Source organism: Acanthochromis polyacanthus, chromosome 22 (genome assembly GCF_021347895.1).
Source record: "Acanthochromis polyacanthus isolate Apoly-LR-REF ecotype Palm Island chromosome 22, KAUST_Apoly_ChrSc, whole genome shotgun sequence".
Lineage (NCBI taxonomy): Eukaryota > Metazoa > Chordata > Actinopteri > Pomacentridae > Acanthochromis > Acanthochromis polyacanthus.
This window is the reverse complement of record NC_067134.1, coordinates 7765452-7905409: the sequence shown is the minus strand read 5'-3', so window position 1 is coordinate 7905409 and position 139958 is coordinate 7765452. Positions and strand designations below refer to the sequence as shown.

General features: G+C 41.0%; 10 protein-coding genes and 2 long non-coding RNA genes across 27 annotated transcripts; 6 read left to right on the top strand and 6 right to left on the bottom strand.

Moving 5' to 3' along the window:
- Positions 1–333: 333 nt before the first annotated feature.
- Positions 334–16845, bottom strand: iqcb1 (IQ motif containing B1). Of its 4 annotated transcripts, none has more exons than XM_051941723.1 (15): positions 16685–16845; positions 12658–12799; positions 11910–12075; positions 11487–11604; positions 11339–11417; positions 10552–10651; positions 9578–9750; positions 9397–9503; positions 8302–8420; positions 8022–8088; positions 7871–7946; positions 2600–2763; positions 2214–2351; positions 1563–1719; positions 334–877 (listed from the first exon to the last, which is right to left on the bottom strand). In XM_051941723.1, exons 2-15 carry the CDS (start codon positions 12752–12754, stop codon positions 666–668), a joined length of 1773 nt encoding a protein of 590 aa, XP_051797683.1. In that variant the 5' UTR covers positions 12755–12799; positions 16685–16845; the 3' UTR covers positions 334–665. The 4 variants fall into 4 exon arrangements, with proteins under 4 accessions (XP_051797683.1, XP_051797680.1, XP_051797682.1 ...); XM_051941720.1 differs by having other exon boundaries at positions 334–910; positions 16685–16844; XM_051941722.1 differs by having other exon boundaries at positions 334–910; positions 11910–12072; positions 16685–16844.
- A 3889-nt stretch (positions 16846–20734) lies between these two features.
- Positions 20735–29861, bottom strand: LOC110972349 (beta-galactoside alpha-2,6-sialyltransferase 2-like). Of its 2 annotated transcripts, none has more exons than XM_051941777.1 (6): positions 29423–29861; positions 25074–25691; positions 24122–24219; positions 23940–24041; positions 22676–22850; positions 20735–21679 (listed from the first exon to the last, which is right to left on the bottom strand). In XM_051941777.1, exons 2-6 carry the CDS (start codon positions 25666–25668, stop codon positions 21411–21413), a joined length of 1239 nt encoding a protein of 412 aa, XP_051797737.1. In that variant the 5' UTR covers positions 25669–25691; positions 29423–29861; the 3' UTR covers positions 20735–21410. The 2 variants fall into 2 exon arrangements, with proteins under 2 accessions (XP_051797737.1, XP_051797736.1); XM_051941776.1 differs by having other exon boundaries at positions 29519–29861.
- A 4059-nt stretch (positions 29862–33920) lies between these two features.
- LOC110946704 (E3 ubiquitin-protein ligase TRIM63-like) lies at positions 33921–35013 on the top strand. Its single transcript, XM_051941781.1, has one exon. It carries the CDS (start codon positions 33931–33933, stop codon positions 34909–34911), a length of 981 nt encoding a protein of 326 aa, XP_051797741.1. The 5' UTR covers positions 33921–33930; the 3' UTR covers positions 34912–35013.
- A 4673-nt stretch (positions 35014–39686) lies between these two features.
- Positions 39687–61320, top strand: mlpha (melanophilin a). Of its 4 annotated transcripts, none has more exons than XM_051941725.1 (16): positions 39687–39875; positions 41385–41498; positions 43773–43994; positions 45540–45652; positions 45832–45876; positions 46732–46790; positions 46873–46962; positions 47052–47151; positions 47728–47921; positions 47989–48069; positions 48135–48368; positions 54011–54181; positions 55427–55588; positions 56364–56420; positions 58323–58365; positions 60201–61320. In XM_051941725.1, the coding sequence occupies exons 2-16, from the start codon at positions 41389–41391 to the stop codon at positions 60239–60241; spliced, it is 1722 nt and encodes a 573-aa protein (XP_051797685.1). In that variant the 5' UTR covers positions 39687–39875; positions 41385–41388; the 3' UTR covers positions 60242–61320. The 4 variants fall into 4 exon arrangements, with proteins under 4 accessions (XP_051797685.1, XP_051797684.1, XP_051797687.1 ...); XM_051941724.1 differs by having other exon boundaries at positions 39689–39875; positions 47049–47151; XM_051941726.1 differs by lacking the exon at positions 54011–54181 and having other exon boundaries at positions 39695–39875; positions 47049–47151.
- Positions 44096–45215, top strand: LOC127531781 (uncharacterized). 2 transcript variants are annotated; one of them, XR_007938871.1, is made up of 5 exons: positions 44096–44161; positions 44450–44512; positions 44765–44790; positions 44827–44872; positions 45161–45215. It is a non-coding gene; the product is annotated as an uncharacterized LOC127531781 (long non-coding RNA). The 2 variants fall into 2 exon arrangements; XR_007938872.1 differs by lacking the exons at positions 44096–44161; positions 44450–44512 and adding an exon at positions 44559–44620 and having other exon boundaries at positions 44729–44790.
- On the bottom strand, positions 49040–50833 carry LOC127531773 (uncharacterized). Its single transcript, XM_051941782.1, has 5 exons — positions 50671–50833; positions 50451–50608; positions 50385–50403; positions 50289–50352; positions 49040–50256 (listed from the first exon to the last, which is right to left on the bottom strand). Exons 1-5 carry the CDS (start codon positions 50831–50833, stop codon positions 50028–50030), a joined length of 633 nt encoding a protein of 210 aa, XP_051797742.1. The 3' UTR covers positions 49040–50027.
- A 1063-nt stretch (positions 61321–62383) lies between the features above and the next one.
- On the top strand, positions 62384–80088 carry lrrfip1b (leucine rich repeat (in FLII) interacting protein 1b). 7 transcript variants are annotated; one of them, XM_051941731.1, is made up of 18 exons: positions 62385–63040; positions 66323–66409; positions 69408–69425; positions 69511–69558; positions 70522–70566; positions 70700–70750; positions 72905–72982; positions 73152–73187; positions 73255–73551; positions 74362–74454; positions 74959–75051; positions 75163–75255; positions 75495–75633; positions 75800–75849; positions 75928–76036; positions 76199–76278; positions 77682–77786; positions 78350–80088. In XM_051941731.1, exons 1-18 carry the CDS (start codon positions 62951–62953, stop codon positions 78458–78460), a joined length of 1623 nt encoding a protein of 540 aa, XP_051797691.1. In that variant the 5' UTR covers positions 62385–62950; the 3' UTR covers positions 78461–80088. The 7 variants fall into 7 exon arrangements, with proteins under 7 accessions (XP_051797696.1, XP_051797691.1, XP_051797693.1 ...); XM_051941733.1 differs by lacking the exon at positions 72905–72982; XM_051941736.1 differs by lacking the exons at positions 74959–75051; positions 75163–75255 and having other exon boundaries at positions 62384–63040.
- Positions 80089–84936: 4848 nt separating this feature from the next.
- Positions 84937–94586, bottom strand: LOC110972141 (sorting nexin-9-like). Its single transcript, XM_051941738.1, has 17 exons — positions 94445–94586; positions 92231–92317; positions 92052–92126; positions 91601–91709; positions 91373–91526; positions 90793–90874; positions 90575–90700; positions 90194–90311; positions 89982–90112; positions 89775–89878; positions 89550–89653; positions 89383–89460; positions 88777–88853; positions 88584–88673; positions 88186–88300; positions 87400–87491; positions 84937–87319 (listed from the first exon to the last, which is right to left on the bottom strand). Exons 1-17 carry the CDS (start codon positions 94454–94456, stop codon positions 87272–87274), a joined length of 1602 nt encoding a protein of 533 aa, XP_051797698.1. The 5' UTR covers positions 94457–94586; the 3' UTR covers positions 84937–87271.
- Positions 94587–95870: 1284 nt separating this feature from the next.
- On the bottom strand, positions 95871–100120 carry LOC127532130 (CD59 molecule (CD59 blood group)). Its single transcript, XM_051943097.1, has 4 exons — positions 99994–100120; positions 97676–97777; positions 97493–97566; positions 95871–96527 (listed from the first exon to the last, which is right to left on the bottom strand). The coding sequence occupies exons 1-4, from the start codon at positions 100046–100048 to the stop codon at positions 96405–96407; spliced, it is 354 nt and encodes a 117-aa protein (XP_051799057.1). The 5' UTR covers positions 100049–100120; the 3' UTR covers positions 95871–96404.
- Positions 100121–102731: 2611 nt separating this feature from the next.
- Positions 102732–105757, top strand: LOC127532131 (uncharacterized). Its single transcript, XR_007939391.1, has 2 exons — positions 102732–103501; positions 105356–105757. It is a non-coding gene; the product is annotated as an uncharacterized LOC127532131 (long non-coding RNA).
- A 3775-nt stretch (positions 105758–109532) lies between these two features.
- On the bottom strand, positions 109533–123543 carry LOC127531805 (NLR family CARD domain-containing protein 3-like). Its single transcript, XM_051941942.1, has 12 exons — positions 123466–123543; positions 123232–123329; positions 122731–122862; positions 122498–122647; positions 122238–122360; positions 121591–121663; positions 121205–121430; positions 119223–121023; positions 118972–119145; positions 118501–118674; positions 110546–110592; positions 109533–110395 (listed from the first exon to the last, which is right to left on the bottom strand). Exons 3-12 carry the CDS (start codon positions 122817–122819, stop codon positions 109875–109877), a joined length of 3378 nt encoding a protein of 1125 aa, XP_051797902.1. The 5' UTR covers positions 122820–122862; positions 123232–123329; positions 123466–123543; the 3' UTR covers positions 109533–109874.
- A 6284-nt stretch (positions 123544–129827) lies between these two features.
- LOC127531810 (sterile alpha motif domain-containing protein 3-like) lies at positions 129828–137975 on the top strand. 2 transcript variants are annotated; one of them, XM_051941962.1, is made up of 5 exons: positions 129828–130125; positions 135165–136145; positions 136372–136524; positions 136713–136805; positions 136924–137975. In XM_051941962.1, exons 1-5 carry the CDS (start codon positions 130123–130125, stop codon positions 137242–137244), a joined length of 1551 nt encoding a protein of 516 aa, XP_051797922.1. In that variant the 5' UTR covers positions 129828–130122; the 3' UTR covers positions 137245–137975. The 2 variants fall into 2 exon arrangements, with proteins under 2 accessions (XP_051797922.1, XP_051797921.1); XM_051941961.1 differs by lacking the exon at positions 129828–130125 and having other exon boundaries at positions 131743–136145.
- The last annotated feature ends 1983 nt before the right edge of the window (positions 137976–139958 follow it).

The window sequence follows — 139958 nt, the reverse complement described above, 5'->3', positions numbered from 1 at the left end:
ACCTCCCAGAGACTCCAAGAAGGCCGAATGCTCTGAGCTGCTGTTGGTTCAGAACAACAGACTGCAGTCAGAGCGTTGTCAGCTCCTGAGTTTCCAAACAACCACCAGGACCTCTCACCCGGACAACTCCGGAGAAGAGGCTTCTCCTGGCTGTGCTTTCATTGGGGTTTGGTGAATCGCTCTCAGTCTGGTTCCTCCTCCAGGACCAGTTTTTCTAGGAGACCGGACCAGAGGCTGATGCCAGCAGAGCTCTCCAAGCTTCCACAGCGATAAGGGGGCGATTCAGCAGTGGGTTCTGAAGAAATTATTTTATGAAATCATATCTTCAGACAATTTTGTCAAAAATGTTTATTTGTGTATTTTTTAACGTACATTTTAAAAAGAACAAAAATCTGAATAATTGTCACCAAAACATCAGTGGAAATCCATAAAAACTCATTTTTAAACCCTTTGGTGATGATTTAACATCCCTGCCAACTTTGTAAAGCATCTGGAAATTAAATGTATGTTATTATTAATATTATTATTATTATTATTAAAAACCACATTTACCCACAAAAAACCCAAACTGAGTTTTTAAGTGTGAGAATTTGATCTGTTCTGTCTGCTAACGTTCAGTAATCCAGATGTGAGATGAATATTTTCACTGTTGAGTCCAGATAAAGTTAAAGCTTAGTTCCGTCCACCTCCCTGACTCCGCCCACATACAGCCCTCCAAGCTCCGCCTCCAGCTCCGCCTCCTGTGGGTGGGCGGGGCCTTCGTCCGTCCGTCCCAGCGTCCTCCACCAGGGCAGCCGCTCAGCCTGCAGGGCGGCGTTGTGGGCGTCACGGCCACGGGCGGCGATGGAACCAGACGGACTCAGGAAGGAGTCAGCGTCTGTCGCCGTGACAACAGAGAGGGGAGGGGCATCTGGGAGGTCACATGATTCAAGTTTCAGCAGGAAAATATGCAAACTGCGCACAACTAATTATCATACAACTGGATATTAACACAACTAATGATCATAAATCTGGATGTTAACAAAACAAAATATCAAACTTCTGGATGCTGATGGACCAAAAATAAAAAAATCTGGACGCAACAAAATTTGTATATTCATGTGTTAAAAATGAAAAAAAATTTGCATATTGCTGCAGCAAAACATTTCAACAGTAAAGTGGTAAAAATGTGGATAATAAAGCAACAAAAAGTTAAAATCTTTGATATTAATGAGCTCAGTGATGGAACTTTCGGGACGACTTCACATCTGTAAATACTTTAACTCATTTATAATTATAATTATTTCATCAAATGTCAAAGACCAACAACATGAGGAGAAATAACGGAGAACGTTCCAGGTTTTAGTCTTTAACAGTAACTTTACATGATGATGGTGCCGCCACCATGCTTCAGACTGAAACTGAAATTCAAACAGCCTCAATGAGGATGGATTTTAACGAAAATGTCTAAAAGTTTTTGATGTATGAAGATAAAATGTTGCTGTTGTGATTGTGTACATGTGTTGTTGTGTATCTCTGAGCAGCTTCAGCTGTGTGTGTTATGTTGTTGTGTTGTTGTGTACCTCTGAGCAGCTCCAGCTGTGTGTGGGTGTGAGCCATCAGAGCCTCCAGATGTTGATCCTCCTTCATTCGATCCAAACGTCTCTGAAGCTCCGACTGAAGCAGCTGCTGGACCTGGTGATGGAGGACTTTACACTGCTGTGGACTCACACAGGACGACTACAGAACACACACACACACACACACACACACACACACACACACACACACACACACACACACACACACACACATGTTTGTACTTCTATCTTAGTGAGGACATCCATAGGCGTAATGCATTTCCTAGAGCCTTACCCTAACCTTAACCATCACAACTGATTGCCTAACCCTAATCCTTACCCTAACCCTAACCAAACCTCAATTCATACCTGTTCTCTAAAAACAAGTCTTCACCCTCAAACATGGCTGTTTCAAAGTGAGGACCGGCCAAAATGTCCTCACTTCGTAAAAATGTCCTCACATTGATAGTTAAATGCAGAAAATGGTTCTCACAATGTAGCAAGTACAAGAACACACACACACACACACACACACACACACACACACACACACACACACACACACACACACACACACACACACACACACACACACACACGTCAGCGGAGCGCTAAGCATCATGGGTAACAGGTGTTTCCTAGAATGATTCTTACTCGGTTCACAGCGATGTGCTCCTCCACCTGACGCTTTAGCTCCGCCCTCCGGCTGTCTGTCAAACCTTCCTGACCAATCCAGAAAGCAGCAGTGGGCAGGGCCTTCGCTGCACGTCGCTCTTCTAGAAAACGACGGACCTGAACACAAAAACCTCGATATCAGTGGAAGAAAATGTCGAGAGTCTGGACCTCAACTCACTAAAACCTGAATATCAAGGCACCAAAACATCAAAAACCCGAATATTAATGTAGTAAAGAGTCTAAAACCTGAATTTTAATGTAGTAAAGAGTCTAAAACCTGGCTATGAGGGAATCTCAACATCAGAATTCTGGATGAGAACATGGCAAACCAGACATTTGGTCCTCACAGGTATAGCTAGACGTACCACTCTCTGCAGTGCCATGGCGGCCTGTTGTCGGTTGTGTGTCTCTCTCAGTGTGTGTCGCTGTGTGTTGTTGTAACGCTGTCGCTCTCTGAAGCCTCTCCAGAAGCTCTGGATCACCACGGCGGCTCGACGCTCCACCTCCTGCAGGTACGACGCCACCTGGTCTGGACACAAACACCTGACGTTTCACCTGGTTTGGTTTGAGTTCTAGGAACGTCCTGAGGAAGCTAGTTTAGGTTTCAGAAGGTTCTTCTCAGAGGTTGGGTTGATCTTCCTCTAATATCACAGAATAACTTCACAGGAACATTACTGGAAATGATAAATCTCCTTAGAAAGTCATACTTGATCTGCAAGAAGTTAATAAGAACCACATTCTACAGATTTAATGAACTGACAACATCAAAAACTTGGATATCAACTCACCAAACGGTAAAAACCTGGATATCAACAGATCAAAACATCAAAACCTGGATATTAGTGACCTAAAATGTAACAAAAACTGGATACTAGCCCACAAAAATGTCAAAACATGAATATTTGCTCAGGAGAACATCCAAGACTTGGATATTATGACATCAAAGTGTCAAAAATCCGTAGGACAGCGTTACGTTTAAACCGACTATTCAGTAAGAAAAGTCTGCTTTTACCTTGCTGACATGTTTCAATGGCATCTGCAGTCTTCTTCAGAGCGTCATCTGACGTGTGATGACGTGTTGATATGTTGATGACGTGTTTATGATGTGATGATGTGTTGACGTGTTGATGTGTTGATGATGTGTTGATGACTTGTTGACGTGATGATGTGTTGATGACGTGTTGACAACGTGATGACGTGTTAATGATGTGTTATGATGTGTGATGACGTGTTGATGCCGTGTTATGACATGTTGATGATGTGTCCTTTATATCTGGTGGTCTCGGGAGGATGGAATCCAGGTATCAGAGGGTGTATTCCCCCTCATCCCAGTTCATGGAGCAGCTCGCCCACTTCCTGATCTCCATGTCCTCCTTAATCCATCGTTTGTGTTTGTTGGTCTCAGATGTTAAAATTGTCCCCTTTTCCCAGTCCATGATGTGGATATTTCTTTTGCAGTGATCCATGATGGCTGATTTCTTGTTTTCTTGGTCGGCTTTTTCTTTTTGTGTTCTAGTGAGACGTCCAGTCATTTCCTTTTCGCATTCTGTCTGGTGTTCTCTTCTTGTGTTGAATGATCTTCCTGTTTCTCCAGTGTACGTTCTTTCACATGATTTGCATGGTATTTCGTAGATGATATTACATTTATTATCCGATTCTATCTTGTCTTTGGGATGGACTAATAGCTGCTGGAGTTTTGTGTGTGGTTTTACTGCTGTGTTAATGTTGTGTTTTCTCATTATAGGATGTATGGGTTCTGTTATCCCACAGATGTATGGAATGGTGATTAAGTCCATTTTTATTGTCCGATTTTTGTGTGTTTTGCTTTTGTTTGCTTTTGTTTTTTCTCTTTCTTTTCAGCTTGTTGAACTCGAACTCCAATGTCCTAGTTCGGGGGTTTGGATGCAATTTGTGCCGCTTCCACTCCATACCATACACTTAGAGTCAGATCTGGTGAAAGGGCAGGTGGTGGTGGGTGTTGCCTCTCGGTTTCCCATTGACAGGGTGTCCCTCATTTTGGGTAATGACTTGGCCGGAGGAAAAGTTCTTTTAAATCCAGAAGTTACTGCTGTCCCCATTCCAGAGCACCCAGATGAGCTGGAGCAGACATTTCCTGAAGTATTTCCTGTCTGCGCTGTCACCCGCGCTATGTCTGAAAAGTTTTATGGCTGGTGAAGGAAATGCAGACTTTTCATCAGCCGCTTCTTCTCCTTTTCGTTCTGTGGTTGCTCCAGCAGACCCGGTCGTTGGCTCCTCTGTGGCTGAGGACTTCAAAAAGCTGCATGTCTCGTGAGCAGCTTATGTTAGAACAAAGCGTGATGTGACTCTCTCAGCATCTTTTGATGCTGTTGTGTCTGAGTCTGAAGCTGAGAAGTTGTTCACTTGTTACTTTGTAAAGGATGGGGTATTAGTGCGTAAATGGACACTGCCGCATGCTGAAGCCGTGGTGAGTTCCCAGATGACAGAGGAACTGTCCGGTGCTGATGCTGCGGTGAGTTCCCAGGTGATGGAGGAGCTGTCCGGTGCTGACACCACGGTGAGTTCCTAGGTGACGGAGGAGCTGTCCGGTGCTGAAGCCACGGTGAGTTCCCAGGTGACGGAGGAGCTGTCCGGTGCTGACGCTGCGGTGAGTTCCTAGGTGACGGAGGAGCTGTCCGGTGCTGAAGCCACGGTGAGTTCCCAGGTGACGGAGGAGCTGTCCGGTGCTGACGCTGCGGTGAGTTCCCAGGTGACGGAGGAGCTGTCCGGTGCTGAAGCCATGGTGAGTTCCCAGGTGACAGAGGAGCTGTCCGGTGCTAAAGCCGCAGTGAGTTCCCAGGTGACAGAGGAGCTGTCCAGTGCTGAAGCCACGGTGAGTTCCAAGGTGACGGAGGAGCTGTCCGGTGCTGACGCTGCGGTGAGTTCCTAGGTGACGGAGGAGCTGTCCGGTGCTGACGCTGCGGTGAGTTCCCAGGTGACAGAGGAGCTGTCCGGTGCTGGAATCCTCGACGTGCTGCCCACGGCGGCCGCAGCTGACCTCAAGGACGTGGTGGGGCCGTCCCTAGCTGTGCTCCAAGGCAGACTGCAGAATTCTGCGATGTCTGAACTTGACGAGTGTTTTTTTTGCATCTCACTGAGCCCCAGTGTGAGGACGTGGTCCAGTTAATTAAATCGAACCTTTCATTGTTTTCTGATGTGCCCACACGAACTAACGTCCTTGAGCATGATAGAGATGTAGGTGACTCTCCTCCGATTAAACAGCATGCTTACCGGGTAAATCCGGAGAAGCGTGCTCGCCTACAACAGGTCGACTATATGCTGGAGAACGGCATTGCCAAACAGAGCTCCAGCTGGTGGAGTTCGCCGTGTCTCCTGGTGGTGAAGTCTGATCTTTCTGATCATTTTTGTACGGATTTCTGTAAAGTTAATGGTGTCACTCAGCCCGACTGTTACCCACTCTCTCGAATCGATAATTGTGTTGATAATGTCGGTCGTGCTACTTATGTAAAAAGGCTAGATCTCCTTAAAGGCTATTGGCAGGTACCTCTGACTCCGCACACCAAGGAGATAACTGCGTTTTTGCAATATACGGTCATGCCGTTCGGTGTAAGAAATGCCCCAGCGACTTTTCAGCATTTAGTTAACACTGTTTTGCAGGGTTTACCTGGTTGTGCGACCTACCTCGACAACATAGTGGTGCATTAGAGCTCGTGGGTGGACCATGTTCAGCAGCTGGAGGTGGTGTTTGCACGGCTACGTGACGCCAATCTGACCCTCAACTTGACGAAATGTGAATTTGGTCAGGCCACTGTCACTTATTTAGGAAAGGTTGTGGGTCGTGGGCAAGTCAGGCCAGTAGAGGCCAAGGTGGAGGCGATCTTGTCGTGCGTCTCGGTGTCAGCTGCGTCGTTTTCTGGGTATGGCGGGTTATTATCGCAGATTTTGTAAGAACTTTTCAGCTGTCTCCACCCTGCTCACAGACCTCCTCAGCCCAAAAAGGCAGTTTGATTGGTCAGACAAGTGTCAGCATTCTTTTGATTGTGTTAAAGCACTGTTATCGAAAGCCCCTGTTTTGGCTGCGCCAGGGTTTGACCGTCCGTTCAAACTAGCGGTAGACACAAGTGACGTAGGAGCCAGTGCTGTCCTCCTCCAGGACGATGTGGATGGTTTTGAGCATCCAATCTCCTATTTCTCAAAGAAATTCAACAGCCATCATTGTGCATACTCCACCAATGAGAAGGAGGCACTTGCCCTGGTTTTGGCCTTATTTCACTTTGAGGTGCATGTCGGCTCAAGCGCATGCCCAGTTATCATGTATACAGACCAGAACCCCTTGGTGTTCATTCAACAAATGCGGAATAAAAACCAGAGAATCATGTGCTGGTCGCTCTCGCTACAATTGTTTAATCTAGAGGTTAGGCATATTAGGGGTGAGAAGAATGTATCGGCGGATCCGTTGTCACGTGTATGTTGCATGTAGGTTGGGGCAAACCTCCACGCAACATCTTATGAGGGGGTGTTAGGTGTGGCTGGCTGCTGCCTCTCTCCTCGCTTTCTCTGATCTCAATCCCCCCTTCACCTGTGCAACTGCAGCACACCTGAGTGCTGTTGGCACTTAGGGAGGAGGAGGGTATGTAGGGAGGCAGGCGAGGGAGGCAGGCAGAGCAGAGGCATGAGCACCACAAAGCCACACGTCCTCCTCAGACAAACGTGTGAGGGTTTTTTGGTGTTTGTACAAACTTTCCTTTTGGTGACTAACCGTACGTTTTTTCATTTCAGGGATTTGATTAATTCTTCCCCCCATGCATGTTTAGATTGCTGTGTTTTGTTGTTTTAGTTTGGCTGTAGTTGCTGGTAGTCTTATTTTTGCTGTTTTCCTTTCGTAGCAGTTATTTTCGGTTATCTTTCGTAAATAAAGCTGATGTTTTTCCCTTCACCAACTCACCCTCCGTGTCTGTCCAGTTTATATGTTGCCGGTCTCTTTGTTGTTTGAGCCTTGATTTGTTCATTTTAAAGAGGCGGTAACACCGGAGTAATGTGATGATGTCGTCTACTGTGAGGTTTGTGTGTTGCTTCAGTGTCCTGTCCTTCATGAGTCGCTCTTGTACGATGTGTATTGTGACGTCTACGGGATTTTAGTGAATAATGAAACTATGTCATGTGATATGAGCATTTGGTCTTTTTCTACTGTAATATCGTTGAGTTATTGTCTAGTTGTTTGGAGTTCTGGCAGTGATGTTGTGATGTACCAAGGAGGGGTTTGATGATTTCTTCGGCAGGGCGTGGTCAGTCTGACAGACTCTGACAGACCTGTCAGACTGACCATGTGATAAAAAGGACACGTCATCACACGTCAGATGACGCTCTGAAGATGGCAGACACCATGAAAACACGTCCGAAAGGCAAAACCATCTTTTCTTACTGAATTTTCGGTTTAAAATTAACACTATCCTACAATAAGAAATAACAAAATGAACATTATCCAATTATTGTAAAAAAAAAAAAAACAAACCTGCTTATTACTGCACGAAAGCATGAAAACATGGAAGATCTGGCCCTAAAAGTCCATAAACCCGGACACTACTGCACCTTAAACGTTCTCTAACAGGAAGTCAGCAAGTTCTAAAGGCATCCAGGTGATAAATAACCGAGTTTACCAGGTGGAAGCAGCTGCAGCAGACGTCTCTGTTTCTGGTGGAACCTCCTCCTGGCCTGCTGACGCCTCACAAACACCTGGAACACATTCAGACACTTCAGAGAAACCATCCTGGAGGACAAGGAGCTCTACCTGGATGAAAGTGGACTCACCTGGTAGCTCAGCTCTTCCTGCCACCGCTGGACCTCCCTCTGCTGCTGCTGCTGTCTCCTCCGTGCTCTGACAACCAATAACACGACGTTACAGGAAGTTACCTCAGACAGGAAGCTACCTGTATCTACGACAGGAAGTTACCTGTATCTACGACAGGAAGTTACCTGTACCTCTAACAGGAAGTTACCTGTACCTCTAACAGGAAGTTACCTGTACATCAGACAGGAAGTTACCTGTACATCAGACAGGAAGTTACCTGTACATCAGACAGGAAGTTACCTGTATCTCCGCTGCAGGGCACCGACAGCTCGGTTCAAACTCTTCACTCGCCGTCGGGTTCGATAGGAACACCACGCCGCCTGGATGACACACACCGCTTGGACATGCTCAGTGCTGGCCTGCACACAAGGAGTCAGTTAACGATCTGATTGGATGGTGATGACATCATTCTGGAGCTTCCCTAACACTTACTGAAAACCTGATTATTTCAAATTAATATATAAATAATATAAACACAAAATATATTTTAAATTATTTTCTAAAAATGAAATCAATTTTTAAAATCTGATGGAACAATTTAAAATAAAATATTTAATTTTAATAGAAAAATCACATATTTTTAAAACACTGTTTTAAATACAAATGAAAAAATTTAAATTGAATAAATAACATAAATAACAAATAAATAACATAATATACATAATAAATACGGTAAATACAATATAAATAAAACATTTCAATTAAATGCAAAAAATGAAAATGTTTAAATTTAAGAAATTAAAGACATTTTCAAATACCTAGAAAATTTAAAAAAAAACTATTTTAAACGAAGCTAAAATGTAAATCAAAAGAATATCCTTTTAAAGAAATGTAGAATCAATATAAATGCTGATAATATTTTTTAAAATACCTCCAAAAAAATGTAATTTAAAATAATAAAAAAGATTACAAAATGTGAAGGAAAAAGCAATATTAGTGAATTTCAGATGCTAAAGAATATCTTTCACATTTTTAAAAACATGAACTATTTATTTAATATATAAACTCTGCATTTTAAAATGCATTTTAAGTATTAACAATATTTTTCTGCATTTTAAAACAGTGAGAATGCTTTTCAAATTTTTTAATTTTCAAAAAATAGACATATTAAACAAGAAAAGGCTTTTAAGATTATTTTTAAAAATTATAAAAATAATTATTATTTTTTAATTTTTACATTAAATTAATATTTTTAAAAATCCTGCAGATAAATAAATGTAAAACTCTTTTAAAATAAATATTATTTTACTTTAAAAATCAAATTTAATAATAAATGAGGAGTGAATTCACATCAAACAGGTTTTAGAAATGAAATAATTTAAAAAACAAAGTGACCTCAGAGTGACTCATCCTCTGCTCTGATTGGACGAGAGTGATCAGCTGATCCAGGTCCTGGTCGAAGCCCCGCCCCCTCCAGTCTTTGTCCAATAGGCTGTCCAGACCTGCAGACAGACGTATGGACAGGTGAGCTCTCAGTCCAGGTGACCCACAGACTCACCTGAGAGTGACCTCTGACCTCTGAAGCTGAGGAGGAGGGGCCGGAGGCGGAGCTTCAGCTGATTGGCCATGAGGAGGATTAGTGTGACCGAGGCTCTGCCCACCGCCGGGTCAGAGCTGAGAGCTAATTGGCCGACAGCTTCGTTGAGCAGCAGCAGGGCGGAGTCATCGCTGAGCTCAGACAGGAACTTCCTTTATGTCAAATAAAATAAAACGCAGGTAAATAAAAACAACGTAAACAGTTTTTAACAAAAACATTTAAACTTGCTTGATCATTTCTGAACTTTGATTTGTTTAGATTTTTTAAATAATTTTTGTATTTTAAATTCAAAATGAATTTGTATTTTGAATTAATATTTTTAAAGTTTTTTTATTTTAAATAAATTGCTATTTTTCAGTGACTTACATGTTTTTTGAATAATTTATATTTTATATTTTTTGTACTTTTGAATAAAGTTTTTTTAAATAAAATGCATTTCATTATTTTAAAGTAATTAAATTAATACTTTTTAACCAGAATTTAACAGTATTTCAAAACTTTCTGACTTCTCTCAATTCTTTACTTTTCTCATATTTGTAGCAGTTCAAATTTAAATGTTGAAAAATATTTCAGTATTTAAACAATTTATTCCATTCTATTTTTGTATTTCAGAACATTTTAAGTTTTATTTTTTATTATTAAAAATATTTTATGATAAATAAAACTTAGTCCGGTCATCTTGTATTAAAAATTAAATCAGCATTTAAACTATTTAAATTTCTTTAAAATATTTTTTACACACTTTCTATTTCTGAATTTCAGAATATAACTTTTTTAAAAAGATTTTTAGATTTTTTTTTAATTTTTAATTTGTTCAGATTTTAATAATGTAAAATTAAAATAATATTTTAGAACATTTTACTCTTGTCTTGATTTAAATTAACTTTATTGACCAAACACACACAAAGGATTTATTTCATGTATAAATAATAAAACATAAAGTCCTGTTCTACCTGTTGGTTGAGCAGATCTGAATCCACATCTGGACACACAGCAGCGTCACGGCAACATCATCACACATCTGGATCTGCTCGTAGTGGGCGGAGCTTAGGACTGCAGAAACAGGAAGCAGCCGTTAAAGTTTATATTTTACTTCCAATTTTGAAAGATTTAAAGAACAATTTCTGAATGTAATAATTTAAATTACTGAGTAATCAATGAAGACAAAGAAAAACCAATACATTACTTGAAACTACATAAAACGGTTTCATTTTTAAAATATTAAAATATTTTTTTACAACTAAAAACAAAAATGCAATTTAAATGAAACTAACAAAAAATGCTCTTAAACCACAAAAAAATTTAGATTAATAATTCAACTAATTATTTCTTCTGAAATATTAGAAAGAGAAAAGCTATTTTTTTTAAAAATGTTTGAAATAATTTAAATTATCAAAGAGACTAATTCACCAAGAATAAAACCAGATTAAATAACTGAATTTAAATCAAAACTGACCGTGGGGGGTGATCAATAATCAATAATCAGACTGACCGTGGGGGGTGATCAATAATCAATAATCAGACTGACCGTGGGGGGTGATCAATAATCAATAATCAGACTGACCGTGGGGGTGATCAATAATCAATAATCAGACTGACCGTGGGGGTGATCAATAATCAATAATCAGACTGACCGTGGGGGGTGATCAATAATCAATAATCAGACTGACCGTGGGGGTGATCAATAATCAATAATCAGACTGACCGTGGGGGTGATCAATAATCAGTAATCAGACTGACTGTGGGGGGTGAGGTGTGTCTGATCCTCCAGAAGTCGACCGACTGAATCCTTCATCGTCTTCCTGAACTGAGACCAACACTGGAGAAACACAGCAGAGTTATTTTAACGTTCCTCCGACGTTTCCCACAAACACTGAATGGTCCTCACCTCCGACCGCCTCATCAGCTGACCGGCCAATGAGAGCACAGCGTCCATGACTGAAGGCAGGAACAGCCTATGGAACGCCTCTGAGTGTCGGCCAGGTTTGACGCCGACGCAGCAGCAGCTGGACAGGAAAAATAATTAACAATAATTTAAAAAATGCTCAAATGATTTTAAAATAATTTAAAAATACTTTAAGAATAATTTTTAAAAATAATAAAAATAATTTAAACATAATAAAAAATTTTTAAAGCATTTAATTAGGAACAAATCAAAACTAAAATTCCGAAATTAAAAATAATGCCGCTACAAAGAAATAAATATTTGGCATCCCTAAATCAACGTTTTTACTGATAGGATCAAAACCATTTTTATGCTCTTAAATGACTTTCTCTTCCTCAGTAAAAACCAGAGCTCCACCTGTCCTACCAGGTGAGGTGGGCCAGCGTTGCCATGGCGCTCCAGTCGTTCTGCAGCTTCCTGAGGTTCAGAGCGGCGACGCAGAGATTCAGGACCCCACTGAGATACAAACGAGACTTCAGGAGGGATGAGGAGACGCCGCCGTCCGGTTGGAGAGCCGCCGAGTTCAGAGCTTCTGAAATAAACAGGAAGTAAACAGGAAACAAGCAGGAAATAAACAGGAAGTAAACAGGAAACAAGCAGGAAATAAACAGGAAGTAAACGGGAAACAAGCAGGAAATAAACAGGAAGTAAGTGGTGGAAAAAAAAACAGGGAAATACAGGAAGGGAACAGGAAATAAACAGGAAAATAAAAACAGGAAATAAACTGGAAATAAACTGGAAGATAAAACAGGAAAAAACAGGCAGAAAAAACAGGAAATAAACAGTAAAATAAAACAGGAAAAAAAGGGAAAAACAATAAACAACCAAGTGAAAAAAATGGAAATAAACATGAAACAAACAAGAAGTGAACAGGAAATAAACAGGAAAATGAAACAAGAAAATAAAACAGGAAAAAACAGAAAATAAACAGTAAAACAAGAAAAAACAGGGAAAAACAAGAAACAACCAAGGGAAAAAAATGGAAATAAACATGAAATAAACAGGAAGTCAACAGGAAATAAACAGTGGAAAAAGCAGAGAAAATACAGGAGATTAACAGGAAATAAACAGGAAACAATAGGTGAACAGACAGACAGACAGGAAGTTGTCTCACTGCTTAAGCTGCTGTTCAGAAGGTTGATTCTCTGCTCCTGGTCCAGATCTTCATTCTCAAGCTTCCTCTTCAGCTCCTGAAGCTCCTCCTCCTCCATGACTGCACTCAGGTGAGGATCTACCTGAACAGGAGGGTTAGCGACCTGTAGAAGAAAGTCCTGATGAGGCTGAACCTTCAGGACGAACTCAGGGAACAAACGTCCTCGATGCTGTGTTCAATAAATATACACTACATATATAGTATATATTTAATATATATACTATACATATACACACCACTATAGCTCCTCCTCCTCCTCTGTCTCCTACTCATGTCTCCACAGCTGCAGCCACTTCCCTTCTAGAACCTGTACCTTTCTCTGTCACAGAGACAGGGCTGATGTTGGAGCTTCAGAGACTTTGCTCTGGGAAGGCAGCTGGCCCAGATGGTGTATGTCCAAGACTGCTTAAAGACTCTGCTGCACAACTGTATCAACCTCTCCACAGGATCTTCAACCTAAGTCTACAGCTGGGGCGAGTGCCTGCTCTATGGAAAACATCCTGTATCGTACCGGTACCAAAAATCAAATGTCCGGCTGAACTAAATGACTACAGACCTATTGCTCTGACCTCACACATCATGAAAACTCTGGAGCGGCTGGTTTTACGTCTACTGAGGCTTGAGGTCAAAGACAAACTCGATTCCTTGCAGTTTGCTTACAAAGAACACATTGGAGTGGATGATGCCATCCTCTTCATGCTTTACCGTGCCCTGTCTCATCTGGAGGAACCTGGAGTTTATGTGAAAATCATGTTCTTTGATTTTTCAAACGCATTCAACTCCATCCAACCCACCATCCTCAAAGACAAGCTCACAGAGATGGGAGTGGATCTTTCCTGTGTTTCATGGATCACAGATTACCTGACAGGAAGGCTGCAGTTTGTCAGGCTGGGGAACTGTGTTTCTGGGACATTAATGAGTAGTACTGGGGCTCCACAAGGAACAGTCCTGGCTCCATTCCTGTTCACACTGTATACATGTGACTTCAAATACAGGACTGAGTCCTGCCACATTCAGAAATACTCTGATGACACTGCTATCGTGGCATGTATCAGAAATGGACATGAGGCTGAATACAGAGATCTGATAAGTGCCTTCAGTGACTGGAGTCACAAAAACTGCTGCTACTCAACGCCTCAAAGACAAAGGAAATGATCATAGATTTCCACAGATCCAAACCTCCTCTTCAGCCAGTGAACACTCGTGGACATGGAGATGGTGACATCATATAAATATTTAGATGTCCACCTTGATAATAAGTTGGACTGGTCTACAAACGTAGACTTCATCTACAAAAAGGGCCAGAGCCGACTTTATTGCCTCAGAAGACTTCGATCACTAGACATCTGCAGTAAGATGCTGCAGATGTTTTATCAGTCTGTGGTAGCAGGTGTCCTGTTTTATGCTGCAGTCTGCTGGGGAGGCAGCATAAAACAGAAGGATGAAAGGCGTCTGAACAAACTGATTAAAAAAGCTGCTCTGTGGTTGGAATCAGATTGAAGTCATTGGAGGATGAGGTGGAGAGACGGACACTGAGCAAGATGGAGGCCATTCTGACAAACATGGATCATCCACTTCATATCTGCCTCAGAGAACAACGAAACATCAGTGGACGGCTCCTATCCCTGTGCTGGCAGAAAGGACTGAAAGATTCAGGAAATCTTTCTACCATCAGCAATCAGACTATTTAATTTAAAAGCAAAAAGATGAGACCAGACAACTGAATTTCCCTTCAGGGATGATTAAAGTTATTGTAATGTAAAACTTCACAAAGCTTCAGGAAAAACTACATATTAACATTTTGTACCATTTTGTGTCTCTTTGTGGCAGTTTTGTGTCACATTTTGGTAATTTTGTGTCATAATTTGATAGTCTGGACGTCACTGCTGCCTTTCTGAATCTCATTTTAGTCAATTGACATGTCTTTATTTTCGACTTGTTTATTTTTGTGGTCATGCTGTCTTTTTGTAAAAGTTTTGTGTTTCAAACTACACATCTACGCATGTTTTCCATCATTTTGCGTCAATTTTTTCTTGTTTTGCATCTCTTTTCTGCCTCTATTGTGGTGATTTTTCATGTTTTTGTGTTTCACGTCAGTAAAAGTAGAAATATTTCCATCTGAACGTTCCGTTCAACAACAGGTCGCTGTAACAAACAGGTGAAACCAGAAGCTGCAGGTGTGTGAACGGACTCACCTGAAGCTCTGCTGCAGCGCCGGTGTTCAAGATTAACTGGTGATCCGATCAACTGGTGATTCCAGCGTTTCTGAGACAGATGTTTCGTAGGCGTGGCTTTTCAGGACCCCTTACCGACTAACCAGGAAATAAACAATGGAACAACTTTGCTTCTAAAAATGAAATTTCTGCTGTTTTATTCATTTTGGTCCTGACAAAAATAGCTGGAAATAAGTCGAGTTCTCATCGTAAGAGTCATGTGCTGTCAGGCAACAATAAAGAAAACTACATAACCGCGGTTGGAACTAGTGGAGCTGTGATCACTGTTAAAACCTGTCAAAGCAGCAGACAGGAGACCAAGACACGATGTTCACGTTATTTAACAAGAAGTTCACCAAGCTGTGTGATAACAGAATGCCGAAGTGTTGCAGTATAACATTAATATACTGATACAGTATTGGCAGGTTTAGATCACATTGTAGCTACACTGTCTTATTTAAATAACACAAATGTCAAAATTTGACCAAAACAGCCCAGCAGTATTTAAGGTATTGGATTTGAAATGCAGCAGTTTAGCAAAATTCACAGGACATTCATGTTCAAACCAGCAGCAGAACTTTGTTGTGTCATACTACTCTAAACTGACATGTCACTGAGAAAAGACACCGATTCCTTTCAGTATATCACATACACTGGGAAATTAGCTCAGGTGACTGAACAGGAGATCTATAAACAGGAACATAAACCTGATGCAGTGGACCGGGTTCTCCAGCTCACGGCTTTCTGCTGTAGGTTTTCTCCCTACTTTTCCGTCCGTCTCTCTACTTACCTGTCACATAAAGCTAATAAAAAGAAAAACAAACATTTATTCACAGCTATTGGTAGTCATAAGTATATATAAGTGTAAAGGTGTTCAGTGAAGAGGCAGTTTTTAGTCTGAGAGGGAATCTGCAGATGGAACTTAGTGTGGAACAATTCAGCAATATGATCTTATTTGGTCTGTTTTTATTCATTCTTATTTTATTGTTTCACGTCTTGAGTTGTGAGATCTTGTTTGAAACAGCAGCTAGCTATATAGTTCAAGGGTGGGCTCGTTAAGGTTTGGTAGAATAAATATAATCGACTCTATTATTGTTCTAGGTCTTTAGAAATAAAAAAAAACTTTAGTTTTGTGTTCTGTAAAGTCAGTGCATTTAATTCACAATGCATTGATTCTGGTTGCACTGGTTGCAATATTGATTATAACTTGCAGTGCCCCAGTAAAATCAATAAATCCTGAATGGGGGGGTAGATGAAGCATATCAACGTTCTGAAAGCTGGAATGTGAAATCTCTGGTTAGAATGTGGTCAGATGGTTTAAATGATGTCATTGTTTTACTTAAAATCTGTTTGTCTGTCTGACCGTCGGACTGAGGCCACAGACTGTCACCAGTTAATGTGATGGAGATCGTCACACTCTACCACAGTGAAGCGATATTTCCACTCCGTTAGGTGGAAGTCTTCATTAAACCAAGTATTTTATTGGTAGATTGAACACCCGTGAGTCCATACAGAGCAATAACGACAATGTTAAAGCTGCAACAAGAACATTTAGGAACAGTTTATTGACGTCTGTGTGTTTTGAACAGGCACCGGTACAGTCATCTATGCTATGTATTGACGTTGTAACAGCTGCCTCGCTCATTGAATTTCACCAGTTGATCGAAACACCAGTTAATCTTGAACACCGGCTCGCAGCTAACGGCTCGAGCTGCCGGTTCGTCGTCTTTTACGAACATTACCGGACATTACCGGACGTGAAAAGTTCCGTTTACCTGTTAAAAGACGTTTCCGTTCACTGGTCCGGCTCTTAAAGTTGATTTAAAACCGCCACTGACCTTCAAAACTCAGCTAAAGTTAGCTGCTAGCAGCGAGAAGACGCTGATTTGTTTCTACGGTAACGTGACGTCATGACGCAAGGGGCACGCACAGCCATCCAAATCCTAAAACTTTATTGACACTGAACAACAGCAGCAGACTACAACCGGAACATTTATTTATTAATTAAAATAAATGAGCTTTGAAATTCTCATTAAGCTCAAACTGAATATACATTTGAATATTTTAAATCTAAAATAAAGACTAAATTTGTAAAATAACAGTAATGTAAATTTAAATTACATATATAAAAATATTTTAAAGACTATTTCTAAAATTAAAACGCTTCAAAGCAGAAATATGTATTTAGAGAAATTCTAAAATTTATTAATTTTAAAAAATGATTCTTTTAAAATATTAAAATATCTTAAATTGAAAATGAATTATCTCTAAAACAATAATAATAGCAATTATACAAATAATAGTAATAATTTATTCGCAAACATTGAGATAAATGAAATTATAATTTCAAACACATTTTTTTATTTGACTCATTTCAATTACAAAACCTATATTTAGTGAGCAACTTTAAAATATTTAACAGGAAAAATGCTTTTTTTAATGTAATGTTTCCTTCCTTTTTGTAAAAAAAAAATTAACCTGTGTTAGGATTTATTTTTAAGGTACTACGAACTGAACACTGAAACTGATGTTACATATGAGTGTTACAATACTGATAATAATAACCATTTAATATGCAGTGAATCCATGAGCTGTGTGACCTTTAAAAGAGATGGAGCTAAGCTCTAACTAATAATTACTAATAAACAGCTTATTGGAGGGAAATAGTTTGTCTTCCATCTCAAATAACAAACACGATCAACACCTAACAAATGATGAAATGTTTAAATGTGAATAAAAATGTAAAGGAATTAAATGTGTGAAATGTTTCCTGTGAGCTCTTCTGTTCGGCCTCCAGGCGGCGCTGCAGCTTCTTTCTTCATCTGATATTATTTATGAAAACAGAAAAGAAAGTTTAAACGAATTTATCTATGAGAACTCTGATTAATCTCACGTCAGTTTAAGAGTTTTAAATATTTGTATGATTTATTGTTAGTTTTTATTTAAACTTTTTGGATGAAATTGTAAATGAAAATTTATTATCATTATTATGATAATCATAGTTTATTATCACTAGTGCTGTGTTGATTTTCCTTTTCTCTTTGAAATAATTTATTATCCTTGTTGCTCTTCTTATTTATCTACATAATATAATATAATATAGCTGTTATTGATTATTGATTACTGTTCTCTGGTCTGTTTTCTCAGAGCTCCAGCTACATTCCAGCTCCGCCTCCAGCTGATCACCTGGCCGTCTCCTCAGGTGAGAACATTCCTGGAGCAGCAGGTAGCAGCAGGTAGAGCAGAAATGTGGTCAGAGATGAGGAAGACATGAAGCTGGAGACATCTGGACTGCTGCTGCTGGTGGTGATGGTGATGGAGGTGGAGGAGGTCTGCTGCTGCTGCTGGTGGTGATGGTGATGGAGGTGGAGGAGGTCTGCTGCAACGCTGCTGCTGCTGCAGGTAAGACGTGTGACACCTGGATAAAAGTTCAGGTTGTTTTGTGTGTCTGTGGTTGTTTTGTGTCTCTTTGTGGTGGTTTTGTGTCTCTTTGTGGTTGTTTTGTGTGTCTGTGATGGTTTTGTGTGTCTTTGTGGTTGTTTTGTGTCTCTTTGTGGTTGTTTTGTGTCTCTTTGTGGTGGTTTTGTGTCTCTTTGTGGTTGTTTTGTGTGTCTGTGGTCGTTTTGTGTCTCTTTGTGGTTGTTTTGTGTCTCTTTGTGGTTGTTTTGTGTGTCTTTGTGGTTGTTTTGTGTCTCTTTGTGGTTGTTTTGTGTCTCTTTGTGATGGTTTTGTGTCTTTTTTGTGGTGGTTCTCTGTCTCTTTGTGGTTGTTTTGTGTCTCTTTGTGGTCGTTTTGTGTCTCTTTGTGGTGGTTTTGTGTGTCTGTGGTTGTTTTGTGTCTCTTTGTGGTCGTTTTGTGTCTCTTTGTGGTTGTTTTGTGTGTCTTTGTGGTTGTTTTGTGTCTCTTTGTGGTTGTTTTGTGTCTCTTTGTGATGGTTTTGTGTCTTTTTTGTGGTGGTTCTCTGTCTCTTTGTGGTTGTTTTGTGTCTCTTTGTGGTCGTTTTGTGTCTCTTTGTGGTTGTTTTGTGTGTCTGTGGTTGTTTTGTGTCTCTTTGTGGTCGTTTTGTGTCTCTTTGTGGTTGTTTTGTGTGTCTGTGATGGTTTTGTGTCTCTTTGTGGTCGTTTTGTGTCTTTGTGGTCGTTTTGTGTCTTTTTTGTGGTGGTTTTGTGTGTCTTTGTGGTTGTTTTGTGTCTCTTTGTGGTTGTTTTGTGTCTCTTTGTGATGGTTTTGTGTCTTTTTTGTGGTGGTTCTCTGTCTCTTTGTGGTTGTTTTGTGTCTCTTTGTGGTCGTTTTGTGTCTCTTTGTGGTTGTTTTGTGTGTCTGTGGTTGTTTTGTGTCTCTTTGTGGTCGTTTTGTGTCTCTTTGTGGTTGTTTTGTGTGTCTGTGATGGTTTTGTGTCTCTTTGTGGTCGTTTTGTGTCTTTGTGGTCGTTTTGTGTCTTTTTTGTGGTGGTTTTGTGTCTCTTTGTGGTTGTTTTGTGTCTCTTTGTGGTTGTTTTGTGTGTCTTTGTGGTTGTTTTGTGTCTCTTTGTGGTCGTTTTGTGTCTCTTTGTGGTTGTTTTGTGTGTCTGTGGTTGTTTTGTGTCTCTTTGTGGTCGTTTTGTGTCTCTTTGTGGTTGTTTTGTGTGTCTTTGTGGTTGTTTTGTGTCTCTTTGTGGTTGTTTTGTGTCTCTTTGTGATGGTTTTGTGTCTTTTTGTGGTGGTTCTCTGTCTCTTTGTGGTTGTTTTGTGTCTCTTTGTGGTCGTTTTGTGTCTGTTTGTGGTTGTTTTGTGTGTCTGTGATGGTTTTGTGTCTCTTTGTGATGGTTTTGTGTCTTTTTGTGGTGGTTCTCTGTCTCTTTGTGGTTGTTTTGTGTCTCTTTGTGGTCGTTTTGTGTCTGTTTGTGGTTGTTTTGTGTGTCTGTGATGGTTTTGTGTCTCTTTGTGGTCGTTTTGTGTCTTTTTTGTGGTGGTTTTGTGTCTCTTTGTGGTTGTTTTGTGTCTCTTTGTGGTGGTTTTGTGTCTCAGCATGACTGGTTTGGTGGTGGGTCAGTGATGGTGTGGGGAGGCATATCCATGGAGGGACACACAGACCTCTACAGGCTGGACAATGGCATTCTGACTGCCTTTAGGTATCAGGATGAAATCCTTTGACCCATTGTCAGACCCTACATTGGTGCAGTGGTCCTGGATTCCTTCTGGTGCACAACAATGCCCAGCCTTATGTGGTAAGAGAACTCATGCAGTTCCTGGAGGATTAGCTGCCCCCACGCTCACCTGACCTGAATCCAATAGAACACCTTTGGAACATTATGTTTTGTTCCATCAGACACCATCAGGTTGCTCCTCAAACTATCCAGGAGCTCAGCGATGCCCTGGTCCAGTTCTGGGAGGAGATACCCCAGGACACCATCCATCGTCTCATTCAGAGCTTGTCCTGACATCGTCAGTCTGCATACAAGCACATGGAGGCCATACAAACTACTGAATACCATTTTGAGTTGCTGCCAAGGAAAGATGGACCAGCCTGCCACATCAGTTTTTCACTTTGATTTTGGGCTGTCTTGAATTTAGCCCTCCTGGGGGGTTGATCATTTTCATTTCCATCAAACAATGTGGCACTTTTCATTCCTAACACATTATCCAGTCCATATCAATGCTAATATCCAGTTTGTTTTCCCCCGTATTGAAATATGATGTGTTTTCAAAGTGTTCCTTTAATTTTTTTGAGCAGTGTGTATATGTATATATACACACATATAAAAGGTTTGCAGTTTTTTATGAAAATATGAATTTACACATGAAGACAATAAGATTCTAAGAATATTTAAAATAAAATTATATTAATTCAGTTCACAAACACTTTAATGTATTACTGTCAATAAAACGCTATTTTAGAGAGAAAAACTCCATCACACGTTTTATCAGATATTATGTAAGACATTATTAATGTTCTAGAAGATCTGTAAACATTATGTAAACGTTCTGTAAACGTTCTGTAAATACTCTGTAAACATTATGTAAACATTCTGTAAACATTCTGTAAATACTCTGTAAACATTTATAACAGCAGGAACTTCTTCATATTTAGTACAAAATTAATTTGTGTTAAAAAAAATTACATCCAGAGTCGACGTTCATTAAAATGTTTCAGAGGATCAGCACCGATCAATTACCTGATCTATTCGCTGATCGATTAACTGATCAGAACCATTGGCTCCACACGGTTTCACCTGGAGGTTCTACCAGGTCACTTGGAGATTCCATCAGGTCACCTGGAGGTTCTACCAGGTCACTTGGAGATTCCATCAGGTCACCTGGAGGTTCTACCAGGTCACTTGGAGGTTCCATCAGGTCACCTGGAGGTTCTACCAGGTCACTTGGAGATTCCATCAGGTCACCTGGAGGTTCTACCAGGTCACTTGGAGATTCCATCAGGTCACCTGGAGGTTCTACCAGGTCACTTGGAGGTTCCATCAGGTCACCTGGAGGTTCTACCAGGTCACTTGGAGGTTCCATCAGGTCACCTGGAGGTTCTACCAGGTTGTCCTCCACAGCTGAGGTCTCTGAGGCCCCTCAGCGTGAGCTTTCCTTTGGCCTTCAGCTCCATGGAGGTCCCCTGGTTCATCCTCTGGAGCAGCAGCTTCTCGTACAGCAGAGGGTGGTAGGCTCCCAGCGTACAGGCGTTGTCACGGTAACGCTCGTAGTAGTGGCACAGGTCAGTGCGACGCAATGACGGGATGAACTCATAGACACTGACATCACGGCACAGTGACATCATCACCACGATGCCTGGAGGCAGAAGAACCAAACTTTAATGTTAATGTTGTTATTATTGTTATTATTATTATTATCATTGTAATTATCGTTATTGTTATTACTAGTATTGTTGCTGGGGCCCCGCCCACTCAGGAGCTCTGCCTCCTGGAGAGAGGTGTGCTGGATGTTGCCCTGCAGTGATCGACCAATGGACTGCAGCAGTACGAGTCACGTGTCACATTTATCAGGAAGTCTAACAGGACGTCAAACTTTATTTAAACACAGCTCTGCTAACAGTTAACATCTGTTAGCGTTTAGCATAATTTATCAGCAAATCTAACTTTAAACACACCTCTGCTAACAGTTAGCATCTGTTAGCGTTTAGCATAATTTATCAGCAAATTTAACTTTAAACACACCTCTGCTAACAGTTAGCATCTGTTAGCGTTTAGCATAATTTTTTAGCAAATCTAACTATAAACACAGCCCTGATAACAGTTACCATCTGTTAGCAGTTAGCAGCATCATTTAGTCTTTTATTGTGTTCATAAACGTCGTATAAAAAGCTGCAGGTAGAAAACTGAAGGTTGTTTATGAGAATAAATAACAGAAGGTTGTTGCCCTGGATATTTTTCCGGTTTAGGTCATGTTGGTGGGAAATGTTTGTCAAACGTTCTGCTGAGAACCTTTAGAATGAAGTCTGTGATCAGTTCTGATTTGAACTCTTTCTATTATTTATCTGTTTCTATTGTTCTGTTGATAATGTGTTTAAAGTTCAGATTTAATGGAACCATTTATTCAGATTCAAGTTTTCAATAAAGTTTTCTTATTTTAACCCATATTCACATTTACCTACAATGCAAACGTCTAAGAAGCTGCTGGAGATAAAATTTTAGAATGTGTTCCATTGGTTCCATTGGTTTCATTGGTTCCATTGGTTCTATTGGTTCTATTGGTTCTGTTGTTCTGTTGGTTCTATTGGTTCTGTTGGTTCTGGTGTTCTGTTTGTTCTGTTGGTTCTGTCGGTACCGATGAATCCGGAGGAGGGCGGGTTGGGCTGGATCTGGTCCTGGGTGTGGTCCTGGATCAGGTCCCACAGAGACCAGATGAACTCGGGGTGGAGAACGTAGAACGGCTGCTGGGGTCGGAGGCGGCGCCGTTCCACGTATGGAGAGAACAGATTGAAGTCGGGCTTCAGGAACCACTGCAGGAACACAACAAGCAACAAACAACTGTGGCAGCCGACCGTGTTTACCGCTGTTTACATAATCTTTGCTGTTGTTTACACCTTGTCTACCATTGTTTAGTGCTGTTTACATCTTCTTTACTGCTGTTTACATGATCTTTGCTGTTGTTTACACCTTGTCTACCATTGTTTACTGCTGTTTACATCTTCTGTACTGCTGTTTACATGATCTTTGCTGTTGTTTACACCGTGTCTACCATTGTTTACTGCTGTTTACACCTTCTTTACTGCTGTTTACATAATCTATGCTGTTGTTTACACCTTGTCTACCATTGTTTACTGCTGTGTACACCTATTTTACTGCTGTTTACAGTGTTTACTATTGTTTACACCTTGTTTTCTGTTGATTATCCCTTCTTTGTTCTTGTCTACTCTTTGTGTACCATTGTTTACACTTTATTTACTGTCTACAGTTTGCTGATTATTTACTGGTTGTTTACATTAGATATTCAATGTTTTTTTACTGTTTACAGTTTGTTTACCATTGTTTACAGTTTATTTACTGTATTTACTGGTTGTTTACATGGATATTCATTGTTTATTTACTGTTTACAGTTTGTGGGTTATTTAAACTATATTTACACTTGCACTTTGACGATTTATTTACTGTTGTTTACGTCATCTATTTAATGTTTGCTTATTGTTTGCAGTTCATTTACAGTTTTTTTATGCTATCAGTTGCTGTCTGCAGTTTTTGATTATTTATTTACTGTTGTCTGCAATTTGTTTACACCTTACTTACTGTTTACAGTTTTTATTCACTTTACTTGTTTTACAGTTGGTTTACACCTTATTTATTGCTGTCTACAGTTTGTTGACTGTTTATTTCCTGTTGTTTACGTTTTGCTTACCCCTTATTTATTACTTTTTACAGTTTGATTACATTTTATTTACTGTTGTTTACATTTTGCTTACCTCTTATTTATTGCTTTTTACAGTTTGATTACATTTTATTTACTGTTGTTTACACTTGATGTGTACATGTATTGCTGTCTACAGTTTGTTGACTATTATTTAGTGCTGTTTACAGTTTGTTTGTTTGTTTACCGCAGTGAGGTTGGCTGAGTACGGCGCCGGGTCCCAGAGCAGCAGAGCGACGTCTCGATACAACGGACTGCTGCTGAACTGATGCTCCGGACGAGACACGATCTGAGAGGAGAAGAAGAAGAAAAAGAGAGCAGGTGAGGTTCAGGTGAGGTTCAGGTGAGGCCAGGGGGCGGAGCCTGTACCTGGGAGTTGATGATGCGGAGGGTGGTCTTGTTGCCCACGTCTCTCTCGAAGCCTCTGGTGGGGGCGGAGTTAAAACGCAGAACTGCATCATGGGAGTCTGAGTCCGGCAGAAGGACAACAGGTTTGTTTATTGTTTGTTCACTGTTGTTTACACTTGATGTCCTGTTGTTTAGTTGATATTTTCTTACATAAGGATTTATTTTATTTTCTTATGCTGTAAATATTGTTTGCAGTTTGATTTTGCTTTATTTACTGTTGTTCTGACTTTGTTTATACTTTGATTGCAGTTAGTTTATAATGAAAAACTGCTTCAAAAATAACAAAAAACAGTTGTTTACAGTTTGTTTACTGTTTTTACACTTTATTTACACTTCATGTATTGTTGTTTTGCTTACTATTGTATGTTTATGTTTATTTTTTCCTACCATTGTTTGTTCATTGTTGTTTTGTTTACAGTTGTTTGTTTACAGTTGTTTTGTTTATTGTTTTACTGTTTTTCTGATTGCAGTTTTGTTGACTTTTGTTTGTTGACTGTGGTGTTTACAGTTACTTGTTTACTGTTGCCTACTGTTTTAATTCAGAAGTGTTTATGGTTGTGTTGTTTATTGTTGTTGTTAGCTCATTGCTGTTTACTGTCTGCTGTTTGTTGTTTTTGACTGTCGTGCTGTTCATTGTTGCTTGCTTACTGTTGTGTTTTATTTTTTGTTGTTTGTTTACTGTTATGTTGTTTATTGACTGTTATGTTGTTTGTTTACTGTTATGTTGTTTGTTTACTGGTTACTGACTACTGTTGTTTGTTTACTGTTGTGTTGTTTATTGTTGTTTGTTTACAGTTGTTGTTTACAGTTTTTGTTTATTGTTGTTTGTTTACAGTTGTTGTTTACTGTCATGTTGTTTACTGTTGTGTTGTTTGCGGTTTTTTACTGGTCCAGTACGTGGACCTGGTCTCACCGATCTCGGCCCCCAGTGAGGAGTTTAAAATGGACCCCGCTGACGTCACCACGGCGCAGGTCCGGTACTGGGGGGTCCAGATCTGATCCAGAGGTCGCGGCGGCACCAAGCGGGCCCAGCCCAGACTAGAGAACGGCTCCTGAGTCCCGTCCACGGTCCGGATCCTGGTCCTCCTCTTCAGGTCGCAGTACAGCTGAGGGCCGGACCTGCGGGGCCCCCGTGGCCCCCGGTACACCACCTGGTGTTTGTTGGAGCTCAGCTGGACCTTCAGGACCTTCTGGAGTCGTGGACCCAGCATGTCGACGGTCAGGTTCCCGGTCCAGAACCTGTGCAGGACCTCCAGGGACCGCCTCCTGTAGTAGTCTTCGGATCTCCTTCTCCAGTCCTCCTCTGGGGCCCCGGCAGGTCTGAGGACCTGGTGCCGAGAAACCGAGGCCGGGTGGCGGGATCCGACCCAAAGGAGGCCGGGTTCTGCTGCAGACCTGGTCCGAGGAGGAGACGAGAACCGGAGGTCCAGGAAGTGACACAGCAGCGACAGGAAGAGGAGGAGCCAAATGAGCAGGACGGCCAATAGACACCGTCGCCATGACGCCATGGGAGAGGCCTGGGGGGAGGGGCCTGAGGGGGAGGGGGAAACAGATCACAGTAAACTAAAACAACAACAACAATAACAACAATAATAATAACAATAATATGTTATTATAACAAAAATAATAATAACGTTATCATATATATATTATGGTTGTTATAATAGTAATAACAGTATTGACTGTCTAAGGCTCTTCTCTGCCGTTCAATAATACCAATAGCAACAATATTAGTAATAATAGTAATAATAACTTTGTAGAATGTCGATGGCTCTCCTCTGCTGTTTAATATTAATAATAATAATAACTTTATAAACTGTCTAAGGCTTTCCTCTGCTGTTTAATATTAACAATAATAATTTTTCCTTTTCCAGAACCTGCGCCTGTGAAAGTGGCTGCAAACTTTGGTGTCTCTTAACTGTTTTCAGTTTTTGCTGTATTTTTGCGATATTTTAAAAATATTTTGTTGTGTTTTATTGACTGCTGATGGAGGTTTCTGCTGGGAGAAGAATTTATTCAAGAGAGGAGCTTTTTTCATTGAGACAGAACAAATCTGGACAGCAACATCCAATTCCAGTGGACATCTTGAGGTGTTTTCTGTGCTGGTGCAAAGGTGAAGGCCAGGAAATGGAGATACAAGCCCTTTCTTCCATCAATCATCATGGGAAATGTCAATTCTTTGCCAAACAAATGCGACGAGCTGGAGACATTGGTGAAGATGGACAAAGCATACCGTGAATGCAGTCTCCTGTGTTTTACTGGTTGAATCAAAACAACTCAGACTCAACTGTGGGTCTACCTGGCTTCACCCTCATAAGGTCAGACAGAGATGCTAAAGCTAGTGGCAAGAAGGAAGAGGAGGTCTGGCTTTATTTGTTAACCAGAGATGGTGTAACTCCTCACACATAACGGTTAAGGAGAAGTTGTGTTGTCCAGATATTAAACTGTTGGCAGTTGGACTTCGGCCATATTATGTCCCAAGAGAATTCAGTCACATCATAACAGTACTTGTATACGTTCCACCCAAAGCAACTGACTTGGTTCCATGTGATGTGTTGCATGATACTGTTGCTAGGATACAGACTCAACATCCTGAGGCACTTGTAATAATATCAGGAGATTTCAATCACATCAGCCTCTCCTCTCACCTGACTGGATTTACACAGTTTGTTAACTGCCCTATCAGAGAGAATAAAACCCTAGACCTGCTGTATGCCAATGTCAAAGAAGCTTACAGAGCTACTGCCTTACCACCACTGGGCAGGTCAGATCATAACCTGGTTTATCTGCAGACCTGTTACAAACCTTGTGTGCTGAGACAGCCTGCAACTAAAGTCCAAATCAGAAGATGGACTCCTCAAGCTAGTGAAGCTCTAAGGGACTGCTTTGAATCAACAGACTGGAATGTGCTTCTGGAAACAGAGGAGGACAGTATGAACATTGACAGACAGGTTGATTGTTTTACTGAATACATCAACTTCTGTAGAGACACAGTCATACCTGCAAAGACTGTTCGCTGTTTCCCCAATAACAAACCACGGATCACAAGCGACATAAAGGCAATCCTCAACCAGAAAAAACAAGCTTTTAGAGATGGTGACAAAGAACAGCTCAAAGAAGTGCAACATGAGTTGAAGAGGAGACTGAAAGTGGCAAAGATGGAATACAAAAAGAAGATAGAAAGGAATTTTCAACACAGTAACATCCGTGATGTGTGGAGAGGAATCAATACCATCTCTGGACACAACAATAAAAACAGGAGGGAGCCATTAGTGGGTGATGTAGAAAGAGCTGACGGACTCAACTTGTTCTTCAACAGATTTGACACTGTGGACACACCTACTTCCACTGCTACTCCTCCTTCTTCTCCTCAACATATGGAAATCCCCACTATAGCTCCTCCTCCTCCTCCATCTCCTACATGTCTCCACAGCTGCAGCCACTTCCCTTCTAGAACCTGTATCCGTCTCTGTCACAGAGACAGGGGTGATGTTGGAGCTTCAGAGACTTTGCTCTGGGAAGGCAGCTGGCCCAGATGGTGTATGTCCAAGACTGCTTAAAGACTCTGCTGCACAACTGTGTCAACCTCTCCACAGGATCTTCAACCTGAGTCTACAGCTGGGGCGAGTGCCTGCTCTATGGAAAACATCCTGTATTGTACCGGTACCAAAAATCAAATGTCCGGCTGAACTAAATGACTACAGACCTATTGCTCTGACCTCACACATCATGAAAACTCTGGAGCGGCTGGTTTTACGTCTACTGAGGCTTGAGGTCAAAGACAAACTCGATTCCTTGCAGTTTGCTTACAAAAAACACATTGGAGTGGATGATGCCATCCTCTTCATGCTTCACCGTGCCCTGTCTCATCTGGAGGAACCTGGAGTTTATGTGAGAAACATGTTCTTTGATTTTTCAAATGCATTCAACTCCATCCAACCCACCATCCTCAAAGACAAGCTCACAGAGATGGGAGTGGATCCTTCCTGTGTTTCATGGATTACAGATTACCTGACAGGAAGGCCGCAGTTTGTGTTTCTGGGACATTAATGAGTAGTACTGGGGCTCCACAAGGAACAGTCCTGGCTCCATTCCTGTTCACTCTGTATACATCTGACTTCAAATCCAGCACTGAGTCCTGCCACATTCAGAAATACTCTGATGACACTGCTATCGTGGCATGTATCAGAAATGGACATGAAGCTGAATACAGAGATCTGATAAGTGCCTTCAGTGACTGGAGTCACAAAAACTGCTGCTACTCAACGCCTCAAAGACAAAGGAAATGATCATAGATTTCCACAGATCCAAACCCCCTCTTCAGCCAGTGAACACTTGTGGACATGGAGATGGTGACATCATATAAATATTTAGGTGTCCACCTTGATAATAAGTTGGACTGGTCTACAAACGTAGACTTCATCTACAAAAAGGGCCAGAGCCGACTTTATTGCCTCAGAAGACTTCGATCACTAGACATGTGCAGTAAGATGCTGCAGATGTTTTATCAGTCTGTGGTAGCAAGTGTCCGTTTTATGCTGGAGTCTGCTGGGGAGGCAGCATAAAACAGAAGGATGAAAGGCGTCTGAACAAACTGATTAAAAAAGCTGCTCTGTGGTTGGAATCAGATTGAAGTCATTGGAGGATGAGGTGGAGAGACGGACACTGAGCAAGATGGAGGCCATTCTGACAAACATGGATCATCCACTTCACATCTGCCTCAGAGAACAACGAAACATCAGTGGACGGCTCCTATCCCTGTGCTGGATTTAGGAAATCTTTCTTGCCATCAGCAGTCAGGCTATTCAATTCAAAATTAAACAGATAAGAACCCTGACAACTGAATTTCCCTTCGGGGATGAATAAAGTGAGTCTGATTCTGATTCTAATAACTTTATAAACTCTCTAAGGCTCTCCTCTGCTGTTTAATAATGATAATAATAGTAACTTTATAAAGTGTCTCAGGCTTTCCTCTGCTGTTTAATATTAATAATAATAATAATTTTATAAACTTTCTAAGGCTCTCCGCTGCTGTTTAATATTGATAATAATAATAACTTTATAAACTTTCTCAGGCTCTCCTCTGCTGTCTGAATGTCTAACAGCCTCATTTACAGTCTGACTGGGTCCAGCTCAGAGTCCGTTACCAGGCAACCGCCCCACAACAACAAACACTCCGAGCAAAACAAGAAGAAGAACAAGAAGAAGCACTAAAGACCTTTTTAAGGTCTATTCCTAAAAGCAAAAAAGAAAAAAAATCACCCGATGAGGTCACCAACTTCGGCGACACAAGCCGAATAGAGTCGAGAGGAACCGAAGACCGGACAGGTGCGATGTAACGTCAGAGAGCTTCTGTACCTGATTGCGGAGAGAAGACCTCCGTTAGCGGGGTCCAATCCTGCCTCTGTCCGGTGATAGAGCTCTGTTAGCGGGTTACAGTCCTGTGTGTGTCCGGTGATAGAGCTCCGTTAGCTCGGTACAGTCCTGTCTGTTTTCGTGGATAGAGCTCCGTTAGCGGGTTACAGTCCTGCCGGTGACCGGGGACAGAGCTCCGTCAGCGGGGTACAGTCCCGCGTGTGTGCGGGGATACAGCTCCATTAGTGGGCTACAGTCCTGCCTCTTTCCGGGGGTAGAGCTCCGTTAGCTCGGTACAGTCCCGTGTGTGTCCGGGCACAGAGAACGGAACCGGACCCTCAGACCTGACCCCGTTTTTAGATTTAACCCTTTTTACATTAAACTGCAAGTCTCATTTAAAGTCAAGTATGTAAAATATAAAGTTATAGAAATGACCAATTGTATTTATTTATTTAAGTGAAAATAATACACAAATGTTAGTAGTAGATGTTAATTAAACATCAAATCCGAGAGAAGAACAAACCAAATAACAAACAAATGAATAATAAGTGAAGAAAGTCACTGTATTAATATTTGAAAATATGTTTTTTTTGGTAGAATATGTTTTATTAAAAAAAAAAAAAAAAAAAAAAACGAGCAAACTTTGGCCACAACAAAAACATCTTCACCTAGATCCCTCCTACATGTCACACCAATGCATTCTGTTTTCCAGAATATAATCTGAAATGTCCATAGCAATGTCATACATCTTAAATATGTACATGTAGTTCAATACCTCAGTATGCCGGCAACAAGCTCATAGGGACGTCTACTTGGAGCAAAAATGAGAACCTAAGGATTCATAAATCCAAAATAAATAAATAAAAATTAGGTTGGTTTAATAAATAAATAAAAACTAGATTGGTTAAATAAAAAATAAATAAAACAGCTAAAATAGATTTGAAATAAATAATAAAAATAAAAATAAATTGGAGAAATTAAAAACAGGAAAAAAATGGGAGCTTCCAACTCCAGACTCCTCAGATTCATAACCCAGGATGGACATTTTGCCCCTCTTGGGGGTTGCACTCAATAGTTCCCTTTAAGATGACCTTTGTAAGTCTTTTACCGGAATACCTAAAAAAGGGAGTCCAAATATAAAAAAAAAATCCCCAGTTTTACATTTGATCCTGTAGGTTAGGTATTCCATAGGAATGATGTTAAAGATTAATCTGTGCCATCCTGCAATCGTGGGAGGTGTATTATCAATCCATTTAAGTAAGATGTTCTTTCTAGCAGCAAATGTGAGAATACTGAAGAGCCTTTTCTGGTAAAAAAAAAAACCCCTTAATTTGAGGACTTGGTAAACCAAGCAGCAGAGTCTGAGGCTCCACGTAAAGATCAACGTTAAAAATGAGATTTAGTTTTGCCACAATTTTACCCAATAATCTTCAATATGGATACAAGACCACACACAGCGTTTTCCAGCCTTTATGTTACATTTGGAGCACAATTCTGTTAGTTTTGGATTCATTTTATGTCTTAACTGGGGGGTGATTTGTAAGCGATGTAATATTCTGAACTGACTCTCCTTTGTCCTTTAGCAACCTTCCACACTTCAGCCCATCTTATTTCATCCATAGTGAGATTAAAGTCCTTATTCCATAACTCGCGCAGGTATTCAGAAGACCTGGTACTTGCAAAAACAAGTTTAGTGTACCTCTGGCCTAAGATGGATTTTTTTTCTATCTGTGACTTTTGGCAGCTCATCATATAACTACTTTGATTCTGAACATAACTGCGAATTTGTAAGAATCTAAAAAAATGGGTTTGGGGGAGACCATATTTTTGACACAACTGTTCAAATGTTAGCATTACCCCCTTGTCAAATAGATCTCCCGGTGTAGAAATGCCCTTTTCCCTCCACAATTTAAATCTTTGGTCAGAACAGCCTGGAATAAAATCAACGTTACCTTGTATAGGATTTTTGATCGGCCCTCCATCCGTCTTATTGCATGCCAGGTTTGCACAGTGGTTCTGAGAATAATATTCTTATTAAAATCTACCCTGGCCTTCTTTAGATCTTGTGCAAGGTTGTTGCTAGAGGTACGGACCCGTACCCATAGCCTGTGGACTACGGATACGGCACTTGCCATTTGCCAATCAGATACGCGAGATCTGGTCACGTGACTCCCGGTAGACGCTAGCGGTACAGACCGTAGCATCGGTACTACAGGTACGGACCCTAAACCTGACCCTAACACTAACCCTAACCTTAACCTTTGCTTACCTTTCAACAGTTTGCAGTGGTTAGCAGCTTCTTGACTCGCGAGACTCGCGTACAGGTCCGTATCTGTCTGGCAAATGGAAAGTGCCGTATCCGTAGCCCACAGGCTACGGGTACAGGTCCGTATCTGTAGACACTATCCTTGTGCAAATCAGAAAGCTAACAATGAATTATCTGCATTATATGATTCCAAGCCAAACCATGTTGTGTCTAATTCCTTTTTAATCCATTCAGCTATATAACAAAGTTGGGCTGCTAACTGATACAGTCTGATATTTGGAAAAGCTCAACCCCCCCTCTCCATAGGCATCTGCAATTTGGCCATTTTTAATCGGGGTTTCTTATTCCAGGGGCCTGTTTCCCGAAGCAGGTTTATTGAAAACTCTGAGTTTGTTAACCCTGAAATGAGGGAAACTCAGAGTTTTCCGTTTCACAAAGCGAGGTAACTTAACCCTGAGACAGAGGGGTAACTCTAGCCTGTTTCACAAAGAGGGGTAACTTCAACTCTTGGTCAGTTACCGCAGTAACAGACTCTATGACTCTAACCTGGTCACCAGCAGGTTTATCTGAGAAAACCTCGAGTTTCTCTCCGTCTCCGCCCTCTTTCAGCCACACGCTGTTTCATTTCCTCATTCATTCAGTCAGTAAGCGAGCGAGTTTTGGCGTAGAACAGCTTTTATTAACGATCCAGTGGATAAAGGAGCAGCATTACTGCACAGATAATTAAATATTCGTCGGTAGATTGTTATCAGACCGCGCATAAATGTTCTCGCATTTCCGGACAATTATCGGTTTGAGCGGTACCGTTTCGTAATCGTTTCAAGTCTATAATCTACATAAACAACCTAATCCGTCCTTACATTTACATTACCAACCAGTCATGCTCTCACATCCAGCAGATATTGTGTGTTGCGCTGCGGTTCTTTGCAAATGGAAGTTTTTGTTATAATAATAATAATGTCGGAGACGCAGAGCCTGCAGTTAGCCTGGTAATTAGCATGATTGTCAGCCTGATAGCTACCCTGATAGTTGGCCAGTTAGCCTGAAAGTTAGCCTGGTAGTTAGCGTGATTGTCAGACTAATAGTTAGCCTAGTAGTTAGCCAGTTAGCTTGATAGTTGGCCTGGTAGTTAGCCTGATAGTGAACTTGATAGTTAACTTGATAGTTAGCCAGTTAGCCTGGTAGTTAGCATGATAGTTAGTGTGATAGTTAGTCTATAGTTTACCTGACAGTAAGCCAATTAGCCTAACAGTTAGCCTGGTAGTTAGCCTGACAGTTAGCCAGATAGTTAATCTGATAGTTAACTTGATAGTTAGCTTGGTAGTTAGCCAGTTAGCCTGATAGTTAGCATGATAGTTGGCCTGGTAGTTATGCTGACTTTCATAAACAGGCTAATCGTGCTAAAGGTTGCACAACAAACTGTCCCCTGATGTTTTTGTTGTTACATCACATGTTTGTTTCAGTGCTCAGAAGACACAGAATATGATGTCATCACCGTTCACAGCAACATGACACTGAACTTCCTGTCCAGGAAACATTTCACAATAAAAATCTGCTGCAACTTGTTGTGACTGAAACTCTGCAGCTGTTTGATACCACATGATGTTTACTGGTTCTGCACAACACACACACACAGATACGTACACACACATACACAAACACACACGTACACACAGACACATACACACATACAGACACGCACACACACACATACACAAACACACACATACACACAGACACACATACACACATACACAAACACACACATACACACAGACACACACACACATACAGACACGCACACACACACATACACAAACACACACATACACACAGACACACACACACACAGACACACACACACACACACACACACACACAGACACACATAACATTTGGGGTCAAAGGTCACTGTCTGTCTGTGTTCAATGATTTTTGTTTTTCCTTCAGTCTAATAGTAAAATAAATAAACATTTCTGTTGTTTGTTGTGCAGAAGGTTGTTTATTAGATGTAAACAAACAGTGGATATAAACAGTCTGTGGTTCTGCAGCAGCTGCAGTTATTTTCTTCTCTCCGTGTGTGTGGTGGGGGGTGGAGCTTCCTCCTCTATAAATCCGTCCCCTCCGGTCCCCCAGCAGAACAACCCTGATGGACATCCAGACGGGTCCGCTGGTGCCGCTGGGCGCCATGGAGAGCCTGGAGAAGCAGCTGAGCTGTCCGATCTGCCTGGACATGTTCACCAAGCCAGTGGTGATCCTTCCCTGTCAGCACAACCTCTGCCGAGGCTGCGCCAACGACCTGTACGAGTCCCGGAACCCCTACCACTTCTCCGGGGGAACCTTCCGCTGCCCCACCTGCCGCTTCGAGGTGGTCCTGGACCGGCACGGCGTGTACGGCCTGCAGAGGAACCTGCTGGTGGAGAACATCATCGACATCTACAAGCAGCAGCAGGAGAGGAAGGAGGAGGACGTTCCTCTGAAGGACGGAGACTCCAAGCAGCCGCGCTGCAAAGAGCACGAGGAGGAGCACATCAACATCTACTGCCTGAGCTGCCAGACGCCCACCTGCTCCATGTGCAAGGTGTTCGGCCAGCACCGGGACTGCTCCGTGTCCCCGCTGCCCGCCGTCTACCAGAGCCAGAAGAACGAGCTGCGAGCCGCCGTGGAGCTGCTGGCCGTCGCCAGCGGCAGCGTCCAGGCGGAGGTGGAGCAGCTGGAGGAGACCCGCAGACGGCTGGAGGAGAACGCAGAGCTGCAGCGGCGGCGGCTGGGGGAGAGCTTCGACCTGCTGTTCGCTCTGCTGGAGGAGAAGAAGATGCAGCTGCTGGAGAGGGTCGACGGCGAGCAGCGGGACCGGACGGCAGCGCTGCAGGCGCTCCGGGAGCGGTACCGGCAGCAGCTGCAGCAGAGCCAGCAGCTGCAGGAGAAGCTGCAGCAGAACCTGCAGAGCTGCGGCGTCGCACAGTTCCTGGTGGCGGCCAAACCGCTGCAGGAGGAGGCCCGACGGGCAGCGCAGGAGAACCAGCTGCAGAGACCCGAGGCCGGCCTGGAGAGCCTGGAGCACCTCCAGGTGGACTCCCAGCAGCTGGAGGCTCTGCTGGCCCACATGGACTTCAGGAAGGACGAGTGACGGACGCAAAGCTTTTCTACATTTTTATACTTTTCTATGTCTTATTTATTGTGCTTAAACTGTGTTCTGCTGTAAGGTGTCAATAAAGTTTTACTGGACTGAGCTGATGTCAGAGTCTGAATTTAGCTGCTCATGTGCAGCATCTTTACCTCCATGTTTAGAGAACAGTTATTTATACGGACGACCCCGAGGCATGCTGGGACACACACACACACACAACAACACAACATGAAGCACAGACACACAACACGTCAGAGGAAGAACACAATCAGAATAATCAGACAGAAAACCAAAAAAACAAGGAAAACTAAACACAAATCAGTCAAATGTGACACAATGAGGTCATAACATTATTTATATACCTGCAGTACTTCTTCCTCTCTGTTTTTGTGTGTGTGTTTCTTTCTGTGTGTGTTTGTGTGTCTGCGTTGTGTCTCTGGCAGCAGCTGCTTCTCTAATCTCAGCTTCTATTTCTAGCTGAGGCCCGTTGGTTTATTTTCAGTCCTTCTCGCCTCCAGACACACTTTTTATTTTAGGATTGCCCTGAACCCTCTCAACCCAGAACCTGGATCCATTAATGACCCTGTTTATAGGCCAGAACTTTAAGAACCGGACCCTGAACGCCTCATCGGGTTTAAAAACAGCAAACCTGCTCCACATCTCTTTCTTTGACACGTCTAAAACCTGAACCTGTAAACTCAGAACCTCCTAGAACATAAAAGAAAACATCAAAAAAGACTGAAAATGTCTCCACAATGAACCAAAAACGGTCATTTGGGACAATTTAGAGTAAAATCTCCAAAACTACTGGACGAATCAATAAATGAGCTCGTTTTGTTTCTGTTTGTGTCTTTTTGTGGTTCTTTTGTGTCTTATTGTGGTTGTTCTGGAAATAAATGAAATAAATTTTAAAATGCTGTTTTGAGAGAAGAGCCTGATATTCTTTGAGGGAATATTTATTTAAAACTTCAGCATGTTGTGAACAAAGACTCCACGCTTTGAGTGATGCAACATCGTGTAACAAACAGATTTCTCAGAAAAAGCTGCAGAACTGTGAGAATGAAAGTTTGAGGTGAAGCAGAGAGAAGAAGACCAACTGTCAGCTGAAGGTTCCTCGTCTAGAACCTCATTTAGAACATTCCATCAGTCTACAGAATATAAATAGAACCTGCTGCACACTGTGGATGAGAGTCACGTTAACACACGGAACACGTGACTCAACGGCATGAACTTCACTCGAGTTTCACAACCTGTTAGAACACGTATGTTCCATGTTCTACAGCAGTAAACACACGTATGTTCCACATGTTGTACAGCAGTAGAATAGGAAGCAGGGAGACAAATCATATTTTTTCAATCAATATTTTGTCTTCAATGACAAATACTTATTTTCAGTGACAGCTGTACTATCTCTGTTTTTGCTCCATATTTGGTCATATTTTAAAATAAGGTCCGCCCACTTCCGTCCCTAACGGATTTTGCTGTCTTTTCTTCTCCAAAATCTCCGTTAAGCTTCTTTTTATCTCATATTCGACTCTTTGTTTTAGATTTCTGTACAAACATCTTAAAATGAATTGATGTGGTGTTAGCTGTGCATTTTAGCTGTTTTTTTTTTTTAAATATTGAAATAGTCGGCTAACATGACTGAGCTAATGCTAGCTTAAGCAGCATGGAGCTAATTAAGGCTAATTTAAAACTTGACAGAGATGGCAGGAGGTGAGATTTAGGTTATTGTGTCGACATTTTACCCTGATGGATGTTTTCTGACGTCTGTAAACTCAGGTTAAGCAGGAGCAGTACATTAGCTAGCTAGCTACCCGTGGCTAACAGTTATTGTATGAGCACCAGAAGATTTAAGGTGGAATTATTAGTCTGTTCTGATATCTAGTCTGTTTTTGAACCTAGATGAGGACTTCCAGCAGCCTTAGGTCCAGTTTAATGGCTTTAATTATAATTATTAGGTCTAAACTTTTAGAATTTGACAGGATCAGCAGCGAGCGAACCGCCTCAAGAATTAGACTTTTAGACTCTCGTGCAGTAAATTAATTTTATTAAATGAAACAAATACATGCAAAATTACACAAAATTATGCTAAAACAACGCAAAATGCTAAAATAATAGAAAATGACAAGAAGGTATGCTGAAATAATTACAATAACACAGAATGATGCTAAAATAACACAAAAAATGACAAGAAAGGATGTGTAAGTAATGAAAAAAAGATAAAACAAAAAAAAGACACTGAAATAGCATAGAAATGACACAAATGTCAGAGTTTTCGAGGGAGCTCAGGCACAGGGAATACACAGACTGAAGGGCAGACGAAATGAGATTTATTTTCTCAAAACAAAAGAACTACAAGTCTCAAAGTGCAATTCAAAAACAGGAAGTAATGTGATCTGGCCCTTTGGCCGAGAAACTAACAGCGACACTAGAGGACAGGCAGACTAACTCAGGAAATCTGCAAACGTAGAATCAAGGGAGTCTTTAACAGTGAAGTTACATCATACGCATCAAAATAGGATATCGAAAACGAAGCTCACATAATCCAGCTGCCTTTCTACAACCAACTAAAACTACTTCCAGGTAACCCACCACACGGGTCGACAAAACTAAGCAATCGAGTTTCAATATAACAAAGACAGAGACAAACGGAGATGCTCGGACGAGGTTCCAGCGGGCCTGGTGGGACGGATGGCTGCGGTTTGTGGACCCGGTGACAGGTAAGGGGAGGCGACAACAGGTGAGTGGAATGAACGCCTGATGGTGGGATGCCCACAGATGATGGTCCCGGTCAGAGAGGTTTGTGGCGACTCGGAACACGGGTCGAACAGGAGCAGCGGGACCGCGAGCTGAGACAAAAGAGCAGAGAGCGAGATTAGAATTCTGGCAGACTGGGATCGTGACAAGAGTACTGAGAGAGAGGATTACAGGTGGTGTTGTTACTATCCGGCACAGAGAGATGGTTGGCGTCAGCTTATACTGTGGGAAGTGAGGATCTGATTGGACGCTGCCAGCTGCTCCTGCACCAGCTAATGATGACTGCAAACAGGGAACACCTGTTGTCAATCTCACCTGCTGGATGAACCTATGGAGGAGAGAGAGGTGGCGATGGAGAGAGAGAGGAAGGCTGAATCCCAAATTGCCCCCTACACACTATCCCTACACACTACCCCTCCGTTTGCGCGTTCCCGTGGAGGGTCCTCCATATTAAGGGCCGTCCCAAACCGCGTAGTGTGGAGGGAGAGTGGACTGTTCAGCCCTTAAATAGCGAGTCTGCATCGATGCTCACTCTGGACAACTTTTTCAGGAAGTGCAATGTCGAAATGGAGGAGGAAACAACATATTGATGTGAGTTCCACATGCATCCTTTATTTCTCCCACGCCTTTTTCACACTGACAGAGCATCACAAAGAATGGTGTAAAAAGATAAAACAAAAGAAACATCTTCTTCTCTGCTGACGTTTGATTTAATTGTGCACCCCCTGACACCTTACAATTTGAACACAACTGACAGAATTCATTCATTCATTTGTTGGATCTGAAATGCCAGATAATAGGATCGGAAAAAATGTGAGTGAAAAAAGGTGGACGCTTTCGTCTTCTGGAAGCAGCAGCGATCCTTGTTAGTTGCAACCTGTACCACGGCGCTACAGCCATGACAGTAGGCGTCTTTGTGTTACCATGGCGATGACGTCTTCCGTTTTCCGGTGAGGCGACAGGGCGTCCCATTCCTGACGATCGTATTTATACCCTCCCCCTTCAATAATAGATGCCCTCCACAGCTGCGAGTGTGACTTCTTTTGGAGTGACACTCGGTAGTGGAGGGGGAGTGTGTAGGGGGGGTTTGGGATTCAGCCGAAGAGAGAGAGCAGGGAAAAAATACTAAGAGAATACTGACAGAAAAGACACAAAATGTCACAAAAAGACGTAAAAAAAGACACAAAAGGATGTGAAATAATTACAATAACACAACAACACACACAATGATGCTAAAATAACACACAAAGACACAAAAGGATGTGAAATAATTACAATAACACAACAACACACAATGATGCTAAAATAACACACAATGACACAAAAGGATGTGAAATAATTACAATAACACAACAACACACACAATGATGCTAAAATAACACACAATGACACAAAAGGATGTGAAATAATTACAATAACACAACAACACACACAATGATACTAAAATAACACACAATGACACAAAAGGATGTGAAATAATTACAATAACACAACAACACACACAATGATACTAAAATAACACACAATGACACAAAAGGATGTGAAATAATTACAATAACACAACAACACACACAATGATACTAAAATAACACACAATGACACAAAAGGATGTGAAATAATTACAATAACACAACAACACACACAATGATGCTAAAATAACACACAATGACACAAAAGGATGTGAAATAATTACAATAACACAACAACACACACAATGATGCTAAAATAACACACAATGACACAAAAGGATGTGAAATAATTACAATAACACAACAACGCACACAATGATACTAAAATAACACACAATGACACAAAAGGATGTGAAATAATTACAATAACACAACACACAGAATGATACTAAAATAACACACAATGACACAAAAGGATGTGAAATCGTTAAATAAAATGAAGCGTTTAAATAACTGAGTCTGTTCACGTCAGAGCTCCATCCAGGAAGCAGCTCTCAGAGCGCCCCGCTGTGGACAAACACAGAACTGCACCTCAAACAATGAATATTCAGTCAGAAGGAGCTCAGTGATGTCTGCCATTGTGTAGCTGTGTGTTAGTGTGTGTGTGTGTGTTAATGTGTGTGTGTAGCTGTGTGTAGCTGTGTTACTGTGAGGCGTGGTCCCGTCATGTGATCCGGTGATTTATCAGCTGAACTCTTCTTTCCTCCACTTCAGGATCTTCTTCTGCTGCAGTCGGTGAGTTTTAATTTGCTTCATTTATTTTAATTCATTTAAAGTTAAATCAGGTTAAAGCTAGCATGAATCTAATCACTTTATCTCCTTTAGATCAGTTAAATCTAATCAGTTCAGCACTTTAAGATGAATTAAATCACTTTAACATGGGTCTAATCGGTTTATCTGTTCAACATTTATCACTTTAACATCTTCGTGTTCCTTCATTAATATAATAATATTCTTATTTATAATTTCTAAACGTCTCACTTCGTTCTTCACTGTAAAAAGCAAACATCTGGGAATTAAAACTAACTTGGATTACTTTAACTATGAACATATATCATAAATATTAACTCCTTTGTTACTGCAGTTTTTTCCTCAAAATATTCAAATTTTTACATTAAAAATTTATATTCTTTTATCCGTGAGATTTTTCATTTTTTTTCTCAGATTTTTCAGTTTTTTCTTACATTAAAAAAGATTAAAAACAATATTTATTTTCCTCAAAATATTTACATATTCGCCTCAAAAATATTGGATCTTCAATTAATTATTTTTCAGTTTTTCCTAAAAGAATTCTCATTAAAAAAAAATAATAATAGACTGAGCACGTTTCATTTATTTCTCGGTTTCTCCTAAAATTTCTGCTTTTTTCTTACAAAATACAGTCTGTTATTTTTGCTTTTATCTCATATTATTATTACATTTTTTATGTACCCTTATTTTATTTTTGACAGTTACATTATTTTTATTTAAATATCTTTGGTTGTATTTTCATAAATTTCTCCAATTCAGATTTTCATCTTTAAATTTTTGTATTTTTTCATTTTATCTTTACTTAATATTTTGTTTTACTTTTTGATTTATTTAATTCTATTTTATTTTCATTTAAAAAGCTGTAACCCTTTTCAATACATATCTATAATTATCTACATATGTAAAGAAAATATTTTTAGTTTTTTTCTCAAAGATATTTCAAAATATTTTTTCAAAAAGTCAACAGTTTCATTCTCAGAATACTGTATCTTTTTATTTAATATAAATGATTCAGTATTTCTGTTAAATATGCATAAATATTTAAACACTGAATAATTCCTTAGAAATAAGTTTATTTCTTCATAATAATCAGATTTCTCCTTTCAATTTTTTTCATCCACAAGATTTCTGTTTTTTTCCCAAATCTTCTAATTTTTTCATACATTAAAAAACAAAAACAAAAAATTTATTTTCAAGCAAATATTTACATTTTTCTTAAGAAATATTGCATTTGAAACATTTTCTCAAAAACATTTCAATTTCTCCTAAAGTATATATACATACTTTTATTCTGAAAATATTTTTGCTTTTATTTTCTCACACATTTTTTTATCTAAAAGATTTTACAGTTTCATTCTCAATATTGCATCTTGTTTGACTTTTCCCTCATTAATGAAGATCAGTCACTTTGTCACACTGATTGATTGATTGATTGATTGATTGATTGATTGATTGATTGATTGATTGATTGATTGATTGATTGATTGATTTCAGCGTCATGGAGCGTAAACTGGATCTTTCCCGTCTGACGGATGAAGAAGCGAAACACGTGTGGGAGGTGATTCAGAGAGATTTTAACCTCCGCAAGAAGGAAGAGGAGAGGCTGGGGTCGGTTCATTCACTCATTCATTTATTTATTTATATATTCATTCAGTGACACAAACAAAACAAAACCTCTTTAACATTTCATCTTTTTCCTTCATAAAATCAGAAATATTTTAGTTTTCTGCTGGTTTCACTTCAATTCCTCTCAAATTTTATGAGATTTTTCTGCAAAATACAAAAATTATTCATTTTTTAAACTTTTGCAAGTTTTCTGCAATTTTTTTTTAAATTTTTGCTTTTTGTTCAGAAAATATTTAATGTTTTTTCCTCACAACTAAAAATATTTTTCCACAAATTACTTCAAGTTTTAATACAAAAATGTTCAATGATTTCCTGAAAATATATTTTTTCTCCAAAATGTAATTTTTCCTCAGAGTTCTAAACAATATTGCAGTGCGGTACGTAGATTTTGTCAAATTATTTTAAGTTTAATATTTAAAAAATAAATGAAAATCTGGTGGTTGAAATCTTTTCTTCAGAAAGGTTTTCCCTAAAACTTTTGCAGTTTGAAAACCAAAAAAAATACCCGTCAACTTCCATTTTACTAAAGTTTGTCCTCAAAAATACAGTATTTTATTAAATAAATGTGTTCCCTTTCCTGCAATGTTTTGCACAAATTTTACTTTTTGGTAAAATTAGTGTAAGTTTTAAAAAAAAAATTTTCAAAAATGCTTTTCCTAAATATTTTTCTTTTTAAAAGAAACAATATTTTAAAAAATTCTATCCATCAATTTTTAAAAAGTTTGTCCTCAAACATATTGTATTTTTGAAATTAAAACCTTTCCTTTAAAATATTTTTCCCTCAGTTTTTTATTTTTACAAAAATGTCCCTTTTTTCCATATTGGTATAAGTAAAAAAAAACTTGTGGTTGCAGTCTTTCTTCAAAAGATTTCTCCAAAAAAATTTTGCAGTTTTTATTTATTTAAAAAAATCATATTTTAAAAAATGTAATTATTAATTTTCTAAAAGTTTATCTACAACAATTTTGTATTTTTAATACAAGTTTTCCCTGAAAAATATTTTTCCCTCAATGTTTTGCAAACATTTTGCCTTTCTTCAAAATCGATTTAAGTTTTTGTGAAAAAAAATCTATCCATCCATTTTTAGAAAGTTTATCCTCAAAAATATTGTATTTTTTCCTCAAAATGTTGCTTTTCCTGTTTAGTTTTTCTTTGATAACATTTTATCCATTTTCCAGTTTGCTCTCTTATTTTTGCGGTGTGTCACAGCGTTTCCTGTCCTCCTGAACATGAACTGTTCAGGGAATGAAAACATGTTTGTGGACTTTTCGGCTGAAAGAAGTCGTTGTTTCCAGTCGATCACGTCTCAGTCACACGTCCACAGAGACGCTCTGTTCACAGCCAGGACTCTGACTCCCAGCAGCCCCGGGGCCTCAGCGGGTAATCAGATTACCTCTGTGACCAGGCCACAGGGTAATCTGATTACATCACATTTCATAAAAACGACTGAGTCACAGTCAGCTGATGGTTTAAACATTTAAAACCAGAAAAGCTGCAAAGAAAAGATCATCAGACTGGAAAAAGATCGCACAAATTATGAAAAAGGTGAAACAAAAAGCATCAGAGAAGAAAATGATCTCAGTTTGTATTAAATTAGAAAATAGCTGTGTGTCTCTGTGAATATTTTGTTACTCTTTGTGTCTCTTTGTGGTGGTTTTGTGTCTCTGTGTTGTTTTGTGTCTCTTTGTGGTGGTTTTGTGTCTCTGTGTTGTTTTGTGTCTCTTTGTGGTGGTTTTGTGTTTCTTTGTTATTGTTTTGTATCTCTCTGTGTTGTTTTGTGTCTCTTTGTGGTTGTTTTGTGTCTCTCTGTGTTGTTTTGTGTCTCTTTGTGATTGTTTTGTCTCTTTGTGTTGTTTTCTGTCTCTCCATGGTTGTTTTGTGTCTCTCTGTGTTGTTTTGTGTCTCTTTGTGGTGGTTTTGTGTTTCTTTGTTATTGTTTTGTGTCTCTTTGTGGTGGTTTTGTGTTTCTTTGTTATTGTTTTGTGTCTCTTTGTGGTGGTTTTGTGTCTCTTTGTGATTGTTTTGTGTCTCTTTGTGTTGTTTTCTGTCTCTCCATGGTCGTTTTGTGTCTCTGTGTTGTCTTGTGTCTTTGCGGTGAACTCTGATGCGTCACATGAAGTGGTGACATCATGGTTTATTCCCTACTCGTTCCCTCAGAGTTCATTGTTTCCAAAGTGATCAGCTGCTTCCTCTCCTACATGGAGGTTTGTGCTTTTACCCCCTGGACTCACCTGTGGACTTTCCTGTGTGTTGCAGCGAGCTGAAGACGAAGATCGAGAAGGAGGACACGAAGCGTGAGCTGCTGGGTTCTCAGAGCCATGTGTCCGACTCGCTGTGCATCCGCTGCCTGCAGCCCTTCAAGTTCCTGGTCAACAGCAAGCGCCAGTGTCTGGACTGTCGCATGTTCACCTGCAAGTCCTGCAGCCGCTACAACAAAAAGGAGCACGGCTGGGTGTGTGACAACTGTCGCATGACCAGGTGAGGTTCCAGCAGGTAGCACAGGTACAGCACCAGGTGAGGCTGCAGCAGGTAGCACAGGGAAACACCAGGTGAGGCTGCAGCAAGTAGCACAGGTACAGCACCAGGTGAGGTTCCAGCAGGTAGCACAGGTACAGCACCAGGTGAGGCTGCAGCAGGTAGCACAGGTACAGCACCAGATGATGTTGCAGCAGGTAGCACAGGTACAGCACCAGGTGAGGTTGCAGCAGGTAGCACAGGTACAACACCAGGTGAGGCTGCAGCAGGTAGCACAGGTACAGCACCAGGTGAGGCTGCAGCAGGTAGCACAGATACAGCACCAGGTGAGGCTGCAGCAGGTAGCACAGATACAGCACCAGGTGAGGCTGCAGCAGGTAGCACAGGTACAGCACCAGGTGATGTTGCAGCAGGTAGCACAGGTACAACACCAGGTGAGGCTGCAGCAGATAGCACAGGTACAACACCAGGTGAGGCTGCAGCAGGTAGCACAGGTACAACACCAGGTGAGGCTGCAGCAGGTAGCACAGGTACAGCACCAGGTGAGGTTGCAGCAGGTAGCACAGGTACAACACCAGGTGAGGCTGCAGCAGGTAGCACAGGTACAGCACCAGGTGAGGCTGCAGCAGGTAGCACAGATACAGCACCAGGTGAGGCTGCAGCAGGTAGCACAGATACAGCACCAGGTGAGGCTGCAGCAGGTAGCACAGGTACAGCACCAGGTGATGTTGCAGCAGGTAGCACAGGTACAACACCAGGTGAGGCTGCAGCAGATAGCACAGGTACAGCACCAGGTGAGGTTGCAGCAGGTAGCACAGGTACAACACCAGGTGAGGCTGCAGCAGGTAGCACAGGTACAGCACCAGGTGAGGCTGCAGCAGGTAGCACAGATACAGCACCAGGTGAGGCTGCAGCAGGTAGCACAGGTACAGCACCAGGTGATGTTGCAGCAGGTAGCACAGGTACAACACCAGGTGAGGCTGCAGCAGATAGCACAGGTACAACACCAGGTGAGGCTGCAGCAGGTAGCACAGGTACAACACCAGGTGAGGCTGCAGCAGGTAGCACAGGTACAACACCAGGTGAGGCTGCAGCAGATAGCACAGGTACAACACCAGGTGAGGCTGCAGCAGGTAGCACAGGTACAACACCAGGTGAGGCTGCAGCAGATAGCACAGGTACAACACCAGGTGAGGCTGCAGCAGGTAGCACAGGTACAGCACCAGGTGATGTTGCAGCAGGTAGCACAGGGAAACACCAGGTGAGGCTGCAGCAGATAGCACAGGTACAGCACCAGGTGAGGTTGCAGCAGGTAGCACAGGTACAACACCAGGTGAGGCTGCTGCAGGTAGCACAGGGAAACACCAGGTGAAGCTGTTCAGTAAGCTAACTGTTAGCTCTGCATAGTGTTTGCGCTTAGTATTGATTCAATGTTAGCTTTAGCTTTTTTTAGATGAACTTAGATGTTAGCGTAGCAGCTAGCACTGGTCTGTATGAATGACAGTGGTGTATGTTTGCGCTAACCGGTTAGCTTGTCGTGTTGCTCAGGGTACTGAAGATCGGGACTCTGGGTTGGTACCATGACAACGTGAGGAACCGCTTCAAGCGCTTTGGTAGCGCCAAGGTGATGAGGTCACTGTACCAGCGGCTGAACGGAGACGGTGGGTTAGCCTGCTAGCTTGCTAGCTGTAGGAGCTAGGAGGGGCTTGTTAGCTGTCTGAAGCTAACTAGCTGACAGGAGCTAGTTAGCTTTTAGAAGCCATTTTGCCTATGTTCTCTGCCAGTGTTTCAAGCTACTAAACAGGCTACATGTTAACAATCATTTGTGTTTGTGCGTCAGGTGGTCGTGATGACGACACTCAGAGCATGCCGGACGTCCGCAGCCGTAAGTCTGGAAGGCACAATGCTAAAGTGTTAGCAAAGACGCTATCACTTAACTCCATGGACAATATTAGCACATAACTTGCTATCATTTAGTTATTTAGCTAAATGTTAACCTTGTGGCTGAACATGTTTTAGCCATAACTCGGCATGTTATATACTAATGTGTTAGCATGAAGGCTACTATCACTTAGCATAGCCTAGCTTAGAAATGACTTTTAACTACGCTAAAGTGTTAGCATGTTGTTTTATGTTAGTGTAGGGAATGCGCTATAAAACGCTATAAAATAAAGTCATACCATGTGCAATGTTATAGAGGGGAATCAACTAACTTAACATCATGCTAAAGTGTTAGCATAGACGCTACCACTTGACTTGGTGGAAAATATTAGCACCTAACCTGCTATCATTTAGTTATTGCATGGAAACTAAAATGCTAAACGTTATAGCTGAACACATTTAAGCCATGACTTGGCATGTTCTGTGCTAATGTGTTAGCCTAATGTAGCATAGAATAACATATGATAAATACGTTAGCTTCCAGCCTAGTTTTTTTTAGTGTAGTGAATGCTAGCAAAATAAAATAAAGCCGTCTTTAACGTAACGTATTGAGATATTTTGCCAACATTTAGCTTAGAAATGACTTTTAACTCCACTAAAATGTTAGCGTGGTGTTTTATTTTAGCGTAGTGAATGCTAAGTCTTTTTCTGTGAAATATTACAGATTGGAACCAACTACTATCTAACATAGTGTAATGCTAAAGTAGAGCTCCAGACTGGATGTTTAAATTCCATTTTCTTGGATTTATTTTATGTGTAAACGGGAATCTTGTGATTAATTGAGGTTTTTGACCTGCAGACATGTACAATGGTAATGAGGATGACCATGGGGAGGTCGATGCTCAGCGCTACAAAGTGGTAAAAACACGTTAAATGGCATTGAATCCTACATGCGTGCTGTATAGAACACACTAACAGTGATTTTTTTTTTAACTGTCAGATGAGGAAGAGTAAACGCCTGCTGTCCGTCCATCCCATGGACTTTGACAACGAGGAATATCTGCCTCATTCCCGCCGACCATCTGTACAGGTAACTCACCTGTGATCTACTGACAGGGTGTTAGTGTGTGACGTGTTCAGGGACAGCGTGTAAACTCCGTGCTCTGTGTTTCCCAGCAGATGCAGGACGACCGGTGCTTCAGGAACGATGTGGACTACGACTACTACAACCACCGGATGAACCGCAGGAAGAGTCTGGACCGGTACGCCATGAGACCCGGTAAGTGTACTGAAGGGTTACCTGGATTTACCGATGTTTACCTGTATATGTCTACATGTTTCTACCTGTATTACCTGTTACTACCTGTATTTACATGTCTACCTGTGTCTACTTGAATTTACCTGTTTCTAGCTGTTTCTACCTGTATTTACCTGTTTCTACCTGTATATTTATCTGTTTCTACCTGTGTGTATTTACCTGTGCATATCTACCTGTATTTACCCGTATCTACTGGTATACATTTACCTGTATGTATTTACTTGTATATCTACCTCTATTTACCTGTGTTTCTGTTTATCTACCTGTATCTACCTGCGTTTCTACCTGTATCTACCTGTGTTTCTACCTGTATATCTACCTCTATTTACCTGTGTTTCTACCTGTGTTTCTACCTGTTTCTACCTGTGTATCTACCTGTGTTTCTACCTGTATATCTACCTCTATTTACCTGTGTTTCTGTTTATCTACCTCTGTTTCTACCTGTATCTACCTGCGTTTCTACCTGTATATCTACCTCTATTTACCTGTGTTTTTAACTGTTTATCTACCTGTATGTTTCTACCTGTGTGACATCAGAGGACTATGGGGACAGCCGGATGGTCCGGACCCGCTCTTTGTCTAAGATCAGCTCTTCGGTTGCCCGGCAACAGTACGTTGACACGTCTGATGAGGAGGAGTACCAGCGCTGCCCCCCCATGTACCAGCAGCCGCCTCACCGCCGCAGAAATAGCCGGGCGTCCTCCCAGGAGAACCTCGGCCAAGCCCCACCTGTAAGAGCCGCCAGCCAATCAGAACGTTAGATGTAGGGAGCGTGGACCAACGTGTTCTCCTCCGCAGATCAACGAGCTGAACAAGAGGATGTCGGCCATCGAGAGCTTGCTGAGCCGCCTGGAGGAGAAGATCACGCCCGGAGACGAGGTGAGAACCAGAACCAGGACCCCAGGTAAGAACCAGGACCTCAGTAACCCGTCCCTGTCCTCCAGGCCTCCGGTCCAGCGGCTCACAGCGAGGAGGAGAAGCTGAGGAGGAAGCTGAGCGAGCTGGCCGGGAACCTGAGCGACAAGGGGCCGTCTTCGGATGACGAGGCTGCCAGGAAGCCCTCCTCCCTGGGGAGGAACCCGACTGGAGCCAGGCTCGGATCGGCGCTCGCTCTGGACTCCCTGAAGGACAAAGACCTGAGTTCCTCCAGCGACGAGATGCCTACTGAAGCTCAGAAGGTAGGAGGGCTGCTGACGGGCTGAGGGAACCTGGAGGTTTCTGAACTCTCACTGTAATACCAGGAACCAGGAGAACCAGGAGAACCCTCCCAGTCCAAACGGAGGTTTTTAATCGTTCCCACTGAGCATCACACATTAAAACCACAGATGTCACCACGAAGCTTCAACACATGAAAGTGACCACAGACGTGAAGATAATTCAGATTTATTTCACTACTTTGACTGGAGGAGTTTAAAATGCAAATGAGGCATCATCTCATTAACCCGTCTGTCATCCTCATCTACAGGCACTAAAAAATATTGTTCACTTGTCTGAAAAAAATCCAAAAATTCAGCAAAAAATTCCCCAAATTTCTGAAAATTTGCAAAACATTCAGGACAAAAATTCCAATAATTCCTTAAAAGTTTTATTTTTTAAAAAATCCAACAAATTTGTCAAGAAAATTCTTGTAAATATTCTCAAAAAAATCTTCCAAAAAATCCTAAAATATCTAAAGTGATTACATATATATCAGTAAATATTCTGATATCTTCTTAAGAACATTCACATAAAAATCAACCAAAATCCAGTCACTTTCACTGGATTTTGGTTGATTTTTATGTGAATGTTCTTAAAGAAAATATCAGAAGCTTTACTGATAAATACGGAATCACTTTAGATATTTTTAGGACTTTTTTGTTCTGAAGATTTTTACTCATTTCTTGAAAATATTTCTAAGAATTTTCTTGCCAAATTTCGGCAATATTTTTAAATAACACTTTTAAGGGAAACTTTTAAGGAATTTTGAGGATTTTTTTCCCTGAAGGTTTTGTAAATTTTTAAAAACTTAAGAAATGTTTGGCAGAATTTTTGGATTTTTTCAGACAAGGAACAATACTTTTTGGTGCCCATAAATGAAGACAACAGGAGGGTTAATAATGACTGTAAACCAATAAAATGTCTCAAAATATCTACATTAGAGAGAGTAAAATGGTTAAAAAATTGAAGATAAGTTTTTATATTAAAGTTAATCAGAGAATTTTTTGTACCTTTATTTTTCTGTAGAATAAAAGGTTGGAATAAATTACAGAATACATAAAATATATTTTAAAAAGTAGTAAAACGTTGATAAAATGTTCAGAAAATATCAATAAAATATAGAAAAATAAAATCCAAAAATAAAAAATATTAACAAAATATCAAAGATATTAATGTAAAATTTAATTAAAAATAAATATCCAGAAATATCTACAAAATAATTCCAAAAATTTTAAAAAGTTCAAATTATATTAATAAATGCCAAAGAAAATTTTATATAAAAATTACAAAAATAAATAATAAAATTAATCATCCTAAAGCATTAATAAAGTCAAGCAAATATTAACAAAATATTCAACATTATTAGAAAAGTGAGAAATATAACAATAAATTCGTTAAGAATATTAATAAAATGCAAAAGAGAATTAAATATCTCCATAAAAATTAATAAATTAAATTAATATTAATAAAAATTAATATTAATAAAATGTAAGAAACTATTAAATATCCTGAAAAAACAAGAACAAAAATATATTATTTATTATATTTACAAATATAATAAACTATCATATAAATGTTAAAAATTGTTAATAAAAGTGAAAATAAATACAATAAAAAATGAATGAAACATGAAATAATTTTTAGAAGTTCTGGGTTATTTGGAGCGACTGAAGAACCCGTGGAGTTCTGATGTTCTGTAAACGTCCAGGTTCCCCAGCTGATAGAACCCGTCCACCTGCCCCAGCTGATCCCCAGACAGGTTCTAAACCGGAACCAGAACACGTCCGAGTCCCACTGCAGGACCAGAACCTCATAGAACCACCTGTAGAGAGAGAACACCTGTAGAGAGAACACCTGTAGCGAGAACACCTGTAGAGAGAGAACACCTGTAGAGAGAACACCTGTAGCGAGAGAACACCTGTAGCGAGAGAACACCTGTAGAGAGAGAACACCTGTAGAGAAAACCTGTAGAGAGAGAACACCTGTAGAGAGAGAACACCTGTAGAGAGAGAACACCTGTAGCGAGAGAACACCTGTAGAGAAAACACCTGTAGAGAGAACACCTGTAGAGAGAACACCTGTAGAGAGAGAACACCTGTAGAGAGAACACCTGTAGAGAGAACACCTGTAGAGAAAACCTGTAGAGAGAGAACACCTGTAGAGAGAGAACACCTGTAGAGAGAACACCTGTAGCGAGAGAACACCTGTAGAGAGAGAACACCTGTAGAGAAAACACCTGTAGAGAGAACACCTGTAGAGAGAGAACACCCGTAGAGAGAACACCTGTGTAGAGAACACCTGTGTAGAGAACACCTGTAGAGAGAACACCTGTAGAGAGAACACCCGTAGAGAGAACACCTGTGTAGAGAACACCTGTGTAGAGAACACCTGTAGAGAGAACACCTGTAGAGAGAACACCTGTAGAGAGAACACATGTAGAGAACATCTAGTTTTTTCCCTGTTTTCTGTCGGCAACCCTGATGTTTTTTATCAATCAGACGAAGCGTTTGAGTACAGTGGAGTCCTCTACTCTTTGCGAGATAGGTGGAGGAATGCCACCGAGCAGGCAGTCAGGGACGCTGCAGTGTTGGAGGGACACAGAAGGGCGGCAGAAAAGCCACATTATATTCCACACATTCCCGATAGTCTTCTAGAGTTCCTCAACGCCCCCCTGACCAACCTGCCCGGTTCTCCAAGACGCTCACCTCTCAGACAACACGAGCCAGTTTCCCCGCTAGTCATGGAACCCTCCACCAGAAAGCCAGGTCGCCGTAAACGCGGCTCTAAAAGACACCGAAGCTCCCCTACTCCTGTCCCGGAGGAGCACTGTGCCTCCTCGCCCGCAGCGTTAGAGGGACCTGATGCAGCCTCACCTCTTGAGCAGGTCGACGCTGCCACTGTTTCCGAGCAGGTCGATGTCGACTCACTCCCTGCCGTGGAGAGGCCCTGTGCCGTTCCACTCCCGGCTGAGGCGAGGTCCTGTGCCGTTCCACTCCCGGCTGAGGCGAGGTCCTGTGCCGTTCCACTCCCGGCTGAGGCGAGGTCCTGTGCCGCCTCTCTCTCTCCTGTCCCTATGGGGGCCACTGCCCCACCTCCCGTCTGTATGGGGATCATCGCTCTGTCTTCTGGCCGTCCAGTTCCTGTGGGGGCCTTCGTGGCATTAAAAGCGGTCTCGGCAGTCGCGGAGAGATTAATGGCCGCAATACCATGTCTTGGGAGACCCGAGGCCGTCGCCTCCGCCCATGTGGCGCTTAACACCACCATCTCGGGGTTGGAAGGGTTCAGGGCTGCCTATCTAATCCACGGGGAGGCAATGGCCACCTCTACGGATCCCGAGGTGCTCAGAGCCATTACCTTTCTCCTGGAGGCAGTAAATACCTCCACTGCTGTCCTGGAGGGGCTCGATGCCGTCTCACCCCCATCCAAGAAACAGTCCTGTGCCGCCTCACTCCCTCCTGTTCCTGTGGGGCCCATTGCCCCATCTTCTGTTCCTGTGGGGCCCATTGCCCCGTCTTCTGTTCCTGTGGGGCCCATTGCCCCGTCTTCTGTTCCTGTGGGGCCCATTGCCCCGTCTTCTGTTCCTGTGGGGCCCATTGCCCCGTCTTCTGTTCCTGTGCCCATTGCCCCGTCTTCTGTTCCTGTGGGGTCCATTGCCCCGTCTTCTGTTCCTGTGGGATCCATTTCCCCGTCTTCTGTTCCTGTGGGGCCCATTGCCCCGTCTTCTGTTCCTGTGGGGCCCATTGCCCCGTCTTCTGTTCCTGTGGGGACCATTGCCCCGTCTTCTGTTCCTGTGGGGCCCATTGCCCCGTCTTCTGTTCCTGTGCCCATTGCCCCGTCTTCTGTTCCTGTGGGGCCCATGGCCCCGTCTTCTGTTCCTGTGGGGCCCATTGCCCCATCTTCTGTTCCTGTGGGGCCCATTGCCCCGTCTTCTGTTCCTGTGGGGCCCATTGCCCCGTCTTCTGTTCCTGTGGGGCCCATGGCCCCGTCTTCTGTTCCAGTGCGGTCCATTGCCCCGTCTTCTGTTCCTGTGGGGCCCATGGCCCCGTCTTCTGTTCCTGTGGGGCCCATGGCCCCGTCTTCTGTTCCTGTGGGGCCCATTGCCCCGTCTTCTGTTCCTGTGGGGTCCATTGCCCCGTCTTCTGTTCCTGTGGAGCCCATGGCCCCTTCTTCTGTTCCTGTGGGGCCCATGGCCCCGTCTTCTGTTCCTGTGGGGCCCATGGCCCCGTCTTCTGTTCCTGTGGGGTCCATTGCCCCGTCTTCTGTTCCTGTGGGGCCCATGGCCCCTTCTTCTGTTCCTGTGGGGCCCATTGCCCCTTCTTCTGTTCCTGTGGGGCCCATGGCCCCGTCTTCTGTTCCTGTGGGGTCCATTGCCCCGTCTTCTGTTCCTGTGGGGCCCATGGCCCCGTCTTCTGTTCCTGTGGGGCCCATGGCCCCGTCTTCTGTTCCTGTGGGGCCCATGGCCCCGTCTTCGGTCCATGCGGGTCCTGCAGCGTTGAAGCTCCCAGCTTCCCCTGCAGCTTTAAGGAAGCTTTGTCATTAAACCCTATTATTCATTCACCCACCCGTCTGTTTGTCTGCTGCTTGGGTTCTAACCACCCGGTTCCGTAACATGTAGAGAACACCTGTAGAGAGAACACACCTGTAGAGAGAACACACCTGTAGAGAGAACACCTGCAGAGAGAGAACACCTGTAGAGAACGCCTGTAGAGATGGACTCCTGGTGGTTCTGGTCCGGTTCTGCATGTTCCCTCCCGTCTAACCGGCTGCCTCCTGGTCCGTTAACACCTGTCAGTCTGTTACTATGACGACAGCAGCTACCTGCCGGGATCACCTGCTCAGGTGTTCGGTCACATGACTCCAACAGAAAGCAGCTTCACACCAGATCAGTTCAACCCTCTGAACCCAGAACAACTCAAACACTGAGATTTACAACGTTCTGAAGGTTCCTAAACACATCATCAGGAGACAGAGCCTGATCTGATCTTAGAACCTTCATCCTGAGTCTCTCAGGGTTCTCCAGAAATAAACAAACAATGGAATGTTTACACTGTTTATGATATAAACAAACATGAGCAGATATAGAGAACCAGAAACTATTTAGATCACAACACATACAGAAAATTAACACTGAGTTCATCAGATAGAACCGGGTTCCTCATAACAGGTTCCACAGATAGAACCGGGTTCCTCACAACAGGTTTCAAAGATAGAACCAGATTCCCTGGATAGAACCAGGTTCCACAGATAGAACCAGAATCCTCAGACAGAACAGGTACAACCGGGTTTTTATGCTTTTTCAGTTTTCGTAGAACAGGAACGTTAAAAGAACTAAATATTGGAATCGTTGGCTACATTTACTGATTTTTCACATTTTTAAAAATAAAACACGTTCTTTTATTTTCCTACTTCCTGTCGTTCTACCTGCACACAGGACGTTTAGTCGGAGCTGCTTGGGTTCACAGGGTTGAGATCTAGTCTGAACGTCTGGCAGAACCACAGAGCTGTGCAGCAGAACCATGGAGGAGCTGTGCAGCAGAACCTCTGTGGTTCTGCGGTTCCGGCCCGGTAGCTGCTGCTGGATGTTGTTTTCAGCTGCTAACATCTGTCCTCTAATGGCTTTCAGAGATCGACCGCTGCCGCCCTCTGTGACCTCACCACTGAGGTCCTGAGAACCATTAATGCCACAGAAAACGCAATGGTCGAGTACGGCCTCGCAGAGCCGACCGACAGAACCCAGTTAGCCGGTTCTGATGTAAAGCAGGCCGATGACGCGTTCAGGGAACTTGAGGAAAATGTAAGCATGACCTCCTTCTGCTGAGCTGAACCCGCTGCTGCATGAATGGACTGGCTTCACAACTCGCTGTCCGTCTGACTGGCTGGAGAACACACCGGACAGAACGTAGAACCGGTTCCTCACATAGAACCGGGTTCCTCTGACAGAACCAGGTTCCCTAGATAGAACCAAGTTCCTCACACAGAACCGAGTTCCTCAGATAAAACCTGGTTCCTCTGTTTGAGAAACACAGCCCCAAGTACTTGTAATGTAACAGAACAAATCTGCGTTTGTGCATGAAAACTCTACATGTGACAAGAAAATAAATCAATCAGTTCATCATACAATCACACTATGATCAAAATGAGTTTCGAACCAAACCAAAAAAGACAAAAATGGCAAAATAAGGCAAAAATTAGACAAAACAACCCAAATTACACAACAAATTAAACTAAAATGTGTTCTACATGAGGAAAATGAGACTAAAACTAAACTAAAACAAATAACGTTGACAAATGGAATGAAAATTAGACAAAAAAAATGAGACCAAAAGACTAAAGCAAGACTGAAATGTCTACAACTAAGCTAAAAGACTAAAACTAGGCTAAAAGACTAGAACAAGACTGAAATGTCTACAACTAAGCTAAAAGACTAAAACTAGGCTAAAAGACTAGAACAAGACTGAAATGTCTACAACTAAGCTAAAAGAATAAAACTAGGCTAAAAGACTAAATTGAGACTGAAATGTCTACAACTAAGCTAAAAGAATAAAACTAGGCTAAAAGACTAAAACTAGGCTAAAAGACTAAAACAAGACTAAAATGTCTACAACTAAGCTAAAAGAATAAAACTAGGCTAAACGACAAAATCGAGACTAAAACAAGACTAAAAGATTAAATTGAGACTAAAAGACTAAATCGAGATTGAAAGAGTAAAACTAGACTAAAAGACTAAATCAAGACTAAAAGACTAAATTGAGACTAAATTCATACTAAAATACTAAATTGAGGCTAAAAGACTAAAAAGAGACTAAAAAACTAACAGTAGACATAAATGAGAGTAAAATTAGACAAAAACAAACCAAGTTGGAGAAGAAATGATAAAATTACAGATTGATTGATTTATAAAATTACAGATTGATTGATCCTGACGGATCGTCAGGAAGGAGAGCCGGTGTGTTTTCCAGCCCCTCAGCTTGTGGTCATCATTGTGGAGTGTATGGGCGGCGGGCGGTCAGGTGACCAGGTGTGTGTGTTACCTGTGCAGGTGTACATCACGGCCGGTCAGTCCTACGAGCTGGAGGCCAAGCTGCGGCGCCTTGAACACAGCGCCAAGAACCGCTTCGGAGGAACCACGGACTCGGAGCTGTCCGAGCTGGAGGACGTGGTGGCGCTGACCGCCGCCAGGGTCCAGGGCGCCGAGAGCGAGGTGGGCGGAGCCTCACAGCCCGGTTCATGACAAACACCTTCAGTGCTATATTTCAGATAGTCCCAGGTGTGGAGATGGAGCAGCCCTGTATGCTCCAGGGATGTTGGTATAAACCTGATCAAGAATGTTGTCCTCTCTGGTTGGTAAATGCACATTAGCATGTAATTTAGGCAGCACAGTCTTCAATTTAACATGATTAAAAAAACCTTCAGCAACCATTCATCAGCTCAAGTAATGAGACGAAGATGAGGAAAAAATGACCACGAGACACAAAATGAGACAAAAACAATTAAAAAAACAAACAAAAACAACCAAAACCAGACATATAAACATTTAAAAATTGGACAAAAGTGGTTAAACAGACAGAACAAACTAAACTAGAAAAAAACTGTTAATAACCAAGCAAAAACAACCAAAATGAGACAAAAACAATGAAAATTAGTTAAAAACAACAAAAATGAGACATAAAATGAGACTAAAGAACTAAAACAGAACGTTTTGAGAACATTTTTAGGGTGTTTATCAGTTGTAATAATGTTCCAGTCAATTTAAAGACAAAACATTCAGAGGATGTTTGGAGAACTTATCCTGCCGTGAAGAACACTCAGAGAACTAAGAAGCAACATTCCTAGAACGTCCTCAGAACAGATAGGTTCCACTTGTGGCATCAGAAACAGTACTGGAACACATATAGAACCTAATTAGAACTGACTCTCAGACAGGAATCTGGACGTTCTCCTGTTGATGTTCTAATTCGGGTATTTTTGTTCCACAGGTTTCCGACATCGAGACTAAAATCGCTGCTCTGAGTGCCGTTGGATCCAAGAAGAAGGTGAGAAACTGAATCTTGACAAGAAAGTTCTACTGTTAGAATGTCATATTCATTACAGGAACATCAGAATTAATTTTGAGATGAATATCTAAGAATTTACTGACTAACGTAAAAAAACAAAAACAGAAAGAATCTTTAGGAAATACATCCATATTCTTCCTTTTATCCGGAGTCGGGTCGTTCCAAACATCCCTCCTGAGGCTTTCCCCGGCCAGATGAGATATATCATCCCTCCAGAAGGTTCTGGGTCTACCCTGGTGTCTCCTCCCAGGTGGATGTGTTCAGAAAACCTCCAAAGGAAGTCTCCCTGTAGGATCTGAATCAGATGTCCAAACCACCTCCACTGGTTCCTTTAGAGGTGAAGGATCAGCAGCTCTACTCTGAGCTCCCTCCAGATGTCTGATCTTCTCCTCCTATCTCTGAGGCTGAGCCCAGACACCCTACAGAGGAAGCTCATTTCAGACGCTTGTATTCATGATCTCATTCTTTGGGTCACTACCCAGAGCTCATGACCATAGGTGAGGGCTGGAACGTAGATGGATGGTAAACTGAGATCTTCTCCTTGAGACTCAGCTCCCTCTTCACCACGACGGTTTGATACAACGCCTTCATTACTGCTGACGCTGCACCGATCCTCCTGTCCATCTCATGCTCTATTTTACCATCACTGGTGAACAAGATCCTGAGATACTTGAACTTCTTCACTTGGTGAAGTAACTCCCCCCAACCCAGAGGGAGCAGTCCATAGGTTTCCATCAGAGAACCATGACCTTAGACTTGGAGATTCTGATCCTCATCCCCACCGCTTCACACTCTGCTGCAGACTGCTCCAGTGCTGCTGAAGGTCTGAGGAACCAGCAGAACCACATCAACTGCAAACCAGACACCCTCCTCACCCTGACTTGAGATCCATGAAGACCACAAACAGGACTGGAGAGCAGGGACAGCCCTGGAGGAGTCCAACACCCACTGGAAACGAGTTCGACTTTGTGCTGAGTACGTGGACACAGCTCTCACTTCGGTAGTACAGAGACTGAATGTCTCATATCAGAGAGCCTGGTACCCCATACTCCCTCAGTACCCCCACAGAGGTCCTCAGAGGACACGGTCATAGACCTTCTCCAGATCCACAAAACACATGTAGACTGACAGGTCCAACTGCCATGACCCCCTCAGCGGCTCCACAAGAGTAAAGATCTGATCCACCGTTCCATGACCAGGACAGAATCCACATTTTTCCTCCTGAATCTGAGGTTATACAATCGGTCAGAGCCTCCCTTCCAGCATCCTAGAGGAAACTTTCCTGGGGAGGCTGAGAAGTGATACCGATAGTCGGAACTCCCTCTGTGGTCCCCTGGTCTGCCACTCCACAGGTACCGTACCTGAGGCCCACATTGTAGAGACATGTCAGCCAAGACAGTCCAACAATGTCCATAACCTTCAGCATCTCAGGGTGAATCTCGTCCACACCTGGAGAAGCTTCTTAACTACCTCAGCGTCCTCTGCCATGGATATGAATGAAGATCACCCCGAGTTTTCAGGCTCCACCTCCTCCACAGAGGACATGTTTACCGGGTTCAGGAGTTCCTCAAAGTGTTCCTTCCACCGTCCAACAATATCTCCAGTACGGGTCAACAGTTCTCCACCCGATTATACACAGCCCGAGCAAAGCCCTACCTCCCCTTCCTGAGGCGTTGACCAGAACTTCCTTGAGGCCAACCCAAAGTCCTTCTCTATAGCCTCTCTGAACTCCTCCACACCGGGAGGAGAGTTCTAGCTTCAGGACACATTAAATAAAACCTTCATGTTGTCAGAAATAAACCTCTCTACATATTAATGAGTTCATTTTTGTGTTTTTATCTTTCTGTGTTTATAATTGTTGTCTCGTTTGTGAAACTGCAGGTTTCTGGATCCCATCAGAGGAAAAAGTCAACACAAGATTTCAGTAAGAAAAACATTTAGACAAAAACTTTAAGATTAGATGTGATTTAACTCAAACTGTTTAGAGATTATGTGTCTGTTGTTGTGCTGATGATGTGTCTGTTGTGTTGATGATGTGTCTGTTGTTGTGTTGACGATGTGTCTGTTGTTGTGTTGATGATATGTCCGTTGTTGTGTTAGCAATGTGTCTGTTGTTGTGTTGACGGTGTGCCTGTTGTGTTGATGATGTGTCTGTTGTTGTGTTGATGTGTCTGTTGTTGTGTTGACGATGTGTCTGTTGTGTTGATGATGTGTCTGTTGTTGTGTTGACGATGTGTCTGTTCTTGACTTGACGATGTGTCTGTTGTGTTGACGATGTGTCTGTTGTGTTGACGATGTGTCCGTTGTTGTGCTGACGATGTGTCTGTTGTTGTGTTGATGTGTCTGTTGTTGTGTTGATGATGTGTCTGTTGTGTTGACGATGTGTCTGTTGTTGTTTTCATGATGTGTCCGTTGTTGTGTTAACAATGTGTCTGTTGTTTTGTTGACGGTATGCCTGTTGTGTTGATGTGTCTGTTGTGTTGATGTGTCTGTTGTTGTGTTGACGATGTGTCTGTTGTGTTGACGATGTGTCTGTTGTTGTTTTCATGATGTGTCCGTTGTTGTGTTAACAATGTGTCTGTTGTTTTGTTGACGGTATGCCTGTTGTGTTGATATGTCTGTTGTGTTGATGTGTCCGTTGTTGTGTTAACAATGTGTCTGTTGTTGTGTTGACGGTGTGCCTGTTGTGTTGATGATGTGTCTGTTGTTGTGTTGATGTGTCTGTTGTTGTGTTGACGATGTGTCTGTTGTGTTGATGATGTGTCCGTTGTTGTGCTGACGATGTGTCTGTTGTTGTGTTGATGTGTCTGTTGTTGTGTTGATGATGTGTCTGTTGTGTTGACGATGTGTCTGTTGTTGTTTTCATGATGTGTCCGTTGTTGTGTTCACAATGTGTCTGTTGTTTTGTTGACTGTATGCCTGTTGTGTTGATGTGTCTGTTGTGTTGATGTGTCTGTTGTTGTGTTGACGATGTGTCTGTTGTTGTGTTGATGATGTGTCCGTTGTTGTGTTAACAATGTGTCTGTTGTTTTGTTGACGTTGTGCCTGTTGTGTTGATGATGTGTCTGCTGTGTTGATGTGTCTGTTGTGTTGATGTGTCTTTTGTTGTGTTGATAATGTGTCTGTTGTTGTGTTGATGATGTGTCCGTTGTTGTGTTAACAATGTGTCTGTTGTTTTGTTGATGGTGTGCCTGTTGTGTTGATGATGTGTCTGTTGTGTTGATGTGTCTGTTGTTGTGTTGACGATGTGTCTGTTGTTGTGTTGATAATGTGTCTGTTTTGTTGATGATGTGTCTGTTTTGTTGATGATGTGTCTGTTGTTGTGTTGATGATGTGTCTGTTGTGTTGATGATGTGTATGTTGTGTTGATGATGTGTCTGTTGTTGTGTTGACGATGTGTCTGTTGTGTTGACGATGTGTCTGTTGTGTTGATGATGTGTCTGTTGTGTTGACGATGTGTCTGTTGTTGTGTTGATAATGTGTCTGTTTTGTTGACGATGTGTCTGTTGTTGTGTTGATAATGTGTCTGTTTTGTTGACGATGTGTCTGTTGTTGTGTTGATAATGTGTCTGTTTTGTTGATGATGTGTCTGTTGTGTTGATGATGTGTCTGTTGTTGTGTTGATGATGTGTCTGTTGTGTTGATGATGTGTATGTTGTGTTGATGATGTGTCTGTTGTTGTGTTGATGATGTGTCCGTTGTTGTGTTAACAATGTGTCTGTTGTTTTGTTGATGATTTGTCTGTTGTTGTGTTGACAGAAGCTAATGGAGCTCAGTGGAAGTCCAACAACATGTTCTGAAGCTTAAGTCTCTTCCTCGTCGCTCCAGAAGCTCCAGAAGCTCCAGAAGCTCCAGAAGCTCCACATCCTTCAGATCACTGCTGTTAGTTAGAATCCAGAGAAACTCCTAAAATGTTTGAGCTGAGATCAGAAAGTTCTGAGACAGTTTTAAAGAGACGGTGCTCCTCAAAGGTTCAACTGGACCTTCAGTGTGAGGACGAAAACAGGAAGAGAAATCTAGAGAGGAACTGTGGAGAACATTCCTTCAGACAGACAAAATCCAAGACTCTCTTTGTGGTGGTTTTGTGTCTCTTTGTGGTCGTTTTTTTTCTGTTTGTGGTCATTTTGTCTCTTTGTTGCTGTTTTGTGTCTTTTTTTTTGCTGTTTTGCATTTCTTTGTGATTGTTTTGTGTTTCTTTGTTCTTGTTTTTTGTTTCTTTGTTGTTGTTTTCCTTGTCTTTGTTGTTGTTTTGCATTTCTTTGTTCTTTTTTTGTGTTTCTTTGTTGTTGTTTTTTGTCTAGAAATGGATCCAGATTCTCAGAACTTTTCTCGCAGCTCAAACATCCGATTTGTTTCATAAATAAAAGCTGCTTTTTCTGTTTTTCTTCTCATCCACCAATTTCCTGTCAAGACGTTTTCATGGAAATAACATTTAGTCCACAGAAAACTAGAAACTGAACGAGAACGTTTGATGCAGAAATGGAAAAAAATGTAAATGAAAATAAAATTAAAAAAATTAAAAAAAACATTTGAAAGAAATGAAAAATGAACCTTAAAATAAATTCTACTGAAATTAAAGGATGTTAAATGTTTAGAAATGCAGAAAATGAGAAATAAAATAAAATAAACATTTTAGGGGAAACATTAAAAAAACAATCGAGAAAATAAACAAAGACATAATGAAAATAAATCTTTTATTGATTTCTGCTGTTTATTATTAAAGTTTGATTTCCAATCAGTAAAGTTGATCTGTTGTGTTTTGATTGATCTGATTGTTTTCTTTCACTTATTGATTATCAATGGATCAGTTCTGATAATGTTTTTTTGTGTTTGGCTTCTGATTAATAAACTATCCAATCACCTCTGGCCTGATCACTTATTGATCGTTTCATTTATTTACAGATTTTCTGACAGATTTAATAAAAACATCAGGAACAGATCTGAGACTATTGACGACACAAATTCAATCAGTTTAATTATTGGTACTGTACTGATAAATTCACTGGAGAATGCTTGTTATTGATCATCTTATTGATCAGTTTATTAATCAGTTTTACAACTCGGTTCAGTCTGAAGTTTCATGTTTGTTTAATTTTAATAAAATAGAAATGAGAGAATTAATTACAAATAAAATAATTATTCAGTAACAACATAGATTTTTATATTTTTTTAAAATTATGATTCATTATTTTAATTCCAGGTCAAACGTTTTCAGGTAAAGCTAAAATAAAAAATATATTTAAGTACTACGTAATATATTAGAGGATTTTTAAAAAAAATAAATGTCGTTTTTTATTATTTGGAGCTGAATTAAAATCCCAAAAGTATTCCATAACTGAAAAAAATACAAAATTAATATTAAAATTAAATAAAAGGTGATGAAAACTAAAGGTAATAAAATAAAATATTACAAATTAGAGGTAAATTTAGTCTTTTATATATATTTAATTTAATTTTTAATTCTAAAGAAAATACTTAAAATGGTTTATATTAAATAAAAATGTAAAATGAAATGAAAAATATAAATAATAAATGACTTAATTATGTTTTCACGTAAGTGTTCCTGCTTATTTATCCATTTTGTAGTTTAATTGATTCATTTTCATTTTTAGATTAAGAGCATATCATTAAAGTTTTTGGGAAAAAAAAAAATAAGTGCGACTGAAAAATGCGGAAAAACAAGGAAGTTTTAATTTGTCAGTTTGGTCAACTTAGTGCACGTGTGTTACTACTTCCGGTAGTTTAATATTATTTCAGGTTGACTGTAATTCATGTATTTTAAACAAAATCAAAATAATAAAAGTTTGAACGAATCAGCAGCGTTTCATTGTTGTTAAAAAGGAAATAAAATACAAATTCAGCCTCTCATTAACAAAATAAAATCCACTAAACTTTTCTGAGTAGATTTTATTGTGTAGCGCAGCTTCCTGTCCGCCCGTGTAAAATGCCGTAACTTGGCGGAAGTGTTTCTCCTCCATAATAAAAGCCTCCAAGCTCTGTCACTGCGGTGTCGGTTCGTGCTGCCTTCACGGACCTGCGGCTCACCTGAGCGAACCAGAACCTGAGCCAGAACCGGAACCAAAGCCGCTGGAGGACGGCGGACCAGGGCGCGGACCGACCGCTGGACGGACGCCGCGGTGAGCGTCTCCTCCCCCGGCCACAGCAGAGAGCAGCGTCCGCCCGGAGCTCCGGTGGAGGCGGCTAACTGCAGCTAGCTGGACCCACCGGGACCGGAACCGAGAGGGTTCTGGACCGGGTCTTTGTGTCGTCGGTAAACCGGCTGAACCGACCAGAACCGGAGCAGTTTTTTTCTGTGTTTTTTTTTAATCCTCCGGGTCGGGACCGGGACTGACGGACCGGGACCTGCAGGGAGTTCGGGTTTCGGTAAATCCTCTCCAGGACCAGACATGAGGCCCGGACGTGACCCGGGACCCGCAGAAACCCGTTTCTAGCCTCGAACCCGGTTTGTCGCGGATCGTTGGGCCTCCGGTTCCGGTTCCTCCAGCACCATGGGCACCCAGGGACCGGGCCGGAAAAGGATCCCGAACCGGGACAAGCTGACGGCGGAGGACGACGCTCTGAACCAGATCGCCAGAGAGGTGAGGATCGATTATTATTGATCCAATTACCGGTTAGGGTCACCTTTAAATGGACCCGGAACCTTCAGACCCCGAACGTGCAGAACCGGAACCTTCAGAACCGGACAATTAATCCAAAACTAATATATTTAATAAATTGCTTATTTAATGAAATAATTTAAATAATTAAAAGTACAGAGAAAAAATTAAAATTTAAAATAAATCAAATCAAAATTGGCACAAATATAATAATAAAAATAATAAAAAAATGTAAAAACAGCTTATTAGTTTAATTATCTCCTGAAGATATAAAATATATCTTTTTACGTTTTAGTGTTTTTAGCTTTTATTTGATGTATTATACATGTTAAACATTTTACATCATTATTATTGTTTAGTTTATATATTTCTGTTGCATTTAATAGACTTTTAGTTACCAACATTTTATTTTTATTTTATTTTCCACATAATGAAATGATTTAAGTATTTATATATTACTATATCTTGTATTTTATTAAATATTTGTAAAAAAAATTAATCAGTTGAACTTTGTCTAAGTTTATTAGTTTTTTATTATTTTGTTCTTATTTTTAGTCATATAATTTTCACCACCAGCACGATAAAAACATTTTTTCTTATTTTATTTAATACAAACACAGTTTTTATATTTTTTACATAATTTTTTTATTTTTAGTATTTTTTTTAAAATTTATAAAAAAAAATTACATTTTATTTTGAGTATTATAAATATCTGTAATTTAAATTATATCTGATTTTTTTATCACACTTGAATTTATCAAACTTTATTTTTCTTTAGTTTAATTTCAGACCTTTTATTTATTTATATTTATAGACTTTAATTAAGAACTCAGTTTATTGATTCTATAGTAATTATAATATATTATTAGAATTCTACTGATTATAGATTCAGGTTCCATCTGATGTGAAACAGGTCGAATGTTGTGTGTTTATTGTGTGTTTATCGTGTGTTGTTTTTGTGTTTTTGTGTGTCTGTGACCTCCATCCATCCTCTAATCCTCATTAATCTGCAGCCAAAACACGACAACTGACACAGATCTGATCTTCATCTTCATCATCATCATCATCAGATCTAACATAAATCAGTTAATCTGATTATTAGACAGAAGAATACGATTTAAATAAAAACTGTAAATAATAAACAGGAACTCAGATTTTATTCCAACGTCCCAAAGATAAAAAATAAAATAGTTTAAAAAATCTTTGAAAGTGCTTCATTAATGTAAAACACAATAGAATTAAATATACAAAAATGGTACGAAATCCAAAAATAAAAATTAAAATAATTTTTATTTTTGGACTTTTTTTGGGAAAAATATTAGATTTTTTGCAAAAACAGTTGACTTAATTCCGACGTTCCAGTAATAAATAATTAATCCTGAACAATTCACACCAAACTTTAAAGAGGTTTATTGATGCAAAAAAAGAAAAATTTACATCTTAAAACAATAGTTTTCTTTTTTTTGTTTTCAAAGTGATATTTTAGTTTTTACAAAACAAATTCTAAGATAGATTTTGCCTCATAAGAATATTTAAAATGCCTAATAAATCTGGGGAAAATACAGAATTAAAATAAATGAAAAACAAATAAAAATATGAATAAAAAAATTTGTTATTTTAAAAAAATATTTGTCCCAGATCAATGCGATAAATAATATTAAATGATAAAAAATATTAATAAATGATAAATGATCGAAAAATCCCACAAAGCTTTAAAAAGTCTTTATAATTCATGTCTATTGTTTATCAATTAAATAGACAAAATAAAACTGTTTCAAGCTATGAATAACAACATTTTGCTCTTTTTAATTTGTTTGTGAACAATGTAATTTTTTGCAGACATTTTTGACAAAAGATTTAAAATATTATTAAAATAAATACATATTTTAATTAATATTTTATGGTTAAAATAAGTCAAGTTTTTGAAAAAAAAAATATTTTTCAATTTTATAAATGAGGAATCATTAAGTGGAGATTTTATTTCACTCAAAAATAAATATTTAAACCATAATTCTGACATTTTAATATTAAACTAAAATCACAACAAAATAAACACAAAGTTCTGAAGTTATTGAGTTATTTCCTAAAAACCTGGAAGCAGTCACACAAAATGAGAAGAATAACAGAGACAATAAAGATGGAAATAAAAGTTATTTTTGAGTTCATGAACAAATCTGGAGATGAACAAAATTAATTCATAAAGAAAATTATAATAAAATTGAACCAAAATGTAAAAAACTACATAATCAATAATAAAACATAAATTAATTGAATATAAATAAAATAAACTGGACTAAACCAAAGATCAACATTTTTTTTAAAATCATAAAAATATTTCAGAAATGCAGCTGCAAAATAAAAAAAACTATAAAACAGAATTAAAGACACATTGAGCAGCTTTTTGTTTTAAAAAATGGTTTTCCAGTTTTATATTCTCTAAAGGTTGTCTCTCAGGCGTCTCCAGGTGAGTCTCAGGTATGCGGGTGTGTCTCCGGTTGTCATGGTGACGCAGGTGTGACAGCCGGAGCGTCCGCATTCCTGCTGCTGAGACAAACAGACGTCCTGCTGATCACTGTGATAAATAAATCTGTTCTTTTTAGTTGTTTTTACTGTTTATCTTTTTATAATATTGTTTATTTTTATTTACTTTTGAGGATTGATAAAAATGCAAAATCCTACAAAAAGAATTTAAATAAAAGTAAAATGTGAAATTATGCTGATTAAAATTAAAATAATTAAATTTAAAAAATAAGAGAAATTAAAGATTTCATTCCAGTTTCACTTTGGGATTTATTTTTCTGATGGACTACATTTATTTTTATTATTTTTATCTGTAATTTTTTTATTAATTTAAATAAAAATTGATTTATTGTGTTAATATTATGCAGCTAGAAAACTGTACACTTTAAGTTTAAATAAAAATAAAACCTTAAACTAAAAGCTAAATGCCTGTTAAAAATCCAATTTTTAAAATATAATAATAATAATAATAATTAAATATCTATTTTTATGTATAATAATAGTTAAGTAAATGTTTTAAGTTTTTATTTTTGTTTACTAAAAGTCTCTTTTTTACTAATTAAATGTAATAAATTTATTTTACAGATAAATTCAATATTAAAGGTTTAATTTTTTTTTAGCTCAACATTAACAGTAAATTGACATGTTCTGATATTGATCATATTGATTACATTGATGTTTTCGATGGTATTAGTGTTATTGATTGTATTGATTATATTGATCATGTATTGATCGTGTTTTCAGGCTGAGGCCAGGTTGGCGGCGAAGCGAGCAGCGAGAGCCGAAGCTCGAGAAATCCGGATGAAGGAACTGGAGCGACAGCAGAAGGAGGTGAGCTCTGATTGGTCTTCTGCAGCCTCAGTGGGGTCTGATTGGCTGCTGAGTCACTCACACGTTTTCATCCTTTCAAAATAAATTATGTTGATTATTTGGATCAATAAAGAAGATCGACACGGTAGAGATCAATAAGAACAGCTCAGCGTTTCTGACCTGAATGTGTGAGGTCAGAGGTCACATGTATGAGGTCAGAGGTCACATGTATGAGGTCAGAGGTCACCTGGATGAGGTCAGAGCTCACCTGTATGAGGTCAGAGGTCACATGTATGAGGTCAGAGCTCACCTGGATGAGGTCAGAGCTCACCTGTATGAGGTCAGAGGTCACATGTATGAAGTCAGAGCTCACCTGGATGAGGTCAGAGCTCACCTGGATGAGGTCACAGTGTGTCGTTCCTCAGGGTGGATGTTTCTGTTGACCTGCTCAAGTGAGTCTCATTAAAACTTTTAAAATAACTTTATGAACAAACAGCTCAGACAGTAAACACTCGGTTTGAGTTTGACCATGATATGCTGTTGGTTTGTTTACTAAATAACGTGTTTGTTTTTGGTTTGTTTACTGAATGTGTTTGTTGTTGGTTTGTTGACTAAATAACATGTTTGTTGTTGTTTACTAAATAATGTGTTTGTTGTTGGTTTGTTTACTAAATAACATGTTTGTTGTTGGTTTGTTTACTAAATAACGTGTTTGTTGTTGGTTTGTTTACTAAATAACGTGTTTGTTGTTGTTTACTAAATAACGTGTTTGTTGTTGGTTTGTTTACTAAATAACATGTTTGTTGTTGGTTTGTTTACTAAATAACGTGTTTGTTGTTGGTTTGTTTACTAAATAACGTGTTTGTTGTTGTTTACTAAATAATGTGTTTGTTGTTGGTTTGTTGACTAAATAACGTGTTTGTTGTTGGTTTGTTGACTAAATAACATGTTTGTTGTTGGTTTGTTGACTAAATAACATGTTTGTTGTTGTTTACTAAATAATATGTTTGTTGTTGGTTTGTTTACTAAATAACGTGTTTGTTGTTGTTTACTAAATAACGTGTTTGTTGTTGGTTTGTTGACTAAATAACGTGTTTGTTGTTGTTTGTTGACTAAATAACGTGTTTGTTGTTGGTTTGTTGACTAAATAACGTGTTTGTTGTTGTTTACTAAATAATGTGTTTGTTGTTGGTTTGTTTACTAAATAATGTGTTTGTTGTTGTTTACTAAATAACGTGTTTGTTGTCGGTTTGTTTCCTACAGTAACTAGAACCTTCAGCTCTGATGGTTCCTTAGTGTTCTCTGATGTTTCCTTAGTTTCCTATTATGGTTCCTCAGTGTTCTCTGATGGTTCCTTAGTGTTCTCTGATGGTTCCTTAGTTTCCTATTATGGTTCCTCAGTGTTCTCTGATGGTTCCTTAGTGTTCTCTGATGGTTCCTTAGTGTTCTCTGATGGTTCCTTGGTGTTCTCTGATGGTCCTTCAGTGTTCTCTGATGGTTCCTTAGTTTCCTATTATGGTTCCTTAGTTTTCTCTGATGGTTCCTCAGTGTTCTCTGATGGTTCCTTAGTTTCCTATTATGGTTCCTTAGTTTTCTCTGATGGTTCCTCAGTGTTCTCTGATGGCCCGTCAGTGTTCTCTGATGGTTCCTTAGTGTTCTCTGATGGTTCCTCGGTGTTCTCTGATGGTTCCTCAGTGTTCTCTGATGGTTCCTCGGTGTTCTCTGATGGTCCCTCAGTGTTCTCTGATGGTTCCTTAGTGTTCTCTGATGGTTCCTCAGTGTTCTCTAATGGTTCCTCAGTGTTCTCTGATGGTTCCTCGGTGTTCTCTGATGGTTCCTTAGTGTTCTCTGATGGTTCCTCAGTGTTCTCTGATGGTTCCTTAGTGTTCTCTGATGGTTCCTCAGTGTTCTCTGATGGTTCCTCGGTGTTCTCTGATGGTTCCTCAGTGTTCTCTGATGGTTCCTTAGTGTTCTCTGATGGTTCCTTAGTGTTCTCTGATGGTTCCTCAGTGTTCTCTGATGGTTCCTTAGTGTTCTCTGATGGTTCCTCAGTGTTCTCTGATGGTTCCTCAGTGTTCTCTGATGGTTCCTTAGTGTTCTCTGATGGTTCCTCAGTGTTCTCTGATGGTTCCTTGGTTTTCTCTGATGGTTCCTTGGTTTCCTATGATGGTTCCTCAGTGTTCTCTGATGGTTCCTTGGTTTCCTATGATGGTTCCTCAGTGTTCTCTGATGGTTCCTTAGTGTTCTCTGATGGTTCCTTAGTGTTCTCTGAAGGTTCCTCAGTTTCCTCTGATGGTTCCTTAGTGTTCTCTGATGGTTCCTTGGTTTTCTCTGATGGTTCCTTGGTTTCCTATGATGGTTCCTCAGTGTTCTCTGATGGTTCCTTAGTGTTCTCTGATGGTTCCTTAGTGTTCTCTGAAGGTTCCTCAGTTTCCTCTGATGGTTCCTTAGTGTTCTCTGATGGTTCCTTGGTTTTCTCTGATGGTTCCTTGGTTTCCTATGATGGTTCCTTAGTGTTCTCTGATGTTTCCTTAGTTTCCTATTATGGTTCCTCAGTGTTCTCTAATGGTCCCTCAGTGTTCTCTGATGGTTCCTTAGTTTCCTATTATGGTTCCTCAGTGTTCTCTAATGGTCCCTCAGTGTTCTCTGATGGTTCCTTGGTGTTCTCTGATGGTTCCTTGGTGTTCTCTGATGGTTCCTTGGTGTTTGGTGTTCTCTGATGGTTCCTTAGTGTTCTCTGATGGTTCCTCAGTGTTCTCTGATGGTTCCTTAGTGTTCTCTGATGGTTCCTCAGTGTTCTCTGATGGTTCCTCAGTGTTCTCTGATGGTTCCTTAGTGTTCTCTGATGGTTCCTCAGTGTTCTCTGATGGTCCCTCAGTGTTCTCTGATGGTTCCTTAGTGTTCTCTGATGGTTCCTCAGTGTTCTCTGATGGTTCCTTAGTGTTCTCTGATGGTTCCTCAGTGTTCTCTGATGCTTCCTTACAGCTGCTGACTCTGTTTCTTCTCCTTCCTCCTGCAGCTCTTTCACTCTCATAAGGTAACTAACTAGCTAACAAGCTAACTCCTTCATTCCACCTTAACTCTGCTGTAGCTCTGAGGCTAACGTGTCATCTCCTCCACAGAAGTATTATGGTCTGGATAATAAGTGGGGCCACATTGAGCAGTGGATGGTAGGAACCTCAGCCGACCCACGGAAACCTCTCACATAATAGAAACATAAATCTATAATGTAATATACTCACAGTGCTCACAGTATTTCAGTGAGTACTTCCAGTACTTCCAGATGTGACCAGTTAAACCAGGAGTTCATGTGTTTTCATGTGTCGGCCGCTTGTTGTTGTTGTTGTTTGTTCTGCACGTGCTCAGACAGGATTAGCTGCTTGTTTAATCCGTCTGGTAGATTCTAGTTACCATCCTCCCAGTTATAGTTACAGATACTGTTATAGTTACAGTTACTTTTCTAGTTACAGTTACTGCTACATGTGTGCTTCACAGCTGCTGCATGTCCATTAATTTATGGATGCATATTGTTTGTTTTTATTTATTATTCATATTATTGGCGTTGTTGTTGTTGCTATTTGGATTTTAGTTTCTTTTATTTATGATTATTTTCAGATATTTTTGTTTCACATGCTTATACTATTAACGTTTTTATCTTAAATTATGAATGTTCATTTTTTAGTATAATTACTATATTATTATTACTATAGTTTTTATTATTGTTTAAAATAAATAAATACTGTTATTTTTAAAATTATCAATTAGTATTCTTGAATGTTTTTATTGTGTTTTATTAGTTTTTTGTAGAAATCAGTTGATTGTCCTGTTTTAAATGAAAACGTTTTTTTTAGTTTTTCATTATTATTAGTTTTTTATAGTTGTTTTTATATAGTTTTATTTTTGTTTATCTGTTCTCCATGTGCTGCCTGTTTTGTTTCAGCCTTTTTCCCCCTCAGCATGTCTGGCAGGTTGCTGCTCATTGTGTTTCGTCCCTGATCGCCGTCTGTCAGCCTGCATGATGCTGTTTAAGTTTCAGCTCATTAACTCCTGAATAACTCCTTCTCTCTCCTTCTCTCTCCTTCTCTCTCCTTCTCCTTCTTCTCCTCCTTCTTCTTCTCCTTGGTGGCCTTTAGGAGGACAGTGAGCGGTATTCTCGCCACTCACGGAGACACGCTTCGGTCTGTACCTTCTTCTTCTTCTTCTTCTTCTTTGTTTAGGAGACATCAGGTGTTTCTGTTTTTCCTCTGCTAACCTCCAGGTGTTCACACCTCCGTTAGTCCACCTGAACTTACCTGTTGTGTCTCTCTGCAGGTGTCAGACGATGAGGAGAGGATGTCTGTGGGGAGTCGAGGCAGCCTGAGGGTAAGTGCTAGCACTGTTAGCACCATTAGCATTGTTAGCTTGCTAGGGTTAGGCTAACCCTAGATATGAAGAGGAGAATTGGCGCAGCATCAGCAGTAATGAAGGCATTGTATCAAACCGTCGTGATGAAGGAACATCTGGAATGAACTGCTTCACCTGCTGCTTCCAAAACCTGACCCGGATAGGTGGAAGAAGAGGGATGAATGATTAATGATGATGGATGGATGATAAATGGATGATGGATGGATGTATTTATGGATGGATGGATTTATGATTGATGATGGATGGATTGATGGATGGATGAGAAATGGATGATGGATGGATGAAGGATGGATGGATAGATGGATGTATGATTGATGATGGATGTATGATGGATGATAGATGGATGGATGATAGATGATGGATGGATGGATGGATGTATGATTGATGATGGATGATGGATTGATGATGGATGGATGGATGATTGATGATGAATGGATGGATGGATGCGTGATGGATAGATGGATGGATGATGTATGATGGATGGATGGATGTATGATTGATGATGAATGGATGGATGTCTGATGGATGATGGATGGATGGATGTCTGATGGATGGATGTATGATTGATGATGGATGGATGGATAGATGTCTGATGGATGGATGTATGATGGATGGATGAGTTATGATGGATGGATGGATGTCTGATGGATGGATGTCTGATGGATGGATGTATGATGGATGGATGGATGTCTGATGGATGGATGTATGATGGATGTATGATGTATGATGGATGGATGAGTTATGATGGATGGATGTATGATGGATGGATGGATGTGTGATTGATGATGGATTATGGATGTATGTATGATGGATGATAGATGGATGGGGAACTGTTAGCTTTGGTGCCATTTTTAACATTGCTCCTGAAATAACTCTGTTTTTCTATGAAATTGATGCTGCAGTTTAAAGCTCGTGTCCGGAGTTTCCGTTTGTTTTCAATTTATGTATCATTTTTTAACAAAGCTTAAATGTGTTAGTCTAGTTCGATACTATAATATAAAGTTAGTATAACGCGATATGAAAATTTATTCCTGAGCTCCGCCTTCCTCTCATAGACCCCCATGTTATTCCAAAAAGCGCCGGTTGCTGCCGACCAATCAAGTTCGAGCTTCAGCTTTGTCATGCTGTCAATCAACGGTTACGCGCACAGCAAGCAAGCCCATGCAGAGGTGGGCGAGCTACGCACTACGCAACCGCCCGCACATTTGTTTTGCTTGTGGAGGAGAGAGCATCAGGGCTCAGCAACTTCCAGAAAAGTTACCAATCCCACGGCTTGTCAGGCCAAGAGACTGCAGGACGTTTTTTGGCTCGGGGTGCTCGCGTCGCTCCCCGACCACGGCCTCCATAGCCCGCCTGACGGCTTCGTTTAGATGCCCGACCTCTGGAGGAAGATGTTGGGGCGTCTGGGACATACTCTTCGTCAGAGGAGTCATGCAATTCTGAACTCTAGATAGAAATAAATAAACAATGTAACACATATACACGCGTAAATGCACTAAGTTTGATAAACAACGTCATCCAGAGGGATACACGAGTGTAATCACATATTGAAACTTTACTCGTTCGTCCTAGCAGATTCATGTTATTTTGGTATTAGGACAAGTTAGACTCAATACAGCATTCTAACGTAATTCCTTTATTATTTACTAAATGTACTAAATGTAGAAGAGGGGAAAACAGCAAAACAGGCGAGATGCTGCAGCACTCCGGGCACTTCTCTCATGTACTGAGCGCGTGCACAAATAAAGGGGCGAAATCAGAGGGAGGGACCAACAGTGTTTTGGGAGACGCTGCGATTCAAACTCCGGACAGCAGCTTTAAAGCAGTGATCAATGATCAATAGCTGCAATAGAACCGATCGATCAGTTTGGAGTCAGTTAATCAATGTTGATAAGTTCTCTTCTGTTTTCTGTAATCTATGTGATCAGATTGGTTATTGATTAAGTAGACTATTTCCAGTTGATTGATTAACAATCAGTTTTCTGTTGAGGAATTAGAAATTAACACGGCTTCCTGTTTTCTTCTTCTGTTTCCTCTTTCTCCTCTTCTTCCTCCTCCTCTTTCTCCTGCTCCTCTTCCTCTCCTCCTCCTCCTCCTCCTCCTTCCACCTAGCCTTCAGACTACAGTGGTTTTTTGGGCTCCAGCTCTCGGGCCTCCTCCAGGGCGAGTTCTGCTCGTGCTAGCCCAGTGGTGAGCTCTGTTTTCTGGGTGTGTGTGTGCCGGTGCCCCCCATTCTGCTCTGGAGGTTGCTTCAGTGTTTGTTCGCCTGCAGCTGCTGTCGATAAAGTTTCCGTTCAGACCACGGTGACAGCATCATCATTGTCTCCGTGGTAACACAAGTTTGTGTTTGTGTGTTCAGGTGGAGGAGAGGACCGACAGAGACTTCCTGGAGAAGGTGGGTTTTTATTTCATCAGTGGGGTTTTTATTTTTGGGCGTGTCTCTGATCATGTGACCTCCTCAGGGCTCCAGGACGGCGTCCACGCTGTCCGCCGCCACACTGGCCTCTCTGGGCGGAGCCTCGTCCCGCCGGGGCAGCTGTGACACATCGTTCTCCGTGGAGACCGAGGCGTCCATCAGGGACATGAAGGACTCGCTGGCCGAGGCGGAGGACAAGTACCGGAAGGCCATGGTGTCAAACGCCCAGCTGCACAACGACAAGTCCACCCTGATGTACCAGGTGGAGGCGCTGAGGGAGGAGCTCAGCGACATGGAGGAGCTGCTGTGGGAGGCTCGCCGTCGCCACGACGATCGCACCAAGGTGATATCATTTGAACGAGATACCAGATATTAATCAGTGGTCTGTCCAGTTGTCAGTAGGTCTACTCTAGAACTTTCTCCAGTTGTTGGTAGGTCTATTCTAGAACTTTCTCCAGTTGTTGGTAGGTCTATTCTAGAACTTTCTCCAGTTGTTGGTAGGTCTATTCTAGAACTTTCTCCAGTTGTTGGTAGGTCTATTCTAGAACTTTCTCCAGTTGTTGGTAGGTCTATTCTAGAACTTTCTCCAGTTGTTGGTAGGTCTATTCTAGAACTTTCTCCAGTTGTTGGTAGGTCTGCTCCAGAACTTTCTCCAGTTGTTGGTAGGTCTGCTCCAGAACTTTCTCCAGTTGTTGGTAGGTCTACTCCAGAACTTTCTCCAGTTGTTGGTAGGTCTACTCCAGAACTTTCTCCAGTTGTTGGTAGGTCTGCTCTCATTTCTGAGCCTCAGAACATCATCAGTCCAGCAGATAGAACCATGACATTTAGGAAGAAAAGCACGTCTGAGTTCTGGGAAAAACTGTAACTAAAGAAGCTGAAAATTTAAGACAAGAGATCAAATCACCAAAAAAGCACCAAAATTTACCACTAAAAGGGCCAAAACTACCACAAAAATCTGAATGATGACAACAAAAACACACAAATTTTCTACAGAAAGAGTTGAAGTCGCAACATGAAGACACAAAATCCCCACAGAAACACAACCAGGCCCAGACATGATGGAAAATGTGATGAATGTGGACCTATGTGAATATTCATAGTGTAGTTTCTGCAGTATAAAGTACTAATGTGGTAGTATTTGTTGTGTTTTCAGGAGTTTGAGCGCGAGCGTCAGAATCACAGCGTCCTGCAGTTCCAGTTCAAAGAAATGAAAGAAACTCTGAGACAAAGTGAAGAACTGCTGACGGTCAGTGAATACACACTAAATACACACTGTACACACACTGGATACACACTTCATTCACACCGTATGAAAATGCGTCAACAGTGAGTTAAAATAAGACACTCGGAAACTTCTCGGGGTTCAGAGGGTGAGTTTAGCTCCTAACATTGACTGCTTCTGTTTCTTCTCACTTTTCTTTCCTTTTTCCTGCTGGTCTCTACTGTTTTTTCCTGGTCTCTACTGCTCTCTACTGGTCTCTGCTGGTCTCTGCTGCTCTCTACTGGTCTCTGCTGCTCTCTGCTGGTCTCTGCTGGTCTCTGCTGGACTCTACTGGTCTCTGCTGGTCTCTGTTGGTCTCTGCTGGTCTCTACTGGTTCCTACTGGTCTCTACTGGTCTCTGCTGGTCTCTTCGGGTCTCTACTGGACTCTGCTGGTCTCTGCTGGTCTCTACTGGTTCCTACTGGTTCCTACTGGTCTCTACTGGTCTCTGCTGGTCTCTACGGGTCTCTACTGGACTCTGCTGGTCAGGAGGTCTCAGATCTGCGTCTGAAGAGCAGCAGCTACTGTCAAGAGGTTTCGGACCTTCAGGAGGCTCTGCAGTGGAAGGAGAAGAAGATCTCGGTACAAAAATGAAACTAAAAGTTAATCTGAAGCTCCGCCTCTGTTTTCTAACGTTTCACTTTCTGTTTCCTACTAACTCCTTCCTGTTTCCTTCCTGCTGTCCTCGGTCAGGCCTTAGAGCGGCAAACAGAAATCTCCGACATCGTTCGGATCGAACGCGACCGACTCAGAGACGATGTGGTCCGACTGAGAGATTTACTGAAGGTATCCAGACGACGGCCAACAAACAAACTGATGTTCTAGTTGTTCACTGTTTAGACCGAAAAAGACAGAAGTTCTTTTTTTATGGTTAAGACTGAAAAGGACAGAAGTTCTTTTTTTTTATGGTTCAAACTGAAAAAGAAAAAGACAAAACTTTTTTTGTTCACTGTTTTGACCTAGACAGGCAAAACGTTTTCTGCTCTGTTCTGACCCCGCTGATGTGACGACTTCCTCCCGAACAGGAACACGGAATCGTCGTGTCTCCGGACATCACCACCAATGGGGACGCAGGACGAGGCGGATCTGAGGATGACATCAGCACGGATGCTGCCGCCCGATTGGCCCAGGAGGCGCCTCACGGTGGCAGAGAGAGCATGCTGGGTAAGATTAGAGCCGTTTACCAGTACTACTCACTGACTCATAACAGTGAAAACATAAAGAAATAAATAAGATCATTGGATCTTCAGTCCTAGTCGTGATTCTTCAGACACCTTTATCCTCATCCTGATCCTGATCCTGATGATGTCATTCTTCTCTAATGGTTCAGAGCTCAGACTGAAGAAGCTGTTTGAAGAACGAGAGAGTTTACAGGACCAGGTGGGACCAGGAAACCGTTCGTTAAGATAAATAACTGTTCCAGGATCTGCTGCTGAATGATTCTGTTTGTGTGGACAGGTGAGGCTGCTAAAGTCTCAACTGGACCAGAAGAATGGGACCGACGGAGTCCAGAACCCAGAGGGGGGTCTGGAGAACGGGATGGACACTCACCTGCTGGACCTGCAGAGTCAGTTAAACTTGAAACTATTCTATGTTTAGGATTCAGAGGGTTTATTATTCAGCTTCAGTCTCAGTAAATCGGTGGACTTCCTGTTTGTTGTCTTTGTTCTCCTGAGAACAATCAATAATCGTTTCACCTGTTCTCCTGATTTTGTCGTATTTTCTCCAGGAGACGCCAATAGACAGATCAGCGATCTCAAGTTCAAACTGGTGAAGTCTGAGCAGGAAGTCACCGCTCTGGAACAAAACGTAAGTCTTTATGGTTTCAGTCAGTAGTTTAGGTCAACGTGAGCGAAAATAAAACTGAATAAACCTATTTTCAACTTTAAACTATTCTCACAAACACAACAGCATCATCAGTGTTGGGTTTGAGTCTTTTTGTGTCCATTTTGTATTGGGTTTGAGTCTTTTTCTTGTCATTTTGTGTTGGGTTTGAGTCTTTTTGTTGTCATTTTCTGTTGGGTTTGAGTCTTTTTGTTGTCGTTTTACATCTTTGTGTCCATTTTGTGTTGAGTTGGAGTCTTTTTGTGTCCATTTTGTGTTGGGTTGGAGTCTTTTTGTTGTCGTTTTACATCTTTGTGTCCATTTTGTGTTGGGTTTGAGTCTCTTTGTGTCCATTTTGTGTTGGGTTTGAGTCTTTTTGTGGTCATTTTGCATCTTTGTGTCCATTTTGCGTTGGGTTTGAGTCTTTTTGTGGTCATTTTGCATCTTTGTGTCCATTTTGCGTTGGGTTTGAGTCTTTTTGTTGTCATTTTACATCTTTGTGTCCATTTTGTGTTGGGTTTGAGTCTTTTTGTGTCCATTTTGTGTTGGGTTGCAGTCTTTTTGTTGTCATTTTACATCTTTGTGTCCATTTTGTGTTAGGTTTGAGTCTCTTTGTGGTCATTTTGTGTTGGGTTTGAGTCTTTTTGTGGTCATTTTGCATCTTTGTGTCCATTTTGCGTTGGGTTTGAGTCTTTTTGTGGTCATTTTGCATCTTTGTGTCCATTTTGTGTTGGGTTGGAGTCTTTCTGTTACCATTTTGTGTTGGGTTGCAGTCTTTTTGTTGTCATTTTATATCTTTGTGTCCATTTTGTGTTGGGTTTGAGTCTTTTTGTTACCATTTTGTGTTGGGTTGGAGTCTTTTTGTTGTCGTCTTACATCTTTGTGTCCATTTTTTGTTGGGTTTGTCTTTTTGTTGTCATTTTGTGTTGGGTTTAAGTCACTGTTTTTGTTTTATATCTTTTTGTTCATTTTGTGTTGGTTGGAGTCTTTTCATGTGTTCATCCTCAAGTTTAAATTGTTCTCATGAACACAACAGCATCATGGGCATACATAGATATTTCAGATTGAGTTTCATGGGGAAGGAAGTCTATAACTTTCTGATTATTTGTCCATTTTAAAGTTTGTTTTTATGTATATTTGTTTGTCAGGAATCCCAGCAGCTTCACAATTAGAGTTTAGAACCAAAAAATTAATCAGAAATATTGATAAAGAGGAACCGGTGTCATCGACGTATCAAGATATTTTAGACGTTTAGGTTTTATTTGTCAGTCTGTTCTTAGTTTCTGTGTGTTTCCGTGAACGACTACAGTTTCAGTTTGAAACAACGTCAGGGTGAATGATCACTTCCTGTTTGAGCCGCTCTAAACAGCTGACTTTTACCTGCTCAGGTGATCCGACTGGAGGGTCAGGTGAGTCGCTACAAGTCGGCCTCGGAGAACGCCGAGAAGATCGAAGACGAGCTGAAGGTGGAGAAAAGGAAGCTGCAGAGAGAGGTGAGAGCGCCACCGCCTGGCAAAACCTCACGCTTGTCCTTTTGAATAATTATTCCTTAATGTTAAAATTAGTAGTTTTTTAGGTTTTGTAATTTTAAATATTCTTTAAAATATCTTTATTTTTATTCAACTTTTTTTTTCAAATCCTACACAATTATTGTATTATTTCACGCTTATTTTTGTTAAATTTTAATTTTTGCATTTATGTTCTTTTTAATTGTTTTTAAATTCATATAAAGAATTTTAGTTTTATTTCTGATATGCTGAATGAATCAATAAATACTGAACCTTTAATAATTACATTTGGAAAAATAAAATAAATCTTTTTTCATTTTAAATATTACACTTATTATATTATTATTCTTCCTAAAAGCCTAAAAAATAAATGTAAATAAGTTATTCATATTTTTGTTATTTATAGTAATTCATGTAGTTAATATTTTATGTAATAATTATTAATATAATTGATAGTAGTTTATTATTAATCATCTATATTATGTATAACTATAATGTTTTCATTTTACTGTATGGATTAATAATAATAATATTTGTGTGGGCTGCAGCTGCGTTCAGCCCTGGATCGGATCGATGAGTTGGAACTCAGCAACTCTCACCTGAACAAACGTCTGGAGAAGATGAAGGCCAATAGGAACGCTCTGCTGGCCCAACAGTGAAGCTCCGCCCCCTCCAGGTGGAGTCCCATCATCTGCATGAAGCTCCACCCACCGAGCTATCAACATCCGCCTCGTTAATTAGAGCAGAATGTGAAGGTGGTGAGAGCTGAAGAGCTCAAACTTTAAATTCGACGAGATCAGATCTGAAGCTTTCTTGCACTTGATGAGAAACAAACCTTAAATGTAGCTGAACCTCCGGTTTTCTCCACATTACAGCTTCCTTTTTATCCAAACGTGGGCTGATGGTTGTTTTTACTGCGGCTTCCAGCACACTTTACAGTTTGTTTTTCTTCGTTGTGATGTGGAGGAAACAGGTTTCCATTGGTTTAGAGAACTAATGACATCACAGGAAGTGGTTTTAACGGTTTGTACAAAGCACTATGGTGGTAGTTTACCTGCTCAGGTGACCAGACGATCTCAAACACTAACCGAGGAACTGAATGTGATGACTTACTCATGTTTTTCTTTCTGATGCTCAAATAACAAGCAAGCCTCGCCCACCTGGTGATACAGGTGAGGTGAAACAAACACTACATCTGCCTCATCAGCATCCATCTATGAGGACTCCAGTAATACCTCTTCTACTACACTGGGGGCGCTGCCTCCCCACAGACTGGATCAGACCGGAACAAACCGGATCAGACTGGAGCAGAATGAATCAGTGTGGACCAAGCATGATTAGACCTGACTGGTCCTGATGAAAGTGGACCAGGGGGACCAAACCAGATCAAACCAGATCTAACCAGCCAGACCGGTCAGATCTGGTTTGATCCTGTTTCATTTAGTTTAATTCAGTTTATACTGAATTCAACTGGATCAAACCAGATGAAACTGGACCAGAATGAATCAATGTGGACCAAGATGGAGTAGACCTGACTGGTCCTGATGAAAGTGGACCAAGGAGATCAAACCAGATCAGACCAAATCAAACCAGATCAGACCAGATCTTGAACTGAATTGAATCTGACCAGCCAGACTTGATTGATCTATTTTGATCCTGTTTGATTTAGTTTAGTTCAGATTAACTGAGTCAAACTGGATTAAACTGAATCAAACCATATCAAACTGGATCTGACTGGTCTGGATCCGACCGGCACCAGCTTTGTTTTTCATTTTCTTTCCTTCTTGGTGGTTTTAGTTTCGTCTCCTCAGTTTTTCTGTTTTCCTGTAGAAACCGTCGAGCCAATCAGCTCGTCCTGTTTTTAGTCTGACTTTAATTTTCCTGGTTCGAGTTCTGGAGCCCCGCCCACTCCGCTGTGACATACCTGTTCAGGTGACATTGAGGGGTGTGGCCTCGTGGGCGGAGCCTGAATCAGGATCTTTATGTTGGTTTTTAAGACTCTTCATGGCACCCGGGATGTAAAAGCACCAGCTTATAAAATGTCTGTAATCAATCAATTATCGCAGATCAATAAGTCTTATTGGTAAAAGCATCGAACTCTTAAAGTTGATGTTGTGAATGTACGAGACGCTGCAGAGCATCGATACGAAGCGATCGCACTGAAGGTCTGAACTTGTTTTATTTAATCGATCAGGATGTGGGGTATCAATCAATCAATGATCAGTGAGGGTTATTGATCAGTGTGACGGGTCTTTGAAGCACGAAAATAAACTCATGCAACATCTCACTGAGAAGTCTGGAGTCTCAATCAATCAATCAATAATGAGTCACCTGTTTTAACGTGAACTCGGGTCTTTAACGAGAAAAATGAACCAAACTGAAGGGTTTCGTTTCCAGGTTTTTATAGCCCTGTTCTTCACTGTCAGGACCATGGATTCACTGTGGGCCTCCGTGGTTCTGCACGGTTTGAGGTTTTTATTGTCATTTTATGTCTTTGTGTTAATTTTGCATTGAGTTTTAGTCTTTTGTGTCCGTTTTTTATCTTTGTTGTCGTTTTGTGCTCGGTTTGAGTCTTTATTGTCGTTTTGTGTTTGGTTTAAAGGCGTGTGTCCATTAGATGTGATTTCCCCACACAGCAACGCACCGCATCTGAACATCGCACGGCCGGTGGGCGGTCACTAGCAGACCACAACATGGTCACATGACAGCGCTGAGCAACAGCTGGGCGCTACGTGGTCACATGACTGAGCTTCAGCTGGACAGTCCAGCAGACATGAATGAATGAAAGAAATTTATTCGGTTCTTTAAGGAATCGAGAACAAAAAACAAAACAAAACCATACATTAAATCTATATAAACCAAAAGGGTGTAGGCAGAAGCAAAAGCTTTTATCCCCCGCCTCCACGAAGTAGAAAAGGGGGATATAGGTTTGGCCTCCGTGCGTCCGTCCGACATGAAGGGGGCAGCTTTTCTTGGAAACTATTACAGCTAGGATTACGAAATTTAGTGTGTGGCTTCACACCATGGACACCTTGATCAAGTTTGAAAATGAGACCTGTGCGATAATATTTAACAGAGTTATGGCCCTTGATCACTATTTTGGATATAGACTCATAGACATCACATGTGGCGGGGGCTATTGATGACCATGTCGTCTTGTTATTTCTATGCCTACCCCTCTTACCCTACTAACAAACAACATAAATCAATATCATCACATTAGTTCCATAAGTTTGTATGGCGTTAATCACAAGAGTCGCCTGAAGGCTCTTCACAATGCTAAGGTTTCACGTCGCACATACCCTCTGAGCAAGCACAATGGCGACAGTGGTAAGGAAAAACTCCCTACCTCATTTATAAATTGTAGGAAAAAACCTAAGGCAGACCGGGCTCATGGGTGACCATCTGCCATGGTCATTCTAACGGCAGGTAAAACAATACAAAGCACAAAACTGCAGTTGACACACAAAATCATCTGACAGGATTTACATGGGAATTATAAGCAGCAAAAAAACATAAGCATCAGCCCAAGTCCTGTTGTTGCAAGAAAAAGCCACATGCAGTCCAGCAGTCTGACATTCAGCACATCAGCTTCATTACCGCAGCGGACAGGTCTGTGATTAGCTTTCCATATTATAGCTCATTATCATTTCATTCTTACATAGTTTTTTCATCATTCTTAATGTACTAGTTTTGATATTATCACAGCAATCATTCCACAGACCTCTGACTGACACACAGTGGTTTTTAACATTCGTACGTATTTTTAGCTTTTCAAACAGGGTTCTTCTGAGATTATATCTTCTGTCTCTGACTTTAAACAACGTCTGGATACTTTGTGGTAACTGACCATTTTTTGCCTTGTACATCATTTGCAGTGTGTTAAGATTTACTATGTCTTTAAATTTTAGTATGTTTAACTGAATGAAAAGTGGATTAGTTGGTTCTTAGTAAGGTTTTTTTTTTACTGATAATTCGTATGGCTTTCTTTTGCAATAAAAAAATAGCATTTGTGTTTGTTTTATGTGTTTCCCCAAACCTCCACACAATACGTCTTATATGGAACTACGAGTGAATAATAGTGTTTTCAATGAATTCTGATTCATGAAATATTGTGCCTTGTTCAAAATGGCAATAGATTTAGACATTTTGTTTTAACGTGATTTATATGAGATTTCCAAGATAATTTATTGTCAATTATTACTCCTGAAAATTTATTTTCAGTCACAGTGTCGATCTCAACCTCCTTAATTTTGATATTTCTGTGCTCGTTTGATGCCCGGTTTCCAAATATGATACATTCAGTTTTTCCAGTATGTAGAGATAATTTGTTAGCATCAACCCATTTTTAACTGTTTTTAGTTCATTCTCCACTGTATCCAGGAGTTGTTTTAAATACTCTCCACTACAAAATAAAGTTGTGTCATCAGCAAATAGAACATACCTCAAAGATTTAGTGACCAAACATAAGTCATTAATATACAAAACAAAGAGCAAAGGTCCAAGCACTGATCCCTGTGGCACCCCACACGTAACACTCAGAATCTTTGAATCTGCACCACTGAAATGAACATACTGTTGCCCTTCCTCTAAATAACTTGTTAGCCAGTCATGGGCCAGTCCTCTGACACCGTACCTTTCCAACTTTGACAACAACAATTTGTGGTCAATGGTGTCAGAAGCTTTTTGCAAATCCAAAAACAATCCTACTGTATATTCATTTCTCTCTGTAGCATTTGCAATCTGTTCTACGAAATCAATCAATGCAAGTGAGGTAGTTCGGCTTTTCCTGAAACCATACTGATGCTCGCTGAGTATATTGTGCTTGGACAAGAAACCGTTTAACCTTTTAATAAATATCTTTTCTAGGATTTTAGAAAACTGTGGTAACAGAGAAATGGGCCTGCTTGTCACCAGATTTAAAAATTGGGATGACTTTAGCTATTTTCATTGATTTGGGAAATTTTCCCGCCATCAGGGAGCGGTTACATATATAGACTAGTGGATTAATAATACAATCAATGGGTTTTTTAATCAGCGACATCTCATATCCATTCGAATCAGTTGATCTTTTGTTTGCAAATTTATGTATAATACCAATTATTTCTTCTTTATCGGTTCCTCTAAGAAACATTGAATGTGTATTACTATTTATGATATTGCTGTTTACTCCATCAGTAGTGTTTGGAGGCTGAATAGCATCAGCTAATGATTTTCCAACATTGACAAAGTACTCATTGAATTTGTCCGCTATTGGTTTGTTTTCCCTGATGACGATGTCATTATTTGAATAGAAGTAGCATGGGTAATTTCTATTTGTTTTTCCCTTTTTTATAATTTCATTTAGGACTCTCCAAGTTTTTTTTTTAACATTGGCCTTGTTATTTTCCAGTAGTTTACTGTAGTATGCTTTCTTGCTATATCTCATAATACTAATTAATTTATTTTTATACTTCTTATATTTGTGTTCAGCTTCCTTTGTTCTAAGTTTTAAAAATTCCTTGTACAAGAGATTCTTCTTTGAGCATGCATTTTTAATCCTTTTGTCATCCATGGCTTGTTTGTGGATTTTTTTTTTGCCATTTTAACCACAAGTGGACAATGTTTATCATATAAGTTAGATAATATGGAAATAAATGATTTGTAAGACTCGACTACGTCTTCAACATACACTTTACTCCAGTCCTGAGTGGTTAAATCTTCCCTTAGATGTTTAAGGGCACCTTCTGTTATTTGTCATGTTAAACTACTATTTTCCATCTCATCATTTGTAGTTAAACTGGTTTTGAAAGTAACAAAAACAGATAAATGATCACTTATATCATTAATGATTAAACCAGTCGGATAAACACAGCGGCTCGGCTACAAACTTTCCCTTTTATTTCAAAAACACTTCAACCAAAAGTATTTCTGGAAGCATTTGAGGCGAGAAATAATCTGCAGCAGCTGAATCTGTCCTGGTTTTATTTCACCGATGGTTAGTTTAGAAGTTTGAGGACAGTTTCATGATGCGTGGAATCTCTGCACCCCACATCCAATTTGCATAAAGTTAAGTCCAGTCTGCTTTATGCACATGAGCTGCAGGTAAACACATCGGATCACAGATGGAAACACCCCACAACCGGACACACACCTTCAGTCTTTTTGTTGTTGTTTTGCGTTTGGTTTAAGTCTTTTTTCTTTGTTTTGAGTCGTTATTGTTGTTCTGTGTTGGTTTGAGTCTTTTCATTGTGGTTTTACCTCTTTGTGTTCATTTTGTGTCTCTGTGTTTGTTTTGGGCCTTTTGTGTTCATTTCATGTCTTTTTGGTCATTTACCAACATTATGTCTTCTTTTATTAGAAACACCTCCCCACTGGTAAACCTTACTAGAACCCTGTCAGAACGTACTCAGAACATCTTTAGAGAACACGATACTGTTTAAGAAGAACATTACCAGAACCTTCTCAGTGCACTGTTAGAACGTCGTAGAAGAACGTTACCCTGCCGTTGAGGAAGAACATTTTGGGAACTAAAGTAAACATTTTCTACTGAGAACATTACTAGAACTCTGTCAGAACGTATTTCAAGAAAGTTATCCAGCGTTTAAGACGATAAAAGAAAAAACTTCTGGATCAAACATCTTTAGAGAATGTTTCAAGAACATTTAAGAGCATTCTGTGAGCTTAGAAGGAAAACGTTTGGAGTGGAACCTTGCTTGGTTCTGTTCTTGTACGCTCTACTTCTGAATGGTCTGGTTCTGGTTCCACCTGTTCTGAGGGGAACCAGCAGGGGGCGTAGGGTTCCCTTAGGACTCCATCATGAACGTCTCAGCAAAAACAAAAACCAGGAAACTGAGCAGGAAACACAGTTTTCCTGAGTCAGATCCAGGAAATCCTGACGTTCTGCTGCAGAACGTTCAGCTCTGGTCTCCTGTTCTCGTTGGTTCTTAGAGAGAAAAACATGAGAATAAAAAAATGCAATAAAATCTGTTATTTGAAGTAAAAACTAAATTCTATAGGAATTAAATAAAACTGAACAAACACTGTAAACAGTTCAGATTTACATGTGTCATATGTGTTTAACTCTGTAAAAACAAAGACACAAAAATAAAACTTGTATTTTATTTTGTTCTACAATAAAAACAGGAAACATGAATTTCATCCGGCAGAAAGAATTTAATGTTAGAAAGAAATAAGAATTAAAACAAGAATCAGTTCATTAGAAAAGAATCAAAGAATCACAGCGAGACTTAAAACACACAGATGTACTGCTAACAGTACACAGAAATACTGCAAACAGTACACAGATGTACTGCTAACAGTACACAGAAATACTGCAAACAGTACACAGATGTACTGCTAACAGTACACAGAAATACTGCAAACAGTACACAGATGTACTGCAAACAGTACACAGAAATACTGCAAACAGTACACAGAAATACTGCAAACAGTACACAGAAGTACTGCTAACAGTACACAGAAATTCTGCTAACAGTACACAGATGTACCGCTAACAGTACACAGATGTACCGCTAACAGTACACAGTAATACTGCAAACAGTACACAGATGTACTGCTAACAGTACACAGATGTACTGCTAACAGTACACAGTAATACTGCTAACAGTACACAGATGTACCGCTAACAGTACACAGTAATACTGCTAACAGTACACAGAAGTACTGCTAACAGTACACAGAAGTACTGCTAACAGTACACAGAAGTACTGTTAACAGTACACAGATGTACCGCTAACAGTACACAGTAATACTGCTAACAGTACACAGAAGTACTGCTAACAGTACACAGATGTACCGCTAACAGTACACAGATGTACCGCTAACAGTACACAGATGTACTGCTAACAGTACACAGTAATACTGCAAACAGTACACAGATGTACTGCTAACAGTACACAGTAATACTGCTAACAGTACACAGAAGTACTGCTAACAGTACACAGATGTACCGCTAACAGTACACAGTAATACTGCTAACAGTACACAGAAGTACTGCTAACAGTACACAGATGTACCGCTAACAGTACACAGAAGTACCGCTAACAGTACACAGATGGACCGCTAACAGTACACAGATGTACCGCTAACAGTACACAGATGGACTGCAAACAGTACACAGATGTACTGCAAACAGTACACAGAAATACTGCAAACAGTACACAGAAGTACTGCTAACAGTACACAGATGTACCGCTAACAGTACACAGAAGTACCGCTAACAGTACACAGAAGTACTGCTAACAGTACACAGATGTACCGCTAACAGTACACAGAAGTACTGCTAAACAGTACACAGATGTACCGCTAACAGTACACAGAAGTACCGCTAACAGTACACAGATGTACCGCTAACAGTACACAGATGGACCGCTAACAGTACACAGATGTACCGCTAACAGTACACAGAAGTACCGCTAACAGTACACAGATGTACCGCTAACAGTACACAGATGGACCGCTAACAGTACACAGATGTACCGCTAACAGTACACAGATGGACTGCAAACAGTACACAGATGTACCGCTAACAGTACACAGATGGACCGCTAACAGTACACAGAAGTACTGCTAACAGTACACAGAAATTCTGCTAACAGTACACAGATGTACCGCTAACAGTACACAGATGTACCGCTAACAGTACACAGTAATACTGCAAACAGTACACAGATGTACTGCTAACAGTACACAGTAATACTGCTAACAGTACACAGATGTACCGCTAACAGTACACAGTAATACTGCTAACAGTACACAGAAGTACTGCTAACAGTACACAGATGTACCGCTAACAGTACACAGTAATACTGCTAACAGTACACAGATGTACTGCTAACAGTACACAGATGTACCGCTAACAGTACACAGTAATACTGCTAACAGTACACAGAAGTACTGCTAACAGTACACAGATGTACCGCTAACAGTACACAGATGTACCGCTAACAGTACACAGTAATACTGCTAACAGTACACAGAAGTACTGCTAACAGTACACAGATGTACCGCTAACAGTACACAGTAATACTGCTAACAGTACACAGAAGTACCGCTAACAGTACACAGTAATACTGCTAACAGTACACAGAAGTACCGCTAACAGTACACAGATGTACCGCTAACAGTACACAGATGGACTGCAAACAGTACACAGATGGACCGCTAACAGTACACAGATGTACCGCTAACAGTACACAGATGTACCGCTAACAGTACACAGATGTACCGCTAACAGTACACAGAAGTACCGCTAACAGTACACAGATGTACCGCTAACAGTACACAGATGTACCGCTAACAGTACACAGATGTACCGCTAACAGTACACACTTAAACTCTCACATACAGTATGTGTACATATATATTCATGTGTAAAAGTGTAAAAAGCTTTTATTTTGTTAAAAGTGTGACAGGCCGCAGTAACGTCATCAGTGATGTCATCAGTGATGTCATCAGTGATGTCATCCTCACAGTGTGGTGAACTGGCTCAGAGCTCCTCTCAGCTTGTCGGCGATCTGACCAATCAGAGAGCAGAGAGATGACATCAGCCGTCAGCTCACCTGTCCTGGCCCCGCCCCTGCCTGTGTGTGCTCACCTGCTGGTAGAAGGTCACCTGCTGCTCCAGGTAGAGCTGCATCACTCTGTTGTAGTCGTAGATACGGTTGCTATGGAAATGATTCATCTCAGCTGGAGGGACAACAGAGAGACACCGAGAGACCGACGACAATGTTACTGCAGGTGAGAGTGTGTCTTGTTGTCGTGGTTACTCTGCAGTATGTGTGTGTGTCTTGTTGCCGTGGTTACCCTGCAGTGTGTGTGTGTCTTGTTGCCGTGGTTACTCTGCAGTGTGTGTCTTGTTGCCGTGGTTACCCTGCAGTGTGTGTGTCTTGTTGCCATGGTTACCCTGCAGTGTGTGTGTCTTGTTGCCGTGGTTAGACTGCAGTGTGGGTGTGTGTCTTGTTGTCATGGTTACCCTGCAGTGTGTGTGTCTTGTTGCCATGGTTACCCTGCAGTGTGTGTGTCTTGTTGCCGTGGTTAGACTGCAGTGTGGGTGTGTGTCTTGTTGTCATGGTTACCCTGCAGTGTGTGTGTGTCTTGTTGCCGTGGTTACCCTGTAGTGTGTGTGTGTCTTGTTGCCGTGGTTACCCTGCAGTGTGTGTGTCTTGTTGCCGTGGTTACCCTGCAGTGTGTGTGTCTTGTTGCCGTGGTTACCCTGCAGTGTGTGTGTCTTGTTGCCGTGGTTACCCTGCAGTGTGTGTGTCTTGTTGCCGTGGTTGCCCTGCAGTGTGTGTGCCTTGTTGCCGCGGTTACTCTGCAGTGTGTGTGTGTCTTGTTGTCGTGATTACTCTGCAGTGTGTGTGTGTCTTGTTGCCGTAGTTACCCTGCAGTGAGTAGCTCATACTGCTGCTCCTCTGGTTCATGCTTCTTTTGTCGCCGCTGCTGATTTTTCCTGCAGAAACCAAACGATCGGCTTCCTTCACCTTCTCTACTGCAGCCTGAACACACACACACACACACACACACACACACACACACACACACACACACAGGTGAGGCTCCGCCCCTCCTGATCTTTAACCAATCAACTGACAGGTTCAGAAAACCTGATCAATAAAAACTTCTCAATAAGTCAATCAGGGAATCAAGGATGTTTATTGTCAAAGCATTTCTGTAATGAAACTTTTTTGGCACGTCCAAAAACAAAGTCAAAGACAAAGCTAGCTACTGTGTGTTACTGTAGTACTGGTTGTGTACTAGTACTGTGTAGTACTGCAGTACCTTGTGTACAGCGATGATCTCAGGGAAACATCCCAGCAGTCCTTTATATTCACTGTTGGTCTCCAGCAGGAAGTACAGGTCCTTCTGAGGCTGCAGGAAGAAATAAACACATAAATAATCAAATAAACACAACAAACTGCCAGTTAAAACAGAATTTGTGTGGGTGTGTGTGTGTGTGTGTGTGTGTGTTGACCTGTTGTGCGACGATCTGTGCGATCTCTTCGTAAGTTTTTCCAGCTGCTGTCAGAGCGTCAGTCAACGTCTCCTCTCCTGAAACATACAAATAAACACACAAATAAACACACAAATAAACACACAAATGCGCACAAATACACGCACAAATACGCACAAAGGAAAAGAGACAAAGAGTTGTCTACCTGTCTCTTCGTTTCTTAGTCTCTTTGTGTCTTTGTCTCCCTGCCTCTTTGCCTCTTTGTCTCTTTGTATCTGTCTCCATGCCTCTTTGCCTCTTTGTCTCTTTGTATCTGTCTCCATGCCTCTTTGTCTCTTTGTATCTGTCTCCATGCCTCTTTGTCTCTTTGTATCTTTGTCTCTTTGCCTCCTTGTCTCTTTGTATCTTTGTCTCCCTGCCTCTTTGCCTCTTTGTATCTTTGTCTCCCTGCCTCTTTGTCTCTTTGTATCTTTGCATCTTTGTCTCTTTGCCTCCTTGTCTCTTTGTATCTTTGTCTCCCTGCCTCTTTGCCTCTTTGTCTCTTTGTCTCTTTGTCTCTTTGTATCTTTGCCTCTTTGTCTCCCTGCCTCTTTGTCTCTTTGTATCTTTGCATCTTTGCCTCCTCACCTGGATATTTGCTGCTGCTGAAAACAGTCGACAGGTTTCTGAAGGCCCGTCCGATCCGTTCGTACTCTTTAGGCAGCGCTGGTTGACAGATAGTCACATCATACGTGTTAAACATGTGAACACACCCTAAACATGTGAACACGTGTCGTACATGCGTGTCTACTGACGTCCGGTGCAGCGTTTCCAGTGGGTGTGTCCGACGTTCAGCAGCTCTCTGACTCCGTCGTCCATGGACTTAGTGAAGCGGCTGTACTGCTCACACCTCTGCTCCCTGCACACACACACACACACACACACACACACACACACACACACACACACACACACACATGATGAGGTCACCTGTCTGGACGCCTCACCTGTCCAGGTAAAACAGCACCTGACAGACTTACACCTGGGCAGCATCCAGCTCTGCAGCTTCAGGTTCCACCAGACTGAACATCATGGGACCCACCGTCTCGTCTTTCTCCGCCTTCCTCTTCCCAGACTTCCACTCCTGGAAGATGAAAAACAGCTTCACCCAATCAGGACCACGCATCCAACATCCTCACAGCTGATTGGCTGTGGGCGTCTACCCCAGGGGGCAGGGCTTGACGTACCTTCTCGTCCTTGTAGGTGAGGAAGAGCTGGAAGACGTCGCTCTGAGAGACGACAGGGTGGCGACACATCCGGGTCATCCAGGCCTGCAGACGCTCCATCCTCATCCGGATGAAGTCCTCCTCAAACCTGCCTGAGAGCACAGGGGGGCCTCAAACACACCGCAGCAGCACAGGCCAGTCACACAGGTGTAGTTGTCACGGTTACGGCTCACCTGTGACCTGTTTGTCAGGTAGCGACGGGATGGGAAGCAGAGAGCCAAATTTCTCCAGCAGACGCTCGTACAGCCAATCAAAGTGCTTATAGCGATGATTGACAGGTTTGTTGGTGGTCTGGAGGAAGAGGGAGGCGGGTCAAATACACATACTACTGTGTAATACTTTATAATACTGTGTACTACTGTGTACTAGTACTGTGTAGAACTCCAGCTTTGTGTTAGCGGTACTCAACGAAGCTCTTCAGTTTGTACAGTCTGTGTAGTACTGTATTACTGCGTAGTACTGCATAGTAATGTGTAGTACTGTGTAGTACTGTGTAGTACTGTGTAATACTGTGTAATACTGTGTAATACTGTGCAGTACTGCGTACTACTCACGCTGGGTGTAACCTGGTACTCGATGAAGCTCTTCAGTCCGTACAGTTTGGACTCTTTTTTGGGATCAGCGATCACACAGTCCAGAGGAGATGCCGGGTAGAGCCACACAGGACCCACCTCTCCCGTCTGATTGGACGAGACAGGAACCAATCAGAGCACAGTGATCAGTGACAGATCAATAACAGATTGATAACAGATCGATACACCTAATTACTCACATAGACAGGAAGCCTGCTGCTGTTAGCTGGTGGTTTGGCTAACAGGAAGACTTCAGGACTCGGACCTTTGGAGAACGGGAACCTGAGGATGCAACATTAGATCTACTGAGTTCAACTGGGATCTAACATGTTCTAGTGGGATCTACTGAGTTCTAAAGAAATCTCCTGGGTTTTTTTTACTGAATTGACCAAATTCTACTGTTTTCTATTGATTTCTACTAAGATCTACTGTCATATGCTGGGATCTACTGGGGTCGACTGGGATCTACTGACCTATGCTGGGATCTACTGCTGTTTGCTGGGATCTACTGACCTATGCTGGGATCTACTGTTGTATGCTGGGATTTACTGGGATCTACTGACCTATGCTGGGATCTACTGTTGTATGCTGGGATTTACTGGGATCTACTGACCTATGCTGGGATCTACTAGGATCTACTGTCGTATGCTGGGATCTACTGACCTATGCTGTGATCTATTGGGATCTACAGTTGTATACTGGTATCTACTGGTATCTACTAGGATCTACTGTGAGCTCTAATCAGCTGTTCCTGTTTGCGCGTTGTGAAGATGCGTTTACTTGTTGAGGGAGATTTTGACGGACGGGCCGTGGGCACTCCGTCCTGAAGCCCCGCCTTCGCCCTCCGCCTGCTCGTTACCATAGTAACCGCCCAACGATTGGTCGTCCCAGTCGTCGTCCCACTCGCCGTCGTCATCCTCACCGGGTGGAGACGCTGTTTGGTAATCAGCACATTTTCACCAACGAACTCAACGACAGCCCAGACAAGTCGACTCAAACATGGTGTACCTTGTTGGTTCTGTTGCTGTCCTCGACTGTCCCATCCCTCTGTGTTACCGACATAAGCCCCGCCCCCTGACCACGAATCTCCGCCACCTCCTCCTCCAGCGTTACCGATCTGAAACACCAACAAGGAAGTGAAGGACTCAGTTTGTTATTAATTAATAACTAATGACCATCAACCAGATCAACACGTTCACTACATACGCAGATGATACACATTTCTACTAAGAAGATGCAAAATGTACTTTGTGTCTCTTTAAAATTGTTTTGTGTCCCTTTACGTATCTTTGTGGTTATTTTGTGTCTCTTTGTGGCTGTTCTGTGTCTAAATTTTTTTGCGTCCCTTTGTGGTTGTTTTGTGTCTCTTCGTGTCGTTCTGACAGTAAATAGTTGTCGTGCTGCATGGTGCAGTTTTATACGCTGACATACAGCTGAACTAAGACACACCTGTGCTCACCTGTAAATATCCTTCAGGAACCAGTCCAGTGTGTCCGCTGGAGTTCTGGGCTTCGATCCAGCCTCCACCTACGCTCTGCACAACAGACACACACTTCAACACTGAGCATTTGCACCGTGTTAGCGTAGCAGCAGAGTTAGCATAACAGCAGAGTTAGCATAGCAGCAGAGTTAGCGTACCTGGTCGATCACGGCGACGGTGTCTCCTGCTCGGACCGACAGCTCGTTGTTCCCTGGTTCAGCTGTGAAGTCATACAGAACCAAAGCCTGGAACACCAACAAACAAACAAACAAACACACAAACAAACAAACAGGGGAACATTGGAACTGTGATATTCCTGTTAGAACCCGAACACTTCGACTACAACCAACATATTATATATTCCTGTCAGCAGCTTCACCTTTTCAACCAGTAACCTCTGAAGAACATCCAGGAAACATCCAGGAAACGTCCAGGAAACATTTTCCGAAGGTTCCCTGAGAGTTAATGTTCGCTTTCGGAAAATGTCCATGGAATGTTCCATAAACATTCCTTGAAGGTTCACTTGAAGTTACAGTTTGGGAAACCTTCACAAAATGTCGGTTACTGTCTTGGCAAACTTCAGGGAACGTACATAGAATGTTCCTAAAGCATTCCCTGAAGGTTCCATTAGGGTTACAGTTCGGGAAAACTTCAGGAAACATCAGGGAATATCGAGGGATATTCAGAGAACATCCATGCGACATTCCTCAAATGTTCCTTGAAGATTCATTTAAGGATACGGTTTGCTAAACCTTCATAGAACCTCTAGAAAACGCCCAGAAAACATTCCCTCAACATTCTCCAAACGTTCCCAGAGAGTTATTGTTTACTGAACTTTTGGAAAATGTCCATGGAACGTTCCCCAAATATTCCTTGAAAGTTTATTTAAGGTTACAGTTTGGGAACCCTCCAGAAAACATTGGTTACTGTCTTGTAAAACTTCAGGGAACGTCCAATGGAATGTTCCTCAAACATTCACTGAAAGTTCCATTTGGGTTACAGCTTAGGAAAACTTCAGGGAACATCAAGGGAACATTTTGCAAATATATCCAAAGTTCACTGTCTGTTGAAACTTCAGAGAACATTCCCCAAACATTCCTGAAATGTTCTTTTAAGGTCATAGTTTTCTAAACCTCCATGGAACCTACAGAAAACGTTACCTGAACATTTCCCAAAGGTTACTGTTTAGGAAAACTTCAGGAAACTTAAGGAAATTCTAGGGAATATTTCAGAAATATTCCCCAAAGGTTACTGTCCACTGAACTTTCAGAGGATGTCCCAGGAGCGTTCTCTGAAGGTTACTGTCCATTCTGGGGAGATTCCCCGAGGTCCTGTTATGGTTACTATCGACTGAACCTCCAGGGAACATTCTCCAAACATTGCTTAAAGGTTTATTTAAATTACACTTTGCTGAACCTTTTGAAAATGTTCAGGAAACGTTCCGAGAACATTCTTTAAAGGTTACTATGAGCTGGGTTCACATCATTTAAGTCTTTAAACATGTTTCTGGTTCAGGATTTAAGATCTGTGTTTATACGTCAAACAGATTTACTCAAAATAAATCATTTAAAACTGATCTGACAATCTGTGAAGGTTTAAATTATCTATGATTCCCTGCTGACAGTTTTAATATTCTGACCTGTGGACTTCTGTATTAACTATCAGCTAGAATTCACTGTTTTCTAGATAAATTTCTGTATTAACTATCAGCTAGAATTCACTGTTTTCTAAATAGAGTTCTGTATTAACTATCAGCTAGAATTCACTGTTTTCTAAATAGAGTTCTGTATTAACTATCAGCTAGAATTCACTGTTTTCTAAATAGAGTTCTGTATTAACTATCAGCTAGAATTCACTGTTTTCTCTAGTGACTTCTGTATTAACTATCAGCTAGAATTCACTGTTTTCTTAATAGACTTTAACTATCAGCTAGAATTCACTGTTTTCTCTAGTGACTTCTGTATTAACTATCAGCTAGAATTCACTGTTTTCTCTAGTGACTTCTGTATTAACTATCAGCTAGAATTCACTGTTTTCTCTACAGACTTCTGTATTAACTATCAGCTAGAATTCACTGTTTTCTCTACAGACTTCTGTATTAACTATCAGCTAGAATTCACTGTTTTCTCTAGTGACTTCTGTATTAACTATCAGCTAGAAATCACTGTTTTCTTTACAGATTTCTGTATTAACTATCAGCTAGAATTCACTGTTTTCTCTAGTGACTTCTGTATTAACTATCAGCTGGAATTCACTGTTTTCTCTACGGACTTCTGCAGCGGCCTCGGCTCATCTCGTCCCGGCTCGTTTCTGTTCGGCTCATCCCGCTGACGGAGGTCAAAGGTCAGCGCCCGGTTCAGGTGAATCCTTACCTGCAGAGCCATGGTGACGTCACAGCAGCAGATTTTTATCCCGGTTCTGATCAAAGTTCCATCCTGTCAGCGCGAGACCGACCTGCGGAGCAGCCGCACAAAGGCAGGGAGCATGCGCACCGCACGTCCTCCAGATTACTTCACAATAAAAGCACCGCGGGGGTTCACCCGGGGAATAATACGGGCTTTTATTACGACAGTTTTATTTTGGAAGACAGCTTCCAATAGTTTCCTGTTTATCACAAAAACCTTGATAGACAGCGACGTCACACACCCGGAAGAACAGCGCAGTTTGCACATTATTGGGCGTTTCCTGGAAAGTGTCGGGTTACACACAGATATACACTGTAAAAATACTATAATACTGTAATAAAAATACTACAGACATACACTGTAAAAATAAATAAAAAAATATTACAGTACTGTGAAAATACTACAGTACTGTAAAATATGGCAAAAATACTACAGATGTACACTGTAAAAAATAAAAATACAACAGTACTGTAAAAATAACTACAGATATACACTGTAAAATAAAAAATACTAGATATACACTGTAAAAGTGAAATAAAAATACTGCAGTACTATACAACATGGCTAAAAACACTACAGATACGCACTGTAAAAATACTACAGCACTGTAAAACATGGCTAAGAATATTACAGAACTACACTGTAAAAATACTACAGTACTGTAGAACATGGCTAAAAGTGCTACAAAACAGCACTGTAAAAATACTACAGTACTAAAATACTGCAGCATTACACTGTAAAACATGGCTAAAAATATGACGCTACAGCACTGTTAAAAAATACTATAGCACAGTAAAACATGACTGTGAACTTGTAAAGATGATTGTAGAAAATACTACACTGCTGCACTGTAAAACATGAATACGAAAAGTACTACATTACTGCACCGTAAAACATGAAGATGAAAAATACTACACTAGTGCACTAAAATGATTGTAGAAAAAACTGCACTGCTGTACTGTAAAACATGTCTATTGAAAATACGACACTGCTGCACTGTAAAAAAATAATATAATATTACACTATAGTACTGTAAAATGTGACTGTAGAAAAACTGCACTACTGCACTGTAAAACATGAATATAAAACTATTGCACTGCGGCACTGCAAAACATGATTGTAGAAAAGCTGCACTACTGCACTGCAAAATATTAATATGAAAAATGCTACACTGCTGCACTGTAAAATTCATGAATATAAAAAATACTACACTACTGCACTTCAAAACATGATTGTAGAAATAAGTGCATTACTGCACTGTAAAACTAATGAATATAAAAAGTGCTACACTACTACACTGTAAAACATGACTGTATAAAACTCTACCAGGACATATTTACCAGTTTTAAGTGATCATTTATTTGTGTTACAGATGCAGTGAGTGGACTTGGGCTCCGTTTTGAAAGCTTTATTTATTGAAAGTCATTTACAGGCAGGCGAAGCTGGTTCCAGGTCAGCGGTCGGTTCAAACCCAGTTAAAGAGCGATGGACGTTTTATCGTCCAGGTTTCTGCAGGTAAAGCTGCTGATCTGCAATTCATGAATAAACTTAGTGTTCCTGTGCTCCTCAGGAAACAGCGAACACACAACAGGACAAACTCTAACAGAAATAACAAATATTTATGGAATATTTGACTTCAGTTACATTTTAGCTGGAAGTTTTTCCTCCAAAAACAATCATTCAAATACAGAAATTACACATTTTAAAGCTTCATCTTTTTCATCCGCCAGACTGAAAGAAGAAAATTTTCCCTGGATCAATAATCAGAAATAAATATTCATCAGATCGACCAATCAGAGCCTTTATTGCTGTGTGTGAATGTGATCAGAGTGATTGATGGGTGATCAGTTAGCTGTGGTGTGATCCATAACTCCGTTAGAGTAGCTGTTGCTGTTACAGGTGAACACCGGGGGGCGCCGCCGGGCCCTCAGTGGACGCACCACCACATGACCAGCACCGAGGCCAGCAGACCAATCACAGAGCTGGCCGCAGAGGAGGGGGCGGAGTTACACAGGTCAGAGTTGCAGCACTTGAAGGTGAAGCTGGACACCTGGAAACGATCAATAACATCAGAATCCATCAGTGATCAATACAGCAGAACCAGCACAAACGGAACCATCAGAACCTAGAATCGGTTCACCAAACGGGATGGAGACCCGAACAGTTCTAAACATCTGGAACCTGAAAAACAGCTAAAGGTTCAGGAAACTTTAGAGGAAACAAGACTTCTGTCAAACTGAAGATAAACTGGAGATAAACTACAGATAAACTGGAAATAAGCTAGAAAGAACTGGAGAATACCTGGAAATAAACTGGAGATAAACTACAGATAAGCTGGGGATAAACTGGAAATAAACTTCAGATAAATTGGAGGTAAACTAAAGATAAACTGGAGATAAACTGGAGATGAACTGGAGATAATTTGAGAATAAATTAGAAATAAACTGGAGATAAACTAGAGAAAACCTGGAAATAAACTGAACATAAATTAAAGATAAAGTAGAGACTGATTGGAAATAAACTTGAGATAAAATGGAGATAAACTGAAGATTAACTCGAGACAAACTGGAAATAAACTCCAGATAAACTGGAGATAAACTAGAGATAACTTGCAGATAAACTAGCGATAAATTGCAGACAAATCAGATAAACTAGAGATAAATTGAAGATAAACTAGAGATAAACTGGAGAAAAACTGGAGATTAACTGGAGATAAACTGGAAAAAAAATGGAAATGAACTGGAGATAAATTGAGGATAAACTGGAGATAAAATAGAGATAAACTGAAGACAAACTGGAGATCAACTATAGATAAACTGGAGATATGCCAAAGATTAACTGGAGATAAATTAGAGATAAAGTGGAAATAAACTAGAGAGAAACTGGAGAGAAACTGAGGAAAAACTGGAAATAAACTGGAGATAAACTGGAGATAAACTGAACAATAACTGAAAATAAACTGAAGATAAACAGAGGACCATCTGGACCAGGGTTCAAACTGCAGGACGACGGTACCTGGGGGAACATCTGGGCCAGTCGGCTGTACTCGCAGTCTGAATACTTGAGACACTGGCGGTAGGTCATCCCACCTGCAGCAACGACAACAACAACACAATCATTGGGCCTCAGCCTGACATTCTGGTTCTTTCAGGACTGACAGTAAGAACCCGAGGTTCTGTAGGGAACGGGTGACGGTACCTCTCTCATTGAGCGTGAGGCAGGCGTCGTCGTAGCTGCAGTCTCGCTGTTTGGAGCAGCTGGCTGTGTAGTCCTTACAGCTGTAGCAGCGAATGGCCGACCCTGAAACACAGAACACATCGGGTTCTAGAGTAACTGTGGAGCTTTGAACCAGTTTATCGGTTCTACAAAGTTCTACATGTACTACCAAGTAGTCTGGCACGGTCAGACCATTCTACAGTACAGACTGTATGATGGAATATACGCCTGCAGACACAGAAAGCATGAATTGTTCTAGAGACCAGGTAGAACCAACACCTGTAGAACCACATGGTCAGAATGTTCAACAGTACTGAACCAACAGAGCTGCTAGGAGTTTCAAATCCTCAGCAAACTTTGAATTTTCAGCTTGTACACCTTTTCTCGGATCAGCTGGAGGAACTGCATCACCAATTATTCCAATTTTTCCCTGTCACTGTCGCCTTTGGGCTTGCTCTGGGGGTCAGGCATATGGGTTCTGTAAAGCGTCTTGAGATGATTTGACTGTAATTGACGCTATATAAATAAAATTGAATTGAATTGAATTAAAGAACTGCCTCATTTAACAGATGGTTCCTCACAAACCTAATGTGGTTCTTTAAAGTTCTCTTTACCTTTGTTGGAGTTCCTTGCTTCAGACCTGCTACTAACGATGGTTCTCGTTATCTCTATTACACTTTAGAAAACAGACAAAAATGTTAAATCCTGAGTTGGCATTTTGTAACAAGATGTTCTGTCTCAACAACGGTCTAGAACCCAAAATATTTAGTGTGTTCTCATGGAAGGAACTCAGACATTCTTACATTTGACTTTTTTTTTAACTTAAATAATAATCAAAACAGAACCACGTAGGTCCACGAAGATATCTTGAAAGGGGCTTCTTAAGAAACTAAGAATGTGTGTCACAATGGAGGGATCTTTTAGGACTTCCACAGAACGTTAAACTATTTGAGGGGTCTCCCTTTGAGCAGTCTTTAAGAACTCATTCATGTTCACCTTGTGTAATCTGTAGTTCAGCAGCAGAATGCTCGGTACAACATGGTGTCGTCAGCGTAGAGGTGGATGTTCCACTCACACAGCGTTTTCTATGAGAAGGATCAACATCAACAGGCCCCAGAATGGAACCTTGTAGAACACCTTGAACAACTTTTAAATATGTCTTGTGTCTATGTTCTGCTGTCTGTCTCAGGAAACTCTGAAAACATTGAAAGACCATCAGGATCTCTGTGAGGGGGGATCATTCCCAGACTGTTGAGGTCAGATGTTCCACCACCATTTTGTGAAAGTGTTCTATAACATACGACAATGGAAGCTGCCAACTTTAAGATGTTCCAGCTGCTGCCTTGGTAAAGTGCCTCGAAGACCATTTTAGAATGTTCATCTAAAGAACTGAGTCTGTCCCAGCAGACCTGTAGAACCGGACCTGTGACGTTTCATCAGTCCTGCTTTCTGATGTTTTCTGTGTCCGGTTCCACTTCTGGGTTCTGAGTGTTCCGACTGCAGGAGCCGTCCCTGTAGAAAAAAGCACCGACTCCAAGCAGCCACAAAGCATCCTGACTGGTTAAAATTGGAAACGAAAAAGCTTTTTGAAGTCCTCGTCTAGCAGAAACCAACAGCATGAGGAACATAGAGTTCTCCACAAATCCTGACACAACAAACCTCTATTGTTCTGTTGGATCTGACACCGAACAGATGAAAGCACCGACTGCAGAGGCTGCAGCTGTTTTTAATTTTTTTGACGAATGAGCGTTTAATAGGAGCCAGGCTTCAATCTGAGCTTAGAGGAAAAGCAGATGAACAGATGAGTGTTTGACGAGGTTGTGGTCAGTTAGAGCAGTGGTTCTCAACCCTGTTCCTCAGGACCCCATGTCCTGCATGTTTTAGATGCTTCCCTGCTCCAGCACACCTGATTCAAATGATCAACTCGTCATCAAGCCTCTGCAGAAGCCTGATGACGAGCTGATCATTTGAGTCAGGTGTGTTGGAGCAGGGAAGCATCTAAAACATGCAGGACATGGGGTCCTGAGGAACAGGGTTGAGAACCACTGAGTTAGAGGAGCTGAAGGTTGCTTTAATAGCTGCTGTTAATGAGCCCAAAGTGATGCACAGAAATAATTCAGCAGCACAAACCTCCAGTCTGAGCTTCAGTTTAATGTCTGTTTCCTAAATCTTTCCTTATTAAAGCTGTTAGTTAGCGTTAGCACACATCATGATCCCAGATGTTTTTGCTGCTCTGGTTCTGATTGATAGCATTGATCATTAGAAGCTGTGAGTGTTAACTGTGTGAGAATCAAACGTACCCAGTCCGATCAGAGTGGAGCAGACCAGCAGGCAGATCCCCAGGGAGCGCTTCATCTTCACCTCGTCTGGAATCAGAGCACAAACATCCAGCAGAGTTCAGACTGTTGTTGTCAGGCGGACTCTTCCAGCAGTTCCAGTAACTGCAGCTCCGCACAAACACTCCCAGCACTGACCCCGGTCAAGCCCCGCCCCCCAGGAGGAGTCTGGGAAATAATCACCGCCTTTGTTTGGTTCTCACTTCAAACATGAAGTCACAGAACCAGAACCAGAACATTAGAACTGAGTGAGTCTAATAGGAACACCTGTACACCTGAGGACAGGTGAGGGGCGGCACCTACGTTCACCCCAACCACCAGCAACTCCCACTGTTGATCTGATTGTTGGTCTGATTGTTGTTCTGACTGTTGATCTAACTGTTGATCTGACTGTTGTTCTGACTGTTGGTCTGACTGTTAGTCTGACTGTTGCTCTGACTGTCAGTCTGAATGTTGTTCTGATTGTTGTTCTGACTGGTGGTTTGATTGTTGTTCTTACTGTTGTTCTGACTGTTGCTCTGACTGTCGGTCTAATTGTTCTGACTGTTGGTCTGACTGTTGTTCTGACTGTTGGTCTGACTGTCGGTCCAATTGTTGTTCTGACTGTTCTGATTGTTGTTCTGACTGGTAGTTTGATTGTTGTTCTGAATGTTGGTCTGATTGTTGTTCTGACTGTTGGTCTGATTGTTGTTCTGTTGTTCTGATTGTTGTTATAACTGTTGTTCCAAACATTGTTCTGATTGTTGTTCTGACTGTTGTTGTGACGGTTGATCTGATTGTTGTTCTGACTGTTGTGAGGTTCTGTTCCACCTCGGATCATTAGAACAGTGATGTTTTCATTTCTGGACAGAGAAGATGGTTTGAGAGAAGAACTGGAACATCATCTCTAACTAGAGGAGGGTCTACAGCCACTGATCAGGAGCTCATAATGCTCAGACAGGTTCAACAAAACCAACACCTCAGGGGGTAAATTGGCCATCAGTGATCTGGGGTAGAATACCTGTAACTCCCCAGCAGTCATGAAGAACTGAAGCAGCATCTCCATAAAGGGAGAACTTGTTCCAGAACCAACAGAAGTCCAGCTGTCTCTGAAGTTCACTAGTTACCATGACCTGAGGATCCACAGGAGACAGATCGTGAACATGGAGCAGAACCTCCAGAACCACCGAGCAAAGTCCATATTCCTTCCAACAAAGAGGTTCTCCTCAGAGATACTTTAGAACGCTGTACCTCCACCACCAGGTCAGCAGTTTCAGGTGTTCACTGTTTACTGGTGACTAGCTAACGTTAGCATGCTAACACATGCTGCGACTGTTGGCACTAAAGATGGGTTGCATCTTACTGAGGTAGTTTTGTGTCTCTGTGGTTGCTTTGTTTGACTTTGTGGTTGTTTTGTGTCACTTTGTGGTTGTTTTGTGTCTCTTTGTGGATGTTTTGTGTCTTTTTGTGGTTGTTTTGTGTCTCTTTGTGGTTGTTTTGTGTCTCTTTGTGGTTGTTTTGTATCCCTTCTTGTAGTTTTGCATCTCTTTTTGTAGTTTTACGTCTCTTTTTGCAGTTTCGTATGTCTTTGAGATGGTTTTATGTCTCTTTGAAACAGTTTTGTGTCTCCTTCAGGTCAACATGTCCAACTTTCTGACAGTTGTGTCTCAGCTGGACGCTGTTTGCTGCTGATTAGCGACCGCTGGCTTTTAACCTGCTGCTGTTAGCGTGTTAGCGTGTTGGCAGGAACACGGTGGGCTGGTGGAGCGGCGCCCCGATGGCCTCGGCGCTGGTGTGATGGTGTGATGGCGATGGTGGATGAGACGCTCAGTGTTCCTCCGTTTATCTCAGTGCAGAGGAAGAAAAGCTCCAGTGTTCCGTCCTCGAATGACCCAGAGACAAACAACGATCTTCAGTCCTTCAGACAAAGAGCAGAGGAGGACAAAACAACAACGAGTGTGTCGGCGCTCGGCCACAGCGTCGCGTTTGTTCTTCGCCATCAGGCCACTGAGCCTGATTTCACATTCACTTCAACCAGCCGCCCCCACAGAGTAGACAAACAAAAGGAGTTTACCCCCCATTAGTACCACTAGTCCTGTTAAAACCACAAACATTCACGTCTGAGAGGGAGCAAAAATCTTATCAAGTCTATTTGTCTTATTTCTAGTCTAAATGTCTCATCCCACTCGATTTAAGATAAATTCACTTAACAAGTGACATTTCAGCAGATGGAGGGACTTGTTTTAAGACGATGCATCAAAAATATCTCGTGAAGTCAAACAGTCTTGAAATGATCTTGTTTTAACCCTCGTGTCGTCCTGCAGGTCAAATTGACCCGTTTTAAAGTTTGAAAATGTGGGGGGAAAAATACACATTTTCACAGTGAAAACTTTGACATTTTCAAATTTTGGGGGAAAATTTTGAACATTTTTTGGTGGAAAAAAAAGAAATATTAAAAAAATGTTTCTTTTACAACATTCACATAAAAATCAACCAGCAGTCGCTGGATTTTGGTTGATTTTTTCCTGAACGTTCTTAAAGAAAATATTAGAAGTTTTGCTGATACATATGGAATCACTTTAGATATTTTTTTAGGATTTTTTAAAATATTTTATTCATTTTTTGAAAATATGTACAATTTTTAGATTTTATTTCTTGCCACATTTTGAGATTTTTTTAAAACAATCTTTAAAGATAAACTTCTAAGGGTTTCTTTCCTGAAGATTTTGCAAGTTATTATAAATTTTGAATTTTTTTGCAAAATTTTTAGATTTTTTATTTTTTAATTTTTATTTCTTGCCAAATTTGGGGATTTAAAAATAAATTAATAAAACTTTTAAGGGAAATTTTTAAGGAATTTTTTCCTGAAGATTTTGCAAACTTTTTTAAAATCTGAGGCTTTTTTTGCAGAATTTTGGGATTTTTAAAAAATATTTATTTCTTGCCAAATTTGGGGATTTAAAAAAAACTTTTAAGGGAAACTTTTAAGGAGTTTTCTTCCTAAAGGTTTTGCAAAATGTTTTAAATTTGGAGAATTATTTTTGCTGAATTTTTGGATTTTTTTAGGCAAGGAAACAAAATTTTTTTGGTGCCATGAATGAGGACAACAGGAAGGTTAAGTCCCCTAAGCTTGACAATCCTGGTAAAATAGAGCTTCAAATAAGTTTTCCAGCTAATTTTAAGATCTCAGTATTCTAAATATCAGATCTTATTTCCAGAAGTCTTACCAAGACATTTTCACTTGTTCTATTGGCAGATTTTTTTCACTTATTTCAAAGTTAAAGTTCCTTGAAATAAGTTTTTTTTTTCTTGTTTTGAGAGGAGCATTTTTTCCAGTGGAGCCGAGCAGGTCAAAGCTTTTTATTCACATTATAGTTCATGGTTGAAAACACCCAGTTGTTTCTGCTGCTTCATGTGTCTTCTATGTCCATGTTTATTGAAGTGATCAGTGATTGGCGCCCTCTGGTGGAGCTGATGCAGGACTGAACAGGAGGTTTGTGCTTCATGTTTTCTCTCATTTAATGCTTACTTGAAACGCTGCATTCATAAAAAGAGAAAGGCTGAAGTAAATCAGAAGTTAGCTTGTCTTTAAATCTCCCAGTGATCATGTGACCTGTTCAGTTCTAAAATGTTCTGCTGAGTTCAATAATGTTCTGCTGAGTTCTACTGTGTTATACTGAGTTCTACCGCTCTGTGTGGTTCTACCAGTGTTGGACTACAGTCTTTCTTTAACCCTCCTGTTGTCCTCATTCACAGGCACCAAAAAATATTGTTTCCTTGTCTGAAAAAAATCCAAAAATTCAGCAAAAAAATTCCAAAATTTCTGCAAATTTTTCAAAACCTTCAGGAACAAAATTCCAATAATTCCTCAAAAGTTTCTCTGAAAAGTTTCATTTAAAAAATCCCCAAAATTTTTAAGAAAATTCTTATATTTAAAAAAAAAGAGTAAAAATCTTCCATAAAAATGCTAAAAATATCTAAAGTGATTCCATATTTATCAGTAAAACTTCTGATATTTTCTTTAAGAACATTCACATAAAAATCAACCAAAATCCAGAGAATTTACTGGATTTTGGTTGATTTTTATGTGAATGTTCCTTAGAAACATTTCTTCTTTTTCCACCAAAAAATGTTCAAAAATGTCCCAAAAATGTTCAAATGTGGACATCAGAAGTTTCTCTGTGGAAATATTTATTATTTTCCACATTTTCAACCTTTAAAACGACACGAGGGTTAAAATAGTGAAAGTCTAAAAGCATTTAATAAGGACACAGTCAGCAGATGATCCAACATTATTTTAAAGCTGTGTGTATTTTCCAGAAGCCTCAGGGTTTGATTGAAACTAAATGTGAGATCTGATCCATTCACCAGAAAACACAAAGTTTACTTCAGAATATTCCAGTAAAAATGAGCTGAAACATTTGGAGAAACTATCAGTAAAATCTGATGAACAGGGAAACTTCTAACATTCTGATTGGTGGAAATCAAATGTAAAATCCTTGAAGATCTGCTTCCAAAGGAATCTTTGATATTTGGTAGAATATTGAGGACAGAAATGGAAGGATTTCAGGATGGATTTATCCAGCAGATTCTTGATGTGTTTCACATGGATGGATGAAGAAAATCCAGCAGATTGACTGTGATGTGATTTGATGCTAAAAGGTGATGTGGTAAAATGAGTAGAGGAGGGGCTTTGAATGTCACTGATGGACAAACAATGAATGGTTCCATGAAATGACTTTAGAAAACAGGAACATTATCTGTGCTTTACCTTAGCGCCTCATCTTTGTCTCATTCTCTTTAACATGTCATTTCCATCCTTTAAATGATCCCATTTCCACATGCAGCTGTTCTTCTCCTGGAAAATGCTTTAGAAGCAGAACTTCAGTCCACACAAAGCTACAATGTGGAAGAACAGGAGGATTTGTACAGGAGGAAATGTGTCTTTGTGAAGGATTGGATGGAGAAAGGAACACATTGAATGGATGAAGATGTTCTAGTGGTTTTCAAAGTAAACTGACTTCAGATTGCTGCTGGAAACAACATTCTCTGCTAATCAAAGCTGTTCCAGTGATCAAAGGAATGTTCCAGAATTCATCTGAACTCCTCATTCTAACACGCTGTTTATTGACAGAGAAACATTTTGACACGTTAAATGTTAGAACAACATTGTGAGATGATCAGGAACTAAAGAATGTTTTCCTCTTCCTGCTCAAAGAAAAGTTGGATCTCCAACATTTCCACAGACTGACTCTATCAAAGTCACAAGCAGATATTTGTCTTTTCCTTTCTGAGCTCAAATGAAAGAAGTTCATTTCTAAACTCTTTCTGATGTTTCTCCATGTAGAGAATGTTCCAGAAGGAGATTTCATGTGGAGAAGAACACATGCACATTGATGGAGAAGATGTGAACCTCCAGAACATCTGTTCTCCTCCTGAACTATTGTGAGGAGCTTTAGGGACACAATCATGAATGGTTGCTAACAAACAACGTTCAACCTGTCTGTGAATACAATTCTATCAAGTTTGCTCTCTTTATGCACAACAAACATCTGGAATTTATGTGGAATCCTAGAATGAGAACTGCTGAGTTTTAGACACACAGATGTAGATTTTTGAAGGCTGCTCTGAGTTTGAAACTTTTCTTTTCCTCCTTAATCAAACGCTCAAATAGAAGTTCCTTCAGACTGTCTCAGATTCTCATGTTATAAACTGATGAACCCCTGAGAAGTTCATTTATTTCAAGCTGTCTGATTTGATTATTCTCTTTCTTTCTTTTCTGCTTCTCTTCTGCTTGGACCAGTGGAATTGTAGGACACAGTTGGTGCCTATTTGTTGTTCAATTATGCTTCATAAAAGATAAAACAACAAAAAACTTGGGGAGCCAAATATCCCAGAATGCATTTAGAGCAGCAGCAAAGAGCGAGGAGGAAACTCAAGTATTTTGGGAATCCTGCTGTTATTGTGACACTAAATGTAGTTTTCAGATGATCTGAGGTGAGAAAGTGGTTGTAAAAAGGTCCAATGTGTGGTGAGTTTGTCCAGATGAAGCTGATTAAAAATGAGCTCCAACGCTTTCAGAGATGTGAGGTCCAGGTTAGACAGCTCTGATGGACGCTCAGCCTCACTGTAGAGCTCCTTATCTGGACCAGACTTTACAATCTGCTGCTCTGACGCTTCTATAGCGCTTCAACAGGATATTAGGAGTTTCTGTGGATCGAACCGTCACACTTTGACCTCACACTTTATTTGGATTGTTCACAGAAAAATCACTTTGAAAGAAGTTCAAGTTCACAACTTTAGATTGTTCATGTTTTACTCGCTCACTGACTGTGATCATAAGAACAGATAGAAATTAAAACAGAGAAGATCATTTATTTACAAGTTTGGTTTCTGAGTCTTTTCACCACTAAAATATGGAGTTTTTCTTCTAGTCTTTGGACTTCTTTATATCTGCTGTTAGGGATAAATTTAATGAAATAGAATTAAAAATGGAGACAAAAAGATCAAAATAAAAGCATCAGTTTTACTGCTTTACTAAAGATCTTTTTTCTGTTTTCATTTCTGCCGTGGAAGAGGATAAACGTTGATTATTCAACATGGAAAATTAAATTCCACTGATCAACAAATAAGCAAACAAACATGAAGATCAAAGTGTGTTATTAGTCATTTATTGAATATAAAGAAAGTTAGAATAGTTTAAAAGCCACAGGCAGAGCAAATAAAAGTGGAGAAAGACGTATTAAAATCATTGATCTTGTTCAGGAAAAATCAACCACTGCAATGAAAATAAAAACTAAGTTAGACATTGATTACAGCACAAGATCTGTTCAAAGAATTTAGAGCATGGAAGGGTTCAAATACAGCACAATGTGAGGAAAAGCTCCTTTAACGGCCAAACACAACATTTATAGAATGAAATAGTGTCGATCCTCAGGACCAGTGACCCTCTAATTAACTTGTTCAGTTGTCAGGGAATCACCGGACCAGCTCTCCATCCTTCGGGTCCGGTCCTACTGCCCCCTGAGATCTTACTCAGAGGGATGCTGCAGAACTGTTAAGCCGGTTGATGAGGAAAATTCGCCTAGCTGTCTCACTGCCTTCATCCAGATGCCTATCCCTGCTTCCTCCAATAATTAATTTAACCGAGTAGCCACTTTAGTATAGTTAAATTTAACCACCAGACACACCTGTTAACGGCAGCTTTTCCTCTCATGGATCTTGCTCTTGGTAAGTTGCTCGGTTTAATTCAGAGGTTATGGACATATAGACAACCTCTAGGATATGTTTATACCGGGCCACCCTGGCCCCTATGACTAGGTAACCTTTTAGAACCTTGCTATTATCATGCACGCTGTAATCTGACTTTTTACATCAAGAGCTAGATGTATAAGTATCATTCAGGGATAAAATAGAATTGAAATAGAAATTAAAAAATAGCACTTGCAATTTGTTGTCTTTAATTGCAGAATAATGCTTTATTAAAATATATTTAGCAGGGCAAAAGCATAGCCAATAAATCATCAGACAAATAATCAAACACTGGATAATATTCAAACCACTCATCATAACTCCTAACTGGTATTATGCTTTCCTAAAGAAGAGTAATAATCACCCAAAATATGTCATTTGGAGGGAGTAGAGCAGCGCGGTGTGGCCACACCCGGCTGCTCACCTGGGCCCTCAAAGGAACCCAGGGGGAAGCTGGAGAGAGCGTTAGTCCAGATTTCAGGTCTGCCTGTATCCAATTTTGTGGTTTTGGGCCAGGAAAAAAAACTTTGTTGATCCATTCAGGTGTTATTCCTCTGGAAATAATAAATTGCAGTGATACTCCATCAGTCGATGTCAAATCCAGATCACAGTCCTGTAATCCTTCAACACTGTAGAGAGAGCAGTTCCTTTAATCCATCATTCCATCAGAACAGTCCTTCCTTATGCAGACCAAGTTATTCCACTCAACCAGAGTTACGTGGTAATCATCCCCTGTGCTCAGACTGATGTCTGGATTGCACCCAGGCAGATACCCGCAACAATCTCCCACGAAATCCTTCTAACAGGTACAATTTATACATCACAGCTCTCTTTATTTTGCAACAGCATACCTCAACCTACGTAAATAAATTACACCCCCCTCCACCCCCCTCCGTACATGTGCACTTCCCCATTTCTGACCCAGTGGCCTTAGCGTGCCCCAGACTTCAACTTTCTATTAATACTTGTTTTGTTCCTTTCCTCACCCAGGCCTCCGGTCAGGAACTGGAAGAAGCGTATGTCAGTGTCTAAAAGTCGCTGACATATGCACTACACATTTTTGCACAGTGCACACAGACTTATGAAACACTCCCCAACTATATTTACAGAGCTAATGACCCTCTAAGGGCAAAATCTAACACTAACCTATCTTAGCTCTTTTGAATTACTCACTAGTGTAGTAATCCACTATCTACCCAGGGTGATCAAACTCTTCTGTAAACATCTTTATTTCACAGTGATCCACACCTTGAAAGCATTCTCATTTATTTAGTAACAGCAAACCCTATCCATCTTCTGACCTCTCCTGTAACCAAAGGCCCTCACTGCTCCCCGTGAGGTGCTGCCCTCAGGTGATCACTTCCTAGAAAACAGTTATTCCTCTCTTTCTGAATCCTATCAGACCAGTAATTATTATTCAACATCAAAAATAGCAAAAAGGATATATGGATATATTTAAAGAAACAACTAACTTATAAAAATGTATAAAGAATAAAAGATAAAAAGACATTCTTCAAAATTAATCAAACCATCACTTTTTACAGTGAGACACGCTTCTGATTTTTACACCGTTTCAAAATTAAGGAAAATAAAAAGACATTCTTCCAAAATAATCAAACCATCATTCTTCTGAATAAGGCACTCTTTTGATTTCTACACTGTTTCAACATTAAAGAAAATAAAAATGTAATAATGTAAGCATTTGGTTAATTCACACACATTCATTAGGTTATAGCATATAGCATTATAAATCACAGGTTATATCATACTGCGCTCTCTCATTCTGCCGCCACTCCTTCATAATTCCATCCTTATGGCTGACTAGGGGTCCCATATCCATGACCAGGAATATTGACAGTAGGCTAAAAAATGTAGAATTTACAGAGTTCAATGTAATCTGGATAGTCCTGGTGGGTTTAAATTCTACTGGAATCATATCGATGCTGAAAACATTTTGATCCACAGATAGCTAGGGTTATGGGAGCTTTGATGGAAAAATACAATCTGATAGAATTTGTTGATGAAACCAGAAATTCAGAATCTGATAAAAAAAAAACTGATGAAAAAACATTGAAGCACTTATTTATAGTAAAAATGAAAAATGGATCTATCAATAAGACATAAATGACAGAAGAGCACAGAATACTTTGGAAAGAGTGACACAGATGAAGGAAGTTCTCATTTCATCACTAGAACAGGACTTAAAGACTCACATCAGGATCAAGTGTGGCTGCACAAAAAGCTGATTTTCACTGGACAATAATGTGTGAAAGTCTGTCAGCAGTTTGGAGATTCACTGCTTCCTCTCTCATTTCACACTTTGTGCAGCTCAAATGCTTTTAGTTCCAGTGAGCGTCAGAGGAACACCACATCCTGATTTTCACTCTCAACATTTGACTGGAAAAAGACGCAAACACCACATTTGGCTCCTGGAAGAATCACAACTTCATCTTTGAAGAGGAACAAGTTTACAAGGAATCATTTAGAAGGATTTGACAAAGAAACACATTTAATCCATGAATGTAAAACATGTTTGTGAGGGACAGAGTCATGGAGAGACTCAACCATCTGTTCAACACTGTTTCTGTACCAGGAGGAGACTCTGGAGACAAGACTCAGCACAGAGACACTGAGGAACCATAATAGACCCCAAATCCAGGATAGAGAGGTTCAGTGAATGTGGTGTTGAAGGTGTGGAGGAGGATCAGAGAGTCAGAGGAGACTCTGTAGAAGGACAGAGTTCCAGCAGGAACGTCCACATAAACTGAAACTCTGTCAGAGACTGAGGAGGAACTGATGAATGTTTCACTGTTATTGTGAATGACATAGTAACCAGAATCAGAGCAGAACAGACTCCAGGACTGATCATTCAATCCAAACCAACAGTCATTACTGTCTCCTTTCCTTCTGATTCCTCTGTAACTCACTGATATATAAACCTCTCCTCTCCACTCCACCTCCCAGTAACAGCGACCAGTCAGACCAGTTCTACACAGCAGCTGATGATACCAGTCAAACCTGTCTGGATGATCAGGATACCTCTGATCCTCCTCCACACGTGTCACCTTCCTGTTGTTGTCAGACAGTTTGAGGTTTCTGTTTACTGTGTTTGTGTCGACTGTGAGTTGACAGGAATCTGATGGAGAGAACAAACACAACACAGCTGCAGTTATTGATGGATCATGTGATCAGTATTAAAGCTTTGATGATGACCTCAGAGATGTGACACTTTGAAGATGCTTGAATGTGCTGCTTTGTTTCCATCAATCCATTCAAACACACTTACACTTCCTCAGACCTGGTGTCAACCATGGGACTCCAGCAGGCGTCACCCTGAAAGGAGGAGGACGGTCAGAGCAGCAGAGACTCTTTCAGCAGCACACATGGACGTTACATGGCTCTCACACTGTTCCACTCATAGATATATACAAACCCAAGATGGCTCATGAGCGCTGTCAGCCTATGGGGAGCAACGTCGCCACATGGCGGCCATCTTGGGACAGGGCTGCTCGATCACTCATAACATTAAAGTCAATGGAGCATGGATTTTAAAATCACTGTAGATTGCTCAATTTTCAACCGATTTTACAACAGCTTGGTTTGTTATAAACGTCAGAGATGTACTTGTTTTACTGCTTACTTAAGAATAATTAAAACCATTAAATTCATATAAAAATCATATTAAGTAGATAGGTAATAGAGAAATAGCTATACACACACAGATATTATACTGTCAGTCTTTAATATTTACATTATTCAAATAGACAAAATAAATAAATAATGATGAATAAATTAGAAAAAGTAATGCTAAAATGAAAAAAACAAATAATGACATTTGAACAAAAATAAATAATGAATAAAGAAAAATAATAACAGGGTTCCCACTCTTTAATAAATCATTTTCCAGGATTTTTGCAGTGTCCCATAAGCAACTGAAGTTGCAACAATGGAGTGGGCAATTTTTAAGTTAATCTCACCTTCTTAAAAAAAACAAGATTAAAGGTTGATGACCAACATCTCTAACTAGCTGCACAGCATCATGTTAAGCTTTTGAATTTATCACGATAGGTTCTATTTCTGTAAACACAAAGCCAGCATAAAGAATCCAAATGTTAAGATGTTTTTAACAAACTAAACACAAATGATGTGCAACTTAAGTTATGTTGAAACGACAGAGTAATTCTGACTCTCCTGCCAACTTAAAATTTCTAAATCAACTTTGTTATAAGTCTCAGGTCTCAATCAAAGTCTGGCTACTGTCTATTCATTTTAAAATGAGGACCATTTCTGAGGAATGTGAGCATTGTCCCTGATAATGGCTGGTGATCAACACTTGAAATCCCAGGTTCAAGTGGTAATGCCCACACTAGTGCCTCGTAGTCTTAACAAAAGCATCTGTAAACCAGGGATTAGTGCCAAGTGGCTCTTCTCTGGGGGGCAGAGATATATGTGCCAAAGGGCTCAGGGCTGAAATTTCTAGCAAATAAATACAACCACAACCACCAAGAATGTAATTTCACCTAAAGATTCACCCTATCTGGTTTCTGTCATACTATTGAATAGGCTCAATCCTGATACAATCATCCCACAGAAATGGGCCAGTAGGTGATCATCTAATCATTTAGTTGATCCAATGCTATTAATGCCCAGTAGGCACAGCAGGTACGTTATAGAGCTCATTTCCCCCACGCCGTTTAGAAGCTTTATTCAGACAACCCAGTCTCACATCAAATTGTGACATAGTCACGTTGGTCCACAATGCAAAACGTTACAATCTCACAATTTGGGCCTGAAAATTGTGAGATGCTCACGTTTTTTCCCCCCAATTCTTTTGTATTGGTCTGACGAAGGGTCATGTGACTGCTTGCTGCAGGCTTCTCAAAATGAAAACATGGCGGCTATTCCTTTATTTTCCGTGGAAAATGCATTATTTTAAGATAGTTTGGACAGAAAAAACATTTTGATGACATTTTTAGCGAGAAATATATATAACACTTTCACATTATCCATTCAGTTATTGGAAATGATCTTTGGTTTGGTTTGTTTTTACGCTGAATTTCACTTCACGGCATTAAATTGTGACAGTGTCACATTTTGTACGTTATGCTGGTTGATTAGGACGCTGCCACAGACGAAACCAAGCGGTGTGTTTATTTTTGTATTGTTGCATTGTGTAATTTTTTGAGTTGTTAAATCATTTTTGTAACTCTTGGTGATTACTGCTAGTTACTGAGATGTCTTCCCCGGCCGTTCATTAGTTGACGCTTCGCTCCCTTGTTAACAAGTTGCATTTCAATGATCCACAAGTCTCTCGTTGTCAATGCAAACAACCGTATTTATTTCCATGAACGTGCTTTTACCGCAATCATTTGTTGAGCTCATCCATACACCAGTCAGCGCACAGCGATCTAAAAACTTTATTCCTGCCCACAACAAGATCCCCCTGTCTTTCTACCGGAGCCTCAGACATTACAGCGACGCCAAAAAATATACATTTTAATCTCACAATATTCGTTCAGTTCTTGTGTATGATCTTTGGTTTGTTATTACGATGAATCTTTCACGTCTCGGAATGGAACTGTTACGTTTCCCACCGTTGCTATGGTGGTTGCTATGGACGCTTCCACGGGCTAAACCAAATGGCGTAGGCCTATATGTTATTGTATTTATTCATTACATTGCGTCGTTATCTGAGCTCTAAACATATTTGTGTAGTTACTGACGATATCTATTGTTAACCTTTGCTGCTGTCCGCTTCCTGACCGTGGTTCGGAAAACACAGGGGAGAACTGATACGTTTAACTGCCTCTATTTAAATAAAATGTGCGGAGACGGTCGTTCAGTCTTTCTTATTTACTGAAGAACGGTGCATTAAATTATTCCACTTATTACAGTTTCTTCTGGCGTGGTCCTTACCGGCTAACACATCCTTCTGAACAACAACATAACGTGCAGTGAAGCCTGCACTTCCTGCACCTTTCTTCTTCGGTGGTGTCTGTGTAAAACAATGTCCAACATGCAAACAGCACACCTAGCGCCATGAAGCACAAAATGCAGGTGTAAATCAATGACATCTTACAATTACAATGTCCTGTCTTTTAACTAATAAAGACACATTGTCCAGGTGTGTGACAGAAGAGTTGGCAGCCCCCCTATAACCACAGATGTGCTCCTGACCAACTTTAGGGAAGGGGAAATGGATGCTCTGACCACCGTACTTCAGTGCTACCAGTCATCCCCTCAGCGAAACCCAAAGGGGAAACACTGCTAAACCTATCAAAGTAACCACCTCTACCAGCAGCATGCACATATGGCTCAGCACTTGCCTCTTCGTGCCTCTGTGATCCAAAACTATTATAATGCAGCAGAACAGTCTCCCCAGTCCACAAACAACAAGAGGAAAGCTCTGTTGAAACACACAGTCACCTGGAAGATTTACAAACAGCTGAAAGAAAAGGAAAACTGTCATGTCATGCTATCAGTTTGTGAAATTTAGTTGTTCGTTTCCCACAAAACTGCAAAACCTATACTTCTGTGCCAACAATGTGCTAAATTCAAATTACGTTGATACTAAACTTCCTCAGAGAGAAAGAGAAGCAAACCATATAGCTGGCAACACCTTATGCATGGACAAGCCCCCAGTTTTATTATGACTGGTTAGGCTGCAACAAAGAAGGAGATGCTCAGAGAGGTTGTACTGGTATTACATTAGTCTTTATTATTACTTTGAACAGCTAAGCGGTTAATTGATATTTAACTGTAACTAGCGGAGTGCTCTTGCTCCTCTTGTCACAGCACTCGGTCTCCAGTTTTTGCAAGCTCTTCTGTTCTCAAACTTTGCCCATTAAGTCAAAGGTGGGTGTTTATCTGATGGGAGGTACAAAGACTCATTAAACTTACACTCATGGCCAAATGTGAAATACCTACGTTTGTCCACAGAACAAAATGTAACAGTCTCACAATAAAGGTCTGAAAATTGTAAAATGTTTACGTTTTTTTCTCCCTATTATTTTCTATTGGCCTGACAACAGGTCACGTGACTGCTTGCTGCGGGCCTCTCAGAATGAAAACATGGCGGCCTTTCCTTTCATTCTCGGTGGAAAATTCATTATTTCAAGACAGTTTGGACTTAAAAAAGCATTTTGGTGACATTTCTAGCAAAAAATATACATTTTAATTTCACTAATCGTTCAGTTCTTGTGTATGATCTTTGGTTTGTTTGTTATTACGATGAATCTTTCACGTCTCGGAATGGAATTGTTACATTGTTACGTTTCCCACCGTTGCTATGGTGGTTGCTAATGGAAACGTCCACAGGCTAAACCAAACGGCGTAGGCCTATATGTTATTGTATTTATTCGTTACATTGTGTCGTTATCTGAGCTCTTACCATTTTTGTGTAGTTACTGACCATATCTATTCAATAAATAAACAACCTCAGATGGATTTTAGTTCCCCGGGGATTACAAATATATTCTTCCTTGGAATTCGGCACCCCTGTTTTTGAGACAATCCAGATGTTATCGCTCGCTCCCGACAAAAGCATCAGTTTTTTTAATATTTTGGATTTCAATTAATTAGATAAACAAATTGACTTAATTTCCTGGTGGGTGTGTTTATGCAGCCTGTTAGGATTTATTTATTATTTATCCTATTAGGATACCAGGATTTTTTTTTTTGAAGGACTCTGTACAATTGAGAGAGATGGCAGCCAGGATCCATCCTGGATCCAGATGGTGATCCGGATCACCTCCAAAATCTAATCGATTGTTACTTTTGCTCTTCCGGACATTCTGTAAAAATTTGGTGAAAATCCGTCCATAATTTTTTGAGTTATGCCGTTAACAGACAGACAGACAAACAGACAGATGGCCTGGCGGAGGTCTGCGCTCTCCAAGTGCTTTTCTAGTTCTTGGTGTTTCTCTCTTCCACTGATTCTCAGGTGTTTTCTGTTCAGCCCCTCAGGAAGAAGGAAACATTTAGCGCCCCCTACCCTCCACCACCGCTACAAATAGCATCATTAGTCTAGAAATTATTACAAGTCCACCTCTGTACATGAAGGAAAACTAAAAAGAAAGAAAAAGAAAGAAATCTAGATCCACTTCCAACAAAGAACAACTTTATGAACCTTTTTTAGTTTAAAATGCATCAATTAGCTAGTCTGGGAATACCCAGACTGCCTGTGCACTCATTGTCATTTCGTTTACTCGGCAGTCTGGCGACCTGGGGTTGAATTTGTCCCTGAGTCAGGGATCCAATCACAGGACGGGGAGGGACAGTTAGACGATGACGCACACTAAGCGACTACGCGCAATGCATGATGGGTTGTTCATAACAAAACACGAGAACAATTGAGAAGAAGCGTTACCTTTGTTGTCGTGTTTCCGAAGGAACAAGCTAGTGGACTCGGTGGGTTTGGGCAGGTCTTTTTCAAAGTCCTCGGTGTCTTGGACGGGGTGGGTTCACGTTGTCTTTTCGATACGCTGCTTAACCGGACGTTCTCTTCCCATTGCCTGAATAAAGGAAAGTCTTTTTCAAGCCGACCGAGTGTGGAGGTGCAGCGCTGGCAGCATCTGTTTGACTGCTCCGGCTCCGGGGTGACTATCAGGTCCATCATCGCTAACCTATCTGATATGGTCGGCGTTGTTTTTGACACAAACATATCTGTGGAGTGTGCATAAACACGGGGTCCACTTTCCCTCATGTTTACTTTACATAAACGGCAAGAATCGTCCGGCGACATGGCGAAAGAAGCAAACACATGAGCAAACACAGCAATGATTCTTTTTCGTGGTGCTGCCGTCGCTCTGCATTTACGTCAGCGGCTAGCAGTGACACGATTGGCTGTGAGCTTCAACTGCCCCAGACTGACTGACATATGCAGCGCCCAATCAACGGCTGTGGAAAATTTTAAACTGCTCCACCCCTACAAGAAAATGAATAGCAGGTACCCAGCCTGTATCTCACTTGAGATTCAGGCTGGTGGTAGCCAGCCTATCAATTAGCCTTAAAGTCAACAAATTTAATCCTTCTGGAAACACTAAACATTTTAACCGACTAATTGATCCATTTGATGGTGAAAAATAACCTGAAATAAAATCAATAAATTATCAATCAAAGTGATCAGCATCTTTCCCTCAGGAGCTCAACATAGAAACACTTCCACTGATTGAGCTGATTTTTAATCAGAATGATGAAGTCAGGATTAACGGCTACAATGAGCTCCTTTTTAACCAACAACTTTTCAAAGCGTGTTTGAAGCGTGACGCTGCAACTCTCAGCTCCTGCTCAGTGTTTAGGAGGATCTGGACCTGGTCTCCAGCAGCAGAGAAGCCGCTCTCACAAAGATCAGCAGAAGAACGTCCACAGCCCTCAGAGTGGATTCTGCCTCTCTGCACTCACACACAATTCACTCAGAGTCTGAGATGTGAACCTCAGACGTTGATGAGCTGCTCCTCCTCTGCAGAGCTGGAACCAGTGGGAGCACTGGAAGGATCTCTCAGCCACTCATACTGGGAACTGTTTTCAGGGAACTCCTTCTTAAAGAATCCATCAGTCATGAAATAAGCTGCTTCATACATGGAATCACTGAGGTGGCATCATAGCCGCAGCTTTCTACAAATTCCTGCAGGTTCTCCAATCAGTCAGTATCTCCTCCATCCAGTGGCTGCCCCCACATCGCGAGCTTTCCACTAAACAGCTCATCTAGTCTGTGACCTGAGGGAGGACTTTATCTTTCCCTTCAAGCTGCACATTTACTTCATTTAGCATCCAAATGTGTCCCTCAGGTCGGCCACTTTCACCTGGAACTTTTCATCACTACATTTTTCTCACACTTCTTCTTGTCTTCTGCTCCACAAACATTCTGATCTCCTCTCTGAGCTCAGAAACTCTGGACTAGACTTTCCCTGGTGACAGCCACCTTGGTTCAGAGTCAAACAGCACAGCTTGATGTTCAGCTCCCATCTCCTCACAGGGAGCAGAGAAGACTCCAGTTTTAGTGCTCTGCTCTTTAGAAAACTGACTCCAGTCAGAAGCTCCCTTCATCCAGAGGAAAGCTGCCTTAATGCCAGAGCTTCTCTGTGGACCACAGTGTGTCCACTCAGCAGTAGGTGAGCTCTTCTGGATGACTTCCTCAAGCCCTTTTCTCCTCCCTGCCATGGTCTGTGCACCATCACTGCAAACACCACTTCTCCCACTGTAGCCCATTCTCAGTCAGGAAGCAGTCCAGGATTTAGAACATCTCTTCAGCTGTGGCTGTCTCTGACATATTTACTAAAAACTAGATCCTCACACAGGGAGTCTGTCGTGTCCAAACGTACAGAAGCCACAAACAAGCAGTCTGTTGCTGTCAGGCTTCATGGAACTGAAAGGCACAACGTTTGTCTTTGACTTGATCTACCAGCTGTTCCTGAACATGGTTAGCCATGTCATTTATACGTCTGGACACAGAGTCATTGGACAGAGGGACACTTTTTATTTGTGTGTCTTCCAGCAGGACACAGATCATGTCTAATGCTGCAGGGAGTATCAGATCCTCTGCTATGGTGAGGACTTTTTACACCCACCACTTTGCTACGCCTCCTTATATCATGCTAACAGCGCTCTCTGCTTTAGCCACGTAGCATTCATGAAGCCCATGTTTGTTGGCAATATTCAGCAGGTTTTCAGTGAAAAAACTCCAGCGGCTGATCAGCGTGGTTGGAGTGTAATGTGTTGAAGTGATGCCTTCATTCATTTGGCTTCATGCTGTCCACTACCAACATTTTTAGACTCAGTAAACATAGCGGTCTGTCCTCGTCTCCCACCGTAGTCACAGTGAAGCTAAGAGCTACAGATGCTTCGTCACATTTCCTCATCTGAGCTTTCAGGAGATTTTTGTTTGTCTCATTATCTCCGTCTCTCTCTCTGCCTTTCTTCTCATTCCTGTTAAATATTTTTCCGTTGTGTCTTCTGTGTGTTTGTTTGTAGTATTTCAGATCTCCTGCTCTGTGGTGTGTGTTCACTGCCTCCAGGGGGCGCCACTATTTAAGAAGCACTGAGCTAGGCTAAAAGGTTCCTGTCTGTCTGTACCTGAGAGCATCTGTCTGTCTGTACCTCAGAGTGTCTGTCTGTCTGTACCTCAGAGTGTCTGTCTGTCTGTACCTCAGAGTGTCTGTCTGTCTGTACCTCAGAGTGTCTGTCTGTCTGTACCTGAGAGTGTCCGTCTGTCTGTACCTCAGAGTGTCTGTCTGTCTGTACCTGAGAGTTTCCAGTCTACAGTGTGGATCCTCCACTTTAGCTCTCAGCATCTTCTCTCCTGAGTCTCCTGGATGGTTGTAGCTCAGGTCCAGCTCTCTCAGATTTGAGGTCTTCAAGCTCAGAGCTGAGGCCAGAGAAGCACAGCCTTCCTCTGTGACCAGACAGCCTGACAGCCTGCACACACAAAACAACACAAACCTGATGGACAACACTTGGATGGATGTTTCTCTCTCTCTTTTCTTCTTTGTCTTTCAGATACATTTTGCTGCACATTTCATGTGTTTCAAGCAAATCAACAATCTCAGCAATGATTAGTGGGATTTAATCATGTCAAAAATAAACCCTGACAAAGTCCTGCACAAGTTCAGTAAAAGCTCATTTGATGAATCCCATCAGCAGAAATGATTGTACTCAGGTTAGCTGTTTATCCACTGATAGAAATCACATCAGTTTCAAAGTGTGAGTCCTGACCTGAGAGCTTCCAGTTTACAGTGTGGACTCTCCAGTCCAGCAGAAAGACTCTCCACTCCTGAATCCTGCAGGTTGTTGTTACTCAGGTCCAGCTCTGTCACACTGGAGGACTGGGAGCTGAGGACTGAGGACAGAGCTCCACAGCTTCTCTCTGACAGATTACAGCCACTCAGTCTGAAGAGACAAAAAGCACATTATACTGATGAAACAGCAGCAAAATGAAAAAGGATCTTCAGTCTCCAACTACTTACACAACTTTCTTGGAGGCTTTGACCACTGGCAGCAGCCTCAGAAGAACCTCCTCTGAAGCACAGTATTTCTTCAGGTCAAACACGTACAGATCTTCTTCTGATGACAGTAAGATGAAGACCAGAGCTGACCACTGAGCAGGAGACAGTTTATCTGTGGACAGACGTCCTGATCTCAGGGACTGTTGGATCTCCTCCACTAGAGAAACATCCTTCAGTTCATTCAGACAGTGGAACAGATTGATGCTTCTCTCTGCAGACACATTCTCACTGATCTTCTCCTTGATGTACTCCACTGTTTTCTGATTGGTCTGTGAGCTACTTCCTGTCTGTGTCAGCAGGCCTCGTAGGAGATTCTGATTGGTCGGCAGTGACAGACCCAGGAGGAAGCGCAGGAACAAGTCCAGGTGTCCGTTTGGACTCTGTAAGGCCTCGTCCACAGCTCTCTGGTGGAGATGTTTTAGTTTAGGTTTCTTAAGAGATACTTTCAGCTTCTTGGATGTTTGTTGTTTTTCCAACAGGTTGATTCCACAGTTGATGAAGGTCTGATGGACATGAAGAGCAGCCAGAAACTCCTGAACGCTCAGATGGACGAAGCAGAACACCTTGTCCTGGTACAGCCCTCTCTCCTCTTTAAAGATCTGTGTGAACACTCCTGAGTACACTGAGGCTGCTTCCACATCGATGCCACACTCTGTCAGGTCGGACTCATAGAAGATCAGGTTTCCTCTCTGCAGCTGATTAAAAGCCAGTTTTCCCAGAGACTCAATCATCTTCCTGCTGTCTGGACTCCAGTGTGGATCTGTGTCATCTCCTCCATCATACTTGACCTTCTTGACTTTGGCCTGAACCACCAGGTGGTGGATGAACATCTCAGTCAGGGTTCTGGGCAGATCTCCTCCCTCTCTGCTTCTCAGCAGCTCCTCCAGAACTGTAGCAGTGATCCAGCAGAACACTGGGATGTGGCACATGATGTGGAGGCTTCGTGACTTCTTCATGTGGGAGATGATGCTTCTGGCCTTCTTCTCATCTTTGAATCTCTTCCTGAAGTACTCCTCCTTCTGTGGGTCGGTGAACCCTCTGACCTCTGTCACCATGTCCACACAGTCAGGAGGGATCTGATTGGCTGCTGCAGGTCGTGTGGTTATCCAGAGGCGAGCAGAGGGAAGCAGCTTCCCCCTGATCAGGTTTGTCAGCAGCACATCCACTGAGGTGGACTCTCTAACATCAGTCAGGACCTCATTGTTGTGGAAGTCCAGAGGAAGGCGACACTCATCCAGACCGTCAAAGATCAACACAACCTGGAAGTATTCAAAGCTGCAGATTCCTGCTGCTTTGGTTTCACTGAAGAAGTGATGAACAAGTTCCATCAAGCTGAACTTTCTCTCTTTCACCACATTCAGCTCTCTGAAAGTCAATGGAAACATGAAGTGGATGTCCTGGTTGCTTTTGTCTTCAGCCCAGTCCATAGTCACCTTCTGTGTTAACACTGTTTTCCCGATGCCAGCCACTCCCTTTGTCATCACTCTTCTGATTGGTCCATCTCTTCCAGGTGAGCCTTTAAGGATGTCTTCTGCTCTGATGCTTCTTTCTGCTCTGTCTGCTTTCCTGGATGCTGCTTCAATCTGTCTGACCTCATGTTCATCATTGACCTCTGCAGTCCCTCCCTCTGTGATGTACAGCTCTGTGTAGATCTCATTCAGGAGGGTTTTCTGTCCTGCTTTAGCGATGCCCTCAAACACTCTCTGGAACTTCTTCTTCAGACCACGTTTAAGTTCACGTCCACAAACTCCAGCAGCAAGTTCTGAATGAAAACACAAGAAAGAAAGAGTGAAGTAGAAGTAACCTGGATATTAAAGCACCAAAGTAGCAATAAAGTGAAGGTGACAGTTTGTCCCCTAAAGACTGATTGTGTGAAGATATTCTGAGACTTTAGTAAATGTTCTGTTGATCAGCAGCTTCAGTCTTTACACAAATCCTCTTACTGCTCTGCAGACAGTCAGCCAGCTTCTCCTGCTTCATCCTCCTCAGGAACAACACTGTGATCTGCTCAAACATCTCTCTGCTGCTCCTCTCATCTTCATCACCATCCAACTCCTCCTCATCCTCCCTCTGACTCTCTGAGGAGCATTCTGGGTAATCTGGACTCACAAGCTTCTGCATCTTCTTCAGCTCTTTCTTCACAAAAGTCACCATGTTGTCCTCCAGCAGCTGGAACAGAGAAATGTGTCAATGAGTCCATCAGAGTCAAATCATGGAGCCAAACATCAGATCCATGTTGGACACACTGACAGTCCACTGGTCTACAAAGAGCAGCATGGAGACGCCTGAACACAACAGATGGAGAACAACTTGTTGTCCATGAACTCACCATGAATATGGAGTCCAGGTGATGCTGCTGGACAGACTGAGCTCTGGGAACCTCTGAGTTCTGCTGCTCCACTCTGTGGATCAACATCAACAGTTAACTCTCACTTTATCACACAGAGACAAACACCAGCTGAAGGTCCATGATGTTCATTACAGATTCCAACATTAGTCTGTTTTCCACTGCAGGAACTTTCTCTTCATTTTGGCTCATCATCAATCTTTGTTCTGACCACAGAAACTGTCCCTGTAGAACCTCTTTCAGGACTGTTTCTAGGAGTTCAAAGTTCCTCCTCCAGGGTTGGAACTTCTGAGAGACCCTGGAAAACTGCTCTGTGGGTCTGGATGGTGACTGATTAAACTCAGAGAGGACAACAAGAATCATTTTTCGGTCCTCTCCGTCCTCGTCCAGCCTCAGTCGTCTCCATCAGTAATGAAGCATTCACCCTGTCAGCTCACATGTAGGCTAACATGTCGGCTAAAATGTAGGCTAACACACAGGTTAGCATAGGGGCTAACATACAGGCTAACATGTAGACTAACACACAAGCTCACATATAGGTCAACATACAGGCTAACATGTAGGCGAACATCCTGGCTAACATCTGCTATCAAGCGAGCAGCTCTGAAACCTTGTTCTGAACATCTTACCTCTCTGCAGCAGGAACTGGTTCTCCTTTAAATTCAATAGGAATACCCTTCGACTGGTCACTCTTGAAGGACACACAGCTGGATGCAGGTCCAGGTCCAGAGGACTCTGGTCTCTGATGGATTCTGGTAAATAGAGAGTAAAGATCACCAGGAAGGAAAAATCATGAAGCAGAGTTTCAGAATGATTTAATGATGGAACATATTTAGAACAATGACAGAACATTTGACACAACAGTCAGTAGTTTGATTTCACAGCTTACTTCTCTGCAGCAGGAGGTTGATGATCTTTAAAGTCAATGTAGTGATGATTAGACTGATCACTCTTGAAGGACACACAGCTGGATGGAGGTCCAGGTCCAGGTCCAGGTCCAGGTCCAGGTCCAGGTCCAGGTCCAGGTCCAGGTGGATTCCTGTCAATAATGATGCAGCAGTGATGTGATGCTGAGCTCTGACATGCAGCAGAGTCCTGGACAGTTAGAGATGGTGCTCTCACCTCTGAGCTTTGCTCTGGTTCTCCTGTTCCCCACACAGAGAGCTTTTAGAGGGAGGGACTCCCTCCTCTCTGTCCTCACACTCATCCATGATGCTCAACTCACAGCAGCTCACACACACTTTCTACCTTCACCTGCACAGGAAACAAACATCATTCATCCACTCAGATCCTCCTGGAGAAGATCAGCTGCTGCACTTCTACTATCAGTCCAGCAGATGGAGTCATGGAGCTGCAGAGACTCACCCACAAAGCCAAAGTCAGAAAGACAAAACAACAAAGAAACATCAGCAGCTCATCAAACTGACTCAAGTCCATCAATAATCTCAGAGAAATATTGACTGATTGCAGTCAATCAATAAGCTAATAATCATATTGATCCATGTTTAAACAGCAGTCATCCACAGTTTGTGCTGAAATAAGAAGTGAACATGTAGAAACATGACAGAGCAGAAACAAACAGCAACATTACTGAAGTTAAAGCAGCAAACAAAGCAAACTTACACTTTATTCAAAGCGCTGAAGAAGAAGAAGAAAGTTTCCAGTCCACTCCTGGACGCTCAGACAGGTGATCTGTTTCCTGGAACCAGTCAGGACTCCACCTATGAGGAAGCAGCAGGCAGACTTTCACAATAAGAGCACATTTTACAGGCTGATTCCTACTCATTTCATGTGACCCATTATTTCTACATTCAACCTTTTTCATGTCACTCAACGTCCAACACAACTTGTACAAACCCTGTTCTTCATGAAAGCAGAAGCTCCCATCAGGCTGTAAATCCCTGACAGTTAACATTCCCTAGAATGGAATCAGTGGGACAGAACCAACATCAGCAGAGATCACACTGATGCACATTTCCCTCAACATGTCTGCTCTCAGTCTCATTTAATGCTGCATTTAAGAAACATCTGAACATTTCTCGCATTTGGTTTCTTCAAAGTGTATCAGGTGAACTTTATTTCACTTTAAATCTTTTCCCCTCTGCTAGACAGATCAGATCACAGGTTGTGATTGACAGATAATAAGAACAACTCATGTTTAGAACTGAGAACAAACACAAATGAGATTTACTGATAAAACATTGATTTCGGCTGCACATTGGAGTAGTGGTTCGCACTTTCGCCTTGCAGCAAGAAGATCCCCGGTTCAAATCCCGGCCTGGGCCTGGGATCTTTCTGCATGGAGTTTGCATGTTCTCCCTGTGCATGCGTGGCTTTTCTCCGGGTACTCCGGCTTCCTCCCACAGTCCAAAAACATGCTGAGGTTAATTGGTTACTCTAAATTGCCCGTAGGTGTGAATGTGAGTGTGATTGTGTGTCTGTATATGTAGCCCTGTGACAGACTGGTGACCTGTCCAGGGTGTCCCCTGCCTTCACCAGAGTCAGCTGGGATAGACTCCAGCACCCCCCATGACCCTAGTGAGGATAAAGTGGTGTATAGAGGATGGATGGATGTGTGGTTCTACCAGTGTTAGACCACAGTCTTTCTTTAAATGAGAGCAGACGGTGAAACTTTTATTGTTTTTATTTAATTAAATCCGCCTGAAGAAAACACCTGAAGTCACCTGTGTGATGTCAGAGCTGTGCTGGCTGCTGATTGGCCCCCAGGCAGCAGGTGAGCAGCAGCTGAGACCTGAAACCTTCATTCATCATTCAGCAGCTTCACTGTGTCCAGCAGCAGACGGACTGAAGAGAGGTGAGTCTGTTTTATGTGTTCTCATAGAACCCATGAAGAACCTTCACTGGTTCTGAGGTTCTGCAGCTGGTTCTGTCCGCTGCAGAAATAATGTTTTCATGTCGTTTTAATAAACTGACTGAGGTGCTTATGATGTTAATCTGTTTACATGATGCTGTTCTTTAGACATTAATTCTCCAGATATGAGTCCTGAGTTTGAATCACCACAGTCTGATGTTTATTATTATTATTATTATACAGTGATGCTATGAAAAACTCATGCTGCTGCTATCGCTAATAGGAGCTATGCTCGGTCGTTCAGTATTGGCTTCAAGGGGCTCGTTAGCTGCTGTAGCTACTAGGTTGTTTAATACACATTTATCTTCCACAGATGAAGTGGTAATTGTCTAATTGTTGTTTGTCTGTATGTTTATATAAATATCACTACAGTCTGGGACGTCTCAGTAGCTACTGACAACGTTTAATTCTAAATAATAGTTATTGTTTATACACTCTTAGGTTTTAAATAAAGACTCACACTCAGGACCTTAAAGACAAAAATGTCCTCATCAAAAAAACTGCCACAAAACTGTGATATAAGAACTCATTTTTCACTTTTACAGAAGATGTGTTCATTTATCAATATCACGCCATAAATAGAAATAAAGCAAAACTTTTTGTAAGTTAACTTCATGTAAAACTATTGTTTTTATGTGTAGGTCTTTCCAATGTATTTTTTAATGAAAAATGAGTGAATTATTCTCATTGAACCATTGATCTGAGAGCTAAAGAACATCACTGACCTAAATATTGATAGAAATTATTAGGAATGGAGTTAATGATAAGATCACAGCAATGTTTTCTTTGAGGTGTTTTTTTTTTGGTTTCTGCTTTTGCTGGATAATTAAACATCATCAGTGTTCCTGAGAAATGAACCCAACAGGAGGATTAATGATCAGTAACCAGATCAATAACAAACAGCTCAAATATTTAATAATCAGCATTTAATTGTCGTGTTTTTTGACTCTAATGAAGAACATACCAGCTCTGTGGGACTAACTAGCTGCTATTAGCTAACAGGAGATATGCTAGGTCGCTATGTACAAGTTACTGGGAGCCGGTTAGCTGCTATATCTCGTAGGAGCTATGCTAGGTCGCTCCGTACCGGTTAATGGGGGCCGGCTAGCTGCTATAGCTAACAGGACTATGCTAGGCCGCTCTGTACCGGTTAATGGGGACTGGCTAGCTGCTGTAGCTAACAGGAACTCTGCTAGGTCACTTCGTACCGGCTACGATGGATTCGCAAGCTGCTACAGCTAACATAAACTAGCATATGTCCTGTTAGCTGCTATAGCGAACCGGTTAGTATCGGTTAATGGGGACCGGCTAGCTACTATAGCTAACAGGAGCTATGCTCGGTCGCTCCATACCGGTTACTTGGGGCTTGCAAGCTGCTATAGTTACTGGGTTCTTTAACACGGTATGGAGCTGTGCCTCTAACTCTCCTCCAGAGCTACGGATAAACTACATTTATTCCAGGAACCATTTTCCTTGAAGGAGGCGCTGAGCGGCTGAACATAGGACACACTGAGCAGGAGGGAGACGCCACGTTTAGCTGTTAGCCTTCTTCCGACAAGATGCCGTGTTGAACGGCAACTCGATTCGGAGGCTGCAACATTTCATCCCAAAGTTTTTTTCTTTTTTTCTAACATTACACTAAGAAACTTGAAATGAATCCGAATAACATTTTGAAACCCGCTAAATTGACAATACCTGGTGGAAATGCTTTGAAAACTCAAATGCCGAACGATTTGGAGGAGATGTCGTCTAATGCAGAGCAGGCCTGCGACCACGACTATGCTATGGAGGCTAGCTTGGCTAGCCGCTCAGGCGTAAACTAACCGTGACGTCACCCGTTGGTTTCAACGCCGAGAAAATGAAGCCCGGATTTTGCTACTTCCTGGTCGCCGTTTTGGATTTTTTTGGAGCCAGTGACGTAAAAAGCGTCATCAAACAGGCTGGACCAGAGAGCAACTAGGGGCAGGATTGGCTGAGGACTCTCTTATCCCGCCCACATTTTACCGCAGAGGCTTCTGTTGCTGTCCATCAAGTATAGCCACGCCCCCTGGTTCCGCCAACTTTAACGATTTATTTAAAATTCAGTATTGATTTATTTTAAGATCGGCCACCTGATCTCTCATTTTGACCATGAAAATTAACCGGAAAAAAAATCCTGAGCTGTAGAACATCAGTCTAAATTTTATTTTTTCCAAAAATGAATTGGGGTCTATGGAGAAAAAGCTTTTTGGAGCCAACCCTAGTGGACGGCGTGATATTGCAAGTTTTTGACACTTCCGGGTTGGCTTCAATTCTGGAGCCAGATGCTACGTCCATCTTTATATACAGTCTATGGGTCCGCTCCACCGACCCTGAGCAAACCTCCATCCGGCAAGAAAAGCAAAAGCGAGACTGAGGTCTCTAACCTCACCATACTGGAAGCCATTCAAGGTATGGAAAAGAATTTTGACGAGTTAAAAGAACAGGCTAAACAAACTAGCTGCATGCTAGCTGCTTTGACCAAAGCGGTGCAGTTTAATGCCGAAGAAGTGAAGGAATGCAAGGAAAAAGTAATTGAACTGGAAAAACAACACCAACTTCTCAAAAATGAAAATGATGAACTGAAGGAGAGAATTAAAGAGCAGGAAAGATACAAGATGCGGTGGTGCCTGAAGCTGAAAGGTTTGGAGGATAAAAGTGAGGAGAACATCCAAGCAGACACCATACAACTCTTCAGGAAAATCGCCCCGAACCTAGAGGTAGGCCAGCTAGCAGAAGCCGTCGACATCGTACACAGGGTCGGAAAGAAGGAGATCAATCGCAACAGACCGCTGGTTGTGTTGTTCGTGCGGAGGCTGGTCAAAGAAGAGATCTGGCGCAGAAGCAAGGATTCCCCGGTGTGCAAAGAGAGAGGCGTCCGCTTCGTGGAGATGATGCCATTGGAAGACAGAGAGGCGAGGAAAAAATTGTGGCCGCAGATTGAACAGGCTTGTCGGGTAGGTAAACGAGCCTACTACCATGGACCACACGGATACATAGAGGGTCGGAAAATTGGCTGATAAAAGACAGACTTTGTTACAAGAATATACAATAAGAGTGTAAGATGGTAATACGGGACTCAGTTGCTTGTTATACAGAGTAAGTTAAGCTCTTCACCTGTACACACTGTGAGTGTTATTGTTACATTTGTTCCTTTTATTTTGACTGAATGTTTAAGTGCACTATTTCATTTGCTTCGTTAAATGTTAGGGGTCTGAAAGACTTGGTTAAAAGAAAATCTTTATTTTTGTTTTGCAAAGGGCGGAAAGCACATTGTCTACTTTTACAGGAAAGTTGCTCATTCTTCTGTTGCAGATGTGAACTTTTGGTCTAATATGTGGGGTGATCGAATTCTGTTCAGCCATGGAAGCAACAGGTCTGCTGGTGTTGCTATTTGTTTTCATAGATTTCCAGGGGATGTAATAACTCACAGAACGGATAGAGAAGGTCACTGGCTAATTGCTGTGCTAAAGATTGAAAGTCATTTTCTGATTTTAATTAATATATATGGTCATAAGTCTGTCACTGATATTTGATATGTGGAGAACTCAAAACCCAAGGAAAAAAACAACACTCCTGGTACAAACCTAATGGTACCGCCAAATCTAGAAATGACTATCGGCTTGCTTCGGATATGCTGGAGGAAATTATCTCTGAAGCTCTAATCTCCAAAGCCCCTTTAGCTGATCACTGCATTATTGAAATAACATTGAATTCAAATGATAAAAAAAGAAAAACAAATGTTACTGGAAATTTAACTCTAACCTATTAAAACATAAAGATTATTCTAAAAATAAAATAAAAAATATAACTGAAATTGAGAATGATGACAGCATAAATAGTTTTTGGAATAAATGGGAGTTCGTTAAGTTCAAAATTTGTCACGGTCTCAGAGAAGAACCTAAACAGAGAGCACATGGTCGAGGTCGAGGAAGGTTTCAACATGTTTTATTGGGGAAAGGAGTGAGGGAGTATTGGGGGGGGGGGGGGGTGAGGAGCCAGACCAGGGAGGAGTGTGTGGGGAGGTCAGGAGGGGTCCTTGGAGGGTGAGGTGAGGTGGAGACCAGGGAAGGGGTGATGGAGCTGGGGACGGGTGAGCAGAGGGGGGCTCCGGTCGGGGAGGTCTGGTCGGGGAGGCCCGGAGGTCCAACCAAGGGGGGTCCAGAGGTCTAGCCAGGGATCACAAGACAGGAGGGGAACCAAGGCGGAGAACTAGAGGGGAACACAGTGCAGGAGGGATCCAAAAGAGGGAAGCCAGAGGGGGAACACGAACCAGAGAGGGTCGCGGTTTTGGGGTGGCAAGGCAGGAGGGAATCCAGGCAGCTGGATCTTCTAGGTGAAGAGGAGAGAAGAAAACACATCACGTTTGTCCCTTAAACACGTAGGAAGAAAACAGCATGGCTAGAGAGCAAAGTGACGTGGTAGTCAGGTTTGACAATCTGGCAGGGAGTGGAAGGGTGAGCCGGTCTTTATTGCAGGGGTGGTAATCAACGACATGTCTTCCAGCTGCCCAGGATCCATGGATGTGGCTCATTACCTGAGTGGAGTCAGCTGAGAAGCCGAACTCCACTCAGGTGCCGCAGGGAAAGACAGAGGTAGAGGAGTGGATGGGAGACCGAAAGGGAGACACAGGCTGTGTCCGAAATCGCATACTAACGTACTACATTCTCAATGAGTATATACTGTATACTACGTACTATAAGTATGATTAGAATGCCGACCGTTCACACTGTAGTATACTACTACGTTTCCCATAATGCATTTCAAACCTCCGACGACAAAAACCGGAAGTACGGCTATCTAATATCTCGGCTGAATGCCGGCTTCAGGTCGATTTCACGCTAACAAACAGTCGCATAATTAATGTGGTAATTTCAAGCCGGCACTCCTCATGCAGTTATTAGCCAGATTATGGGAATCGTTTCAGTTGTAGCTGCAGGCTACTGGAGGTAGCTGCTACTTGTTCTGTATGCAAAGCGAGCTGCTGCAGCTAGCTGCTAGCATTCAGTAGCACGTTGTGAGGCGTCTGACAAATTTAAAACGTTGGTCAGAAAACGCCTATTTCTCAAATTTGTGGGGTGATTAGGAAGACTACTAACCACATAAAATAAAATAAAAACACTGGGTACATATATATCGCCCCGGTCCGGCCACAGATCCCGCGGAGGCTTCCATTTCGGTGGGTAGCTCGCAAAGCATTATGGGGCGGTTGAGTATGACTAGTGTGGTCACCGCGCATACTTAAAAATTTTCCGGATATAGTATACATCCGGGTATTTGTCGCGTACTCAGTCTATTCATACTATCCAGTGCACTGTAAACCCAGATTTTATTTCTACTAAAACTTCCGAGTGATCATTACTTATTGTTTTATGTTTTGTAAAAACCTGATATCATTACTAAACAACATTAGTTGTTTGTACTAGTTAGATGGAAAATTCATTGCACTAATCACGTTTAGTAGAGATAACTCGGTATGTTAACTTTCATAAGAAAGGGGCAGGGCTAATTCAAAGTCCTGGACGAAGCAGCGTCAGACATTGCGTCAACGGCACTCCAAACGTGGCGGGACTCTCGACATTGGCAGCATATCTTCACCGAGAAGGAAAGTCACTCCAAGTGGAATGGTAAGTATAAAATAAGTGTTGTAGCCTAATTGTCTTTTTTGGAACTTTTAATACCCAAACGCTTAGAAATAACTTGATGATGCAATGTTAGTGTGTGAATTTATGCAAATGTTAACCCATACTTATGCTAACATTAGCTAATGTCCACCCAAAATAGTGTCAGCTAGCCTAAATGGTGAAGTTAGCTTAGTGTTAGCAGTCTGAGGACCAACTGTATTATTGATATTTCTGTCATTTTGTGCGGTATAAAAGCGATTCAGACACTGTTGTGGCTGAGAGATTCGCTTCTTTTTAATACATCCGCCATTGACGTTTCTCAGCACACATTGAACATGAGCAAAGTGGTGTATCTGTGAGTCCCTGCATTGGGACAAGGACACATCACCGTCGTGTGGGCTCACAACCTAACCTAAAGCGACGCTGTGGCATGACCGTGGCGGACACTTGGTCCGACCAGGTTCCCGACCGCCGTGGGGAGGGGAAGGGGGGCGCTCTGAAGTCGGGCGAACGCAGCAATGATCTCTGACCAATATGGTGAATAATATGGTGAATACAACGCTGTTGGGCTGCCCGGAGCCGCAGCATAACCTCCGTATGACCTGCTGCAGCTTAGAGGGGGAGAGCAGGAGGCTGCTGCATCTTTAGCTGTGAGTTTACCTGTGATGTTGTTTTAATCATTTTATGCAGTTTGTCAGCCGATGATTTGGTGAACCCTCTTACTATTAAAACATCAGCTGCTGATGAGAAGGGATGGCGAGTTAAACTTTCTACAACGGAGGTGTGTCGGTGATAAAGCTTCGTAAAAGATGAGAGAAACGGGAAGAGACTAAATTCAGACCAAGTTTTTGAAGTTGGGGGATTTTTCCAAAAAGATATCAGGTGTATGTTTTTTATTACCACGTCTGCTGTGTGTGCTGTGAGTCTCTCTCTCTTATTCAGTAACTACAAACTCAGGTGTGGGAGTCACTGTGTTACATGTTCATCCGACATATATTTGAAAAGATATCAAGATTGACATGAAACTAAAAGCTGATTAATTACTTAAGTGAGTTGAGTTAAAAACAATGATGAGATTTCAAAAACGCACCTCAGAGATTACAAGACTACCTCATGATTTCCATTTAAAAATTTCAGAAGAAGAAGACCCTCTGACCCCCATCCCATTTGATGATGTCAAATAAATATTTATGATTTCCCCACTGCAAGTAAAACCCAATCCTATGGAAAAACACTGAGTAACAACAATGACAATAACAACAGTGACAACACAAACTAACATTAATTGACTTATTTTGCTGACAAGCCTTATCAAAGTAAACACACCATTGTTGTCATTTTAGTTCTAAATTAATTAATGCAATATAATATGGTATAACACTAATGCCAAGTTAAAGCAACCAAAACATATGATCCATTATAGAGCAGTCATGTCAGGTGGCAAAGCAATTTGCTTATAGATCTGATGTCATTACAATAATGGTGAGTCAGCAGGTGCTGCTGTCTAATTTAAGTATCAAATGTTTTTCGTGGCTCCATACAGATTTTTGTGTGTATAAATGACAATGTGCTTAAAGGTAAAATGAAATATAATAATATTTTTTTAAAAAACAGCTGAACTATTAGGCAAAAATGTGAATTAAACTTCAACATATTTGAATGTCTGGCCCTCAAGGTGTCTGTTGACTTTGCAGCATGTAGGCTGAAAGTATTAAAGTCACTTTTTCAGTTAAGCCCCTTTATTGGGCACACACACTATAGTATTTAAATAAAGTAGGCTACTTGATTATCAAAATAATTGCATTGGATTACCTTTCGGTATGTAACAGTGACATTTTTGAGCTAAATGCTCTCTTGTTTTTATTTTTACAGATCCGTGTGCTGTGAGGATGATGTGGAAGTGCAAATATTGCGAGTATATGTGTGAGAAAAGGGGTTACCTTTTAAAACATTATAGATTAAAACACGGAAACTATGGTAGAACTGTCACATTTCCCTGCTTACACCAAGAATGTGTGTGTACATTCAACTCCATTAATGCACTTAAGGTCCACTTAGCAAAGATTCATCAGAAAACCCAGGGTACACAACTGAGTGAAACTGCCCAAGTAACCTTGCGCTGTCTGTCATGTGATTTTTCTGCACCCTGCACTGAAGCAGTCTTTCTCAGTCACCTGCGCAAAACACATTTGAAAGTAAAACACACAGTTCAGTGTCCGTATAATGGATGTAACTTTCACACTAATGTGTATTCCACATTTAATGCACACAGAAGTAAAGAACACAAAACACACACCTGGAGGATGTTCAGACCAGAAATATTTTCTAGTAGTGTAACTAATGAAACAGCCCAAGAAGAACATGAGCCTCCAAATGTCAGCACTGAATTAGAAGACAGTGAGGATTCTACCTATGAAGATCTTCATGATCTAGAGAAACAGTTGGAGCACAACCTAGCAGCTCTTTTTTTAAAGATGCAAACGGTCCTTCACATTCCTGAAAGTACACTGCAACATATCATACAACAGCTTTTACAGATGTGTGAACTATCCCAGCCACTGCTGTATAATGCAGTCAAGAACATTCTGAAACAACATACAGATGTTGATGATTCAGTTGTGGAAGAGTTAGTCAGGGCTGCTGCAAAGAGCAATCTCATCATGAAATTCTGTGGCAAGGATGGCCCCTTATCTACCACAAAAAGGAGAGCAGCCTATGTGAATAAAAACTTCACAGAGGTTAAACCAGTAGAGTACATTATTGAAAGAGGAAAAAGATCTAGTGTTGTATATGTTCCTCTGCATCCAATGCTACAGAAGATGTTGAATAGGGCAGACATTTTGGACAAAGCTCTTCACATCCAGAAGCGTGTGCAACATGAGTACAGTACATACAGAGATGGCTCATACTGTAATGACAATGACTTCCTCAAAGGGGAGGAATTCAAAATCGCTCTTGGACTTTACACAGATGATTTTGAAGTGTCCAATCCTTTAGGAACATCTAGAAAGAAACACAAAATGACTGCAGTGTATTGGGTGATAGCAAATGTGCCATCACAGTACAGATCCACACTCCACTCCATTCAGCTTGCTCTTTTGTGTAAAGTCTCTGATGTAAAAGAGTTTGGCTACACTAAAATTCTCCACCCTCTCATTCAAGATCTGGCTTCTTTGGAGCAACATGGTGTATATGTTGAGAAGTTAGGAGAATGTGTCAAAGGTACTGTGTTATATGTGGCTGCTGATAACTTGGCTGCACATTCACTGGCAGGATTCTTTGAAAGCTTCATAGTGGACAGATTCTGCAGGTTCTGTATGGCTACAAGAAGCGAGATGCAAGAGAAGGAGGTAAACTCGGGTGCTTTTGAACCCCGCACTATAGACACTCACAACCAGCAGGTGCAGGAGGTAAAGCAGGATCCCACTTTGGCTAAACGGTATGGTGTAAAAGGAGGGTGTACATTGACTGACTGTCTGGAGCACTTTCATGTTGTTCGTGGGTACCCCCCGGACATCCTGCATGACCTTTTCGAAGGCATTGTTCCTGTTGAGCTGTCCCTCTGCATTTCAGACATGATTTCTAAGAAATATTTTACCATAGAGACACTGAACCATGCCATGAAAACTTTTGAATATGCCTTTCATGACAAAACTGACCAGCCTCAGCCAGTTGCCCATGGCTTCTCTACCAAAGGAACCATAGGTGGCAATGGACATGAGAATTGGGCCCTACTCAGGCTGCTCCCACTCATCATTGGCCATAAAGTACCTGAAGGAGACAATGCGTGGAACGTTCTGCTGCTCCTAAAAGACATTGTTGAGTTGGCTGTGGCAACAAAGCACACTGAGGAATCTGTACATTTCCTTGATTGCAAAGTGTCAGAACACAGAGAACTGTTGCAAACAACATTCCCAGATTTTAGATTACGACCAAAACACCACTACATTGAGCATTACCCTGAGATGATCAAGGCATTTGGTCCACTTTCAGATGTTTGGACAATGCGCTTTGAAGGAAAACACAAATTCTTCAAACGGGTCATTCGTAATGCCCACAACTTCAAAAATGTGGCTCTTACATTGGCTGTTAAACATCAAAAAATGATGGCTTACTATTTGGACACAAGTTTATTTTTCAAGCCATCAGTTGAAATGGACAAGGTCACCACAGCATCAGTCACATCTTATCCTGCAAATATCCAACAGGTTTTCTGCCAGAGAGCTCCTCAGCTTGCATCAGTTTTAGTTGCATCATCAGTCTATGTAGATGGAATTAGATATTGTGCTGATATGATAGTCTCTGCTGGTTCATGCTCTGGCCTCCCTACCTTCAAGCAGATCAAACAGATTGTGGCAATCAACACTGAGATCCTGTTTGTTTGCAGTGAGATGACTGCATGGTACCATGAGCATTTGAGATCTTTCGAACTCATCAGTGAGAGCAGTAACCCCCCTCTGTGTGTGGTGCAACTGAAAGAGCTGAATGATGCTTTCCCTCTTTCAGCATACAGATATGGCAATAACTTAGTAGTGACCCTCAGGCGCTATATTCTGTGTTAAGAAGCCACTGTGATTTCTGCAATCAGTCTAGGCTGTAATAGAACATTTTGTAGCTTTTTTTTTTTTTTTTTTAGCTCATGTTGAAATTTAGAATGACACAGTTCCAATTTAATTTTATTTACCCCTAGGATCTCAATGGAAATCAACATTTTTTCTTGTAAATTTGCGAGTGTGATTTTTGAGAATTCCCAAGTTTTTTTTTTTTTACAGATTACTCATAGGTTGGTCCATAAAATGGTAATCAGTGTTTATCAAAGCCCAGTGTGACATCCTCAAATATTTCGACTTGAAATCAATTATGAAAATAATTCTTGATGATACATTGCACCTCTACATAAACACTAAAAAAAGTGCACTGAACTTATGCAATCAACTTATTAATCAACCATTTTTGTGATGCACATAGCAATGACTCAGCAATTGACTGTGCTTTTGGATATGTATATTTCTAATGACCTAATTTTTGTTTCTATTCCCAAGATGACTACAAACCCGAAGATGACCCTGAGGGTCATTCTAACAGCGACAGATATACGAAAAGTAATCCTAAATACAAGGCCTACTACAGTTGAAGATTTCATTAGCAAGCTTAAAGAAGCACTGGGACTTCATTATAACTTCAGTCTTCAATATCAAGATCCTGAGTTCAATAATGAACTATGCAATCTGACAGATACTGAAGAACTTCCCGAAAAACCAACAGTCAAAGTCATCCCTGTCCTTGAGATGGTACCTGCCTCATCTGATGAAATCTTCAGTCACACTCCCAGCACAGCAGATACAGAGATACTCTCACACTCATCTCAGGAGCGACAGAAACAGTGGCCAGAATTTTTTGATATCCCAACCTTTTCTGTTGATGTAGAGTATAGACTTAGGCAAGCTGATTTGCTGTTTATGAGTGATGGTACATACCTTAAAGTATCAAAAGAACTAAAACATGAGATCCTTGAAAGATTGGCAGAGAGCATGTATAGCTACACAGCATACCCAACTGCTGCTCAGTTTGAAAGTGTTGCTGTAGCACTGATAAGCAAGCACCCTTGTCTCCAGGAGCGAGGCTCAACCACTCGCTGTTGTGGTTGGAAAAATAGTCTCAAACATAAAATGGCTAATTATAGAACAAAACGTAGGCAATCAGGATGCCTAGATGTTGCAGTAAATGCCGGTAAGCGAGGAAGACATACAGCAGAAGGACAACCAGCTAACAAGCGTATCAAGAAAGCAAAGAAAGGTGAAATCAACTACTTGCCCAACTTTCCTGATGGATTTGATCAGGCAGCCCTGGAGGGAGTCTGCAAAGACTTGGTTGATGAAATGCAGAAGAGAACACCAAATGGACCTCTTGTGAAAAAGAAGATGGACCAGACGTTTGCTCTGAGAAGAAAAGAGGTGGTGGACTCGGAACCTGCAATAAGCACGATGGTGAAACGCTGGCCCGCCCTTTTCACTGAAGATGAGGTATGTTCAAGAAAGAGAAGATAGCTAATTGCTTAATGATCTTTCTGTGATCTAATTTGTCCAGATGTATATTTGTCTCGTCCTTTTCATGGAAAACATTGTTATTTGTAATTTTATATATATCATATAAAGGACATTCATGGATGTTTTTCAGCACTACTTTCTAGATGGCTTAACTGCAAATTGATGCAAATTCTTAGTTTTTTTTATTCTCTGTATTTTTCAGGTGTTCATGGAGTTCAGCAGGATTGTGGGCAAAAACCTCAAGCAGGAATTCTATGAGAGCATCGATCGGCACAGTCCTCGTCTCCTCGAGATATTTCGATCCAAGAGAGGGAATATCGGGCAGTTGTTGACACATATGTCACAACAGACCAATGTTAGTCCATGCACATTATGTACTTGGCTGTGTTTTTCACAGGTTTTGCGAAAACCGCATATCATAGTGCTACTCTATTAGTTGTGTAATTCAGTCCAAGCATTGCTTAAATTGTTGAGGTTTCTTATTGATCATTAGTTTTTCATTTTAGTAATGTAACTTGTGTTATTGTGTATAATCCCCAAAAGACCACAGAGCCAACTGCAATCCGGACACAGGTGCTCAGAGGGCTTCCTATCATCCTTGGGGATAACCCCACAAACTTCTTCAAAGTAGGCTTTGTGAGTAAGCTCCTTCTTTCTTATAATTTTCACCATTATTTAATTTTCACCAGTACACTCTTACATTGCTTAAAGTAGTTTTTCAAATGTTAAATCTAATGTTATTTTTTTTATTAAGGAGTCTGATGATGATGATTGCTTTCGTGACCTCGACATTGGGATACTTCTCATTGAGCGTGAAGGTACTGTGTTTACATCTTCCCTGCATCTCAGCCCTGCCTCGTTGAAAATCATCATTGAGGGACAAGTTGTGATGGACAACATTCAAGATCTGCCAAACGCAATGTGCATTCTGTTTGGACTCACATATGCACTCCATCTGGACTACCCAAAGACTATGAAGCTCACATTTCAGTTCATCCAACAGGTATTGCTGTCATTGGGCCACACTGACCTAAAACCAAGGCTACAGACTCTGAAAAATCAGCTTGAAATGTAGAACATGTGAGGTCTACTGTGAGAAGCTGTTGACTAAACAAGCAAAACAGTCTCTGCTGACCTGTCCAGTAAACTAGACAGACACACAAAACACAAACATATGCACACAAACAACACAGACACATAAAATACCACACATACAGCACAGCACATACACTTAAATGCTGTAGGAAGCATTTTGAAATATGTTGCTTTTGTGAACGTTAAAATGTTCTGGAGTTGCAGCAGAAAGACAATTGTTTCAGTTCTTGTTGCATCATCAGTCTGTGGAGATGGAGTTAAATATTGTGCTGATCTGCAAGTCTCTGTTGGTTCATGCTCTGGCCTCCAGACATTTAGGCAGGGCAAAGAGTTACAATTAACACTGAGATCCTGTTTGAAATTTCTGGTACATTTGAGTGGGGGTTTCCTGCGAATTTGAATTTTTCTATGGACTTAACACTTTAACCTCAAGGGACATCCATGTTGTTTTCTTGTAATTTTGTGACACATTCACACACACAAACAACACAGACACAGACAACACCCACAGACTACTTGGACACATACAACACAAACAATCAACACAGGCGCACACAACACAAACACTGAATTGTTTCAATGATTAGAAATGATTTTTTATTTTTCTATTTACATGTGTTGATGTTAATCTGAAGTTTGTCAATACAAGTTTGGCTGTGTTTTGAGTGTTATGCCATTTTTCTTAAAAAATAAAATGCATTTGAGCATTTAGCTGTTTCTTCCATGCAATTTATTTGAAACAAAGTTTTTTACAATATAAAAAGAAAATATGAAAGGTTAATTAGAGGAAAATACACAAATTGTAATAAATAATGGGTAGCAATAACTAATGATTTTAAATATAAATTCAGTTTGTTTAAAAACTTAAGCTTCCATGTTAATACTACTAGACATATTTAGTTTTAGCTTGTGTAAAAACTAAAGGTTCCATGTTAATACTACTAGACATATTTATTTTTAGCTTGTGTAAAAACTAAAGATTCCATGTTAATACTACTAGACATATTTAGTTGTAGCTTGTGTAAAAACTAAAGATTCCATGTTAATACTACTAGACATATTTAGTTGTAGCTTGTGTAAAAACTAAAGATTCCATGTTAATACTACTAGACATATTTAGTTGTAGCTTGTGTAAAAACTAAAGATTCCATGTTAATACTACTAGACATATTTAGTTTTAGCTTGTATAAAAACAAAAGATTCTATGTTAATACTACTAGACATATTTAGTTTTAGCTTGTGTAAAAACTAAAGTGGTATAGGGCAACGGGTTTCCACGCGAGTTGCGAGTAAAGTCAACTAATTGGGGCTAAGAGTGTGTGAACGCACTACATACTTATTTTGACGTCACATTTAGTATGAGTAGTACGTTAGTATGCCATTTCAGACACAGCCACAGAGACAGAGGAACAGAGAGAAAGAGGGACAGAGAGGCAGAGGAGGAGAGGGAGAGGAAGAGAGGAAACAGAGGGGAAAAGGGGTATTTGGGATCTCAGGTGGGAAGGACGGGGTGAGGAGGGAGCCCTGACAGACTTAGAGAATTCTCTATTAAAACCAGTAAAGAATTAAATTAAAAAAATAGAGAAGAAGAAATCAATTTGTTTTGTGAAATCAATCAGTGTTGTGGCAAACCAGAGTAGTCTAGCGAAGACAAAGAAAAACTACTGCTCCTACAATCCAGAATTGATGATATTTATGTGAAGAGAGCCCAGGGTGCTTTTATTAGGTCAAGGGCAAAATGGATGGAAGAAGGAGAAAAAAACACATCGTACTTCAGCAAGTTGTAGAAAAAAAGACAGGAGAATAAAACTATATGTAGTTTGTTGATGAATGGAAGTGAATGCAAGGACAGCAAACTTATTGAGAAAGAAGTATTTATGTTCTACAGACAATTCTATTCTTCTGTAGACTCTACTACTGATTCAAACAACTTCTTTGACCAAATTGCAAATTTTAAACATCAATAATTCTTTTAAAATACTGTGTGATTCAGATTTTAAAATAGAAGAATTAGATACGGTCCTTTTGAAATTACCACTTAACGAGGCCCCAGGCTCTGATGGGCTCACCTCATACTTCTACCATTTTTTTTGGAAAGACATTAGAAATCTGTTGTTCAAAGCGATACAGGAATGCATTACGAGGCAAGAGCTAACGCCCAGTATGAAGCAAGGTCTGATGACACGAATTCCCAAGCACAGCAAAGATAAAAGAATACCAGACAACCTAAGGCCGGTTACACTCCTCACCACTGATTATAAAGTGCTGTCAGGATGTAGAGCTGCTGGACTTAAAAATGGTTTGTCTCAACTCATTGATGAAACACAATCTGGCTTCTTCAACAGAAGATCTATTCACAACAACATACGATTGGTTTTGGATCTGATTGATTAGTCATGTACTGTCAGAGGAGGGATTCATTCTCTTCCTTGGCTTCTATAAGGCTTTCCATTCAGTGGAGCACCCCTTCATATTAGTACTTTATTTTGGCTTTGGCCAGAAATTAATAAACATGACTGGTATGTTATATAGAGATATTAATAGTTGTGTGGCTTTGGAACAGGGTACCTGCCCAAGATTTCAATTAAACAGGGGTATTAGACAAGGATGCAACAGCTCTCCCTTATTATTTATTCTAGTAGCCGAGCTATTCTCAACCATGATAAAAAATAATGATATTGAAGGGATAAATGT

Coding starts and splice junctions, on each gene's coding strand:
- iqcb1 (XM_051941720.1), bottom strand. CDS start 12,754: ATGGAGGAGGAGGAGCTTCAGGAGCTGAAGAGGAAGCTTGAGAATGAA. Junction 8,421..9,396: donor AGAGGATGAGTCACTCTGAG/GTCACTTTGTTT, acceptor CCTTGTGTGCAG/GCCAGCACTGAGCATGTCCA. Junction 2,764..7,870: donor GCTGCAGCTGCTTCCACCTG/GTAAACTCGGTT, acceptor GTTTGTGTCCAG/ACCAGGTGGCGTCGTACCTG.
- LOC110972349 (XM_051941777.1), bottom strand. CDS start 25,668: ATGGCGTCATGGCGACGGTGTCTATTGGCCGTCCTGCTCATTTGGCTC. Junction 24,042..24,121: donor TCCGCATCATCAACTCCCAG/GTACAGGCTCCG, acceptor TTCTCCTCTCAG/ATCGTGTCTCGTCCGGAGCA. Junction 22,851..23,939: donor ACTCAGCCAACCTCACTGCG/GTAAACAAACAA, acceptor GTGTTCCTGCAG/TGGTTCCTGAAGCCCGACTT.
- LOC110946704 (XM_051941781.1), top strand. CDS start 33,931: ATGGACATCCAGACGGGTCCGCTGGTGCCGCTGGGCGCCATGGAGAGC.
- mlpha (XM_051941724.1), top strand. CDS start 41,389: ATGGAGCGTAAACTGGATCTTTCCCGTCTGACGGATGAAGAAGCGAAA. Junction 47,152..47,727: donor CCGGTACGCCATGAGACCCG/GTAAGTGTACTG, acceptor GTGTGACATCAG/AGGACTATGGGGACAGCCGG. Junction 58,366..60,200: donor AAAGTCAACACAAGATTTCA/GTAAGAAAAACA, acceptor TTGTGTTGACAG/AAGCTAATGGAGCTCAGTGG.
- LOC127531773 (XM_051941782.1), bottom strand. CDS start 50,833: ATGTTCTCTACATGTGTTCTCTCTACAGGTGTTCTCTCTACAGGTGTT. Junction 50,609..50,670: donor CACAGGTGTTCTCTACACAG/GTGTTCTCTCTA, acceptor TTTTCTCTACAG/GTGTTCTCTCTCTACAGGTG. Junction 50,257..50,288: donor CAGGTGTTCTCTCGCTACAG/GTGTTCTCTCTA, acceptor CTCTCTCTACAG/GTGTTCTCGCTACAGGTGTT.
- lrrfip1b (XM_051941731.1), top strand. CDS start 62,951: ATGGGCACCCAGGGACCGGGCCGGAAAAGGATCCCGAACCGGGACAAG. Junction 72,983..73,151: donor CTGCTCGTGCTAGCCCAGTG/GTGAGCTCTGTT, acceptor TTGTGTGTTCAG/GTGGAGGAGAGGACCGACAG. Junction 75,850..75,927: donor GAGAGAGTTTACAGGACCAG/GTGGGACCAGGA, acceptor TTGTGTGGACAG/GTGAGGCTGCTAAAGTCTCA.
- LOC110972141 (XM_051941738.1), bottom strand. Junction 91,710..92,051: donor TTCCTGAAGGATATTTACAG/GTGAGCACAGGT, acceptor TTGGTGTTTCAG/ATCGGTAACGCTGGAGGAGG. Junction 89,879..89,981: donor TCACCTACAAGGACGAGAAG/GTACGTCAAGCC, acceptor TTCATCTTCCAG/GAGTGGAAGTCTGGGAAGAG.
- LOC127532130 (XM_051943097.1), bottom strand. CDS start 100,048: ATGAAGCGCTCCCTGGGGATCTGCCTGCTGGTCTGCTCCACTCTGATC. Junction 97,567..97,675: donor CCTCACGCTCAATGAGAGAG/GTACCGTCACCC, acceptor TCGTTGCTGCAG/GTGGGATGACCTACCGCCAG. Junction 96,528..97,492: donor TGGCCCAGATGTTCCCCCAG/GTACCGTCGTCC, acceptor GATCGTTTCCAG/GTGTCCAGCTTCACCTTCAA.
- LOC127531805 (XM_051941942.1), bottom strand. CDS start 122,819: ATGGATGAGTGTGAGGACAGAGAGGAGGGAGTCCCTCCCTCTAAAAGC. Junction 121,024..121,204: donor GGCTGACTGTCTGCAGAGCA/GTAAGAGGATTT, acceptor GTTTTCATTCAG/AACTTGCTGCTGGAGTTTGT. Junction 110,593..118,500: donor TGTAGACTGGAAACTCTCAG/GTACAGACAGAC, acceptor TCCTCCTTTCAG/GGTGACGCCTGCTGGAGTCC.
- LOC127531810 (XM_051941961.1), top strand. CDS start 135,081: ATGCACATAGCAATGACTCAGCAATTGACTGTGCTTTTGGATATGTAT. Junction 136,146..136,371: donor CCCTTTTCACTGAAGATGAG/GTATGTTCAAGA, acceptor TGTATTTTTCAG/GTGTTCATGGAGTTCAGCAG. Junction 136,806..136,923: donor ACTTCTTCAAAGTAGGCTTT/GTGAGTAAGCTC, acceptor TTTTTTATTAAG/GAGTCTGATGATGATGATTG.